The sequence below is a fragment of the Pongo pygmaeus genome, chromosome 18 (assembly GCF_028885625.2).
Source record: "Pongo pygmaeus isolate AG05252 chromosome 18, NHGRI_mPonPyg2-v2.0_pri, whole genome shotgun sequence".
Taxonomy (NCBI): Eukaryota; Metazoa; Chordata; class Mammalia; order Primates; family Hominidae; genus Pongo; species Pongo pygmaeus.
This window is the reverse complement of record NC_072391.2, coordinates 79,629,225-79,773,403: the sequence shown is the minus strand read 5'-3', so window position 1 is coordinate 79,773,403 and position 144,179 is coordinate 79,629,225. Positions and strand designations below refer to the sequence as shown.

The following is a 144,179-nucleotide window of genomic DNA, read 5'->3' as shown; positions in this document are numbered from 1 at the left end:
TCACAACAACTATGACGTGGGTACTGTATTTTCATCTTACAAATGGAGAAATGGAGGCCCAGAGGGGTGGAATAACATGCACAAAGTCACAAAGCATCAGATCTGGATTTGAATCCAGGCCTGTCTGGCACCAGAGTTCATGAATCATATTATACAGGAGACAGGTAGCGCATTATTTAACATCTCTGCATCTCAGCTTTAACTGAACGTGATATTTCCTGATTCAGAGGGACTTGTAAGAATTGAACTGGGTATGTCACATTTAAGGAAGATGCTTTGGGCACACAGAGCTCTGGCTAGGAAGTTGGGTATCTGTTGCTGAATGCACCACAACCTGCCCTCCATGGACCCACTGAGGATACTGTTACCCTGCAGCTGAGAAACTCACAGTGTCTATTACAAGTCCACTGTGCAGAGAGGAAGAAGCAATGCCCGGAAAGCCACATCCTAGACACACAGGTAGGCCTCGGTCCAGAGAAAACAGTTTTCTTACTAACCCAGTACAGTGTGGTCAGTAGAATGGGTCCCCAAAGATATCCATGTGATGTCCCTGTGATGACATATTACACGGCAAAGGGGACTTTGCAGATGTGATTCATTTAAGGACCTTGAGTTGGGGAGTGTATTAGTCAGGGTTCTCTAGGGGGACAGAACTAATAGGATAGATACATATATTTAAATGGGAGTTTCTTAAGGACTATTAACTCACATGATCACAAGGTCCCACAATAGGCTCTCTGCAAGCTGAGGAGCAAGGAAGCCAGTATGAGTCCCAAAGCTGAAGAACGTGGAGTCCAGTGTCCGAGGGCAAGAAGCATCCAGCACAAGAGGAAGATGTAGGCTAAGCCAGTCTAGTCTTTTCACATTCTTCTGCCTGCTTTTCATCTTGGCTGTGCTGGCAGCCGATTAGATTGGACCCACCCAGATTAAGAGTGGCTCTGCCTTTCCCAGCTCTCTGACTCAAATGTTAATCTCCTTTGGTAACATGCTCACAGACACACCCAGGATCAATACATTGCATCCTTCCATCCAAACAAGCTGACAGTCAGTATTAACCATCACAGGGAGATTTTCCTGGATTATCTGGGTGAACCCAATGTAAGCACAGGGTGCTTGTAAGGGGCAGGAAGATTAGAGAGGAAAGGAGATGTGATGGCAGAAGCAGAAGTCAGAGAGAAGATTTCAAGATGCTTCATGGTCAGCTTTGAAGATAGAGAAAGGGGCTGTGATGGCTAAAACTAAGTGCCAACTTGATTGGATTGAAGGATGCAAAGTATTGTTCCTGGGCATGTCTGTGACAGTGTTGCCAAAGGAGATTAACATTTGAGTCAGTGAACTGGGAGAGGCAGACCCACCCTCAATCTGAGTGGACACCATCTAATAAGCTGCCAGCATAGCTAGAATAAAGCAGGCAGAAGAAGGTGGAAAGAGAAGGCTTGCTGAGTCTTCTGGCCTTCCTCTTTTTCTTATGCTGGATGCTTCATGCCCTCGAACATCAGACTCAAAGTTCTTCAGTTTTTGGACTCTTGGACTTACACCAATGGTTTGCCAGGGGCTCTCGGGCCTTTGGCCAGAGACCAAAGGCTGCACTGTGGGTTTCCCTACTTTTGAGGTTTGGGGACTCAAATGGATCCACCATTGGCTTCCCTGCTCCTCGAACTGCAGACGGCCTATCATGGGACTTTACCTTGTGATCGCGTGAGTCAACTCTCCTTAATCAACTCCTTTCATATATACATATATCCTATTAGTTCTGTCCCTCTAGAGAACCCTAACATAGGAGTCATGAACCAAAAGATGCAAGTGGCTTTTAGAAGGTGGAAAAGACAAGAAAATGGATTTTCCCCTGGAACTTCCAGAAGGAACATAGCCCAGCAACCCATTTCTTACTTCTGACTGCCAGAACTGTAAGATAATCAAGGTATGTTATTCTAAGCCACTAGATTTGTGGTAATTTCTTACCACAGTCATAGAAAACTAATTCACACTGTGTTCCCCACAGAGCTAAATGGACTTCAAACCAACCTCCAACCTCTCTCCCAATAGGGAGAGAGAAAGACAAATTCCCTTCTACGTTATGCCATTGTGAGACATCATGGTACAGCTGGGCTTTAAAACAGATTCTGTTTTGTTCAAAGCTTGTTGTTAAATATTCAGAAGGAAAAGAGACATGGCCTCATTCAGAAAAGAATGTCAGCATTTTGCATTTTCAGAAAGCCAGACTGTAAAACAGGATGATATGAAATATCTTTGTAAAATTTGAAGTGAGAGACACATGTAGTGGATTATTATTATCAATATGAATTTTAAAATCCCAGAAATGAGTTTCCAAAGTAGCACTCTGCAGGCTGTTCCACCACCCACCCGTCTTTGGGAGCAGAAAGAGCAAGGAGAAGCTGGCAGCTGGGGCACGGTGAGGACCCAGCCTTGCCCGGGACTGGGCATAGCCAGAATTGTCTCAAAACTGGTCACATCGGATGATGAAGCGTGAATCACTGAACAAATGTGCAACAGAAAAAAACACAAAATAAGCCTAGAGACAGAATGCTAATAGCCAGGCAAATAAGGGGAGGCAGGTATTTGAATATTCATGAGCCTCTAATCAGAAGCTTTGGATGAATACAGAAATGGTCCCATTGGTGATAACATGCTCCGTGGGAAGGAGACTCCTGCCTGAGAAAGGGCAAAGAAGTGTAAACCCGGCCTGCCCCACAGCTGAGGACTCCTGGGACCCCAACCTGGGACTTCATAGGCTGGTCCCACAATCTGATTTCTCTCTTCATCTATCACTCACACTACACTGTTTGGGCTTTTCGTGCCATAGAAAGTTTCTAAATTCAGAGCTAGAAAGGGGTAGATGGAGAGAATACTCACACTCCCAGAACATCTTCATGTACCAGACCTGAGCCACATTATCTCATCTCACCCTCACAGCTACCCTTTCATGGGGATGTAACAATCCCATTTTATGGGAGAGGAAACTGGGGCTTAGAGAAACTACTGCCTGCCAATTTCAGAAAACTAGCAATTAGCAGAGCTTAGATCTGAATAGCTTCTCTGTATAACACCAAAGCCTATGTTCTTTCCTCTCCATCATACCAGGTCACCAGGATTCCCTCTAGACCAGTGTCCTCATGAAATGTCCGCAGCCACAGAGGTAAGGAAGTGACTCAGAGATGAACTAGGGTGAAGAATCCCCTCTGTAGTGGGGCTGAGAAATACCCAGCTACCTGGGTACCAGGCAATCCCATGAGAAGGTTCCTCGGACTCCACTGATGTGCTCAGAATGGTGAAGACAGGGACCTCAGGCAATGCAAGAAGCGCCAGGAGTCAGTCTCCCCTGCCCCATCTCTTCCCCTTCTCCTTAACTCCTTGGATAAATGGTGCAGGCCATAGAGACCACCTTCAGGAGGGTGGGAGACCCAGGGAAAGCCCTTCTAGGATTGCCTGAGCACACAAGCAGATTCCGAGGAATCTTCTCATGGGATTGCCTCATAACCAGGCAGCTGGGTATTTCTCATCTCCACCGCAGAGGGGAATCTTCTCTCTTGTTCCTCTCTAAGCCACTTCCCTGCCTCTGTCTTGCCATGGCTGAATCCTGATGCCCACAGCTGAGCCATGTGCCCCTCTGAGAAGAGGATAAGCAGGAGGAATCCAGCAGGGTTCCAGATAATAGGCTGGGATTTCAAGGTAGGAGTCTGTTCCTGGTGGGGAAGAACTAGGCTACTTAGCCGGGAATATGATCTGTAACTAGGAGGGAGCCTGAAACAGGTGCTGAAACCCAGGGCTACTATGACCTGGTACTTACTATGCAACTGTCTGGCATGCTCTGCACAGATTATCACATTTATTTCTCATTACCTATCTCCGAGGTGGATGATATTATCCCTGCATTCATTTTCTAATGTGATCTCAATTACTACAAACTTAGTGGCTTAAAACAACATAAATTTATTATCTCACAGTTTCCATGGGTCAAGACTGGGGTGCACTTTAGCTGGGTTTTCTATTCAGGGTTTCACAAAGCTAAAAGCAAGATGTGAGCTGGGCTGTGTTCTCATCTGGAGGCTTGACTGGGACAGACTGCTTCCAAGCTACCCAAGTTATATGCTGAATTCACTTCTTTGTGGCCATAAGACCGGGGTCCCTGTGGTCTTGATGGCTGTTGGCTGTGGACCACTCTTGGCAAGCAGATGTCACTCTCAGGTCTTTGCCACGTGGTTCCTCCCATCAGCCCTCTCATAGTTCCAGGCTCTCCAGTTTCAGGAAGGGGCCAGTCCCATTTAAGTCCTCGCTTGATTAAGTCAGAACCACCCAGTTAATCTCCTTGGTTAATTCAAAGTCCTATGCTATCACATTCATTGGTTCTGCCCTTACTCAAGGGCAGGGGATTATACAAGCTCCGCACACCAGGGGGGTGGTCATCTTGGATCCATCTTTGAGTTATGCCTGCCAGAATTCTAAGAACAGTAACTGCTAATATTAATAGTCACACCTTCTATGTGCCAGGCATTATTCAAGTGACTTAATATGCAACTGGCAAATTGCCACATTTTACTGTAAAAAGTACTCCTTCTTAAAATGATGATACAGAGGTCAAGGAGCTAATATCTTGGCAAAGGACACATGGACCTGGCAAGGAGAAGTCAGATTTGAACCCAAGTCTGTGCCATGCAAAGCCCATCCTGCCCTTTATTTCTGCTGTGGTAAAGCTTATTATCTATGTACCTGCCTGAAGGTCTTCCGCTCTCCAAATAGCTGGGTCCCAGAGGCCCCTAGAGGGAGCCCCTCTGACTTCCTGTAAGCCTTGGATGGATATCCCAGGATTGAGACAGAAGGGCCCTTTGAAGGGACTGGGAAGTGTCTACCGTATAGGGCCACATAGAAATCACAGGGATCCTGGAAACTGCATCACAGCTACGGCAGCCCACCTACCAGATCCCAGTGAGGGAGAACAAGGCAACTGGGGCCCCAAGCCATTTCCACTGGGACCAGAGTGCTCCTGTAGGTCTAAGGAGTCTCAGAAACCTCCAGGGTGTGCAGACTTGCATTGGGAAGTATCTCTCAGACCAACAGGGGCACAGCTGACATGGGCACCTACCCACAGCTCCATGGAGCCCACACTGCACTTCCCAGGCCTCCAGACCTCCCCCACCACAGAGCTGGAAGCAGATGGTCCGGAGTCACTCCAGTGGAAATTAATGGAGTCAGACTATCCACACGCTTCTTTTCAACCATAGAGAAATATTTTCCATGAGTCAAACACCAGATGTGTTTTGTTTATGGGGCAATTTAGCACTTGCGAGGGTAAGACACTGAAATTGGAGAAGAGTGGAGCTTGCGTTTCAGGCAGAGCCCAAGCACACTCCAGCCACCTGCAGTAAAACTATGGGGTATCATTTCTGAGAAGGAGCCTGGCCCTTGAACTCAACGCTTCAATACCTCCCAGAGAGAAAACACATTGCTTCCGCAAGCGACTCGATGTCTTTTCCTAGGGGTTCAGTTTGTGACTGTGCTGGTTGAATTGGCAGGGGCCCTGGAGATGGGGAGGGGTGAAGGAGGAGGGACGGTAACACTAAAACAATGGAAAGGTTCTTTGGGTTCAAGAACAGCCAGAAATGAACTAAAGTGGCCTGCATAAAATTCTCTACACCAGTGGTTCTCGACATGTGGCTCCCAGGCCTACATCAGCACCCAAACAGAATCTGTAGGAAAAGCAGATTCTCAGGCACTGCCCCAGACCCACTGAATCCAAATCTCCAGGGGTGGGACCCATTGGTCTGTGTTTAACGCATCTCCAGGGGAGTCTGATGTTCTGTGGAATTTGGGAGCCACCTCTCCAAACAAACCCCAGAGGTATACTTTACACATAGCTCTTGTATAGATAGCTTTACATAAGTTAGTTAACCGCCCCATGACTTGGTGTCCTCATCTATAAAATGGATTAATGGTAAGACTCACCCTCTTCTTAATTTATTGTGAGGATAAAATGAGAGAATTCAGCTAAAATGTTTAGAACTGCAACTTGCATGTATACAGCATCAACAAACTTTTGTTGTCATCATCTTTATTATCTGCCTTTATACTTCCCATCAGCTGTGACACTAGCTGGTAACACTAATATGCAATGTACTCTGTACACTTGTTATGTGCCAGGCACTGTTCATGTGACTTCATAGGGCAAATGGATAATGTCGTGATTGTAAAAAGTCCATTTTTTTAGTATTCATTACCTCCATTCATTTATGCATCCTTTCATTCCTCACTGTTCGAGGCATGGATAACAAAGCAGACATATCAGAGCCTTCATTCAAATCCCCACTGTGATGTTTATAACCCAAATCCACCAAAGTCTCATCACCTCTGGTTTCTCCTGTGCACCCTCAGGACCCCACCCAGCTTTGTACCCACCAGGGCCCCACCCAGCTCCCCACACCAGCTGCCACTCTCTGCTCAGAGCCTGCCTTTGCGTCCTGCCTCTTCTGAGTCCCTTCTTCACCCCCAACCCTTCCACGTCGCTCATCCTCATAGGAACATGGGTATTTGTTTCCTGGCCAGCAAGGCCCACTCCCTTCTGGAGCTAAATGCTGCTTCCCTTGGCCCTGAGTTCCTTCTTGACAGGGGTCTCAAAGCAGTACTGCTTGACCTTGGGGAGTGGCAGGATGGCTCTTTTCATTTTCTAAACAATAGTTTTAGGCATGTCCATGCCACTAGGCTGTGGAGCAGAGTAGATTCAATATGTTAGTAGGTAGTCAGGGTATAAAGACATTATATTAACAATTCAAAGGGCAAGCTATGCATGCAAGTGGGAAAATTTTAGAGCTTCCAGCCTCTCATTCACTCTCAGGGGTGACACGATTCTAAGGCCTAACATCCTAAATGTCCAAACACCTACACAGACTCTTATTTACACAGACTCTTATTTATCCATTTGATCAGCTAGTTTGCATATCTTTCTGCCTGTAACTGGAAGGTCACAGGTATGCAAGACAGGCCATTTGGAATCTGCGAAATGAAGTGTCAGCGTTGTCTCCAGACACTCACTAATGCAGATAGTGTAGAACAAGGGTTTGAGAACTGCAGCCCATGGGCCAAATGCAGCCCAGTGCCTGTCTGTACAGAGTTTTACTGGAACATAGACATGACCATTTATTTATTGATTGTCTCTGGCTACTTTTGCACTACAGGGGTAGAGTTGCATCATTTTGAGAGAGAACATCTGGCCCACAAAGCCCAGAATATTTACTATCTGGCCCTTTAAGAAATAAGTTTGCAAAGTCCTGGTCCAAAAAACAGACATTATGCAGCCTGGCTTAGATGAAATCCAGCTGGGCATTGTGGCTTATGCCTCTAATCCCAGCACTTTGGGAGGCCAGGTGAGTGGATCACCTGAGGTCAGGAGTTCAAGACCAGCCTGGTCAACATGGTGAAACCCTGTCTCTACTAAAAATACAAAAATTAGTCAGGCATGATGGCACGTGCCTGTAATCTCAGCTACTCGGGAGTGTGAGGCAGGAGAATCGCTTGAACCCAGGAGGCAGAGGTTGCAGTGAGCTGAGATCACGCCATTGCACCCCAGCCTGGGCAACAGGAGTGAAACTCTGTCTCAAAAACAAAAAGAAATCCAGCTTAGCCTTTTCACCAGTCTGGTCGATTAGTTAAGTTATGGAACAAAAATACCCTCTTTATCTGGGCTGAGACTCAGCACAGGCGTTTAACTAATTGTATATACATAATTGTACCAATAATATAACAATTTAAAAATTAGCTAATGAGTATGCTGCTTACTGAAAGCCCAACACAGCCTCATTCAATGTCAAAGAAATGCAAATTAAAATTAAAATGAGATTCTATTTTTCACTTGTTTGGTTGACAGACAGCAACAAGTTTATTAATGTATAGGAGGTGAATGCCAAGAAGTAGAGATGAAGAATTCACACTTAGCAATGGGAGTAAAATTGGTGCAGCCTCTGTGGCAAAGAATTTGCTAATATCTTCCAGAGCTGTAAATGCACCTGCTTTCTGACATAGGGATCCACTTCTAGGAATTTATCCTATAGATGTGTTTTCAAATGTGTTCGATGTCATCTAAATATATTCACTGTGGAATTGTTTACAGTAGCAAAAACTTGGGTAAGGGTGGAAGTTATCCAACAATAAAGAATATATAAATAATTTCTGCTATGTTCATACGGTGAAATACTATACAACCATAAAAAAGAATAAACTAGACCTAATCCACCTCCTGAGGTGAATAAAAAATGCACTAGCTCGAATGGAGGCTGTATAGAATATTCTCTAAGATAAGTCATTAAGCAGAACAGAAAGGCATGATGTACGTGTGTGTGTACATAGTCAGTGCCCATTGGTATAAATGACGGACATACACACACACATGCAAATATTTGAAAATGGGTAGAAAATTTGGATATTCTACAAACAGGAAACTCACAACTATGGTTGTCCCTGGAACAGGCACCTGAGGGTCTGAACTAGACAGGACACTACTTTTTGACTTTATACTCTCTTGTTCTGCTTGATTTTTTTTTAACAATGTGCAGATTTTGTCAGTTTAATTAATTAAAAAATAAGAAATTAAAAATTTCTTAATTTTAAAGGAGAACGTGTGGCTCTAGGTCTAATAACAGTATACCCCAAAACCGGAGTCCTTGTGTGTGGGGGGGTGGGGAGGTATAATGCCATTGCTGTTAGCCTGAATCACCTTTCCCAAGACCCCAAGAAAATAGCGGCTGTAGCCAGGAGCAGGCCAGCAGGCTGCAAACTCTCTGGCCACTCCCTAACTTACAAACTCTCAAGCCACTGCTTACGAGAAGCCAGTGTTATTAAAAGAAAAGAAAAATCAATAAACCATCATGGTGAGAGCTTTGGAGTTGGCCTAGGAGGCTCTGGATTCTGGTGATGCCTCCAGCAGCTGTGAGATCGCCAGAAGAGTCACATCAAAGCCCCCACATCTTGTTTCCTCACTAGTGAAAGCAGGGATCACACTGCCCCAACTCACAATGGGCTGGGGATGGGCTCACATTTATCCAGCACAGATCCTGTGGGGACTCTGTGCCAAGCACATCACAGGTCACAGGCTCTACCGCATGTAGTCTGTACGGCAGCTGAACTGTTATTCTCATCTTTCTGATGGAGAAATTGAGGTTTAGGAAGCCATAAAACAATCATCCAAGGTCACAGGGTTACTAAGTAGCCATCAGTGCACAAATCCAGGTCTGTCTGTTTCAGCCTGCAACAACTATTATATCCTGCCTTTAAATTAAATGAGATAGAATGAGCTCATCCACCTAAAATGCCCTCTTAGATAGTAGTTACTCAACACATGCCATTCATTTCAATGTTACACAGATTCCCAGGGTGCCAGGGTAAAGGTGGCCAATGGTTAGGACCCACCAGGCCCAGCTTCCACATAGCCCTGTGCACTTCCCCCACTGGTATAGCTGGCTACAGTAGCCTAAGTTGCCTGCTCTTGGCCCACCAGGCCCTTCCCAGCCAAGTAGAGCATGCCCAGCTGAGGACCCTGGGCACTGCAGCAGCGCCCTTGTGCCCCTTCTTGGCCTGACCATTATTCTAGCTCTTCTTCCAGCAAGCAGAGGCCTCAGCTTTAACACCCACGCCAATTGTTCCTCCATCCTTTCTGTGTACAGATCTGCAGTCCCTCTCCGTCTATATCTATCTCTGTGTGTGGGCGTCTCTTTCTCTGTGTCTTTCGATCTCTCTCTTTCTACCTTCTCATGCTGTTTGTCTGTGCTATCTCTATCTCCCTGTGCCTCTGTCTCCAATTCTGTCCCTCTTTCTTATTCTCACACATGCACATCTGTGTATGCATATGTGCATGCACGCGCGCGCACACACACACACACACCAGAATCCGAAGAGAGATTTCAGTCACTTTGCTGAACCATATCTGGCTTCCCTCCCTTCAATCTGGGAGCTCAGGCCTGCTCTGGCCAACAAGAGAGACCTCAGCCCAGGATCCATTCAGAAAGAACCAGATCAAAGTGAAGGATTAGACAGGGGGTGAATGTGCAGAACTAAGAGATCACATTTCCTCAGAGAGAAAGAGAAGGAAGGAGAGAGGAGACAGACAGGGAGGAAAAGGGCTTACAGCTCAACTTATCCTGTCAGTCTCATGTGATTCTCCCAATATCTTTTGCCACGAATCCCCTTTACTCAAGTTAGGTCAAAGGGTCTTTTTTTTGTCTTGAACTAAACCACCCTTGACTATGGAATTAATTTAAAAAATTAAAGACTCTCAGCCTCATTAGTTGTTCATAAGACACTGTTTTGTGGAATGACTGGGATACCCATAATGTTACTGGGTTATTGCTAAAAAGCAATTGCACTTAAAAACATAGCTTATAGTATTCTAAAATATAGTATAAAATGTATGCACAGTTTATTTTTTAAACACAGCAATGTGTATATGTGTGTGTGTGTGTGTATATACACACACACACACACATATATATAGTATTTAGTATACCTGAGGATACATAGGAACTAAGGCAGTCATTTCAGTTTCTCATTTTAAAACCAATGCACCAGGTCCTCTCTTGAGCTCTTCTCAGTGGGTGCAGCCCTGTAAGGGCACACAGAATGGCTCACTGCTGGTCTTAGAAGGAGCCTCACACACTCACAAAGTACACATATACAAAGTACACAGACACACAAATTATACCCATGCACACACACAGTTCCACAGAGAAAGTACAGACATACACACACAGAGTAAACACAAAGTAAACATACACGAAGTATGTATGGTCATTCCTCAATATCTGGGTAGGATTGGCTCTGGGACCTCCTGCAGATACCAAAATTCACAGATGCTCAAGTCCCTGATATAAAATGACATAGGATTTGCATATCACCTATGCACATCTTCCCATAAACTTTGAATCACCTCTAGATTACTTGTAATGCCTAATACAATGTAAATGCTATGGAAATAGTTGTTACACTGTATTATTTAGGGAATAATGACAAGAATAAAGGTCTGTACACAATCAGAACAGGTGTAATTTTTTTTCTGTATATTTTCAATCTGCAGTTGGTTGAATCCATGAATGCAGAACCCACAGGTGCCAAGGGCCAACTATATGTGTGGACAAATTACACACATGCACATAAACACACACAAAGTACCCACATACCACATACATGCACACATATGAAGAGAGATTATTAAAAAGTCCCCAGGTACCATTCAAGTTGTGTTCACACCTGCCATAGTAGCAACAATTTAATGAGTGCTTATCAATTTTCCTAGCACCCCTAGGAAGCATGGTCTCATCAACATTCCCTTTTTTTTGAGATGGAGTCTTGCTCTGTCGCCCAGGTTGGAGTGTAGTGGCATGCTCTCAGCTCATGCAACCTCTGCCTCCCAGTTCCAGCAATTCTCTGCCTCAGCCTCCTGAGTAGCTGAGATTACAGGCACCTGCCACCACACCCGGCTAATTTTTGTGTATTTTTAGTACAGACGGGGTTTCACCAACTTGGCCAGGCTGGTCCTGAACTCCTGACCTTGTGATCCAGCTGCCTCAGCCTTCCAAAGTGCTGGGATTATAGGCATAAGCCACCACACCCATCCAACATTCACTTTTTTAAAGGGAAGCACCTTACCTGGGTCACACCTCTAGGACCCAGTGGAGCCAGATGTGAGTCCATTTCTGTTGAACACCTCCCCTCTTTGGCCAACTCCAGGCTGTTCTCTGTAGGTGAATGTGTCTGAGCAATCATGCCCTGTCACAGACAAGCCATCTTATATATGCATGTGTCCCTGTGACAAGATCTCAGCACATTGTACATCTCAAGGTATAGAACAGTGCTCTCCACACTCCAGACTGCTGACACCATTCCAGATTTATTGCATTTATTTAAGAACAACAAACATTCTCAATTATTTCTATACTTTTTGGGGCCATAATTTACTCAGAGGTATGAGCTTTCAAGTTTCTCAGGGATTGCTTCAAATTGTCAGATCTAAAAGATGACTCCCACGTTAGTGAATATGAAACAGCCGTTTGTATTTTTCATTTTTATTTTGATTTAATTTTCAGACAATTCAACTTTCTCCCCATGCCTGAGTGCCTAAATTCATTTCACTTGTCAAAAGAGACAAATTTTCATAATTACAAAATAAAACATGGTGGCCCTTCTTTGGTGACCGCATATTTCACGTCAATTTTTTTTTTCTAAACGAAAATGCCTTTCCTAGTCTAGTTGACTTACTTCTGACATATTTTTATTCCGTCTCTGCTTAGAACAGACAAGGGTGCAGGCTAAACATTCACTCATGTTTTGTTATGTTAATGAACATCTGTAAAAAGGCAGATGAAATTTCCCAACCCAGTCTGTGATGCTCACACCTTCTTTTCTATAATTTGCACTAAAAAAGTCAGTGTTCTGAGATTATCAGCTGTAACATGAAATATGCCCTATTCCCTAATGGTTCTTTCTGCCTTGACCAAAGAGCCTTAAGTCCTCCTGCTGAGCTCTGTCAAGGTGTTTATTTCAGAGAGGTCAGAAACATTTAGGGTTTTCTTACCGTTGCTGCCAGGCACATGCACAGGATATTGTGTGTGTGTGTGTGTGTGTGTGTGTGTGTGTGTGTGTGTGTGTGTCGGGGGGTGGGAGGGAGGGGGAGGGGAGGATTCTTAATAAAATGTCACTTTTTCATTTATAAAAATAATGTACGTTCTGCATATGAAAGTTTTGAAAAAAATTATCACAGGAGCAGTAAAAACCAGAGAAAGACAACCTATAGCCCCACCATCTAAAGCAAAACACAGCCAACATGTTGAAGTGAATTCAGATTGTTGTTTCAAAATTAAAATTTGCTTTTGACTCAGTTGGGCTCTGGAATACTTAAAATGAATGCTTTATCATTGGATGAAAATGAAGGTGGAAAGAAAACATTTTCTTTTTTGAGCCTGTTCACTGGCACTGCAAATTTCTAACTCACAAGTTGTTGAGATGCCCAGTTTAGTCACCAGCCCCACTCCCCTACTCCCTTCCCCCCAAACCTGGACACAGAACACTTCCTAAGGAAGGTGATGGAATTTAAAATTCAGCAGCCAGTAAAGGCTGACAAGGGCAGAACATGAGGAGAAACTATGGAATGAGGAGAATATGCAGGGCAAGGTGGGACACTGGAGGGTGGGCACTTTCACGAGCAGACTTAAAGAGACAGAAAATATTCTTGATGCACCTGCACACACACACACATGTTTATACAGACACCCACTTTGTCTTAGATCAGGGCCTCTGAGAAACAGGATCTGAGCTGGAGATGAGCATCTGGGAAGCTTCTCAGCTAGTGCTTCTGGGATTGCCACCCGTGAGGAAAGGCATGAATGCAGGATCAGGCGTGAAGGAAACTGAGCTGAGAGGGTCTCAACAAAGCCTCAGTGGACCCCACAGGGAGCTGTGAACCCAGGATGGCTCTTCAGCATTGTCCCAAGACAGTGTGAGAGGCCAGGCCTTTCTAGCTCGTACATCAACCAGTTATTGGATGTGAACTGTCCTGGGTGACATGGTGCTCTTCAGCCCAGGCAATTCCCGAAGCCGGCTGATGTCCAGGGCTGGTGTCAGCAGTTCTTTCAGTGTGCTGAAGCACCTGCTACACTAGTAGCTCACTGAGGCATTGCCCTCTTCCCTGAATGAAAAGACACCAGATCATGCCCAGAGCTCAGAGGCAGAAATCAGCAAGAGGCCATAATGACAGAGAGACCCAAAGGCTTGTACTCACAAGCTGCCAATTCAGCCCAAAAACAAGGGGAAACAAAGGAAAGAAAAGGCACAAGCCACATTGCACACTGCCTAATACTCTAATCAACATGGTAGTTATGTACCACAGGAGACAGCCTTGTCTTGGGATACCCTAAATTTACATTAATCCAAAACTCCCACATTCACTGCCACTACAGCTACACTGACAAATCTGTGGCTGGTAAAACTCAATATTTCTCAAAAATAATGACTGAAAGAGCAGACCTCTCAATCCCCTCACTGACCAGATTCTCAGTGCCCCCAGCAGGGTTCTCAGCTGACCGTGCTGCACTGTTTATCAGAGGTTTCAGGACATTAGGCCAAGGAAGAACTATGAGTAGGCACTATGTGCTGCCAGATATCACATGGAACTCTTCTCTCCCACTCCGGCACTTGACTGCCTTCTTGCCTGATGAGATATGTACTATCATTCCCACTTTACAAATGAGAAAACAGAGGCCCAAAGTCTTGTCCAAGATCACCTAGAGTAAGCAGCACCAGAATTTGCACCCTATCCAGGACCCAGATAGCATGATCATCAGTTAGGCCATGCTTACACCCCCATTGCCAACAGTGTTCCTTCTCTGCTGTCTGAGCTGTGGCCTTATTTTGTTATAGTCATTCTTGTCTATTATAGAGGGCATGACTTTCCCTGTGAGCCACGAATTGTAAGTCTGTGGTTCCCTAGCAGGGAGGGTTGCTCAATCTCTAAAGAATGACAATGCACAGCAAGACACAACATCTCACTTCAGCTTTGGAAGAATGGTTTCCTGCATCGTTTGGCAACCTAACTATAAGGAAAGAATAGTTACCTTAAACCCCTTCTCTTTTGCCTTTTACAAGCTGAATGTGTCCCTTCAAACCTGAATAATGGGTCTTTTGACAGATTACTACAGCAAAGATAAGGGGAAAGGAATAAAACCCCACAAGAATTCCCTGTTGACCCAAATGTCATTCCTCTTACGAGGCCAGACTCAGACTATAGTTGGGTGTGACATTGTCGATGTTTTAATAATATCAGGAAAACACATTGTAAGTACTGATTCTTCATTATGTTAATTCACCAGACTGAACCTCAGTTTTCCCATCTGTAAAATACAAGGCTTGGGCTAGATCATCTTTAAGATTCTCTCCAATACTGGAATTATATGATCAAGGTCCACAGACCCCTATCTTATTCCATTGGCCTTGGAAAAAAGTGGAAAAGATGTAAAGCTCCCACCACCATCATAATAACACCACTACCCAAAACAACAACAATGCTAAGCTTCCCTGCAGTGTTTGGTGCCCCATAACAGAGCACATTTAGAAAAATGCTTATGTCATAAGTTTTTTCAAAAATGTTCTTGTTTCACTATAGATGCAGTAATAGAAACATTAGCAGACAAAGACCCAAAGCAAGCTGCAATACCCCCCAAAGCTCATTGCAATGTTTAGACTATAAATTGAAATTAGAATTACAAAAATGACACTCTGGAAATTATTTTTAAAACTAAAAACAACTACAAAGTAGAAATGACATGCAACTCAGCGGTTCTGTGGGCACCCCCCAAGTTAGAATGTCTCAATTATGGCAGCATTGTCGTTACCCTCTCAACTGAAATTGCATGTGAGAGTGATGTGATTTACATTTGTAGTTTATAAAATAAATTAGGCATAAAAAAATCTCATAATCTCAAACACATTTAGCTTACCAGATTTCATGAAGGTAAATGGACGTAGCATGTGATTCTTGAAGGAGCAAACAATGATATTAATGATTCATTAATATGTTCATTAGCAGAACTTTGATAAATGCATAGATATTCTCTGCCAGACAACTCTCAGGCAATGAATTAGCAAAACTCTCCAAGACATGCCCCTTCCCAAAATTACAGGTCCTTTGAAAGGAGTGCTAAGGAGAAGACTGACAGCTAAGATGCTAGGGTTTCTGACCTGCTGTTTTTCAGTATTATGCACACTGGCTGAGTCACGAAGTCAAGTGCATTGCATTTAGAGCCATGCACAACAGGTACGTTTGAACCAGTGCTTTGCCTTGGCCCAGCCACCACCATCTCTTGGATAATGGATTGACTTATCCATTGGATAATTATCCACTGCTTGGATTTCTGCAGTGGCTCCCTACTGCTCCCTCTGCTGCCCTCCTTACCCTTCCTCCACCCTTTCTCCATACAGCAGCCAGAAGGATGCCTTAAACACGCGCCTTCTTGCAGCTTCTCAGCTTAACTCCACTCACACAGGCAACACCCTCAAGGTCTACATGATGGGGCCCCATCTCATCTTTCTTATTTCATCTCCTATACCCTTATCCCATCACTCATTTTGCTCCAGCTACATGGGCCTCTTTGCTATTCCTGGAACTTTCCAGAAAAGCTCCTTCTTCAAGGCTTTTGTGGTTTCAGTTCTCTCTGCTCTTTCTTCATACATCTGTGCAGCAACCTCCCTCATTTCTTTGAAGTTTTGACTACTAGGTCACCTGTCCTGACCACCGTCCTTAATAACATTACCTGCCACCCTCCCCCTGGCACTCTCACACCCTATTCCCCTAGGTGACTCTTTTGTCTAATAAAATGTAAAGCTTCACATACTATTTACTTATTTTTATGTTTGTTACTTAATATCTGTAATCCCCAGAAGGGCAGAAATCTTTATTTTGTCATGCTGTATCCTCAGGCCCTAGAACAGCATCTGGAGAGAGCAGACACAGCATAAATATGGAAGAGAAAAAAGGAAGGAAGGGAACAAAAGGAAGGGAAGGGGAAGAAGGGAAAGTAAGGGAAAGAAGGAAGGAAGAAAAGGGGGAAGGAGAATAATAATAAAAAAGAACCGTTACATCAGGATGACAGAATTTTATTTTTCTCTATAATACTTCACACTATTATTAAATCATATTGCAATTTAATTTCAAAACATCTATATCGCAAATTATTGGCATTTTTAGGTGGTATGTCTTGAATTTTTTTTTTTTTTTGGCGGGAAACAAAGTCCTGCTCTGTCATGCAGGCTAGAGTGTAGTGGCAAATTCTCAGCTCACTGCAACCTCCGCCTCCTGTGTTCAAGTGATTATCCTGCCTCAGCCACCCAAGTAGCTGGGACTACAGGCACATGCCACCATGCCCCACTGATTTTTGTATTTTTAGTGGAGTTGGGGTTTTGCCACGTTGGCCAGGCTCATCTCAAACTCTGGACCTCAGATTCCGGCCTCCCAAAGTGCTGGGATTACAGGCATGAGCCACCGCACCCAGCCTTGAAAATATTTTTTGTGTTCAAATTGGGGACTCAATTTCATTGTGTCATTGAGAATTGTAAACAAACACATTAAGTACAGTATACCTTTGCAATATGCAGTTTTATAAAAATGTAAGTCAAGAAATCCTACAATGTTCAATTCCAGATTGATAATAAACACAGGGAGAGGGGTTATGAATGACTGTGTATGGGCTCTGGTATATTTCCTCCCTTCTCTTTTTACTCCTCATTCTTGCTGCCCAATCAACTTGGAACTGTGGATGAGGACACTCCTGAGCCAGTGAGCAGATATGTTAGAAAGAGCTCTGCCTGGCCAGCCTTCCCTCCATGCTCTATGACATCAAGTCCAACATGTGATCCATCTTCCCAATCCCGTTTTGCTAGCCTATTACTTATGAACTCCTCTCCTCTCCTCTCCTCTCCTCTGCTCTCATCTCCTCTCCTCTCTCTCTCTCTCTTTCTTTCTTTCTTTCTTTTCTGAGATAGAGTCTTGCTCTGTCACCAGGCTGCAGTGCTGTAGCATGATCTTGGCTCAGAGCAACCTCTGCCTCCCGGGTTCAAGCCACTCTCCTGCCTCAGCCTCCTGAGTAGCTGAGATTACAGGCATGCAGCACCATGCCCAGCTAATTTTTGTACTTTTATTAGAGTTGAGGTTTCACCATGTTGGCCAGGATGGTCTTGATCTCTTGACCTCATGATCCGCCAGCCTCAGCCTCCCCAAGTGCTGGGATTACAGGTGTGAGCCACCACGTCCGGCCTGTGAACTGTTTCTTATACTTTCCCCAGTACTTTTGGACTTTATAAGTCTAGATTCCAAGGTCTAACGTTATAGTTAATTTACACAAATTCAAATATATGTACCCGACCAAAGAGGAAGGAGAGAAGAGGGGTTGGAGGGTTGCAGGAATGGGGAAGAGGGGTTGGAGAGTTGCAGGAATGGGGGACAGGGAGTCTTGGGGCAGACAGAGACCCTGGAGGAACACTGGTTGGGGATGGCTCCTTGGGAAGTGTCATGTAGGTTCCCAATGTGCTCAAAGGAGGTGACATATTCAGAACTCTGTGAACAGTTCGAAGGATTGTCAAGGGTCATTTGGACTCCATGTGATATCTATTTTGTGCTCTGATTTTAGACCCTAAGGCTGGGATTTGATTTGGCCCCACTGTCTGTTTCATTTCCCAAGGCCATCTAGCCCTGGATGTATTTCAGTGTTTTCACCAAACCTACTGGCTCAAAACTGTGCCCCACATCCAGTCATTGTTACTGAGGGCCCAGCCCACTCTACACACATACACACTTGCTCACCACCAGTCTGAAATGGGTGAGGAATTCTAGGTCATGAGGAAGAAAGAGTAGACATTGGAAGGTACCAGCTGGGCAACAATTGGCCAGGAAATCCTTAGTATACTTATAATAAAAGTACATAAAATAGAATAACTTATTGAAGCAACACATCAAAGAACCACCTGCTCAGTACCAAAGTTCATGAATGTGTAGAACTAGTAAGTGAAGGATAAATAAATGAACAATCAATGAATAACAAACAGGGTATGCTTTTCAAAACCTGAGCTCTATAGCTTTCAAATCTGTTTTGGTTCATTCAAATGAGTTCCAGAACCTTGAGCCAATTCTAGTGACTTTGGAGATGCAATAGCATCCACCAGGTTCCTTGACAAAGCTAAGTCAGTTTCCATGTCCTGGCCGCAACAACATCCAGGAAGAATGGCCTTTTTAATTTACCTATTTATTTATGTATGTATTCTGTTCAGGATGCAATTACAATTTAAACTCCAACTCATTTTGATGAGCTGATTTATTCAACAAATATTGATAGAGCAGTAATTTTATGTCAAGAACTTGTGCCAGAACTTCTGTTCTGTGCAGAAATCCAGGCAATTTCTTCCACAGAGCACAAAAGCATGGTGATGGCACATCAGGACATGTGACAGTAAATCCAAACTCCACTGCACACTCTTGAATCTCCACATTCTGTCCTCTTTTTCCATTAAAGAAAAAAAAAGGGAAATCTCCTCTTTAAAACAGAAGCACCAAGAGGCGACTACCCACATGCATAAATCCCCTTGCTTCTCTGTTTCTCCCTTTCCTGTCATGCATTTTTGCTTATTTATAAGAATTCAAATTAAAAATTGAAGGTCAGAATGAAATCTGACAGAAATACATAAAAATTCTTGACTAGTTGTGTGGAGATGGTGCCTGTGAAATACCCAAGGGACATGTTGCATAGTTTTAACTTGATATTAGGACCTCTGAATTCAAATGTGAGCGCTTACATACAGAAGAGGAGACAAATTATGTTACATAAAATAAGAAAGGTGGGTTTTTTTGCAAAGATGAAAGATGCTTCCCTCCTCCAATGGGTTAGGAATGACTCATCTACTCTTAGGAAAATCTGAAGTGGCTAGTGATTTGATTACTTTTTCTGCTGCAAACATATCTAAGAAGTGAAGTCCAAGAGATAAACACCAAAGGACCCTGTGAAATTCAAATAATTTCATTTCTTTCCAAAATGACACTGCCTTGAAAATAATTTTTAATGTGAAACATAAACTCTCTTTTATATTGGAAATAGCAGGTGCGGCCACTGAGTCCACTAATTTTGGTCAACTACAAATTGTGTTCGCTCGTTCACGGGATTCCCCACAAATATTAGTCCAATTCAGTCATTTTGTAAATGAAAGTCACAGGATGAATTGCACATTTTCTTATATCTTACTGATAAGACACCATTCTGACTTCGTTTCTGTTTCTTTTTCTCTCCAGAACCTCTATTTTGATAACTCACAAAGCTAAAAACTGTTCCATGTTTAAGAAAAACACCAGAGAACTTTTTGAAATTCATGGTACCCCAAAGGCTGACAGCAAGAATATACTTTCTGCTACACAAGAAAGAAAAATGTATTTGGTACGACTGGCTGTTAATATGTCATCAAGATAAATCATAAGTCTTATTCTTGGGAATCTTAATAAAAGAAGTCACTTGAGACATGGAAAGTATAAAAATAATCACCAGGAGGCTCTACCTTTGACTAGAACCTGGGGAAATTTTGAAAGTGTTCATTCATAGAGACACTTAAAAAGACACTGCCCAAATTTATCATTGTCGTAAATTCTTGGTGACTAAAAAGTTTCCTTAGAGTAATTTACAATGCCCATCATAAAATACTTCATCAAAAGGAAATGCTTAAATTTAATACAAAACCGTAAACTCCCAAGGACTCTGGGACAATGGTCTCAGCCAGTCTCCTGAGAAGATGGAGTGATCTATGGCTCATGTGTGCCTCAGGACTTGGTCTCACCCTCGACTAACATTCGTGCCTTCTGGGTTGTCACACAACTAGGGAGCGTTTGTTTCCTTCTGGGACTCCAGAAAGAAGTGTGCTTTGAAACAACACTCTGATCCTTCATTGTCTATCTGACGGGAACAAGGGCAGGAAGAATGCTGTCTCCTGGACTAGCTGGGTGATGGAAAGAAGTAACCATGATTAGTAAAGCAAATACCCTGCATCCACATTCTAGCCTTGCGGGTGGAAGGAAGCTAGTCCTCTCTAAATGTTTTTGGGTGCCTCAGTCAATCAAGGTAATTGGTTTCACTTTGTCTTCAGGCCAGGAAAGTTGTTAGCTAATGGGCCCTTCATAAGATAAAAGAAGTCTATACACTAAGGAACAGAACCACCAGCTTTCCATCTTTCTGCTATTCTTCCCTACAAGCTCCAAAGGCAATTAATCCAACCTCTGGCACCAACCCTGATGAACCCTTGTGCTCCAGCTCTGTATTCCCACTGCTGTCCACTCCTCCTTCCAGGTGCTCTTGCTTTTAATTTCTTTTGCTAAAGTAAAACTCATTGTCTTCCTCCATAATTTTTCTGTTCAGTAAAGGCTTCACCGTTTACTTGGATTCAAAACCTCTCTCTACCTGACCATCCAAGTTGTACACATCCAGCTTCTTAAATACCCTCACACTCTTCCCGTGTGCAGTCCCATTTCCAATGGGCTGGGCCAGCCGGACATCTCACCTTACTCTCGAGAGTCTTTAATCTACTTTTGGTCTCTACCTGGAAAAAAAAAATTCTGCACAACATTTCCAAATAAATCTGCCAAAAGCACAGCTCTGCTGATGTCACTCAGACACTCAGAACTTCTCAATAGTTTCAGATCTTCTACCAAAAGTAGTTCACACTTTTTATCTAGCTTTGGCCTTCGCTGTGATAACTAGCCATGCAGCCTCACTTCCTACTATTTCAAGCTACACATGAATGCATGAAATGTCCCGACATTACACCTCACAATCACTCCTGTTGCCATTGTTCCTGCTCCTTCCTTGGCCTGGAGGGACCCGTCTCCACTGCTACCAGTTGAAATTTCACCCATTCTTCCAGGTCAAGCTAAAGTACCACATTCTCTACTAAGAACTCCTTCCCCACTCTCGCCATCAGAAAAGCTGTTTTGTTTTTCTGTGGATCCTAGATCATATGAGACTGACTGCATTTTACAAGGAAGCCAATCTGAGTCCCAAAGCTGAAGAACTTGGAGTCCAACGTTCAAGGTCAGCGAGCATTCAGCATGGGAGAAAGATGTAGGCTGGCAGGCCAAGCCAGTCTAGTCTCTTCACACCCTTCTGCCTGCTTTTTACTCTGGCCATGCTGGCAGCTGATTAGATGGGGCCCACCCAGAAAAATGATAGGTCTGCCTTTCCCAGTCCACTGACTCAAATGTTAATCTCTTTTGGGAACACTTTCACAGACACATCCAGGATCGATACACTGCATCCTTCCATCCAATCAAGTTGACAGTATTAACCATCACAAGAAGTAAGGCTAAAGATATGGAGAGGTCCATTAAATATTGACAACTTTCCAGAAACTACTCCCTTGAATAGTTTCACACTTCTTGCCTTAGCCTACTTTGTTCCCCTCGGAGATTAGGTATTTGGTAGAGTCAGGGAGCTCCATAACCAGGAGGGCCATAGCCAATGAGCACTGGTCACAACCAGTGAGAACAAAACTGAACCAAGGGTTCAAAAGGAGCTCCCTGGGGGCACTGCAATTGGTGTTGGCATTAGAATGGTTGTAGGATTTTACTAGGGCATTACAACTAGAGGCAGGTTGGGGAAAACAGTACCAAAAGAAAGTTGGTGAAAAAATACATTCTCGGCCGGGTGCAGTGGCTCACTCCTGTAATCCCAGCCAGTGGATCTGGGAGGCTGAGGCAGGTGGACCACGAGGTCAGGAGTTCAAGACCAGCTTGGCCAAGATGGTGAAACCCTGTCTCTAATAAAGATACAAAAAAAAAAAAAAAAAAAAATCAGCCGGGCGTGGTCGCACACGCCTGTAATCCCAGCTACTCAGGAGGCTAAGGCAGGAGGATCAATTGAACCCGGTCGGCAGAGGTTGCTGTGAGCCGAGATCACACCACTGCACTCCACCCTCAGCGACAGAGTGAGACTTTATCTCAAAAAAAAAAAAAAAAAAAAAAAGAAATACATTCTGAGAAGTTGCTAAAAGCAGTCAGAATCACTAATTACAGTCTGAGCTTCAGTTTTCTCTCAGGAAAAGTGGAAATATCCTGCACGTGTACCCCTGAACTTAAAAGCTGAAGGAAAAAAAGAGTGGAAATAGCAATAATGACAATGACACGATAGACACTGCTTGGATGCCTATTAATTGTCAGGCACAGAGCTAAGCACATGGTAAGGACATTTTTCCCCACAGCAGCTGTAACTGGGAGGTGTTATTATCCATGTTTAATAAATGAGGAAACTGAAGTGTATATGGATTAAGAAAATTTCCCCAGCCCCTATACATAGTGATGGTTGATGTGTGTTTCAAACCCAAGCAGAGGCAGGCTTCAGGGCTCCACCACCTTTATTCCCCTGTTCTCGGGGCTCATAAGGGCTTGACTCCAAAGTTTATACAAGGCTGGTCTGGGTCACTGCAAGAGTTGAAAAATCAGGCTCATTGGGAAAAGAGAAATTAAAAGGCTATTCCTACTCAGGCCCTAATTACATGCAATCAGGAGGCCAGCAAGTTATCCACAGCCCCAGAGTGCTTCCTAAGGCTAACAATCAGGAGGGACAGAGCCATAAATAAGTCCTTGCAGTGACTACAGTCATTACCCTGTCCTTTAATAAAAATAAGAAATCAATGAATTACAGCAAGGCCAGCAGCACACTTCTCTATAACCCTGCAACCCAGAGAGCCTAGGGAGAACCTTCAGGGGCTGCAGTTCCCAAGGAAAGGACCCGGCAGTGTTGAAGTAGGAGGGTAAGAGAGGCTGAGGGTCAGACAGCCAGGCCTCTTGAAAGAAAAAATACTGATGGGGTTCTTCAAGGGAGTGGCAAATGTGGCACAGTATAAGGGCCTCAAAGCATTGCACAGAAAGAATGAAGAACATGGATGAAACAACAGCAATCTCTGCACAGCAATGTTGACCACACAAACTGCAGACAGCTCAGAACCAGAGCTGCAGCCCACCCGAGCACACTCGCAGTCCCTCTGCATGGTGATGGGCAGAGACCAGCTGCCCAGGTCTCTCTGCAAGGCAGGATTTGTTGACCCAGCTTCAATGAAAGCCGTCAGCCCTCAGTCCTCAGCTGTCAGCCCTTTCAGGATTCTCCTCACTCGAGGTCACCTGCTTCCCTGGGCGACCCCCATCAACAATAGATGGAGGCAGAGGGATAAAGGCCAAGCCATTTTGTCCCAAAGAAAGACAAGACTGACGGGACATACGGGCTCCAGAGCTCCTGCATCACAGCTGGGCTTGCCCTCTGCCCATCCTTCTTCCTCCCTCTCCCTTCACGAGTGTCCATCCAAAACATCCTTGCCAATCAGCATGCTACGTGTCAACTCTGTCTCAGACTGCTTCCCAAGGAGGATGGCCTGCGACAGGCACATGTCCTGTGTTTTAGCCCTATCCCTGGGTCCCTCCCATTTTCATCTCTTAATTATAAGCCCTACACATCCCTCTGTATTTGGCCAGATTTGGGGATCTTCTGTGATTAAAAAAAAAAAAAAAGACTAAAGGGAGGATGGGAAAAACAAAGAGAGAGGTTAAACAACTCACTTATAAAGGGCTGAAAGGAAAGAGGGGATGAAAAAGAAAAAGTCCTATACAGACTGAAAGTTGGGGGGAGTTTTCGAAGCTTGATGGATGCCAGTATCTGGGCAAAACAGGATTGTACTGGTGATAAACAGCTTTTGGGAGGAGTCACTAAAATTATGAATCATATCCCCATTGGCATTTTTCAGGAGACACAAGTAAATATTGGAATCACTTTTTAATTACTCCTGAGTACTGGACTGTACATTTAATATTCCACTCCACATATTAATAGAATTTGAGACCCTGACTTTATTGAGTATATTGGTAAGGGTAATTAACACTAGCTGCTTTAACAAACAACCCCAGTTCTCAGAGGCTTAATATAATGAAGGTTTATTTCTCACTCACATCGTGGTCAATGGGAGCTTGGGCAGCCTCTTTTGGCAACTCTTCTCCAAGTAGCCCATCTAGTGATGTTGCCATTTTAAACATGTCTCTGAGATTGCCACCCAATCGCTGGGTCTCTCTGCTACTCAAATAGCTTCCCATTTACTTCCACATCCCCCTTCCCTACCCCCTAATTTCTGATCAATCTTTCCCCACCTTGTTTTCTGCTCTGCTAGGCTGATCTGTACGGATTACAGAGCAAAGGGTCACTTTGCCATACAGTCAACGTTCTGGCTTCCATTGAGTTTGGCCGCTGGGATTCAGGCAGGAGATCAGGGGAGGAGGAAGGAGAGGAAGGTGGATTTCTCCAGGCTCCCCGCTGTTGGGTCACCCTGCCAAAGCTGGGACACTGGACTGAAGGTCACAGCTCCTCTCCAGGTGGTTCTCTCTATACATTTCCCACCTCTCCACAGTCTTTAACCAAATCTTTTACTTGCCCCTTCAAGCCTCGGATTAGTAACAGCCCTGTTATTTTGTAATATCCCTTGTGATCTCCCTATACCCTTTAACTAAACTTCCTTGAATGATACTAATTTGAATATATCATTTTTTTTTTACTGACAACTCTTGAAAAGGAGCTGGGAATTATAGTATTCTGTGTGCCCTGGAAAGAAGAATATGAACTGGAATTTGATACACAGCATTTTCTCCATCCCCTCCTTCCCAGGTTTTTTTGTTTTGTTTTGTTTTGTTCTCTTCCGGGAAGCAAACACTTTGCATTTAGAGATAGTGTCCATGGTCTTTTGACTAAGTTTTACACTGTAATTATACACGACATTTGCCTGCCCTTTTATTTACTTATTTTCATTCATTTTTTATTTCCCTTGAGACTTCTCTTTGACCCTTAGTTACTTAAAACTGTTGTTAATTTTTATGTGTTTGGAGATTTTCCTATTATCTTTCTACATCGATTTCTGGTTTGATTCCATAGAGTCAGAGGATGTCATCTGTATGAGTTCAGTCCTTATAAATATGTTGAGGTCTTTTTTTATGGCCCAGGTTATGGACTCTCTTGGTAAATATTCCTTGGGTACTTTAAAAGAATGTGGACTCTGCTGTTGTTGGGTGGAGTGTTCTATAAAAGCCATTTGGACCCTGTTGATTGATGATTCTTCTATATTCTTGCTGATTTTTTAATTGTTCCATCAATGTTAAAGAGAAGGATTTTGAAGTCTCCAGGTACAATTGTGGGTTTGTCTGTTTCCCTGCTCAGCTCTATCAGTTTTTGTTTTGAATCTTTTGCAGCTCTGTTGTGAGGTACATACACATTTAGCGTTGTCTTATCTTCTCGGTGAACTGGCCCTTTTATTATTACGTAATATTTCTCTCTGTCCCTGGTAATTTTCTTTGTTTTGAAGTCTATTTTATCTGATTTTAATATAGCCACTCCTGCTCCACTTTCTTTTGATTAATGATATATCATTTTCCATCCTTTTACTTTCAATTTACTTATACTATTCCATAGGAAATAAGTTCTTACCTACAGCATGTAGTTGTATTATGTTTTTTACCTGCTGTCAACCTCTGTATTTTAACTGGTACATTTAGGCCATTTAAATTACACAAATAATAAATGTTTGATTGGATATGATAATTACTCTGATCTGATCACTTTACAGTATATGTATTAAAACATCACTATGTACCCCATGAATACACAAAATTACTGTCAATTAAAAAATAAATAAATAACATGTAACAATAAAAAAATTGCTGCCTTTGTTTTGTTTTTTGTTTGTTCTGTTTTTGAAAAAAAAGGAGTTAATATTTTTCATTTCTATTTTCTCTTTCCTTCATGTGGGTTACCTGAACATTTTTAAATTCACTTTGATTTATCTGTAGTGTTTTTCCGTGATCGTTTTGTATAGGTTTTTTAGTGGTTGCTCTAAGCATTGCGTTATACAGTAGGCCTTTCATATCCATGGATTTGAATCTGTGGATTCAACCAAACTGGATAAAAAGTATTTGGAAAAAAATATTGTGCCTGTAATGAACATGTACAGACTTTTTAAAATCATGATTCCCTAAATAATACAGTGTAACAACTATTTACATAGCATTTACATTTTATTAGGTATTATAAGTAATCTAGAGGCAATTTAAAAATATAGCAGAGGATGAGCATAGGTTATATGCCAATACCACATTATTATATAGCAGGGACTTCAGCAACAAGATTTCTGGTATCCACAGGGAGTCCTGGAACCAAGCCCCCCACAGATACTGAGGAACAACTGTACACACATAATTTATCACAGTCTCCTAGTATTGCATGCACCAGTTCAAGCGACATGTGAAAACCTTACCTCCCTTTAAGTCCCTTTACCCTCGCACACATATAACATTACATATTACTTCTATATACATTGAAAAGCACAATAGGCAGTGTTATAATTTTTGCTTCAACCATCAGATGTAATCTAGAAAACTGAACAGGAGCCAGGTGCAGTGGCTCAAGCCTGTAATCCCAGCACTTTGAGAAGCAAGGCCTGGCAGATCACTTGAGGTCAGGCATTCGAGACCAGCCTGGCCAACATGGTGAAACTCCATTTCTACTAAAAATACAAAAATTAGCCAGGTGTGGTGGCAGGTGTCAGTAATCTCAGCTACTTGGGAGGCTGAGGTACGAGAATCACTTGAACCCAGGAAGTGGAGGTTGCAGTGAGCTGCGATCATGCCACTCCACTCTTGCCTGGGTGACAAGAGTGAGAGTCAGTCTCAAAAAAAGAAAAAAGAAAAGAAAAAAAAATCAACAGGAAAAGGAAAGTCCACTGTACTTACTCACATTTCTACTCTTTAATTTTTCTTTCTTCCTAGCTGAAATTCCATGATTCTTTCTTTTATCATTTCTTCTCTGTTTGGGGAATTTCTTTCAACCATTCTTTCAGGGTAGGTGTGCTAGTGACAAAGTCTGTTAGAATGTCTTGATTTCTCCTTCAATCCTGAAGGATATTTGCACTGGACATAAATTTCTAGATTGACAGAACTCTTCTTTAACCATTTAAAAAATATTGTGCATTTCTTTTTGGCCTCCATGATTCCTGAAAAGAAATCTGCTGTCATCCAAATTGTTTTTCCCCTGCAGGTAAGATATGATTTCTCCCTGGCTCTGTTCAAGAAGGCTTCTTTGACTCCATTTTCAGAAGTTTGGCTATGATGTGTCTTGGCATGGATTTCCTTGGGATTCTATTTCTTGGGGTTTGCTCATTTCTGGAATCTGAGGTTTATGTCTTTTACAAAACTTGAGAAATTTTCAGCTTTTATTTCTTCAAATATTTTTTCAGTGCCACTCTTTTTCTCTAGTCCTGCTGTGACTTTAACATGCTCTTCGTTGTAATCCCACAAGTCTCTGATTCTGCATTCATTTTGCTTCAGTCTATTTTCACTGTTTTCCAATTAACTAATTTTTATTGTTCCGTCTTTCACTTCACTAATTCTTCCCTCCATTCCCTCCATTCTGCTGTTGAGCTCACCCACTGAGGTTTTCTTTTAATTTCAGGTTTTGTATAAACTGGAAATTTACTTCTGAATGTTCCATTTGGTTCTTCTTTATAACTTCTATTTTCTTTCCCCTGAGACATTTCATTTTTTTTGCTGTACTTTCTATTTTTTCATTTGTTTCAAAAATGTTCATAATTGTCCACTGAAGCATTTTCATAGTGGCTGCTTTAAGATTCTTGTCAGATAATCCCAACATATGTGTCACCCAGGTGTTGGCATCTGTCAATTTTCTTTTCTCATTCAAGTCAGGATGTTCCTAGTTCCTGATATGATGGGTGATTTTCAATTGTATCTTGAAAATGTTTCTGTTATATCATGAGACTCTGGTTCTTATTTAAATCTTCTGTTTTAGCAGGCACCACAACATTCTGACACCACCCCAACTCATTACTGCCAAGTGGGGGTAAAAGTCCGAGTTCCCCACTCTGCCTTCATTTGATAGGGCAGGAGAACCTCATTACAACTGGAGGGTGGAACTTCACATCCCCTATTAAGGCCTCCATTGATATCGCACTGGCTGGTGGGGGTGGGGCTCCTCACTTCCTTATTCTACCACTATGGTAATGTGCCATGCATATTAAAAACATGCAAAACATTTTAAAAGGATGAAATTATTTTAAGTAATTTAAAACAAAATTCTAAGAATCATCTGTGCACCACACTGGAAAACACTGCTTGGACTCCATTCAAAGGGCAGAGAGAGAGGGTTTCCCTCCTGCTATAAGTCCTTGAGTTCTGCTGTGTTCCCCAACACCCCTGGGGATCCTGTCTCCATGCTGTTTAGGCATGTATCCCTTCCATGTGGCTCCTGAGCAGATCATGGAAAGAAGCACTGGTGTGACCTTCAGCCCTGCAGGGGACCTAAGGAGGGATGGATGACCTGATCCCATTCAGGTTTAACGCAGTCCCAAGGAGACCAGTCAGTTCTGTTGCTAAATAAGATCCTGAAATGGACACAGATCACTTATAGAAGGCTTTTATTTGGTGACTCTTTCTATGTAGTGCCCCATGTGTAGCTATAGTATTTAAAACTCAAAAATATCATAAAATTCATTCTCAAGCTTGGATCTTACTGAATCTCTGGCTTCTAACAGCTCACCTTGTTCCTCAAGAGTGGTGCTGGTGACAGCTGCAACATTTTGCATCTTTAAGTGGCTTTAGGTGAAGGCAAGGGAGGCTGCTACCTATGGAGTTGGACTTCAAGCCAAATTGGAAGACTTTGTGGCCTCAAGCTATTCTTCCAACTCTACTTCAGAGGCCTGAAAGACTTGCCTTCTTCCCCTCACTCCCCTTACATATTCCCTGATGCATATCTACATATCTATATTCGGCAATTATTTATTGAGCTGTTACTCCATATGCGGCAACATGCTCAGCATGGCTTTGAGAGAGATCACCAAATTAGACGTGATCTTATTAGATATAGGGAGAGAGGGATTCTTCTGCTGAAGCTCGACTGCTTTAACTTTGTGGAAGGTGAATGCACAATCCATATGCTCCCTGCTCCTCACCCTCAGCAGACAGCACTAATCAATTATGGCATGTGGCATAGCACGGCACCAGTGAACGTGGATTTGGCATCAGACTCCTTCTCAACACCCTTTCCCTGTAATAAGTACCAATCAATCACAGTTGGCCCACAAGATGGGAGGTGTTTGCCATCTCCAGATTAAAGCTTTGTTCTCTGCTCCAGCTCTGTTCTCATTTAGATCCTTTGGATGGTTCATGGAGCATAAAGAGCCCCATGTTCCTGAGATTTGATGCTTATTTTCTAGACATGCTCTCATTGGTGGAAGCCATGTGCAGTTGATTAGGCTTTGTGTGAATTCTCCTCATAAACTGGTATTTTGTAAATCATGGAGCCAGAACATCTGTAAGGCAATGTTGTCCCTTCTTCCTCCAAGATATTATCATGAAGTAAACTACAAACTTGAGAACAACTCTGACATTTTAATGACTGGTTTTCTTCATAAAAACAAAACAAACAAACCAAACACTGTCTAAATGCACAGTTGCAGGCTCCCTTGGGAAAGCCTTACTTTGTCCCAGGCTCCAAGATCTCATGGATGACTCAGCAAGTCAAAGATAAGCAATCAGGCATCTCACACGTGTGCTTTACCTCCATCCTGGGGTGGCTTGTGGTGTCTGAGGGATGGGCTGTACAATGGAGTTAAACTTCCTAATGACAGTTCCAGCCACATCTGCTCCAGAGAAAGCCCATCTTTGGGATCTGCTAATATGAGATAAAACTACAGGAAAGACCAATTTGGACTCCTACAAAAAGCATGACATCCTTTTCTCTAGTTCTCCCTAGGAACACAGTTGCTTCTCGCTACCTGCTGTAGCTATGATCTATGGCATCACCACAATGCTGAATTAGGGAATACTGAGCCATTGCTCCTGGAAAAAATAGAGGGTTTCCTGCAAACCTCTGCTCATAGCACTTTCGTCAACCCACCAATTTATAGCCTTGTTTTGTGTCTGTTGTTGTTCAGAGATACCTTATTTAGTATATATTTTGGACACGTTAACATTGAACTCACAGCCTACAGTGCTCTAACTCATGCCTGAACGAAGCTTATCAACATGTATTTTCTCCATAGGGCACATCACAGCCTTCTGTGCTTAGGAACACTACATAGCTCTTTAGTGCTACATGTGGGGTTAATTTTAAATCACCAACTAAAAACACAAAAATGTGAAAAACACGAGAGGAAATAGATGGCAAAAAAGAAACCTGTTTGCAAGTTTGAAAGCTGAAACAAGAAGGGAGAACGTGGCCCTGTGCAACCTCAGCTGGTAACATGTGTGTCAGAGGACCCAAATTTGTCACGGCCTTGCGCATGTCCACCAATGGCCATGAAAAGCCACAAGTATTGCTTTTGAGATTACAAACAAATTATAACAAGGAGACAAATTTGCAAATTTGGAATCTATAAAAAAATGAAGATTTAATTTATACCTATTCTAATTATTTTTGTTTATATTTAAGTTACGTATATGCTTCAGTTTAAGCTCTGTATTGTCTCACACTAGGTCAACAGAATCTCCAGAGATTTTTATTTGAGGAAATTATTTTCAAATATTTGCTGCAATTACAGAATAAATATAATGGACTATTCCCACTTTAAGCTGTTGTAGATTTTTGTGTCTCCGTAAACCACTCACTCCTTGCTTCCAATGTATTGCTAGGTTTAAAGTGTTTTTGTAGCAAATGCCTACTTAGGAGCTCTTTGTAGATGGTTTAAACGTTCTTTTTCCTTTCTTTCTTCCTTTTTTTAAAAGCCAGCGTTTAAGCATTTATATAGCACCCATCACCATTAATTTGTTTACTTTCAACAGTTTTTGCTAATTCAAATTAGTTAAGCTGAGTCTAGGGTGAGGTGAGAGAATTTCTCCCCACCAGACCATCTAAAATAAACCTCTGATTCCCCCAAATATCCCACAGACACCCCCTCCAACGTCAGTCTCTCTTTTCTTCCATCTAAATTCCCTCTAACCCTGAGCCCCATGGGGTCCACGCCCTGCTTACTCTTCCCACCTCTGCCCCAGTGCTAGGCACAGAGTGAAGCCTCAGTGATCTAGGTTTTAGCAGCCTTTGAGAGAAGCTTTGTCCCGTCTCGCTCCTTTCCCTGGAGGGGAATTCTAGAGTTCCCTCATTAGAAGGACCCATTTGAAAAGAGAACGATGTCAGATGACAGAGCAGTACCACGGAGCAGCAGGTAGGGATCCCTTTATCCTTGAACTTCTCAGGCCCCTGTGACAGCAGAAAGGATCCTTCTATACTGTACTCTGGGGAAAGTCTCAGGATGGGGGCAAATGAGAATCTTCTAAGGATAAATGTGTCCCAAGTCCATGAGACTGTAATAGCATTCACTTAAGCTAGTAGGAAGAGGGGCTACAACTGTCTTGGTAGCTGCAATAGTCCTGGCCAGGACGGTTTCTTCTTCATCTGTGGCGTATGTTGAACCAAGAGAAGTCAGAGCCTGGAAAATGAATCAATGTCATGCCAAGGTGTTCCCTGATTTACTCTTCAGGAAAGTCTCCCAACTTGGAGGTTTCATGTCAGCTGAAAATCCTACAAGTAACATCCCAAGAATAACCTTCCCTTTGGGAGGTGATAATGGATGTCTCTCACTGGAAATCTGTCTAGTTTCGCTCTGTAGCGCCTCAAGATCCATTCCCCAGATGATCCATTCCCTGTGGGAATGGTAGGAGGAATTTCATAAAAAGAAAACACAAAAGGAATTGTTAGACTGAAATACTCTGTGCCAGAAACCACGCTAGGCACATAGTAGACATCAGATTAATGTGCGGTTAATGGAATTGAAAATATCTATTAAGGGAAAACAACAACAGCAACAACAAAAGAGAAGCAGCCCCAGCAGTTTGCTACAGATAGATTCACACAACAGGCCAAGGGCTGGTGGGATCAAAACAATAGTACCAGCACTTTAAACAATTTTGGCAGGTATGCCTGGGCAGATGTTTGGGAAAAAACCCAAACAAAGGATTATCTTCCTTTTGCTTCAGCCTCCATCCTCATCTACCTCCGCTCACACACACTAGACTTGTATAAAATATTGGGGTGGTCCGAGATGAAACACTAGAGTGGGAAGGGAGGGAGACTTTTGTATTAAGTGCCCCCTGAAAATGCACTGTGGGGTTTTCTTCCCTGTATTGGAAAACTTTTATGCCCAGCTTTTCCTCATTTTCCATATTGACCTCATCTGGTTAGCTATTTCTTCTTCCAGCTTTGTGTAATTCTCTTTGCCAGCTGCACAAAACAGACTTTTTCCAAAGTTTAATGAATGAGTTCACCTGGATCAGCTGTTGTGTGTTTTATTTAATTTCTCATTAAATCTTTTGGTAACGAAATTCCCAATCTATTATTTTGAAAATCAGAGGAAGCCTAGTAAGTCTCAAAAGTCCCTTTATGCAAAAGATTTTCCCAGCAAATGTGCTTAACAAATGCCCATTAGTTAGATGCTCCATTCCAGATTCTGCTTGCATTTGTCATTTTATTTTTATCATATCGTCTGGCATGCAAAGTGGGTAGTACTACAGTATTTGTATTACTTTAAGTACTAAATGTGCAGTTAGTGTCCATACTGCGGAGTTGTTGCTCTTACAGATCACATATGAAATGGCTAAAAGTTAGTAGTTGGGAATTACAATAGAATGACCCTGAGAGTATAAACCATGTAAATTATAACATGTGAGCTGTCAAACAGTGTGAGATGTGTGTTTACTCCTACCAGCTGTGCAGAGCAATGGATTTATTTACACTGGTATGTAGTCTACTCACATTTCATTATCTAACAATTTTCTACAAAAATAGTAATTAGTGTTTAAACACTGCCAGGCTATTTTCTAGTGGGTTTGTAATTTTTTTTTGAGATTGTATTTCTTTTTTATGTTTGGTTGCAGTTCTCTTTTTTTACTTCTATTTTAAGTATGAATGTACATAAAGTAGATCTGTACATGAAGTTGGAGTATTTAAAACCTTGCCTTTCTGGAAAAAGGAAGTAAGAACTAAGTTTGTACATGACAACTGGCATGTATAAGAGGAGAAATTTGAAGAAAGATGCTTAAAGAGTGATATGGCTAGGTTTTGTGTCTGCACCTGAATCTCATCTAGAATTGTAATTTCCATAATCCCCACATGCAAAGGAAAGACTGGGTGGGAGGTGATTGGGTCATGAGGGTGGTTACCCCCATGCTGTTCTCACGATAGTTTAATTGACTTATGATAGTGAGTGAGTTCTCATGAGATCTGATGGTTTTATAAGGGGCTCTTCCCCTTTTGCTCAGCATTTCTCCCTCCTGCCACCTTGTGAAAAAGGTGCTTGCTTCCCTGTCGCCTTCTGCCATGATTGTAAGTTTCCTGAGGCCTCTCCAGCCATGCTGAACTGTGAGTCAATTAAACCTCTTTCCTTTTTAAATTACCCAGCCTTGGGCAATTCTTTATAGCCATATAAAAACAGACTCATACAAAGAGGAAGTCAGAGGACAATTGTCACGTTATGAGATTTTTTTTCCCTATTGGGTGCATAATTTTAAATAAGAAAATTATTTCTCTCTAAACTAACAGCAGGCAAAATACTAATAAGTTTAGCTTTGTGTTGTATGCTTCTTTAATCAGGGAAGATAATGAAATATAAAAGAGAAAAAAGCTTTCATGAAGTGTTTTATAAATAGATTTCTTACAAGGTAACTTTTTCTCTAGCTATGATCTTACCACTTCAAATGGATGTGATTTGAATACATTTTGTATGGTGAAGAAACAATGAAAATGATTTTTTAAAAAGCCTGAAGTGAAGCAGTCCAGGTTTGATAGGGAACTCTACGGTCATCAGGGACCCAGCTTCCTTGTATCCTGATGCTCCATCAACCTACAGCTTCACTTCATGGTTTAATTGAAGTGGCTACATTGTATGAGGTATATACCCTGGGGTTCGTTGCCTCACACTGGGAAAATTTAGGACACAGACACACATGAGGAGTTTAGGAGTGGAGGTTTAATAGGCAGAAGAGAAGAGAAAGAGAAACAGTTCTCTCTATGGAGAGAGAGGAGTCTCCAAGCAGAAAGGACTGGTGGGTGATAGATGAGCCAGATTTTATAGTCAGGTTTTAGGAGGCAGTGTCTGATTTACATAGGGTTCACAGATGGGTTCAATCAGGTATGATGTTTACATAGCACTTGAGGAAAGCTGGCTGCCCTGCCCTAAACTTATTATGCAAATGAACTCTTCTGTTGACCAGTGCCATCTTGTCTGTTCCTTACTGTACACGTGGATGATAAAGAGAAGGGAAGGTGGTGCTGCCATTTTGAACATGACCGGCACAACTGCTGGCATCTATGTCTGCAGCTCTATTCTACAGGCTGCTCTTTGCTAGAAAGGAAAATGATTTAGGGCTGCTTTTCATTAAAAGGAAAACCTTACCGAGGATTCTCATACCCTCACTATCTGCCTAAGTAATTTCTTCTTAACTCCTATATCATACTGATGAGTGCTCAAGTTTTAGCCATCATGTCCACAGCCCAAGCAGTGAAAAAGACATAAGGGCCTTCTTCCACTGGAGTCATTTCCCATCAGGTGGACTTGCCATGTGCTCCAGACTATAATTTACATCCTGAACTTCCTTACCCGGTCCCATTTAGCTGCAAAAGAAACTAAGAATTGTGGTCTCTCAGAAATCTGAGCATGCTGCTGCTCTGAGAAAATTCATGGCTCCATTATTAGAGTAGGAGGAAGGGTAAATGTAGGCACATAGGGAGAATTTTCTGTTAGAAGGGCGGAAAAATGAGACAGAACCTCCCTGTCCTCATGCGACTCACAGGGGAGATGCAAGTTAATGGAAGAACCACATCTACACAAACAAAATCACCACTAGGGTAAGTGGGATGAGAGCCTGTTGTAAAGAGATTTGGGAACTGACCAGAGATCTAACTGCAGAGGAGGAGAAGGAGGGAGGAGGGAGAAGGAAGCACTTCCCAAGAGCAGAGAAAGGTAGGACTCAGACCAGACTACTGGTTAAGTACCTGACCCTCATGCCCTGCAGGTGAAAGGTACTGATGCTCCTTGTAATTCCATCTAGGAGTCTTGGGGAATGTTTACCAGAGTGGGGACAGGGATTCCTCATAGCTGGTTTCCACTTTGGACACATTCTGACTGTTGATGGGATGTGGAGAGGGGGCTTTCAGGTAGGGATAATTGCAGAATATCATGCAAGAGGGTGGTTGTTCAGATTAGGGTAGTGAAGGCAAAAATGAAGGAAAGTGGGTGGCTTCCAAAAAGAGCCAGCCTGCCCTAAAACACTCAGGGCACATAGCAAGCACTTTCTCTTGAGAAAATCACACTGTGGGATGCTTTCTTCAGACTAGGGAAACAATCATTTTCTGATTTCTAGTTCTACCTACCTACTCCTAGGTGATCAGATGCATTTCTGAGGAAATCAGGTGGCGTTTAGAGACATGGGCTCCCTGCAGTCCATAGCATCATTTAATAATGAATCTGAGGGTGGCGTTGGGAAGGAAACCAGCCTGGGTCTACCTGAGGCTTGTGGTTATTCTTTTTCGGGCCCCCAGCTGAGTTTTCTGATGTGAAAGGGAAGCTCAGGCTGCTGAGGATGCAGAGGCTGGCAGGGGTCTATGACTAAGGTGTCAGCAGCCGATGGGATGTAAGGGGGTAGTGGGGACCAAAACAAAGGGATGCTCACTGTTTTACCTGCAGCAGTCACCTGACCCAAAACAGGCCCTTGATATACTTAACATTTACTAAAATTATGGGTTAATGTGCTGGATGTTCTATCAGTGAACTGGAGAAGTGTTAGGGAAGAAAGAAAGGGAGATAAGAAGCCCCTTCCTGGCAGAGGGAAATGCTGGTCCCTAAGCCCTAATGCCTAGAGTTCCAGGATAGTGGCTGCATTATCAGCTACCACTAAGTGTGTTTTCTCCTAATTAATAAACAGTGATACCTGCCAGCATTCTAAGTTGCAAGCAACAGAAAACAGATTTCGCTATGTTAAGCAGAGACATCATTTAAAGGAGGAACTGGGGTTCACAAGATGGATGAGAAGATGGAGAACCCAACTTGGAAAATGGTCAAGAACCAAGAGAGTCTCAGAGGACCAAGAGGCAGCATCTTCTGACACACAGGCCCGACCAAGATATCACTACTTTGAGACCAGGTTCTGCTGCAGCTGGCATCAATGAATCCTCACTGTCGCTTTTTGCAGGTCCCATTCAATCCTGAATGACCAAGCCTAGGGCAGATGTCCACGCTCTGCTTCCAGAGAACCTCCCTGCTGTAGCTTCTACGTTAGAAGGCAGGGTACCAAGTGCCACCAATACTCAAAACCTGGAGGATGAATTGGGTACTGGATGGCCAGGAAAGTAGAAGCACACACGACGCATGACATCATCATGCCCTTGCAGGCACCGTGGCGCACAAGGGTGCGATTATGTTAGTATTCGCTCATTTAAAATAAGGGTATTGTCTTGTGTTTTTTGCCTTTACAATCTTCTTGCCCCGCACCCATCACATATGCAAACTGCACATCCCAAGTAAAGAGTAGTTGAATGAATAAAATTGCTTTCATCTGTCATCATTCAAATGTGTTTATGGAAAAATTAAAGAAAGTTTAGATTGCTTTGTGACTCCATTATCTTCACATTCCCTTCTCCCATTCACCTTCCAGATTTTGTTCCTCCAGGTTTATACCAGTCCTAAGCCCTTTCCCTGAGGATCCCGTCAGCCTCCACTCAGGGGCTGGAGTGAAGTTCACAGCACTAAAGGACTCTCTGCCTCGGGCCCTTCCCTCTGCTTTCTTCCTAATTCCAGGATGCAATTGTGCCACCCAGTAATTTATCCTCTTTGTGTATGATGCCTGAATAACATGCCTTTTGAATGGTTCTGATTAAAGGATGAAGGAATTGCATTCTATAATTTGCAAATTCATAATATTCTCAAAGAAATAAACCTTGTGAAGTTAAAGTCCCATTAAAATATATACCCTGAAACACCTACAAGTTACAAGGCCGATTTTGACAGACAGCTTCTACTGCCTTTGGCATTTCAGTAATTACCATGGAACTGCCACTGACCTGTAAAGTGACAGTCTGTTCAGTTTCTTCCCCTATTAAATTGTAGTGGTGCAGGTGGGAAGGGTAAAAGGGAGGGGAAGGAAGGAGAGTGAGGAAGAAAAAAGGAAAGTTAGGTGCCACACAGAAAATACCTCCTAAAGATGTTCACATATGAATCCTAAGAACCTGTGAATATATGATGTTATATGGCAGAGGAGAATTAAGGCTGCAGATGGAATTAAGGTTGCTAATCAGCAGACCTTAAACTAAGAGATTATCTTGGGTTGTCTGGGTGAACCTAATGTAATCACAAGGGTCCTTAAAAGTGGAAGAGAAAGAGCATCAGAGGAGATATGACTACAGAAGCAGGATCTATGAGACATAATGCTGCTGGCTTTCAAGATGGAGGAAGGGGTCACAAGCCAAGGAATCTGAGTAGCTTCTTGAAGGTGAAGAAGGAAAGGAAACAGACTCTCCCCTAGAGCCTCCAGAAGGAACAAAGCCCTGCCAACACCTTGATTTTAGTCCAGTGAGACTCATTTTCGATTTCTGACCTAGATACCTGTAAGGTAATACATTTAGGTTGTTTTAAGCCACCAACAGCCTGTGGTAATGTTACCGCAGCTACAGGAAACTAATACACAAGCCATAGCGAAGAAGGAAGGCAGCATTTCTTGGTAACATCTGTGGGCCAGGCACTGAGCTAGAAGAACTCATGTGAGAGCTTTACTGGGCTTTTGTGGAGCATTAGGGACATTTGAAGCATATTCTCTCCTAAATAACTGAGCTCACTTGGACTTCAAGGAAGGAATGGTCATCTTTATGAAGAAATGTGAAGCCAAAGTTTGGGTGGGTATTCAGATGGTAAAAAGAGATCAGGGATAGAAAGCAAAAAATCCTACTTCTGAGGCAGGAGCCAAGATAGAGTGTCACTGGGAACAGCAAATATGGAAAACCATCTCCTTCATGTAATCCACACAGGACTTGAGCATTTACTACTATGAGCTGGGCACTGGGCAAGATGTAGAGAGATGGGGTGCCAGACAAAGGAGGCCTGGGCGCTGTCCACATGAAAATTCAAATTTCAAGGGATGCTCAAATTCCAATCATGTCCCAATGAGATACCACTCCACAGCCACTAAGATGGCTCTGATTAAGACAGACAATGAGAAGTATTAGCAAGGATGTGAAAAAAATGGACCCCTCACATTGCTGATGGGATTGTCAAATGGTTCAGCCACTTTAGAAAATACTGTGGCAGCTTCCTCAAAAAGTGAAACATAGAGTTAGCCTATGAACCAGCAACTGCACTATTAGGTCTATACCCAAGAGAAATGAAAACATAGCCACACAAAAATATATACACAAATGTTCATAGCAGCACCATTTATAATAGTTAAAAAGTAACAACAACCTAATTGTCCATCAACAAATGAATAGATAAATAAAATCTGGTATATCCTGCATGTTCTCACTTATACATGGCAACTATGATGAGAACGCATAGGTACAAAGAAGGGACCAACAGGCACTGAGACCTACTTGAGGGTGGGAAAAGGGAGAGGATCAGAAAAAATAACTATTGGGTACTGGGCTTAGTAACTGAATGACAAAATAATCTTTACAACAAACCCCAGTGACACGAGTTTACCTATATAACAAACTTGTACGTGTACCCCTGAACCTAAAATAATGGATTTAAAAAAAAAAAAATCTGGTGTATTTAGAAAATGGAATATTATTCAGCTGCAAAAAAGAATAAAGTACTGGTACATGCTACAACATGGATGAACCAGAAAAGCATTACACTAAGTGAAAGAAGCCAGTCGCAAAAGGCCACATATTATATGATCCTATTTATATGACATATCCAGAAAAGGCAAATCTATAGAGACAGAAAGCAGATTAGTTTTTCCCCAGGGCTGGGGGAAAAGGATGAGGGCATTATAGGGTGGTAGTTAATGGTAAGAGATTTCTCTTGAGGGTTAGGAAAAGATTTTAAATTGATCATAGGGATTGTTACACAATTCTGTGTACACACTAAACAAACTATTGAGTTATGCTCTTTAAAGGCTTAAATTATATGGTATGTGATTATATTTCATACCTCCAAAGAAACATAGAACATAGGATAAATATAGGCCAAACAAGTCACAAAATGGAAACCTAAGCAGGGCCAGCATAAAACATCAGAGCTGGAATCAAGGTCAAGCAGAGGCAAGTGGAGACTGATGTTGGATGCCAGGAAGGTTTGCCTGGGTGACTCTTGCTACCAGGAATTGCTGACTTGAAGATTCTCATTAAGGCTGATAGCCGAACCCCAGAGAGCAGACTTTCTTCACCTTAACTCGAGTCATGTGACAAAGCTGAGGTCAATGGCTCAGAGACCCTCAGCTGCATGGTCCCCTTTGCAACTCCAGGCTTCTGTTAGTGCTGAGACCACAGCAGGCCAGTTCCTGCATGGCAAGAAATGGCTCTTAAGTGGAACTGTCCAGATGTACTTTGTTGCACGGTTGCCTTAAGCCTCATCTAGAATAAGCTTCTCAATCTTTCAGTTATTCAGAAATCAGAGCTATGGAGGCTTTGTTGAAACAGGGTTAGGCTCACAGAGCTAGCAGAAAAAGGCAGTCTAGTGGCCCCTTTTCTGGCTACTTTGGAATTTCTAATGCTTGAGAAGCACACAAAGGGAAATCAAGGAGGCGGGGGAGAGGAGAAGGAGAAACAGAAGGAGAGAAGCAGGAGAAGGGGAAGCGGGGGAGAAGAGGGAAAGGAGAAGGAGAAACAGAAGGGGAAGAGGAGGAGGAGGGGCGCTTGTCCCCTTGTCTTTGTGTTTGCACCACATCTGAGGGGTTGTTTTATCACCAAGGCTGCACAGAACTGCAAGGCCCTGGAAGACAGGCCATGCTCACATGCTCACTGCTCAGAGGTTAAGAGGCTGTCCAAGGTCACCTTAGGATGCTGAGCATAACGGGTGAGCAGCTCTTTCCCAAGTGCTCTGTCCAGCCGCTTCGACAGCTGCATGGGAATGATCTTAAAACAATCACAGCTCCTGTTTGTCTCCTGACAGTCAGTGCCCTTTTGGACTTCACACCCATGAGTGGCAGTGTCATGCTACATTACTTCCAAATGTCATCAGCCACTCCGCCTGCCTCTAATTGTGTGTGCAAGTGTGTGTGTGTGCGTGCACGCACATGCATACAAGCACATGTAGTGTCATTGTGTCACTGACATCACAGAGGGGGCCTTCAACGCAGCAGACCACACACAGTGCTCTTTGGAAGTTTAACCAGCTTATACGGAAGCAAATATTTGAAGTTTACCAAACATAAACCAAGTAAAACCTAAGTCAATCAAAAGTGACTAAACACCGCTTCAGTCCAAATACATGTTTCTAAAAGGTCACAGCTGGTGTAATTATCCATGCTAGACTTAGCACGCATTCAGCTGTGTGCTTAAGACTGCCAAGAACTGGAATACATTTAGAATCCTTAAATAAGAGTCACCTTGTTTCAGAAAATGCTTGGTTAAATCAGGCTTGGGTCGGGGGCAGGGGTATTGGGGGAAGCCTATTAGAGTTTAATGACACTTTGAGAAAATGTATAGGGAAATTTCTTTGGAAAAGAAATAGAAATACATGTCAGAGCCAACTTCTCATAATATGTGGGTTGAAGCCCTTTTCCTTCAAAGAAAATAAGTCCTGACAAATATAACAACAAAAGAACACAGTGACAAAATGAGCAGCCCAGAAGTCAGGCAAAAGGAGGAAAAAACAAATAACTAAATGCAGGCTCTACCTCAGCCCTCAGAAGCCTGAGACCTGAGACCTGGGACTGAGGAGCAATTAGCAAGCAGTTTTTCCCAGTCCCCAGTGCTTCAGCATTTCAATAGGCAGAGCTCCAACCCAAAGTGCCCATCTCAGTAGCATGTGCCGTGCACAGTGGCGGTTGCAAAACCATGTGATACCTGGGGATGCTGTGCAGGAGTCTTGGGAAGCACCACAGACCATCATGAGCCAAAAGAGCAAGAGGCTCCTCACTCTCCTGCCCCACCTTTGCCTGGGCAGCTCCTGTCCTATCTTTCAGACTTCCACCTCTGATTCTGCTTCCACCCAGTGTGAACCCAGAAAATCTGAGACAGGCCTCAGTTAATTTAGAAAGTTTATTTTGCAAAGGTTAAGGACACGCCTGTGACACAGCCTCAAGAAGTCTTGAGGACATGCCGAAGGTGGTCGGGCACAGCTTGGTTTTATACATTTTAGGGAGACATGAGACATCAATGAATATATGTTAAGAAGTACATTCGTTCAGTCCAGAAAGGCAGAGACAACGCAAAGCAAGGCCCCCTGCTGAGGCCTTCCAGGTCACAGGTGGGTGAGAGACAAATGGTTGCACTGAGTTTCTGATAAGTCTTTCCAAAGGAAGCAATCAGAATATGCATCTATCTCTGTGAGCAGAGGGATGACTTTGAATGGGATGGGAGTCTGATTTGCCCTGAGCAGTTCCCAACTTGAAGGGACCCAGGATATTTTCCTTTCACACCAGTGTTGTGAAAACCCTCAGCTTTTTATAAAGTCTGAGGCTCACGCCTGCCTTCACGCTTAGATAAGTGTTTATATTCTGGCTCTTTCTGGAGAAGTGGAGGCCAGGATAAAAGAACCAGGGCTGGGCTTAAGAGGACAGCAGCCTACTCATTAGACTGCAGAACATGGAGCTTAGAAAAGTCTGAGAAACAGCAAGGGAGAGAGAACTAGAAGGAAGCTGGAGTGCAAGTACCCTCAGGGTAGTGATTTTTGTTTCTAATTCACTCACTGCTACATTGTCAGGGCCTAAGAGAGCACCTGGCATATAGTAGATGCTCAATAAATGTTTGTTAGGAAATGAACGAATAAATGAATAAGTGAGGTATCCAGAGATCAAGGGAGATGCCAGTGATGAGGCCAAGGTCAGTAGCCTGAGAGTTAAGTGGAGCCAGCCAGTGAGGGGGAATAGGTCAGAGCTTGGAGAGACCACCTGAAGCCCTGGAACAGAGACTTGCAGAGGGGGGCTGCCACATTCTGTAGGACACTCAGCTTTGTCTGTGGGTGTGAATGAAACCACCTTTGCAAAAATTATAACTGAGGAAATTATGACAGTGAAAGAGATTAGACCTAATCTACTCCATCTTGCTTCTAACTTTTAAGCTGTTCTTGTTCATTCCTGGGCATAGGCCAAACTAACTTTGGGAGGAAATTCAGTTCATGGTTTGACTCTGAAACAAAATTGATAACAGCCCTTTCCTGAAAAGAACCCCTTCTTGCCTGGGGACCAGTCTGTCTTTGCAGGACTAACAAATTAGCTACAATATTAGAAATTTCAGTTTAGGGGTCACTCAGCCTCTGGCTCCAAGAGTCTGAACCTCCCCAAATTGCTCCTGGGGATAACATCACTACTGTAAAACCTAAGATCAGTGCTTGAGATATTTTGCAGACCCTGCACTGGATGGATCAGCTGACACCAGCCAGACCCGTAGTAATATGGCTCAACCATTCTGCCATCCCAGGCAGGAACAGAAGACAGCAAGAAAAACTCACTACGATCCCCTATGATGCCATCTCCAACCTGACCAATCAGCACTCCCCACTTCCCAAGATCCTACCCACCAAATGATCTTTAAAAATTCTGATCCCGAAATGCTCAGGGAGACTAATTTGAGTAATAATGAAACTCTGATCTCCTGCACAGCCAGCTCTACATGAGTTACCCTTTCGCCACTGCAATCCTCTTGTCTTGATAAATTGCCTCTGTCTAGGAAGTGGGTAAAGAGAACCCATTGGGCGGTTACAAGGAGGGAGCTGTTGAAGGCATCGATCTTCCCACTGAAGTCCTTCTTGCCTTTCTCCATAGCCACAATGGCCAAGCTCATACAGAAAATGGTAACTTCTACTATTAAAGAACCCAAAGATGATCCCCAAAACCTTCCCCTCAAAATTCAACTGACTTCAGGAGAATTGGCAACTGTATAAGTGGAAGTGGGGTCATGGGTAGGATACAGATAAAACTTTGTCTCAATCTGAATGTTTTTACCTTTTATAAAGAAGAAAAGAATGAACTAAAATCTGGAGGCAGTGTGCTTTGGTAGTGAGGAGCATAGATTCCCCAAAGCCAGACTTCCTGGGCTCACATCTGGGCTCCTGCTTGCTAGCTGCCAGGCCCTGGGCAAGTGACTTTAAGTATCTCTGAGCCTGTAAAATGGGGATAATAAGAGTACCTCTCTGGTGCAGTTATGTGAGAGGTAAATAAATTATACCATGTAAATCACTTACATAAGCAATAGCTATTATTATGGAAATATGACAAACTGCTAACATTTGTTAAATATGAGGGTTGGGGCCCAGCACAGTGACTCACTATGGTATTCCCAGCATTTTGGGAGGCTGAGGCAGGCGAATTGCTTGAGTTCAAGAGTTGGAGACCAGCCTGGGCAACATAGTGGCCCCCCATCACTGGCCATCAGAGAAATGCAAATCAAAACCACAATGAGATACCATCTCACACCAGTTAGAATGGCGATCATTAAAACATCAGGAAACAACAGGTGCTAGAGAGGATGTGGAGAAATAGGAACACTTTTACACTGTTGGTGGGACTGTAAACTAGTTCAACCCTTGTGGAAGTCAGTGTGGCGATTCCTCAGGGATCTAGAACTAGAAATTCCATTTGACCCAGCCATCCCATTACTGGGTATATTCCCAAAGGACTATAAATCATGCTGCTATAAAGACACATGCACACGTATGTTTATTGCAGCATTATTCACAATAGCAAAGACTTGGAACCAACCCAAATGTCCAACAATGATAGACTGGATTAAGAAAATGTGGCACATATACACCATGGAATACTATGCAGCCATAAAAAATGATGAGTTCATGTCCTTTGTAGGGACATGGATGAAATTGGAAATCATCATTCTCAGTAAACTATCGCAAGAACAAAAAACCAAACACCGCATATTCTCACTCATAGGTGGGAATTGAACAATGAGAACACATGGACACAGGAAGGGGAACATCACACTTCGGGGACTGTTGTGGGGTGGGGGGAGGGGGGAGGGATAGCATTGGGAGATATACCTAATGCTAGATGACGAGTTGGTGAGTGCAGCGCACCAGCTTGGCACATGTATACATATGTAACTTACCTGCATGTTGTGCACATGTACCATAGAGCCTAAAGTATAATAATGATAACAATAATAATAATAATAATAATAAAAAGAAAAAATAAAAAAAATTAGCCAGGCATGGTGGCACACACCTGTAGTCCCAGCTACTTGGGAGGCTGAGGTGGGAGGATCACTTGAGCCCAGTAAGTCGAGGCTGCAGTGAGCTGAGATCACACCACTGCACTCCAGCCTGGGTGACAGAGCTAGACACCTGTTTTTGTTTTGTTTTGTTTTGTTTTTAAAAAAGAGGGATGGCCAGCAGTGTTTAGTTTATAATAATTTTTTATGTTTGAAATAACTGAAGTTAAAGAGAAAGCATTTTCCCCCACCAAAGGCATATTCTTCTGGTTATGTCCCCAACTCACAAGGAAATTTATAAGATCTCCAAAGAAACAGGGGACAGGGTAAGTACAGGCCAGTGATTCTCAAAGTATGGTCCTGGGTTCAGCAGCATCAACATCACCTGGGAACTTGTTAGGAATTTGAATTCTCAGGCCCCACCCCAAGGAGCTCCTGGGCTGAGGCTAGGCAGTCTTGTGTTTTAACAAGCACTCCAGGGAACTCTGATACACTAATAGAGGCCAGCATCCAAATGAAGAACCATGTGACTTGAGGTCCCAAAGTAATTCTATATCCCTGAGTGCCTCTGATATTGGTACTGCCATGGCTGGGGCATCTTTATTGGCATTGCTGGAGAATCCACTCTCCCTAATAATCCTATAATGCCACACATGACCTACTACCTTCATAGGAGTAGCTGGGATAATCAGTTCAGCAGAATGTCCAGAAACTACAATCTCACTCTTCCCGACTGATATGGTTTGGCTCTATGTCCCCACCCAAATCTCATCTTGATTGTAGCTCCCATAATTCCCATGTGTCATGATAGGGGCCAAGTGAGAGGTACTTGAATCATGGGGTGAATCTTTCCTGTGCTGTAATCTTGATAGTGAATAAGTCTCATGAAATCTGATGGTTTCATAAAGGGGAGATCCCCTGCACACACTATCTTGCCTGCTGCCATGTAAGCTGTGACTTTGTTCCTCCTTTGCCTTCCCCCATGATTGTGAGGCCTCCCCAGCCATGCGGAACTGTGAGTCAATTAAACCTCTTCTTTTTATATATTACTTAGTCTTGGAGATGTCTTTTTTTCTTTTCTTTTCTTTTCTTTTCTTTTTTTTTTTTTTTTTTTTGACAGTCTCGCTCTGTTGCCAGGCTGGAGTGCAGTGGTGCAGTCTCCGCTCACTGCAACCTCCGCCTCCCGGATTCAAGCGATTCTGCTGCCTCAGTCTCCCGAGCAGCTGGGATTACAGGCACGTGCCACCACACTCAGCTAATTTTTGTATTTTTAGTAGAGATGGGGTCTCTACTACCACGTTGGCCAGGATGGTCTCAATCTCTTGACCTCGTGATCCACCTGCCTCAGCCTCCCAAAGTGCTGGGATTACAGGTGTCAGCCACCACACCTGGCCTGGGTATGTCTTTATTAGCAGTGTGAGAACAGACTAATACACTGACTCTAGCTGACGGGATAGACTGGGCTTGACTAGGGTGGCAGGGATGGCTCTTGTGAATTTCTCTTAGTAGGACAGTATTTGACCATAACTCCAGAATGCTTCATTGCTCATGCACAGTGATCTTAATCTCTCAGATTCTCTCAGTGCCTCCACTCTCCAACAAAGGCATGCTACACAGATGCCTGTAATAACCCTTTAGGCTGAAAAGTAGTCCAGGGCGGAAACATCTGTCTTATCCTTGCCCAGACCCCAGCACTCTTAGGCAGGGAAATTCCAGTGGTGATTGTTAAAAAATATGAGAGAACGATCAAAATGCTATAAAAGCATCTTTGTAGATAGTAACATAGATAAAATAAAAAGTATGCAATGTGTTCTACAATGGTATATACCTTGTAAATTTATCATCAGTCTAGATGTTAAAAACAAAGACAAATTGTGAGCATATTCTCCAGGGAAAAGCTGCATAGGGTTAGATGTAGAATAAAATGATGGTTTGAGATGATTTAGTCATTTTATCAGTGAATACAGGAGTGATACTCAATAAATATTTGCTGAATGAATCAATAAAATGGGTCTCTTACAGTACACACCCATGTCTCATCACGCACACATGTTAACAACGCTCGGTCAATCTGTCTACGCCTGGGCATTAGGTCATGTCCTTTCCTATGAAGGTGGGCATTTTTAGATATCCACAAGCTGCTACTAAAATTTTCCAAAGAAGAGTACAAAAAAGTATGCAAAGATAGAAGAGCCAACCTCCAGAAAAGTAGAGAGGGAGGAGTATAAAAATAAAGTGGTGCTCATTGAATAATGATGAAACTTGACTTCCTTCTAATAAAATTAATGATAATGAACTCCTGATCCAGAGAGCTGACTGCTTATGTGCAATGAAAGGACTCAAGGGGTGGGAGTCTCAAATGTCAGCGAAGTTAACTACAAAGAAGTACCTTAAGTGGATCAATCAGGGTTGAACTACTAGATAGAGGGATTAAGTGGCTAATAAAAGGGATGTTCTACTGACCTCTAATACAGGAGGGAGGAGATAATGAGATAAGTAAAGCTGGTGAGGATAATAAGACTGTAATTATGGCCAAGTTCAAACTACTGAGCGAGTGTACATTAGAAAACCATCCAGATAACAAGGAGAGAGAGGAAATCTTGGCCCCCAGAAGTTAATGCTGCCTCCAGTGCTTGAGATGCTCCTGGCTGCATCTCCATCTGACCAAGATGAAAATAAAACCATCACAATGGATGTTTCAAATCCATTAAATTGGTGGTGTGGCTCAATGTGCAGAAAAGAGAAGGCCAAAAGAAGTAAAGCCTCATTATCAGGAGAAACCCGTCATGCTCAGAAATCATGCCATAGTCATTATTTTAAACCATCACTGCCATGGCCACCGCCTGCGGGCTTTTATTGAGTTTCTGCTATGTTTAGAGTGGTGATGTAGGCATTGTACATTCTGGGATGTTTGAGAAACACACACACATACCCTCTCACTCACTCACTCATTCACACAGGGTGAGTTCCCCAGGCTGGAATAAAAAAATTGGCAAATGTACAGGTTTATTTTTTCTGAATGTGAGAATTTAGAGTCTGTTGATAAAGCAGCAGAAACAAACCCACTAAAGGAAGAGCATTTGGTTGGGGACGAGCGCGCAGTCTCCCTCTGCATCTGGAGCGCTGGGTTTTCTGCGGAATGTTTTATATAATTGTTTGCTTAATCTCGCGGGTGAAATAAACGTATGGCAGCTTTACTATGCTATTGATTCAAATGATTGCTGTAATGACAGAGCTATCCAGGGAGTTGTCACTGGGCTTTGCGAGATGTTGTGATGGCTGTTATGTGCATTATTAAGGAGGACTCTGAAAAGAAAACTGTTCCCTGAGTGCCCTGAGCCGGAATCACTGACAGCCCTGCTGGGCCTGGTGCTCGGGGCCCTGGACTTGGGCCTGGGCTGTCATAAACTGAAAGGGAAGTATTCGGTGGGTCTGCAACCAGGAGGTCAGTGCGTTTAGTGGACCGACCCTAGTAAACTCAGCTTCCTTGTTTCATGATCTGCGGTCCTAAAGACATGACTGGACATTCGCAGATGGGCAGGAACAGTTTATAGGACAGGGTCCTTGCAGGAGACAGACACACTCCATTAGATCCTGAAAACAATTGAAGGAAGGGCCTGTTTACAGGTGAGGGCAGAGTTACGGGAACTAACAAGGGACAATGAGGCACCCAGGGAGCAGCCTTGCAGGAACCAGAGGAAGATTTTTGTCTCTAGGACAGAAAGGGCATGGGGAGCAAACCATGCTATAAGAGCCTGCTGGCAGCGGCACACAAGGGCACATGCAAAGAAGTACACCACTCTCCCCTCCTGCCTGGCCCCTGCCAGTGCCTCTCCAAGGGCCGAATCCCAATGGAGGCCAGAGGAGTCCAAGGGCTCAGCTTCCTGGGACATGGAGGTCACAGTAGACGAGGGCAAAAAATAGATCTGGGCATGCAGAGAACCAGCCCCCACACAACTCGAGGGCTCAGCATGCAAAAGAAGAGGTGAGGAAAGGCCTGAGTGGCTGGTAGACAATACAAAACTACAAGGTGCAGTCACAGCATCATATGGACGTCCTACTGATGTCCTGATACCAGCATGAGAGACAATGAAGAAGACTCTTCCCATTGCGGAAGGGAGAAATGGCCACAAGCCTGGGATTTACAGTCATGCAGATCTGAGCTCAAGTCCTGGCTCAGCCTCATACTGGCTGTCTCCCCTTGGGTGAGCTACTAACCTCCCCAAGGCTCAGTTTGTGCTCCTGGAAAAGTGGCATCATATAGGATTATTTGAAATTGGATAATGCTTGTAAAGAACTCAGCCCATTTCTTGCATTATAGGAAATGCTCCAAGATGGCAGTTGTTTATATAAATTAAGAAATCAGAATTCCACTGAAGCTGTTTAAGCAGGAAGGGAAGTGTATCACAAGGGTGAGGGATATCTGGTAGAACTCAGAGGCAGGGCATGCACCATCTGCAGAAAGAAGTCATGGGCAGGACCTGGGTATCCATTCTCTGTCGCATGGTTCTGCTACTTTTTTTTTTTTTTTTTTTTTTTTTTTTGAGACAGAGTCTCGCTCTATCGCCCAGGCTGGAGTGCAGTGGTGTGATCTTGGCTCACTGCAACCTCTGCCACCTGGGTTCAAGCAATTCTCCTGCCTCAGCTTCCCAAGTAGCTGTTATTACAGGTGCCTGGCTAATTTTGTATTTTTAGTAGAGATGGAGTTTCACCATGCTGGCCAGGCTGGTCTCAAATTCCTGACCTCATGATCTGCCTACCTCGGCCTCCCAAAATACTGGGATTACAGGCGTGAGCCACCGCATCCAGCAACGGTTCTGTTTCTTTCTGTACATTTTCATACTTCTCTGAGAACTGGCTTTCTCTGACTATCCACACAGTGGACTGTGACCACCTCATATGGCTTCTGAATACTGTACAATCATAATAATTCCCAGTCACCCAGAATCACTCCCTGGCTGATTCTCAGGCCTAGCTCTGAATTTCTGAGAGAGAGACTTCATAGACCTATTTCAGGGCAGGAGTTCCCCGCTGGCCCTGTCTCCCTTAGTGTGCCGACTCTGCCACTGGCCCCTGCAGATCCACTCTCCATCCCTTGCCACCTAATCCCTGCCCTGTTCCTCACCTTTGGCTTCTGTTTTGGGTCTGCAGTGGAGAGCCCAGGCAGGGTACTAAAGGAGAGGAAGAGGATGAGGTCAGGACTCTCTCCCCAGCAGAGTCTGCTCATGATGCTCTTCCCCAAGGCCAAGCTTCATTCAAGGAGACCCTGTCTGCAAGACTCTCAGGTTTCAATAAACTGCTTATCCCTGAGGACCAAGGGATGTGAAATAGCCCTGCTATTGCTGACCCTCAGTCACCTAACTATCCCTTGTGGTTTCCCTACACCCTGCCCACACACTTGTAAATTGCCCCTTTGTTAAACATCCTCCATTGATTTAAATGTGCCCATTCATTTCCTGCTGGGACGAGGAACAACCCATTTGGCCAGGGAATGGAGTTAAAGACTCTAAAAACAGGAGGCTCCTGGGCTCTCTACCTGGTGGGTACTCCTGTGGAGGTAGGGAGGTGATTCGAGGGTGGGAGCCTCAACGTGTTTTTCCATGTTGTTATTGTTGTGGTAGTTTTATTATTAATAGTATCATAGACATCATTCATTGTTCAGAACTTCTACCCCTCTCAACAACTGGATGTTAGACTGGAATCAGCCTCCATGCCCCACACAAATCAAATGCAAACAGGCCTCCAAGAATATAGCCATGAATATCACTGTGGCTTTACCCTGTGCTTCCCCCCTTCAGCTCCTTATAGGAGCCTCAACAGTCCTTAATCTGGATTCTTTGCCTTTGAGAAAAATACTCTGAAAAACTTCAGTGATCCCCAGTTTCTTGGGCCAAGTAGTAACACTAGTAGAACTCTGGGGGACTCAGAACTAACTTAGCAGCTCAGAGAATATGGGAGGTTTAGGTACAAGGAGATGTCTCTGATTACTGGCAAGGAAGAGCATGCGGCTCTCTCCCCAGATAAACAGGACTTTCAGGATCACTGTCGACCCATGTGAAAGCATCACAAATTGTGTAATTGGAGCTACCCAAAGCTTAAATCCCCGTCTCTGCCGTTCCAGCTGGTCACGAACCCTCTCTACTCTCCTTTCCACCTAGAAAATATACTCTTTTGTCAGTGATTAAATAAACCCACTAACCTGCTTCCAAGATTAAGCAGAGGTTATTCCTATTTAACTGTTCACAATGCACCAGAAATTGCTGAGGGCACTGGGTGCAAAATGCAATCCTGGCTCCCTGTTTTCTCCTTCTGCTCTAAGATAACACGCCTCCTATAAAGAAATAGCGTGACCCCCCAGTGCTGGGGTTAAACATGCACGTTCTTGATGACAAAATATGTCTTTTCACATAGCCAAGGTCATTTTTGTAAAACTAAAAGCAAACGTCAAGTGGAATTATTTTTCCTGACCAGGAGTAGGCTTATTGGATGAAAACGAAAAGTGGTGGAGAAAGTAAGGATTAATTTACCAAGCCAGTCATTTTCCTTTGTTCTTTTTCTACCTTGGTTAAATATTTGTGATTGTGGCATGAGGGCCTCCTCTCCAAGCTCAGTGTTTTCCTACACTTGATCCTGCATCAGAGTTACTGACATGACCTGTAGCAATGGAAACAATGGTGAGATCTCTTGTGGTGCCCAACACAGGAGACTTTCTGTTGACTTTAGGGGAATTAGATCTGGCTGAAAAATCTAATTCTGTCACTTACTAGCTGTGTGACCTTGGGAACATTAGTGTACCTCTCTGAGTCTTAGTTTCCTCATCTGAAAATTGGAATTAGTAATAACAGCTCTAAGAGTTTTTATAAGAATAAATGGGATCATCTGGGTAAAGTAATTGGTGTGTTTTCTGGCACTGTATGTGTTCAGTAAATGTTAGGTGCTTCTGTTGTTTTTAGATATTAGGAAGTTAGAACATGTATTCTATTCAGTCATTCGTTCATTTACAATCTCATTTATTCATTTCATACATAATAATTAATCCTCACTATGTTGCAGACACTGTTCAAGATGCTAAAGATAAAAAAGTGAGAAAAATGGACAAAGTTCTGCCTTTTTGGAGCTCACATTCTAGTGAGGAAAACAAATAATTAACAATAAACTATATGTATATTAAATGTATAATCTTATTGTGATAAATGCTGTAAAAAACTTAGAACAGGACAAGGGTAAGAGGGGAAAGGGGCCAGTCTGCAGAGGCAGTGGAAGCTACTGCAGATAGCATCCTCTCCAAGGAGAAGACATTTGAGGAGAGACCAGAAAGGCATTGGGGGACAAGCCTTGTCATGCGTGGGGAAGAACATTCCAGCAGGAGGGAACAGCAAAGGCAAGGGCAGGTGGCGAGTGGAATGGCAAGGTGACTGGTGGGTCTGGAGCAAAGAGAGGGAGGGGGAGCATTGTGGACCCTTAATGCAAGGTCGCAAGAATGCTTACCAGGGCCTGATCTGCGAACGTAATCTAAATGAGGTTGTCAGAGCTGCAACAGGAAACAATAGAGCAGGGTGATGGAGAGAGAAAGCCCGGGACCCCTACCGCCTGTAAAAGAATCTCAGCTCTGCCACTTACCAGCTGTAGGACCGGGGCCTTGTTACTGGTGTGGCACCTCAACCAGCAGCAGTAGCATCCCCTGGGAGTTTATTAGAAATGCAGAATCTCAGTTCAGCCCTGCCAGGTCAGTATCTGCATTTCCACCAGGTCCCCAGGGGATTTATAAACTCCTTAATATTTGAGAAGCACTGGCCTAGCACTTGTTACTTAACCTCTCTAGGTCTCCGAGGCCCCATCTGCAAAATGGGTGGAGCAGTCTCCCTTTATTTGTGGTTTCACTTTCTGCAGTTTCAGTTACATGCAGTCAACCACAGTGCAAAATGATTAAATAAAAATTCCAGAAACAAATAATTCATAAGTTTTAAGTTACGCACCATTCTGAATAACATGGTGAAATCTCCTGCCATCCCACTCTATCCTGCCCAGGATGTGAATCTCCCGTGTCCAGCGTAGCCGCACTGTCCATGTTGTTGGCCATTAGTCACTTAGTAGTCACATTGATTATGAAACGGACAGATTACAAGTAGAAGCATGAATACAGTAAAATAGATGTTGAGAGAGAGAGACCACATTCACAAAACTTTCATTACAGTATATTGTTATAATTATTCCATTTTAGTATGGATTGTTGTTAATCTCTTACTGTGCCTAATTTGTAAATTAAACTTTATTATATGTATGTATGTATAGAAAGAAATATGTATGTATAGGGTTCGGTTTTATCCTTGCTTTCAGGCATCCACTAAGGGTCTTGTAATGAATCCTCCCTGGATAACGGCTGGCTACTGTATAACAACAGTAGCTCTCTCATAAGGTTACTGTGATTTTTAAATAAGCTTGTGGCCATGTAACACTCAGCCTAGTGCTTGGCACACTGTAATTGCCCAGTGGATCTTAGTTTTTGCATTGAATCCCTGGTGGGATTAATCCTGGGGGCTGTCACTGTTTTGACTTCCTCAAGACCCACTTGAAACTTGCAACAGAGGAACAGTACTTGTTACTGCTTCACCTGCTCTTGAGGCTGCTGGCTCCAGCAGGACCTGTCCCCCTTGGTTATAAACCACAGGAGCCCTATCGTCAGTAGCACCTGCAGTGGTGAAGATGGTTTATAGGGATCCACCCTCACTCTGTCCAGTTTCTCCTGTGGTTCATAGTCCTCACTAATTGTTTTCCTCCGTGGAAGCTAACTGGCTAGGAAGAGGCTCAAACCTGGAATACTGGCCTTGATACCACCATGTTTCCAAATGCAGAGAGTATTTCTCTAGCCAAGATGGCAGCTGTCAAATCCGCCTCATTCCCAGCGGCATAACTATAAATCTCCAAACCACAATTATGTAGAAAAATGAAATCTGTTAATTAAATATGAGCTTGTAACTTTCAATCAAGTACCACTGGCAAATATCATAGAGTGGTTAAGCATTTGGCTCTGAAGACAGACTCTGGTTTTGAACTCCAGCTCAACCATGTAGCTTACTTGCTGTGGTTTCTTAACCTCTATAGTTCAATGTCCTTATCTGAAACCGGGGGAGGGGGATGATAACAGTACCTACTTTGTAAATGACAATTTAATCGGTGCAGCACACCAACATGGTGCATGTATACATATGTAACAAACCTGCACATTGTGCACATGTACCCTAGAACTTAAAGTATAAAAAAAAAAGAAATCCAGGGCCCACATTAGCTTCCTGGTGGGTGCAACCCTAGAATACAGGGAGCTGGGTGCCTACAGCTGCCATCTGCAGGTAGTGAGGCAGTGGCTGATGGCATGGGGGTATTAAAAAAAAAAAGAGTACCTACGTCAAAGATAATGCATATAATAAACTTGTAAAAGTCCTGAAAGACACTAAACATTCTAAAGATGTTAGTAGTCACAATTCTTATTTCTCTTTCTAGTTGTGTTGCATGTGGATTCAAAGAAGAAAACATTCTCAGAAAAATGGAACCCATTCTTCAAGTAAGGGAATGTGGAGAGTGACATTCTCCTGCTAGTAGGGACAAGAGATGACAAATTGAACTAGGGTGATCACAATGAGAATGAAGAGAAGCAAACACATTCAGGAGATATTTCTGGGTCCATAGGACTTTGTGACCTCTTGAGTACAGTGGCGAAGGAAAGACAGATTTAAGGTTTCTAGTCTACATTCATATATGGATAGTGATGACTACAACCCACGGGGATCATAGAGAAAGGTTCATTAAAAAAAGGACAGGTCCAAAGGCAGTCTACAAATTTCAGGGGGGTACATGTTCTAGTCAATAAATGTGTAGTTGTTCAAAATGCAAGGTTCGATAAACATAAGAAAATATGCCAAATTCATTAGTCATCAGGGAAATGCAAAGTAAAAGCACAGTGACATACTAGAATTGCTAAATTTTAAAGGACCAATGATACCAAGTATTGATGAAGATGTGGAGGAACTCATTCAATGCAGGTGGGAGTGTAAACAGATATACTAATTTGGAAAAATGTTTGGTAGTATTTATCAAGGCTAAAATACGTTAGCAATTCCCCTCCTGGTTATATGAATAATCTACAAAAATACATGTATGAAAATGTTCAGTTATTCACAAAAACTGGTAACAAGCTAAATAATGTCTTAAATGTAGAATGAATAAATTGCAATGTGCTCATACTATTGTCTGAAATTGTCACCTAATAAGTGCACAGCAATGGAAAAGAATAAACCACTGAATATCATAGACAAAATATTGACTTGAAATGTTTAGATAGACACACAAGAAAAGTTCTGAATGATGATATTTACATGAAGTACAAGAACAGGCAAAACTAATAGCAAAAAAAGATTGTCATTAAGCTGTATACTGAACATGTATGCATTTTACTTTGTGAAGGTTATAGCTCAGTAAAAAGGTAAACTTTATAAAAGAACACAGGGCTAAAATCTTGGAGCAGTTCTTGGAAGCAACACACATGAGAAGGGCTGGAAATTCTGCTATGCACTGGAACTGAAAGGCTGGAGTTGTAATTTAGTATTCAAAATGAGTTGCTGGCTCTAACAGAACTATCAAACACTGCTTAAGGTCATTCTTGGAATTCATAGTGGTTTTGGTGTTTGTCAATTTTGGTCCCAGTGGAATCTGTAATAAGCCTCTAGAAGGAGCTGAATGGTGCAAAGAGAAGGGTGTGTCTTATAAACTATCAGGAAACTCTGGGGAGCCTGGAAGGACTGTGTGTATATCACAGGGCTGCCACAAGAGGGCACCACCTCTGTCAGGAGGCGGTGGCTCCAGGTGGCTCTCAAGGGATGCTCTTATCACCACCCACCTCCACTGTGACCCAGGAGCTCGGAGCTCTCCCCAGCAAGAGCAGCAGATGGTGTGTCCACCTGAGGTGGCACTGTGGTGTGGATTCTTCTGCTGGGGTGGCTTCAATTAAGCTGTTTCCTTTTCTGGGCCTCACCTTCCTCAGGTGCAAAAAAAAAAAAAAAGAAACAGCCAAAAATGACTTCTTCTAGTTCTACAAATTCCAACAGTTTAGATACTGTAGCTCAAGTATCCCCTCTATTTGCTGTCTGTTTATTCATGAAGTATTTTTTGAACACCTACTATGTGTATTGAGGACACAACAGTGAAGAATACAGAAATAGCTGCTGTCCATATAGAACTTAGCTTTAAATAAAAGAGAAAGACAGGAAGCAAGATGTGTTCAGATTATACTTAGTGATATGAGGAAAATGACAAGGATGATGTGGAGGGCAATAATTTTAGATAAGGTGGTCTGGGACTGCCTCTCTAAGGAGCTTATGTTAAAATTGAGGCTTGAATAACTGGAAGAAAGTGGCCATCCAAATAGCTGCGGGACGAGCCTGGCACAGACGAGAGTAAGTGTCAGGTCCAGAGTGGGGAGCACACTCGCTCTCTGCCACCCAGCATGAGCCACCTGTGGGGATGGGGCTTAGAAGCACCTAGTCTGCCTCTGCACCTTTTACTCAATATCACCTTTTACTTAATATTAATGCTCTCTGGTTTTCCACCTCCTCTCAGCAAGGAGAGGAAACAGCAATTTTCCACCAGCAAACATAAGTATTCAGGGATTAAACTACCCATGAGTTAGAACTCAACATGGGAGCAGGGAAACCTATTGGATTTAGAATGCATTTACTCAGAAAGGGAGCATATACACCTAGAGATGGTTCCAACGGGACATAAACAATAAAATTGTGATTACGTGTTAGGTTCCCAGGTGGAATTATGTATACAGGAGCAGGAAGGAATCTCAGCCCTGGTGCACTCCTCTCTTCCCCATGTCCCCTGAGTACCCTGGGCTTATCTAACCTTTTAGTAATTATCACATGGGATTGCCGTTCTCTCCTCCAGAGCAGGAGCTGTTCAAGAGCAGAGACCACGTGGAGCTTGTCTTGCTGACTGCAGCTTCTAGTTCATTAGCTGGTGCTTTGCACACACTTGGTAAGTGATAGTGAAATGCATGCATGCACACATGCCTGAGTTAATTCATCACCTCAACTCAGTCTATGCTTACTGAGCACCTAACACGTGCAGGTATTCCTCTTGATGCTTAGAACATGGCAATAAGAAAGACAGACAAAAATTCCTGGCCTCACAAAGGTTGTCTGATAGTAGGAAGCAGGAACAGACAGACAATAAAGTAAATAAATAAGGAGACCAGGGTGGCTGTTGTGTATCACCTGAAGGTAAGACTAACAGGTGAGGGTGTCAGTCAACAGAGGGCACCCTGATGTGAGATGAAGTAAACCTTATTAGGACTTGGCCTTGACTCAGAGAACTAAAGAACTATCAGATAGCTGTGAACACAGGATGGCATGATCTGACTCATACTTCTAAAGGATCAGGAAAACTCGAATTGGTTTTAGAACCAGGGACCAAAGTGTCCATCCTGTTCAGTTATAAGCACCCAAAGAGAGATGCCCTTACTTGGGGGCAAGAATAAAAGAAGTAGAAACTTGAGGCTCCCTCTGTGAGCCACATGGAACAATACTCTAGATGGACTGGCTCTGGAGTGTACCTCACAGTGCCACCATATCATCTGCCTCTTTGCTCACTTTTGAAGGTGAATGTCAAGGGTGAAGGGTGGTGGCCTAGAAGGTAAGCACTGCTCAATCTCAGCTTCACTGAGGGAATTCCAAAGGCTGGGACTCTCCGTCGGGGTTTCCACTAGTATGCAGAGACTCACAGAGCAGACTGAGCTCGGCTGGGGTGCAAAGACTGCTCTGCAGAGTCCGTTCTCGGCAAACAGCCAGGCCCACCCCGGGAAGGAGCTCAGGGTCTGGAGGTGTCATCAGGTCACATTTATCCAAAGGGATCGTTCTCATGGTCCTCTTGTTTCTCCCATCCAGCAAGCAAGGGATCCTTCCTTTTTATTTTCCTGTCCCTTTCACACCTGTCTTTCTCCATCAGATCGCAACAAGACCTTGAATTCACCCCATAACCGCTGCCTGTAATTGATTTCCAAGTTTTTGTTTTTCCTTTTCTTTTCATCAGATGGGGAAGAGTAATGTGCCTGACACATCATAACAAGGCTTGAGGAAGGCACATTTCACACATGAGTATGAAAACCCAATCTTCACACTTAGGAACCACAAGAGGATGGAGGCGGAGGGTTTTTTGGTTTTGTTAATTGTCTCTGCTGGTGAGACAGAAACTTCTATTCTGTTTCTCTGGCTTGCCTGAGAACCAGCAAGAATCCAAGTCCCAGTGCTCCTGTCTCACACCCTCTGGTAGGCATCTGCTGCTTTTGCCCGCCCAGCTGGATTTTCCTTTGCAAAGCACCATTCCACCTTAAGAGTCACCGAGGTTCAGGTAGGGCTGACACCCCTCCTACCCTGAGACACAATGACGAGAGCTGGCCAATCAGAAGCACGGTGATCATTCAGGGTACAAGCCAGGCCCATGTGGGTCAGCTCTGGGACATTTGCAGACATTACTAGGAAACGGGTGCAGTTTGCCCTACTGGGATTGCTCCAGTGGTGAGGCAAAAGCCTGCGGCTACTGTTTTCAGCTTGGCCACAACCCGACGAAAGCCCATCAGTGAATACGGCCATTGCAAAAGAAAGCACAGTTAAGGCATGAGGACGGACAGCAACAAGCCCATCCCATTAGAGCCCCTAGACCCAGCCAAGCCTGAAGCCATTGCTGCCCTAGGCTTTTCAGGTACAGGAGTTGTATTAGTTCCCTTTTGCTGCCGTAAAAAATTACCACGATAACGGTAAGGATAGCCTAAAACAACACAAATGCATTCTCTTACAGTTCTGGAGGTCAGAAGTCCAAAATCAAGATGCTGGCAGGGCTGTGTTCCTTCTGAAAGCTCTAGGGCAAAAGCTGTTGCTTTGCCTTTTCCAGCTTCTAGAGGCCACCTACATTCTTTGGCTCGGGGCCCTTCCTAACACTGCTCCAACCTCTTACTTCCATCCTCCTGTCTCCTACTTCTGTAACCAAACCTCCCTCTTTCCTTTAAAAGGATCCTTTTGATTATGTTGAGACCACCCAGATATTCCAGGATCATCTCTGCCATTTCAGGATCTTTGACTTAATCAGATCTACAAAGCCCCTTCTGCCATATAAGACAACATATTCATGGGTTTCAGGTATTAGGATGTGGATGTTCATGGGTTCTGGGGATGAGGATGTGGATATTCATGGGTTCTGGGGATTAGGATGTAGACATTTTGGGGTGCCTTTATTCAGCTGACCACAGGAGTCCATGTCCTCCTTTTTTTTTTTTTTTTTAGAACCACGTTAGTGTGGGAATCTGTCACTTACAATAGAGTCCATAATACATATTCCTAAATCCATACCATCATCTTACCTCTGAAGAACAGACAAACCCTAGTATTCAGTTCATCCAAACAAAGTTATAATTTCCTTGTATCACACTTCAGTATTTTAAATTTTGGCCAGCAGTACAGAATAGAGGTTAGGAACACAGATTTTGGATTCAGAAAGCTTCGGTCTACATCCCGACCTTTCCACTTAGGAGGTAAGCCTTTTAAGCTACAATCCTCCTGATCTGTCAAATGGAGAAAATGAAAGCACCTGCCTCAGCTGGTGATCATAAGAATTAAATGAGATAATGAATGCACTGTGCTCACACTAGAAGGTCAATGCTTGATAAATAATGCTCTTTCCACTAAGACTGCAGACATGACTCCTTCCATCTGGTATTACACTGATTTCTTTTACACAATGTGTCTCAATTAATTGCCTCATTTTTATTTAGCTCCTTTAGAAGTGGCTCCAGACTCAGAGAATGTACCTTGTTGGATCTTCACACCAACACCTACATTTTAAAGATGTTGTTGCCAAGTGCTTTTACAGAACAGACAACAGAGACAACTTTTTGCAAGCTGGCCATGACTTCCTTCCTTTATTCTCTCTTTTTATTGCTGACATCGCTCTACCTCCAGCGCAACCCTACCCCATCTGTGAGGTCGGTATTTTTCAGCCACGCTAAGCAAAGACTTTTCTTCATCCCTGTGTAATTTTGTTCTTTCCCCAGCTTATTTAAGAACCGTGATTTTTTTTCATGTTCATACAGAAAGTGCAGTTGCTCCTCCCCTCTGTCAAATTCCACCTGCCACTTAATGCTCCAGTTTAACTCTGCAGAAATTATTTCGGCCTGGCACTCCCTGGGCATTGCTTTTGTGTGCAGGTGCCACTCTGGATGGAGTCAGGGGATGTGTTTAGAACTTGGCCGTCCTACCTCAATAACATAGCAGGAAACAACAGGCAGCAGCTGCACGGAATGGTTCAAGCTTGGTGGCCGGCAAGGGGCAGTCATCTGTGACATGTAACAAGTCATGCTGTGTGGCTCACGGAGGCTGATGTTTCAGCGGATTTTTATATCCCAGATGCAGGCTAACTGGAGGAAACAGGATAGGAACTTCCTAGAGACAGGTAAATTGATGCCAAGCTTCTACCTGGATACCTGCACACCTGCCCATCCCAGCATCACACCCACCCACTCCTCCCTCTCCTCCCAGTGAGGAATTTATTTAACGGTTATCTCTACACATTTAAGGCTAATTTAAAAAAATTGTTCATACAATTGATTAAAATATACATGTGGAAGACATTTTTATTTTCACTCACCCAGCTAGTATATACCCCATATTGCTGAAGTAGAGAGCAGGTATCATGTCATCCCAGGGAAGGCATCAGACCTCTTCACAGCTTCAAGATGTCCTAAACCACTGCAGTAACTCCTTCCTGCTTTTCCATCAATTGGCCTAGAAGTGGGCACGCAACCAAACTCTGTCCACTGAGACATGGGGAGAAGCCTGCTAGGAAGCTTCCTCATGATAAGGAAACAATAGTGCCTCAGAAAGAAAGTTTTTTTGTTTCCCTGCCTTTCTGCTTGGGATGCAGGACTCGATGCTTGAAGCTGTGACAACCATTTATCCCCATGAAGTAAAGGCTAAAAAATAATCTTAGAGATGGTGAATTCCCCTCCTACCTCCGTGAACTGTGAAACCAACTTCTTGTTATGTTACATATTTAAATACCTTTATTATTTAACCCACTATTACTTGGGTATTTTGTTACTGGTAGCTGCATGCATTCTAAATGATACACTACCTCTTTGCTTTCCAAAGAGACTATTAAACAAAATGTAACCCTCTCTATGCCTGCCTTAAAAACTGTGTGTATAAACACGGTGGCAACATCAGGCTTCTTATTGAACAACTTTAATGAAGTCAAGTGTTAAGAAGTCCCCAAATGGTACTTATAATATTTGGATGTTCAGTTCTCCCATTAAGTTGATTGATTAAGGTCTTTACCTCCCCTCAGCAGTCTATTAAGTGCATTGCTGGGTTCTCATCACCCAAAAATTGCAGAATGTGATGGTTCTCACTACCCAAATATTGCACTACTTGTCTATCTCAGTCCATTTTCCCCATCTTGGCCACACAGCAAGATGTCTTGACCACAGCTTGCTATGTAGAAATATACAGAAGGCAAGAAAAAAAATCCTAGAATTTCCAGCTGTGTAGTATGAGAAACCCCCAGCATGGAGCTGATTTCAAGAGGGTGTAAGACGAATGGAATCAGGAACCACAATGCCTATGGACATTGGTAATTAAACACGGCAGCTTGATGACATAGATTCCAGTTTAGACTTTACCTAACAGGTGATGTTTTTACTGTGGCCTTGCATCTGATGAGGAAATTAGAAATCTGAACATAAAGTTGTCAAGGGACAAATTAAAAATATTACACTGGGTCATTGGTTAGTCTTCAGTAGACCTAAGGCCTAAACATTTTACAGCTTCCCTAGCTACAAAAGGCAAATGTACAGAAAGTGTGACATGCCTGATGATACCTAAGACTGAAAGAGCTAAAATTCTTAAATTAACTTCAGCTCACCAGCAAGGAAGTCTTATGAGAGTATAGGTAAAAATCAGATGTTCCATACAAAGGAAATTTCTGGAAACATGGCCATAGGCTCCCCAGTGCAAGTGCAGGTCAACCACCAAGAAACTGGTAGTCTATGTGTCAAAAGTTCTCATGAAGTGGAATTCATTCCTCTGATGGTTTTACAAGCCCCAGGGGCTGAGCCCTCAATCTTAGAGGTTCTGAAAGCTGACTGTTCCAGCACACCAAGATCTACTCCTTTTCTTAGATGTGGAATCACATTACTCGACCTCATGAGACTTGTTATAAAACTTCAGTATCAATTTTATTAACATAAAATGATAAATGACTGGCATAGAAACTTTCAGAAGTTCTCCCAATTAGTTGACTCTCTTCCCAGACCCTGACTTATAAGGAGGCCCAAACCTATTTTACCTGAAAGCTTAGTGGAATTATAAGGCATTGGACTTGTAGGAGCATCGCACAAGATAACCTAATGCAGCAAACACACTCTGAAGATGGCTTCACCAAGGGACCAAAGACAACTGACCTTACTGCCTTCAACCAGCTCCAGGAGGGATGCCCTTCCCAATGGGTCCAGAATCCTCCAAGATGGCTGGCAATGCCCCTTTCCCTGGGGTGGATATTGCCAAAAATTGCCTCCAAGATTCTCCTTTCACTTTGCTTTCATGAACAGATTAAAATTCCTTTGACCGATATGTTTTTCATTAGATATGTTTATTCATTCAACCTCAGATTGCTGAGGTGATTTGCAGCCTGGGAGCTATCTCTTCTCTTACAGTTGTTAAGATCCATTATACGTTAATTTTAAAACTTAAATCTCAGAGTATAATCCTATCATCACCAGACTCTTGGTGAATATCACACAAAAGCCACCAAGTAGTTTCTGTAAACTCCATATTGGACCATGAGTCCCACATTAGATCAGCAACATATGGGCAGCACGGTTCTATTCCTACCTATTCATTTCAATCATTCATTCCTTCCTTCATTCATTTGTTTATTCAATAGATATTCATTGGTCAGCTCCTATATGCAGGCATTGTTCTAAGTACTAGACATACAGCAGGAAACCAACCAACCAACCAAAAAAAACCTGTCCTAATGGAGCTCACATTCTCTCTGGAGGAGATAGATAGTACACAAATACTTGTCATATGTCAGATGGCAAGGAGTGATATGAGGAAAGGCAGGGAAGGTAGACAGATTTCTAGGAATAAGTAAGGCATGGAGCATGCAATTATTAAAATGTGGCACTGGAAGTCCTCTTTAAGAAGAGGTAGGGAGGTGTGCAAGTCATGAGATTATCTAAGGAAAGAACATTCCAGGCAAAGGCAGCAGTAAGCGCAGCTGGAGCAGGGTGGACCTGGGGAGAGAAGCAGAAGTTGAGGTCAGGGAGGTCATGGTAAGCTGAATCAAACATGGCCTATACCTGTGTCTATACAATACCTGATACACGGATGAAAGAAAGTAAAAACATACTATTGGTGGAATGTTCTCATCCCTCTGGTTCATGTAAACAGATAGAAAGACAAGGCATGGTTTAGCAGAAGATATTACCAATACTACATACCTAACAACTTGTATTCAGAATATATTAAAAGCTCTAGAAATTCAATAAGAAAAGGGCAGGCAGCCTAATAAAGAAATGGCAATAGACTTGAACAAACACTTTGTAAAAAAGCATATCCAAACAGCCCCCAAAATCCTAAAAGGTGCTCAATCTCAACGTCATCAAGGAAATGCAAATTACAACTACAATAATATGTCAATTCACACTGACCAGGATGACTGAAATTAACAAGCTTGACAGTACCAAGAGTGGAGGCTACTGAGAAAGAGAAAAGCCACCCCAAAAACGGGAAGCTAGGCTATAGTATTCTCCCAGAGAACATATTTCCTGTTACACCAGATAATAAGACCCCTCCATAATCACATCTGAACACAGACAAAATTAAGAACGCTGTTCAAGCCACAAAAGCAATCAAACACCCTGTATTTCAGCTATTATGGGTTGAATCCTATCCCTTCAAGAAATAAGTCAATGTCTTAATCACCAGTGCCTGTTCATGTGCCCTAATTTGAAAATAGGGTGTTTTTGCAGATGCTATCAAGTTAAGAGGAGGTCATTAGTGTGGGCCCTAATCCAGTATGGCTATTGTCCTTATAAGAAATTGACTAGAGATACAGACAAGGAAAGCACAGCATAGGACAATAGGAGAAGAGATTGGAGCAATGCAGCTACAAGCCAGGGAGAGCCAAGGATTGCCAGCCATCACTAGAAGCCAGGAGAAGGGCATGGAATAAATTCTCCTTCAGTGCTTCCAAAATGGAATTAGCCCTGCCAACACCTTAATTTCAGACTTTTAGTCTGCAGAACTGCGAGAAAATAAACTAAATTTCTGTTGTTTTAAGCCACCCAGTTTGCAGTACTTTGCTACGCAGCCACAGGAAATTAATATGCTGGCTTATGTGAGTCAATGCTACTTCTCTTCAAATTCCAGTTTAGCCTCATTCCATTCTTCCTGCTTTCTCGTTAAAAATGATTAAGCCATCCAGTCACAGAACTAACCTGGCTTTCTGACAGTATCCAAGTAAGAGCAAAGCCTAGTTTCCTTGAACCCTCCCAAAACCACCTAACAGAAGCCCAAATCTCCTAATTCTTCCCAACACCCTTTTCTTGAGACGTCTCACCATCCCCTTCGTGTGTGCGCTCCCTTGTTGAAATGAATTAATGAACCTAAATTTGTTCATTTTCCACCACAAGTGTATTCCTAGTGGTCTTCCAATGTGGAGCATTGACAATATGAATTGGCATAACTACTTCAAAAACTATTTGGCAATATCTACCTACATTGAAAATGTGCATGGCCAGTGAACTGAAAATTCTACTCCTAGACATAAGCCCAAAAAACGTATGCCTATGTGTCCCAATAAACATGTATAAAAATGTTCTTTTTCTTTAATTTTTTTATTTCCATAGGTTTTTGGGGAATAGGTGGTATTTGGTTACATGAGTAAGTTCTTTAGTGGTGATTTGTGAGATTTTGGTGCACCCATCACCTGAGTAGTATACACTGAACCCACTTTTTAGTCTTTTATCCCTCACACACTACCCACCCTTTCCCTCTGGGTCCCCAAAGTCCATTGTATCATCCTTATGCCTCTGCATCCTCATAGATTAGCCCCCACTTATAAGTAAGAACATATGATGTTTGGTTTTCCATTTCTGAGTTAACTCCACTTGGACTTGGAATAATAGTCTCCAATCCCATCCAGGTGCTGCAAATGCCATTAATTCATCCCTTTTTACGGGCAAGTAATATTCCATTTTATATATATATATAATGTGGTGTATGTATATATATGTGTATATATATATGACGTGGTGTATATATATGTGTATATATATATAATGTGGTGTATATATATGTATATATATAATGTGGTGTATATATATATATATATATCTCACAGTTTCTTTATACATTCATTGATATTTGGGCTAGATCCACATTTTTGCAATCATGAATTGTGCTGCTATAAACATGTGTGTGCAAGTATCTTTTTCTTATAATGACTTCTTTTCCTCTGGGTAGATACCCAGTAGTGGAATTGCTGGATCAAATGGTAGTCCTACTTTTAGTTTTTTAAGGATTCTCTGTACTGGTTTCCATAGTGGGTGTACTAGTTTACACTCCTACCAGCAGTATAGAAGTGTTCCCTTTTCACTGCATCCACACCATCTATTATTTTTTGATTTTTTGATAATGGTCATCCTTGTGGGAATAAGGTGGTATCACATTGTGGTTTTTAACCTGCACGTCCCTGATCATTACTGATGTTGAGCATTTTTTCATATGTTTGTTGTTCATTTGTATATCTTCTTTTAAGAGTTGTCTATTCAGGTCATTAGCTCACTTTTTGATGGGATTGTTTAGCAAGAAACAAAAATGTTCATAGTGGCATATTCAAGTAGAAAAAAAGTCCTTTAAACAACCCAAATGTCCATCAATAATAGAATGAATGAGCAAATTGTGGTGTATCATTAAATAGACTTCTATACAGCAATAGAAAGGAATAAATTACTGCTATAATAAATTATATAATTCAGTTTCAAAAAATGATGTTACCTTTTTAAAAAGTTTGACATGAAAGAATATATACTGTATGGGTCCATTTATATTAAGTCCAAAAACAAGCAAAATTGATGCATGAAGTAGAAGTCAAAATAGTAGTGAACTGGGGGAAACAAAAGTCAGGGCTACCAGAAAGCTAGTAAAAGTTTATTTCTTGATCTGAGTGGTCATTACATGGGTGCATTTAATATGCGATAATTTATTCAGCGTACACTTAGAAAGTACGCAATTGTCAAGATATATATTAACTTCATTTCATAAGGTTAGTTTTAAAATTACTTATCCTTGGTTATTATTTATAATGAGATAAACTGAATTATTTTATAATGCATTCACTTAACAGAATTTATTGAGCACCTATGTACAAGCCACCATAAAATAAAAAATAAAACAGCTAATGTGCAGTATATCATATTTTACATTTAATTCCATAACCGTATGAGAAAGGTACTATTTTTATTATGCCCATTTTTCAGAGAAGGAAACTGGAGAAAAAACAGATTAAGGACTTGCCTGAGGTCGCACAATAGGAGGCAGGGCTGAGGTTTATAACCAGACTCCCTTCATAGAGCTTTCCTGTACAGTGAAAAGGAAGGGAGCACATAAACGCACAGCAGATGAAGCAGAGAAGGAAAAAAGGACAAGAAGGAAATGACAGAAATTCTCAGAGGCAGCCTCAGCATCCTGTGAGTTAATGTATATTGCATGTGAAAGAAAATATTAAAATGATATATTTGATTTCCCAAAAAGATATGCTGAAACACACTGCATTGTTAACTAATAAATTGCAATACGTTTCATAAAAAGTTGATGTGGTTATATGCTATACATTCTCATTTTGAAATTTATGGCTAAATCATTGACAGTTTAAAACTGCATGGATAGATCACAATTCTGTTAAAGTTGCAAAAAAGTATCTATTTAAAAAATTAATTTTCTTTGGATAATCTTTTCCTTTCTGGCTTGGGTAGGGTGGGGTGTGGAGGGTAATCACCTTCCAGGATTTTGTTTTAGCCACAGGACTTGTCCACTTAGAGATCTTCCCCTTCTGTACTTCTCCTCCATCTCCCTTACACACGTATTGGAGTCCAGGAGGCCTTGATTCACATTACAGCCCCACTACAGCTAGGTGGCAAGGTAGGCAGGAAATTAGGGGGAAAAATCACCATGGAACTATACTTCAGTGGTCAAGAGCTGAAGCTCAGGAGACCATGAGTCTGGTTATAAACCTCTGCTCTGCCTCCAATTGTGTGACCTCAGGCAAGTCCTTAATCTGTTCTGTCTCCAGTTTCCTTCTCTGAAAAATGGGCATAATGAAAATAACACATTTCTCATAGGGTTATGGAGTTAAATGTAGAAAAAAAAGAAACGTGCAACACAGTGCTCAGCACATTGTAGGGTCTTTCCCTTTCCCATTCCCATGCTACCCTCTGCTGTCTGAGATTATACTCCCTTCTCTCATTTCTAAGGCTCTATTCATGGCATCTAGGGGCAAGCAAATTCTTCTCCCAACATTGCAATGGAAACATCACCCCTGTTAGGCAGGCATCATTCAGTTGCAGATAACAGAATCCTAAGTCAAAATGGTTTGAGCAGAAAGGATATTTAGTGACTCTTGTTACTGTCAAGCCCAAAAGGAAAGGCCAGGATCAAGGGACTCAACAATGTCATCAGTATACTATCTCTCTGTTTCTGTGTACTTCTGTCTCTCTGTAACTATGTGTGTGTCTATCAGCCTCATTTCTTGGACATACTCTCCATGTTACATCAAGGATGGCCATTACCATCTATGCGTACCAGTGTACCAACACTGAAGAAAAGACAATGACTCTTTTCTAATAGTTTCCAACAAGACTTTCAGGGGTGAATCCCACTGAACCACTTGGGTCACATGCCTATGCGTGAACTTATCACCATGACAAAGAGGATGGATTTGTCCTTGGAGCTGAGGTGGTGGATTCAACCCTACCCACAACATGCATAAAGATTACAGCAGAAGTGGTCCCCACAAAGGAAACTAAAATTACTACACTGCCTCCACCAGGTAACTTTCCTAAGAAACAACACCATTCTCCAGTTCATTCCCCAAAGCCATTCCTGTCATGGCAAGGTTTCAAGGAAGAATTCACACTGATCAAGTGGAATCACAGAGTTTAGGGTGATAGAACTGGGAAGTCATTATGCGCAACCCCTCATTTCACAGACGAGAAAACTGAGCCTCAGAGAGGGGACAGGGCTCACCTGAGACCATCTAGTTGATTAGTGACAGAGGAGGGAGAAAAACAAAATGTGGGGTACCTGGTCCAGGGTGTTGTTGTCTCAGTTTTAATTTTTCCCATGTTCAAGTGTATATGGCTAATATTTGCCCGTGTCATCCCTTTTAGAAGAGCATTCCTTTTTTTCTTCTCTTTTTGAGGCAGCATCTCATTTGGTTGCCCAGGCTGGAGTCAAGGGGCATGATCGTGGTTCACTGCAGCCTTGACCTCCCAGGCACAAGCAATCCTCCCAGCTCAGCTTCCTGAGTAGCTGGTACTACAGGCATGTGCCGCCATATCTGGCTAATTATTTTATTTTTTATTTTGTAAAGATGAAGTCTCCCTTATGTTGCTCAAGCTGGTCTTGAACTACTGGGCTCAAGTGATCCTCCTACCTCAGTCTCCCAAAGCTTTGGGATTACAGGCGTGAGCCACTGCTCTTGATCTAGAAGACTATATCTTAATACAAACAAAAACTACAGGTGATGCTCAACAGCCACATACGGTTGAATATTCCTTGCATAACTGCCACCAGGGATGAAGAACATCTCCTGGAATCCCAATACATACACCCTACTGCGTCAGGTAAAGGACTCATTGTATCCACCAAGGATTATTAGGACAAGGGAGAAAGGAGACTTCAGTGAAGTCAGTCAGTTACAATTATTTCCTAAAAGAAGAGCAAAATTATCTGCCTTTGGGAACATCATGAGGATACCAATGGTGGCAGTCCAGCGGAATCTCTGAACTTCTCATTCTCTGCCCTATCTGACCAATGGCATTGTGAAGGTCCCTGAAATAGAAAGGGATGTCAATTTCATATTCAGCTAGGCTTAGGATGGGATGGACTTTAGGAAACCTGCAAGTTAGAGTTCATTCACATTTAACTTATGTGATTTCCACTATGTATACTCAACAGAGACAGAGAGAGAGAAAGAAAAAAAAAAGCAGGGTGGATGATTCTGCACTTTTTCACTAAATGAAGGCGTGCTCCAGATTGGCTGTGAGAGGAGAGGTATAAATCTGCAAGCAACACCTTCACTGGGAGACCAACCCAAGACAACACAAGTGAATTTAAAGCTGCGAGGAAAACTGCCTGGGTTAGACACAGCAAGAAATATGATAGCTAGTCTCCAAAGGAATTTGCAGGTAATTCTGCATACATAAGCTATTAGGCTGGTGCGAAAGTAATTGCTGTTTTGCCTGTACTTTTAATGGCAAAAACTGCAACTGCTTTTGCACCAACCTAATATTCACTCTAAGTGCTAACTTTGGAAGCTCCAAGTAAGATGTTTGAAATAAGGAACACAGACAAAATGTCACAAGCAGCACTATTAGCTGACACTAACCATAGCTAACACTTGCATAGCATTGTTCTAAGCAGTTTTCACACTATTAACTTATTTAATCTTCAAAACAACCCTAAGAAGTCAGATGGCAGATGTTTTCATGAGCCTCAGTTTTTAGATGTCCAATGTCACACAGTTAACAAGTGGTAGAAACTGCAGTATTCAGATATAAATGTGTGCTTTTTTCCCCTTATTTCAAGTTACATTTCCCTTGCCAAGCTCAGAAAAGATGCCATGTCTTTGTGTGTTGTTGCCTCAGGTGTGTTTCTGTGACCCAGAGCTGAAAGCAAACTTGCCAGGCAGAGGAAATAAAGTCCTTCCTAGCTATTTGTTTCTCAAAAGCCTTGCCTCTCTGAAGGATGTTATGGTGGATTATATTGGACAGGGAGAAGAAGTGAATGCTTTTTGGATTTTTACAAGCAATTTAAACTAACGCGATGCTATGGACTGAATGGTTTTGTACCCCCCAAATTCACGTGTTGAAATCCTAACCTACAACATGATGGTATTAGAAAGTGGGGCCTCGGAGGCCATTGGGTCAGGAAATGGAAACCTTATGAATGGAATTAGTGCCCTTATTAAAAGACTTGAGAGAGCTTGCTTTTCCCCTCCCTGCTCTCCACCATGTGAGAATATGAAAAGACGAGAAGACCGCAATCTGCAAACCAGACAGAAGGTCCTTGCCAGATACCTAATCCACCAAGATCTTGATCTTATACTTCCCAGCGTAAACCAAAAATAAAACTCCCAGGCTCCCATTCCACCCTCAACAACCATCTGAATGAACCCTCTCCTCAGCCAGGGCTTCCTAAAATTTAACCTGAAAGACATTCAGGCCATGACGGGAAGTGGGGGTTGGACATGCCTCATTATACTCCACCAGCATTAACATCAATACAAACCTAAAGCCTGATAAGAAATATTTGCACTCTATCCTCTCTGAAGCCTGCTACTTGGAGGCTTCCTCTGCATGATAAAACCTAGGTCTCCACAACCCCTTCTCGAAATCCAGACATTCCTCCCACCTTGAGTTGTCCTGCCCTTCCAGATTGAACCAGTGTAAATCTTACATGTATTGATTGATGTATTATGTCTCTCTAAAAGATATAAAAGCAAGCTGTACACTAGCTGCCTTGGGCACATGTTGCCAGGACCTCCTGAGGCTGTGTCACGGGCATGTCCTTAACCTTGGCAAAATAAACTTTCTAAATTGACTGAGTCTTGTCTCAGAAATTTGGGGTGCACACCAGACTGCAGAACTATTACAGATAACTGTCTGTTGTTTAAGCCACCCTCTCTATGGTGTTCTGTTATAGCAGCCTGAATTACTAAGACAGGGAAGGGAGATATTTATCCAACAAGACAACAAGGATGAAGTCCTCTGGGTTTCCCACAAACAAAGGCTGGTCTATGCCTGGTTGGCAGTGGCTGGGGTGGGAGTTAAACAGTTAGTGATTTACCCCTGAGAGCCACAGTACCACACTCAAACTTGGCACAGAATCCTCCAGGTTTGGCCTTCATGGGAACAGCAAGGTTGGGACAATAAGCCTATAATTGGTAACCTGTCCAGGCCAGAGCCAAGTCAAGCCTTCCCTGAAAATGCCGTGCTGCAAAGACATCATGAGCTTTTGCCTGACACTGTGGGGTTGGATTGGTAGTGGAAGAAGCCCAGGTAAAGACAGATATTGAATTTTCTGCTATTTCATGTTAAACTTGATTTAAAGAAGGAAAAGAATGTGGCATTTCTTGCCCTGTGGTCTCGCAGAATAAAATGCAACCCTGTTACATAGATAAGAGCAAATTCCTGAGAGGGATGAGGAGAGCTGACCTTGGTAAGGAAGCAAGGGAGTGAAGGTCCTGGGGAGGTGAAAGAGGTGATGAAACAAATTAGGCCTCAACGCAGATAACGTTCCTGAACAAGGCAAGATAAGGGAACAAAGGGATATCCTTAGCTGACTACAGATAGGAGAACAAAGAAGAGACCACTGTGGGTGGCCTCCAGAGAGGGTGATGGGCAGTGGGGGATGAAGGGGACTGCATGACGGTCTGGAGGAAGGAGGAAACTTGGAGGAAAAGAGCCTAAGTCTGTATAATCAGCTGAATAATGAGTGTGCTGTTTTAAACCAGCCTGCTTGGCGTGGCTTTTCCCCTTAACACTGGTACACTGATAGAAAAGACAAGACTGAATTAAAATGAGAAGTATGGGTTCCTGAACCCATTCAACACCATGGTGGCCTCATCACTCCGCGAATGACTCTAGGGGGCAAGATCATGTGTGACATATACTTGGCATCGTAATGTGCATGACACATGCCAAGGTGGAGGGTAAGTGAGGCAGAGCTGCCTAGCAGGGAAGCCACTGGGCTCAGTCAAAATGCTAGAAGCACAGACCCTAGACCCAGTGGACACAGCACATCCCACTGTGGTTTCATCAGGGTTCCTCAGAGGGGGCCAGTTTGGAGATCAGAAAAGAATGTGGAGACTCCACACTGAGTCTAGTCCTAAAGTTAACTGGCAGGAGAAACAGGAAAACCACAGGGGATGGAAGAGAGAAGGTAACAGAGACCAGAACGTTCATGAAATTGGTGGAGAAGCAGACAGGAAGGGAGCTGGCCCTCAGAGACCCCCCTAGTGCCCAGAGCTGGTACAGGATCCACTACAAACTGGATGTTGTGGATAATATCACTGAATGCTAACGTTTCCCAGCTGTGTATTGTTGGAGACAGAGGGTGGTGCTGGTGGTGGTAGGGGTAGTGAGCGGCACCAATAAGCGTGGGCTCAGAATCCGTGTTCTTGAATTCAAATCCCCGCTCTACCACCCACAACCTGCCTGCGAAATACTAGATAAGTGAGTTAACTCCTACCTACCTCGTTTATCTCATCTGCGAATGAAACAAATACTGCCTACTTCATAAAGTTACTATAAACACTGATTAATTAATTCAGGTAATGCTCTTCATATACAGGATAACGATATGTCCCATTTTATCTAGGACAGTTTGGTTTATGCCTGTTACATGGTATAATTATTAGTGGAGCTTTCTCCTTTTACTCTCAAAAGTGTCTTGATTTGGCCTCTGCTGCTGGCCAAGATGGAGTTAGCATGAAATAGAATTAGCATTTCCTTCCTGAAACAAATTTTTTTAAAGAAACAATATATATATAATGATTCTCAAGCTATTGGATATCAGAAAAGATAAGACAGTGGTCCCTGAAAGATGTGAAACAAAAAGAGGTGATTCTACTAACTGCCCTATCTTACCACGTAGAGAAAGTAGATGTCTAAGTCATGGTGTAAAGAAGAGAAAGAAGAGAGAAGGAGGCCGGGCATGGCGGCTCACACCTGTAATCCTAGTACTTTGGGAGGCTGAGGCAGGTGGATCACCTGAGGTGAGGAGTTCAAGACCAGCCTGGCCAACATGGTGAAACCTTGTCTCTACTAAAATTACAAAAATCAGTTGGGTGTGGTGGTGGGTGCCTGTAATCCCAGCTACTTGGGAGGCTGAGGCAGGAGAATCACTTGAACCTGGGAGGCGGAGTTTGCAGTGAGCCGAGATTGCGCCTTGCACTTCAGCCTAAGCAACAAGAGTGAAACTCTGTCTCAAAAAATAAATTAATTAATTAATTAAATAAAATAAAAAAGATGAGAGAAGGATCTGGAAGTCTAGGAATGCCAAGGGCCAAGGTAGCTAAAACTTTCAAGGCTGAGTTCCAGAGAAAAGGATGCACAGAAAGAGAACTCAGGAGACCTTTAGAGGGTCCAACTTAAGTACTGATCAATGTGTGACTGTAAAGAAACTTACCCAAGCACGAGGAAAGAGCCACCCCAAAGGATCAGATGAATACCAGCCTCTAACAGCAGATTTTCCCAACAGCTAGAATGAAAGCTTCTCAATTGATGAGGCATTGATGATAGTATTAAAGAGAGTCTTGCTTCAGTATTAAGGAATAATTAACCCTAGATTAAATGCTGCTTTGGTCCCATCTAACAAAATATAAAAGCAAGACCCACATGGATTAAACTGTTTCCTAGTAGTTTAACTCTGTTCCAGAAAAGCTGTCAAGAATACTTATAGAAATATCAAAAACAACCAACCTAGAATTGTTTAATGATTTTTAAATGTCTTTTTAAAACAAAGACAAAATTAAGATGCTTACAAAACACAAAATCTGAAAGAATTATCACCAACAAAACTGTAATACAAAAAATATTAAGATTCTTAGAGCAGAAGAAAAATTATTCCAGATATAGACTTAGATTGAGAAAAAGGAATGAAGCATCAGAAACTGTAACTGCCTGGGTAAATACAATAATTTTTTTCTGATTATTTTCTTATTAAATCTTTATAAAAGATATCAACTGCTATATATATGTGTGTGTGTGTGTGTGTGTGCGTAAAATTATGAACTTAATTATAAACCCTAAAGTAACCATTAAAATAACTCAACAAAGAGTTATAGCTAATAAACCAACTAAAGAGAAAAAAATGGAATTATAAAAAATACTCCAAAAAAGGCAGAAAAAGAGGAAAGGGAATAAAAAAGAACAGATGAGACAATAAAAAATAAGTACTATGATGTAGATTTAAGCCCAAAGATGTCAATAATTACATTAAATGTAAATAGCCCAAATTCCTCAATTAAAAATCCCAAATTATCAGATTAGATAAAAAAGTAATACCTAGTTGTATACTGCCTATAAGAAATTCATTTTCAATACAAAGATACAGATTAAAAGTAAAAGGGCAAAAAGATGTATATCATGATAATACTAACCAAAATAAAGCTGAAGATGCTATATTAGTATCAGATGAAGTTATATTTCAGGAATTAAAATTACCCAAGTTAAAGATAATCATTTCATAATGATAGAGAGGTCAAGGGCATCAAGAGTACAAAACAATTCTAAATATTTATGCACCTAAACACAAAGCTTCAAAATACATAAATTGAAAACTTATAGAATTGTAGAGAAATAGAAAAATTGGCATTTTTGTCAAATTTTAACATTCAAGAATTGATAGACTGTCTAGATAGAAAATTATAAGAACATAGAAGACTTATACAATGCTATCAACCAACTTAACCTATTTGACCTTTCTGGAACACTCGTCGACAACAGAAAATACATTCTTTTCAAGTGCACATGGAACATTTACCAAGAAAAAGCATGTTATAAGCCATAAAACAAGCATCAATAAATGTATAACGATTCAAGTCTTACAAAGTATGTTCTCTGACCACAGTAGGATTAAATTACAAATCGATAACAGAAAGCCATCTAGAAAATTCTTCAAATACTTGAAATGTACGTAACACACTTCCAAAGAATTCATGAATCAAATAAGAAATTAAAAAGTCTTTTAAATTGAATAAAAATGAAAACAATATATCATCGAAATTTGTTTAATGCGGCTGGGCAAGCTGGTTCACGCCTGTAATCCCAGCACTTTGGGAGACTGAGTTGGGGGGATCACTTTAGGTCAGGAGATGGAAACCAGCCTGGCTAACATAGTGAAATCCTGTCTCTACTAAAAACGCAAAAATTATCCATGCATGGTGACATGCGCCTATAATCCCAGCTACTCAGGAGGCTGAGGCAGGAGAATCACCTGAACCCAGGAGGTGGAGGTTGCAGTGAGCCAAGACTGTGCCACTGCATTCTAGCCTGGGCAACAGAGGGAGACCCCATCTCAAAAAAAAAAAAAAAAATTGTTGAATGTGGCTAAAGCAGTGCTTGTAGAAAAATTAAAAATGTATAGCCATAAAATGCTTATATAAAAAAAAGAAAGTTTTCAAATCAATTACCTCAGCTTCCACCATAAGAAATTAGAAAAAGAAGAGCAAATGAAACCTAAAGTAAGCAGAAGAGAAGAAATAATAAACATCAGCATTTTAATTATTAATAAATCCATTTATAACTACTAATTGAATAAATTATAAACAGAAAACAACAGAAAAACAATAAAACCAAAACCAGTTTCTTGTGAAGATTAATAACATTGATAAGTTTGTAGCCACTAATCAGGACAAAAAAAAGGAAAAAGAAAACACAAATTTCCAATATTAGGAATAAGATAAGTGACATCACGGAAGATCTAAATATAATCAAAGGATAGTAAAGAAATATTATGAACAATTATATGCCAATAAATTTGATAACAGATGAAATAAGCAAATGACTTAAGTGACACAAAATATCAAAGTTTATACAAGAAGAGCTAGATTACCCAAATAACCCTAAATAAATTAAATAAATTTGTTGTGAAAACTACCACAAAGAAAACTCCGAGTTCAGATGACTTCACTGAAAGACCCCACCAAATATTGAAGGCAATAATAGTATAAATTCTAGACAAACTCTTCCAGAGAACTGAAGAAAGGAAAATATTTTTCAACTCATTCTATGAGGCCCATTACTCTGATGAGATTGAAATAGAGAGAAAAGAGAGATTACCAAAAAGAAAACCCCAAAACAAAAACCTATAGGCAATATCCCAAAACATAACAACATGTGAGCAAATCGAATCCAACAATGTGTAAGTACCTCATGACTAGACAAGGCTTATCCCAGGAAAAAAAGTTTAGTTTAATATTCAAAAATCAGTTAAAGGTATTCATGATATTAATAGATCTTGAAAGAAAAATTACAAAAGCATTCAATGAAATCCAACATTCATTTCTAATTTAAAACAAAACAAAAAAACCTCTCAGTAAACTAAGAATAAAAGAGAACTCTTCAGCCAGATAAAGGACACCTATAAATTCACATAGCTTACATCATTCTTTTTTTTTTTGTAAATTATTTTATTTCTTCCTTGATGATTTAGAGGGACTATCTTCAAACCAGTACAAATATTTCATACATAATACCTGGCCGTTTTCTAACCAGTTGAGTAATTTGTTGCACAATAAGCTACCTCACGTCTTTCAGCAAGAAATACATTACATTTGAATAGTAAAGACATTACATAATGAATTAGGACACAATTAAAATTTGCTTTAAATATTGCTTTGGGGGAGAGGACACCACACTTCTATTCAAAGAAGAGAAACAATTTTACAGTCCACAGGTCTTTTATTTTTTTAACACCTAATATGCCATGAATTCACAGGGAATAGGTTCCAGCAGCTCAGGCTCCTTCCCATTGGTTCTCACAAAGCGTGCTTCTCTGAGTGGACAGGCTGAAGCTTCAGTTGAACCTAGGTACCCTTCTCTTTGGCTTCTTTCTCTTTCTGATCATTTTCCTTCACGTGTTTCAGGAAGCTATCTCAGCTCTTAGAGTGCTTAATGTGCTCAATATGCACATTAATTATCTTGGCAAGAATCTTGCCCTTAACTTGTTTGTTTACAACAATGCCAACAGCATGCTGGGGAACACTGTAGACTCTCCCAGTCTAGCTACGGTAACACTTGTGGGGCATTCCTTTTTGAAGAGTACCCATTCCCTTGATGTCTACAATATCACCTTTCTTATAGATTCGCATATACGTGGCCAAAGGAGCAACTCCATGTTTTCTAAAAGGCCAGAGAACATGTATCGGGTGCCTCTCCTCTTTCCCTTTGTGTTTGTCACTTTGGCGAATTACTGGAAGATGGCAGTTCCAGCCGAAAGCTCTTACATCATTCTTAATGGTGAAAGACTAAATATTATTTTACTCCTACATCAGGAATGAGACAAGAATGCTCATTCGCACCAATTCTATTAAACACTGTCTAAGAGGTTCCAGCCAGTGAAATACGGCAAAAATAAAATCTCTCCAGATTGAAGTAGAGCTATCATTATTCACCATTACCATCATCATCTATGTGGAAAAAGAAGTCCAGTGTAATTGACAAGTCAATATCTACCTCCACACACAAAAATTAACACAAAATGGAACATTTGTGAAAAACCTAAAATCTTAAAACTTTTAGAGAAAAAACAAAGAAGAAAACCTGTGATTATGGGCTAGGCAAGTATTTCTCAGATAAAACATAAAAACCATGCACTATAAAAATTAAAAATTAATCAACTGAATTTTATAAACTTTAAATTTTTAGTCTTCAAAGACACTGAACAGCATGAAAAGACAAGCCACAGAGAAAACATCTGCCATCACATATCTGATAAAGGACTTGTATCAAAAATATCTAAAGAACTCTGAAAACTCAGTAAGAAACAACCCACTTAAAAAAAGATGAGCAAAAACTTTGAACAGAAACTTCACTAAAGAAGATATATGGATGGCAAATAAAGACTTGAAAATATATTCAACATCATTAAACATTAGGGAAATGCAAAATTAAAGCCATGATATCATACTACATGTAATTATTAATAATATTTAAAATTATAAAGGCTCACCATACAAAGTGTCAATGAAGATGGGGAGGAATTAATATGCTTTTATATGCCATTTATGAGAATATTAAATAGTACAACCACTTTGGAAAAAATTGGCAGTTTCTTAAAAATTAAAGCTACACCAACAATATGATCTAGTTATTCTACTCCTAGGTATTTACCAAGAGAAATGAAAGCACACGTTCATACAAAGACTTGTACATTAATGATCATAGCAGCTTTGTTGGTAATATTTAAAAAGTGAAAACAATGCAAATGCCCATGAACAGGTGAATGGATGAATTAACTGTGGCATATCCATACTATGGAATACTACTCAGCAATATAAAGGAATGAACTACTGATACACACAACATGGAGTGAATAAAGCCTGACCCCCCAAAAAAGAAAGAAAGAAAGACAATTCTAGAAAATGCAAACTAATCCATAGTGACAGAAAGCAGGTGAAGCGTGGTGGCTCACACTGGTAATCCCAGCACTTTGGGAGGCCCAGCTGGGCGGATCACCTGAGGTCAGGAGTTCGACACCAGCCTGGCCAACACGGCAAAACCCCTTCTCTACTAAAAATACAAAAATTAGCTGGCATGGTGGCATGCGCTTGTTATCCCGGCTACTTGGGAGGCTGATGCAGGAGAATTGCTTGAACCCAGGAGGCAGAGATTGCATTGAGCCAAGATCACAGGAGCAAGATTTGGCAGAAGAGGAGAGGAGAGGAGAGGGGAGGGGAGGGGAGGGGAGGAAAGAAAAGAAGAAAAGAAGCAGATCAGTGGTTACCCAGGAACAGGAGTGCGTGATAGGGAAGGATGATAAACAGGCATAAGGAAACTTTCAGGGGTGATAGAAACATCCACTATCTTGATCATGGTGAGGGTTTCATGTGAATATACATATCAAAATTTATTAAATTATATGCTTTAAACATTTATAGTTTATTATCTGTCAACTGCCCCAATAAAGTCATTTTTAAAAAGGTATCCCTGTTTGGATGATAGATTATATGACCTTCCTGTTAAAAAAGGGCCTGGTATTTATGAATACTCAATTAGTGTTGGGTATTAACATTAGCGTTAGCATTAAAATATTAGTATTAATATTATCCTACCAGCCACAGTCATACAGGCCCAGGAATGAAGACAGGTCTGATCTGCAGATAGGCCTGGTAGATCTAGGAGTAAGGGACTGGGGAGGCAATACAGGGCAGGGCTAAGCTTGAGTTTGAGGGGTGGGTGGAACTGGGTTAAAATCCATTTTAACCCAGCAGTTTACAAGCAGTGTGATCTCAGGCAAGTGCCTTAACTCCTTTGAGTTCTCAGATTCCTCCTCTATAAACAGTGGCAATATACTAAACTAGCCTCATAAGCTGCTGGAAGGATCAAATGAGATGATCCAGGGAAAAGCAGAGACTCAAATTCTGTATACAGAAACCACACAGCAGCTTTTTCAAAAGCAAAAGAAAAAAATCAGCAAAGTGCCGGCAAGCGGCGGCTGCTGAGCACAGATGCTTAGTGACTGGTGGAGACAGTGAATCACTGAGGCGGCGTATGCTGCAGCGTAACCCTCAAGCACCAGGCTCTCTGCTAAACTCGGAGATGATTAACGGGCTTGGTTCCCTTTTCAGAATGAAATCATAACAGAAAAAAAAAAGTGTGAGGACTTAAAAAAAAAAGTGTGAAGACCTAAAAAAAAAATCTAGCTAAATGTGTTACACTTTGTAAGTGAGTTGTTAGTGGAACTATGCCACTGGCCACAGCATGTACTTAGCAGATCCGTCACAAATATTTAGAAACAAGACTATCATTCCAATTGATGAGAATGTCCTGCCCTTGTAGAAGGGAGCTTCCTGAGGACAAAGATGCTATGGGGACAGTAAGTTATCTGGTCACAAGCAAAAGAGAGGCAAATGAAAAACCAGACAACCATCTCTGCAGAAAACAGCGGAGGCAAGGAAGGCTGAGCTGACCTTCTGAGTCCGTGTTCCTTACCAAGTATTTTTCTTAAGGTCGTCATTCCTGTGGAGTCCAGGCAAAGTATACTTTTTTGAAAAGCTTAAAACATAATTCTCATATAAATAGTGAGGACATGCTGAAATTTTACTAACTTATTAACGAGAGAGCCAGCAGGATGCCAAAGCTGGACAATGGTTGCTAAGTTAGATTTTAAAACGGCAAATAGTCTATAAAGCAATAATGGAATAATCATCAGGGTTATTTTTATTTTTATTTTATTTTATCTTACTTTATTTTAGAATCAGGGAGTACACGTGAATGTTTGTTCCATGCCTATATTGCATACAGGTGGGGAATGGGCTTGTAGTGGCACCTGCTACTCAAATAGTGAACATTGTACCTGATAGGTAATTTTTCAACCTGCATCCCAGTTCCACCCTCCCACTTTTGGAGTCCCCAGTGTATACTATTTCCATCTTTATGTCCATGTGTACTCATTGTTAGCTGCCACTCACAAGTGAGACCATTCAGTATTTGCCTTTCTGTTTCTAAGTTAGTTCACTTAGGATAATGGCCTCCAGCTCCATCCATGTTGTTGCAAAGGACATGATTTCCTTCTTTTTTTATGGCTGCTTACTAAGTCCATAGGGCTTCTTTATGGCTGCTTACTAAGTCCATAGTGTATATATACCATTTTCTTTATACAGTCAATTGTTGATGGACACTTAGGTTGGTTCCATGACTTTGCTATTGTTTTATTCTAATTCTGTGAAAAACGACATTGATAGTTTGATACGAACTGCATTAAATCTATAAGTTGTTTTGGAAAGTATGGTCACCTTAACAATATTGATTCTTCCAATCCATGAACATGGGGCATTTTTCCACTTGTTTGTGTCACCTATAATTTCTTTTATCAGTGTTTTGTAGTTCTCCTTGTAGAGATCTTTCGCCTCCTTGGTTAAATATCTTCCTGGGTATTTTATTTTTTGTGGCTATTGTAAATGGGGTTGAGTTCTTGATTCGATCCTCAGCTTGAATGTTATTGGTGTACAGAAACACTACTGATTTTTATACATTAGTTTTGTATCCTAAGACTTTACTGAAGTCATTTATCAAGTCTAGGAATCTTTTGAAGGAGTCAGGGTACTCCAGGTATACAATCGTATCATCATTAAACTGTGATAATTTGACTTCTTTTCCAGTTTGAATGCCTTTTAGTTCTTTCTTTTGTCTGATTGCTCTGGCTAGAACTTCTATTACTATGCTGAGTTGGAGTGGTGAGAATGGACATCTTTTTCTTGTTCCAGTTCTTAGGGGGAATGTTTTCAACTTTTCCCCATTAAGTATAATGTTGGCTGTGGGTTTGTCATATATGACTCTTATTATTTTGAGGCATTTTTTGATGCCTGTTTTGTTGAAGGTTTCCATCATCAGAGGATGTTGGATTTTATCAAATGCCTTTTCTGCATCTGCTGACATGATCATATGGTTTTAGTTTTTAGTTCTGTTTATATGGTGAATTGCATTTGTTGATTTGTGAATGTTGAACCATCCTTGAATCCCTTGGATAAAACCCACTTGAGCATGATGAATTATCTTTTAGATGTGCTGTAGAATTCAGTTTGCTAGCATTTTCTTGAGGATTTTTGCATCTATGTTCTTCAGGGATATCGATCTATGGTTTTATTTTTGTTGTTGTTGTTTCCTTGCCTGATTTTGGTGTCAGGGTGATACTTGTTTCATAGAATGTGTTAGGGAGGAATCCATCCTTCTGAATTTTTTTGAATAATTTCGGTAAGATTGGTACCAACACTTCTTTGTATATCAGGTAAAATTTGGCTGTGAATACATCTAGTCCTGGTCTTTTTTGTTAGGAGACTTCTTTAATATTAATTCAATTTTATTACTCATTATTGGTCTGCTTAGGATTTCTATTTATTCCATCTTGGGGGATTGCAGGTTTACAGGAATTTACCCATTTCCTCTATGTTTTCCAGTTAGTATGCACAGAGGTACTCATAGTAGTCTCCGATGCTCTTTTATATTTCTGTGGTATCAGTTGTAATGTCACCTTTATCATCTTGGATTGTACTTACTTGAATCTTCTCTCTTTTTTTTCTTGGTTAGTCTAGCTAGCAGTCTGACAATTTTATTTATCCTTTCAGAAAACCAACTTTTCGTTTTGTTGATCCACTGGATCTTTGTTTTTTGTTCTTCATCTCATTTGGTTCTGCTCTGATCTTTGTTATTTCTTTTCTTCTGCTAGCTTTGAGTTGGATTGTTCTTCTTTTTCTAGTTCCTTGAGGTTTGATATTAGGTTATTAATTTGAGATCTTTCTTTTTTATATAGGCACTTAATGCTATAAACTTTCCTCTTAGCACTGCTTTTGCTGTATCCCAGAGGTTTTGGTATGTTGCATCTCTATTTTCATTCATTTCAGTTTCTTTTAATTTCTGTCTTAATCTCATTGTTTACCCAAATGTCATTCTACAACAAGTTGTTTAGTTTCCATGTACTTGTGTAGTTTTGAGAATACCTCCTGGTATTGATTTCTTATTTTATTCCACTGTGTTCAGAAAAGATACTTGATATAATTTTGATTTTTTAAAAATTTACTGAGACTTGCTTTATGGCCAAGTATATGGTTCATTTTGGAGAATGTTCCACGCAGAAATGAGAAGAATGTATATTCTGCAGTTGTTGGATAGAATGTTCTGTAAATGTTTATTAGGTCCATTTGGTCTCTAATCCAGTTTAAGTCCAGAGTTTCTTTTTTGATTTTCTGCCTCAATGATCTGTCTAGTGATATCAGTAGGGTGCTGAAGTCCCCCACTATTATAGTATTGCTCTCAATGTTTTCTTAGGCCCAGTATTTGCTTTATAAATCCATGTGCTCTGGTGTTGGGTGCATATATATTTAGGACAGTGTTAAATCTTCTTGTTGTATTGAACGCTTTATCATCATATAATGCCCTCCTTTCCCCTTTTTTACTGTTGTTAGTTTAAATCTGCTTTATTTGATACAATGATTTCTAGTCCTGCTTGCTTTTGTTTTCCATTCACATTGTATATCTTTTTCCACCCATTCAATTTGAGCCTATACCTGTCTTTATCCAGTAAGTGGGTCTCTTTTAGGCAGCAGAACCATTGTGGTTATTTTCCTATTGCATCTAAAACCCTTGCATCTCTTCGAAACAAAACTAATTTATACCTTGCCAGTTAATAATAATAAATAGTAAGTAAAACAAAATTACATTTCCCGAATACAAGAGTCAGAAAACTATGGCCTCTGGGCCAAATCTGGTCTGCCTCACATTTTCATGGAGTTTTACTGAAATATAGCCACATTCACTCATTTATGTATTGTCTGTGGCTGCTTTTGCCCTACAATAGCAGAGTGAGTAGTTGTGACGGGGACTATATGGCCATCTAAGTCTAAAATATTTATTACCTTGCCTTTTACATATAAAGTTTGCCAGCCCTGCCCCAAAAGAGTCAAACCTCAGGCAGGCTTGTTACTGAGTACTTTAGCATGACATTGAAAGGATATGCAGGGATCCTTTGCCATTACTTCCAAATTTCAGATATAAGCACACATGCATACACACATGCACACACATACACACACCTTTAGGGTTTTAGGGTAAGTACAACTTCCACCTCTGTAACTGTGGCTGAAGAGATCCATGACTTTCCTTGGGAAAGGGTTATATAGACTGCTACCAATATTAATGCAGAAGTAACAGGAGGGAAAGATGCTAAGGAAAAATGTAAAATGACCCAAAGGCTCTACTTTGCTCACAGCTTCATCCTTTTGGTTCACTTTTTAATTTAGTCAGATCCTGCCTACCGAGCACTAAGGACTGGATTTGATCCTATCTCTGGTATGGCAGCTGTTCCCTGTTAAGACCCCAAGGACACTTGGAGGCTCTGAAAGGATCCTAAATGAATGCAAGGGGAGAATTACAAGGATGTCCATCATAAAATTCTTTAATAGCAACAAAGTAGAAATTATCTGAATTTTCAATGGTAGGACATGCTTAAATAAAAAGGGCTTAAATGAAGCCACCCAATGAATACTCTGAAGTCATTAGAAATGGTAATATGGCTGCATATTCATTGATAATGAAAGACATCCATTCATTATATATTGTTGAAAGAACAAAGCTCATCCCAAACAGCATGTACAGTATGGTTAATTGTTTTAAGATATAAATGTAGGAAACACCATCTTGATAATACTTACTATCACCAGATAGTGATTTTTAAATGTTCTTTGTGATCATCCAGTTTTATTTATCCTAATTTTTTGTGTATGAGTGACTTGTGTAATAAACGAACATTAAGGAATATTAAAGCCTTTCCTCACAGGGAGCTGCATTTGGTGTTCAGAGGGTAACATGATTTTGTCTCTCTCTCTCTCGCTACATATACATACATACATACATACATATATATATATATGTCGATGTAAAATTTTTAATAAGCAAGATAGAGTATCAGTACTTCCCCCCAAAGGATCTAGTCCATTCATGTCATTATAAACCATTTTATATGAAGGGGAACTATTTTCCCAAAGAGGACAGGCCATGATAGAGGAGCTAAAGAGAAAATAAGAAAAAGAACAAGGATATGTGTATATATTATGATATATACTGATGAGTGAAATTAGCTCTTTCTCAGAACAATGTTGATTTAAGATTCCAATCATTTGACACAAACATAAAATAGAACTTCACATGATAGTATGTAGGCTAACCCATAGAAACTTCTACCTAAAGAATATGCCATATATAATAGTGACTTTGTAAGGTCAACAAATATTTAGAATGCAATAACATTCTTCCTTCTTTTCTTCTTTCCATCCTTATTTTTTATTTGACATCCTTGGCCTATTTCGGGAATTACATGTGCTGCAATATGCCAGGCATTGTAAGGGCAGAAAGACCATGGACATCAATCCAACACCCCTATTCCCGTCTGCTTCAACCTATTGGTCGCTTACAATCTGTTCCTGAGGTCAAGTTATTCTATCTAAATCTGAACACCTATTTTGTTAAGAATTTTGCTTTTACAAAACAACCAATGTAAGATGACATGACTACCACAGGTTATATGTATAATACATCTATTCAATTAAATCATAAATTTTAAATATAGTAAGTTAGTGACTAGTTTGTAGTGAATGGTGCTTAAAAATAGGGAAAAATGCTTTTTTTCCTTTTTTTCCTCTGGAAAAAAGAAAAAGTATAGAAGTAACAAGTGTTCATCTTTGTTTTTATTTCTTCTCAGGTTAAAGAGTACATGCAATAAAGAAGAAAGGGTTACAGAAAGAGGGGAAGTGTGGAAGAAGCCTTATAAATTTTATTAAGATATGAACACTGAAACCTTTCTCATTTTTCATAGAAAAACACATACTAGATGGGATAGCTAGAACAAAATTGGCTTGAGTTAAACAAAAGTTCACGGGGAAGAATTTTACTAAATTCTGATATCTTAGGTAAATTTGTAGGAATGCATACCTAAATTAGGAGGCTGGAGTATTTAAGCAGACAAAAGGTGAAAGAGCTAAGCACATGTACAATTGAAGTTTAGACAATTTATATTTTTAAATGCTAGTTGATTTATGTTTCTATGTTAATTCATTTAATAGGAACCTTGACAGGCAATTGGGAACGTATCTTAAGGAATCATTGCACAGTGCGAATTTGTGACCAAAGAGCCCCTTTTTTAACCTGACATTAGTTTTTCAATGAATTAATTGCAAATTTTAAGAATTATGAGATATCTGAAGTTATTTGTATTAGGAAATGAACAGAAAAATGTAATTATTTTTCCCCTCAAATAATATTTGAAGCCTGAAAAGAAGCTATGAACTATGTCATATTTCTTGTATCTTTCTGACAGTTTGTAATTACTTTTAATGCTGCTGTTCTCTACATTATTAATGCTAATCTGTCATGACAGGGGCTGAAGAGAACCAGTGATTATATGCCTTTTCACCAGCAAGGCTGGTTTTAAGTAAATGTCTTAATCACAGGAAACTAGAAGAGAAGTTACTTCAACGGAAATAGACCTTAACCTTCTTCCTAGTTTCTGCCATCTCTTAAAATAAATGTACATCGACAACAATTGAGGCAGGATGACAATCTATGCAATAATTTCTGCAAGTGACATCGTGTGATGACACTCAGTGATTCACAGACTCACAGAGTTGTAAGGTGTCTTAAAATCTCATCGACTGCAACTTGCCTGCCAATGTTTGAATCATCTCTATTAATCATGGCCAATGGCTACTTCTTCTCTGTTAGAGATGCTCAAAATGACAAGGAACTCATTCCCTCTAACAACACTGCTTTCTTCCTTATTTTGAGTCAAGACCTTACTTTATGCAAATTTACTTACTGGTCTCAGCTGTGTCTTTTAGTAGCACATCAGACAGACAACTCCTCTCACCAAACACATGTTCGGCAGCCATTGCTATAATTGATATTCTCTCTTGGTCTTCCCAATTATAGGCTAAGCACATTGACTTATTTTAATAAGCCCCATGATACCGGAAGTCCTGTGTTTTATTCACCTCTTTGTCTCTAGTGTCTAGCACAACATAGATACTCAATAAATAATAGTTGGAAGAACAAATGTAAATTCTCATTATCTCTAGTTTTCCACATTTTTGTTTTCATTTCCAGGGACAAATAAACTTGACCACTCTTTTCCAATCTTTGGCTATTCCTACTCAAACCCTTCTGTTAGGAGATGATCTCACCCAAATTAACCAAAGAATGGGAGACACATTCCTCAATTCCCCTCTCCTCCACATTGACACCTATTCCTTCTTACTTTCTTACTTTTCAGTTATATCTCTTCTAGTCTATCTTGGATCTCTCCACAGGCACTCCTTCAGTTTATCAATATGCTTGAGCTGCCTTTCTTAACCAAACTTTCCCTCCATCTTGCCTTACCCTCGAAAGCTACTACCTTTTCATCACTGCCAACATCTGCAATCATGTTCTACAGACGTATTTTATGTCTCCTTTATAAAATTATCAATATTTCATTGCTAACATGAAAGCACAGGCAAGAAATGGAAAGTACCACCCAAAGATTTTAGATTCTGTGTGTGCTGAAAATGATTAGTGAGACTGAACTACTAATAATGAGGTGTCAATCAACTGAATTTAGACACACACGGAAGGGCAGAATCAAATTCTATTGTCTAATAAGCAAATGTTAACGCTCTGCAAAAACCTTTTGTTGTTCAACATAAACTCATATTTATACAGACATTGGAAAAAAAACTTTATTTTTCCATGAATGTATTTTTTGTAAAAACACAGGCAGAATTTCTGATGGTCTAAATTGTTTTTGTAAACCAATTTAGAGGTATTATTTTCCTATTTTAAAATTTGCTGTCAAAATTAAATAATACCAGATTTATATCTCACTTTAATTTTCAGCTTGGATCAATAAGCTCAGAAATCAAACTTCTAAGCTGGGTGCTGTGGCTCACGTTTTCAATCCCAGCCCTTCGGGATGTCAAGGCAGGTGGATCACTTGAGTCCAGGAATTCAAGACAAGCCTGGGCAAAATAATGAAACCACATCTCTACTAAAAATACAAAAATTAGCTGGGCATGGTGGTACACGCCAGCTACTTGAGAGGCCAAGCTGTGAGGATCGCTTGAGCATGGGAAGTGGAGTTTGCAGTGAGCCAAGATTGTGCCACTGCACTCCAGCCTGGGTGACAGAGCGAGACCCTGTCTGAAAAAAAAAAGGAAATCAAACTTCTAAAATACATTGTTCTTTTTGCTTGTAATTAGCTCCTCCTAACATCTCTTTATGTTTTATATTGTTTTGAGGTTCATCCTTTCTTCATAGTCAATACAACAAGATCATGATGGGTGCTTCTTTAGAGTGAGAAGTTGTATCAGGGAATTGGAACCATGCAGAACATTTGACAATGATGAAACTATAAGGCTTCTACTAAACACTAGGCTAATCACGTGATGCACATTATTTCCTCAAGTGTTGTAAGGTGTGATATTGCCTCCATTTCACAAATCAGGAAATAAGATTCACAGAGTTTAAGTAACGTGCCTACAGTTACACAATGAATAAGGAGCAAAGTTGTCATTCAAACACCAACTCTGAGACTAATGCTTTTAGCAACAGCACCATTCCTCTCCCTCGTGTATTATTTAAACTCATTCCCCTGGATTAAGAATCTGGATATAAAGGTGCAGAAAGGTGAGTGGTTTATGTAAGTTCACATACTCTGTAAATAGTAAGAAACGAATCATCCATCAGGCCACACAGCATCTAAAGGGAAAAGACGCTTATCAACCATCCTACCTCTTTTGTCAGGGTCCATTCTCACCTGGAAACCATGGGAGCTCTGACTGGGGAGCTGTGGTAAAGTAGAAAATGATTAGAAACTACACTTGAAGGATAAGAAACAGAAGGCATCAGGAGCTTGAGTCCCAGAACTTTATTTGCCCAGCTCCTTCAGCTCTGCACCTTACAATATGATCCCACCTTTAGGAAGCAGAGAAGAACTAAACAAAAAAAAATTTTTTTAATGCTTCATATTTTTTTCTATGGGTATAGCTTTAATAGCAGCCTCTGTTCTTGGGGGACGCAGCAGTAGCAGACAGAGCACAAGAGGAGAGGAGTTATCCAATTGACTCCTAACCTGACAAATACTAAATCCATTTCCTTCCTAAAGCAAAAATTTATATTAAATTAAAATAAAAATCTACAAAGCCTATACCACTGCCAAAGCCATACAGAACTTATGCTGAGTTATACAATCAGAAGACATTTTTGCAGAACACATTTGCATTTGAAAGTACCAACACATCCTAAATGTGCAGCATATGTACAGATCTGTGCAGTAGCAATTAGGAACAGAAATAACCAGTGCAACTGAATTAGAGTTGATGAGGTTTCAGTGTTCAAGGCAACCACTTCCTATACATGACTAATCCCTGCTCATCCTTGGGGTCTCAGATTAGATATTGCTTTTTCCACAAAGTTTCTGTAGGCTTCTGAAGATAGGCTATATGCCCATCTAATGCATTTCATCTTGCATTTCTCCTTCCTCACAGCATTTATCACCTGCTATCAGTATGACCAATTTGCTTCTCAATCTCTCTAACAATACTGTAGGAGTTGGGACCATGTACGTCTTGTGCATTATTGTATCATTAATATGTCTCACAATGCCTGGCACTAAATAGTTGCACAAATGGTTTTGAGTGCATTAAGAATAAACAGTAATGGAATGCAAGACGATCGCTTACAACAACTAAAAAAGCTACCTATTATATCAGCTCCAACTGCAGAAAGTCGAAAGACCAGGATGTAATATGGTAAATGGTGGACATATAACTGAGTCAGAAATATGGAACCATGAAAAAGGAAAAACAACAGGCCAGACCACGATGATACCATCACACTAATTTCTGGATAAGAACTCTACTCAAACACTATTATTGGAGGCATTGGTAACTGCAAAACAACTTTGACCTGGTATTAACTTATCATTGCTATCTATCCATTATCCATCTGTCTACATATCTACTTATCTGCCTATCTACCTGTTATCTAACTAGCTATCCATCCGTTCATCAATTTATTATCGATTGTCTGCCTGTATTTCCATGCATGAATCCACATGTGGTGGGCAAAATTCTAAAGATGACCTCTAATTTGCAGATGTAATTAAGGTTACTAATCAGCTGCCCTTAAAATAGGGAGATTATTCTGGATTACCTGGGAGGACCCAATGTGATTGCATGAGTCCTGATAAGAAGAAAAGAGGATGCAGGAGAGATGCAGCAGAAGGCAAAGGTGGCAAGACGGGAGTGCAGGGCAGCATCTCATCAAAAGCAAGAGCAAGGACGCAGCCCCAAGAATCGAGGAGTGGTCTCAGCTGACAGCCAGCAAGGAAATGGGAACCTCAGTCTTAACAGCCACAAGGAACTGAATTTGGCCAACAGCCTGAACGAGCTTAGAAGGGGATTTATCCCCAGAGCCTCAAGGAAAGGACACAGCCTGGCTGACTCCTTGATTTTGGCTTATGAAACCCAGAGCAGAGAAACAAATCTAGCTGACTGGATTTCTCACCTGTAAAATTATGAGATAAAAACTTGCACTGTTTTAAGTCACTAAGTTTGTGGTAACTTGTTATGGCAACAATAGAAAACTAACACACCATCCATCAATCCATTACCTATCTGTCTACCTAACTACCTACCTATCCATTACCTATTTATCTAGTATCTATACATATTTAACCTATCTATTTTCTATCTAAATAGTATCTATCTATCATCTATATTTGTTGCCTGAACTGGCTCAGTTCACTTAACAACAGCCTCTTCTCCCTGACCTTCCACCTTGCCCCTAAACACACATGTTTTCCTCCTGGGACAGGCCAACAGTCACCAGAAAGCCTGGATGGCTACTCCTTCAGCTGTGGGACCCTTTGTAACCTGCAGCTTCCCTGGTGTCACAGTTCTCCCATAGCCTCACATCTCACTTCTACCCTACGCCACTGCCGTCTGCTTGACCTTCACTCTAATAGCCTGCTGGGCACTGGGTCCTGACTCTACTCCTGGATGCTCAATTGCAGCCAGTAGGTAAGTGCCCACTACCCCATCCTTAATCAGCTCAGGCTCATTCACTTGAATCAGTTACGATGCTCCAAGACCGTGGCTGTCTGAAAAGAATCCTAGCAAATCATCAGGACATAGTTCATTCACTTCTAGGAATGGGATCTCTTTTGTTCTAATGGATTTTTCTTTTCTCGTTATAAGATCTGATTTCAAACAACTCTTTCAACTATTATTAAGAGATACCCAGAACAGGAAACTGTCACTTATATTCACCTTTCTGTAACTAAAAATCTTTATTCCGTAGAGAACAGTGCCAGCAAAGGGTCAAGGGGTCTATTGGGATATGTTATCTCTCACAGCAACACTTAGGACATATTTCTTTATAAAAGATACTGTGCTGCCCTTCTAAAATGATATATCAGACCTGAAATGGGCACATAAATCCAACTTCATAAAAGAAGAGCTCTTTTATACTATTCATGTTCTTGGAAATATAGGTCTTGCAGCATATCACTTGCCATGATACAGGTATGAGGATTTTATATAAATATATAAACATACATACATGTGTTTATTAAAATATATATGTGTTGAGTTCTTACTTTATGCCAGGCATCAGATATATGCACTTTTACCTACATTTTCTCCTATAATCCTAACGACTCACTAAAATACGTCCTGCTATTATCTGCATGCTATAGATGAGAGGTTAAGAAATTTGTCCAAGGTTGCAAAGGTAGGACATAACAAAATTGGGATATAAATCGAGGAGTCCAAACCTGAGGTTCGTTCTCTCAATTACAGTCGTGTCACTTAATAACGGGATACATTCTGAGAAATGCATCATTAGGCAATTCCCTGTTGTGTAAACATCATCGAGTGAACTTACACAAATCTAGATGGTGAAGCCCACTACACACCTGGGCTATATGGTAGAGCCTATTACTCCTAGGCTACAAACCTGTATAGCACGTTACTGTACTGAATGCTATAGGCAATTGCAACACAATGGTAAATATTTGTGTATCTAAACACAGAAAAGGTAAAGTAAAAATATGATATAAGAGATGAAAATGGTACACCTGTAGAGGGCCCTTACCATGCCTGGAGCTTGCAGGACTGGAAGTGGCTCTGCATGAGTCAGTGAGTGAGTGGTGAGTGAATGTGAGGGCCTAGGACATTACTGTACACTACTGTAGACTTTATAAACATGGTAACCTTCAGCTAAACGTTTTTTTTAAAATTATCTTTCTGCAATAATAAATCAACTTTAGCTTATCGTAACCTTTTTACTTTATAAGCTTTTTAATTTTAATTTTTTGACTCCTTCATAACACTTAGCTTGAAACAACACATTGTACAACTATACCAACATATCCTTTCTTCATATATTTATTCTATAAGCTTTTTCTATTTTTATTTATTTATTTTTTTTACTTTTTAAACTTTTTTTGTTAAACCACACATTAGCCTGGTCCTGCACAGAGCCTGGATCATCCGTATCACTGTCTTCCATCTCCACCTCTTGGGAGGTGTTCAGGAGCAATAACAGGCATGGAGCTGGCTTCCCCTGTGACAGCAATGCCCTCTTCCAGAAAACCTCCTGAAGATCCTGCCTGAGGCTGCTTTGCAGCTTAACTTTTTTTTTTATAAGTAGAAAGAACATACTCTAAAATAAGGCTAGAGTATAGAAAATACATAAGCCAAATAACATATTTATTATCATATCAAATAATACACACTGCACATAATTGTACGTGCTATACTTTTATATGACTGGCAGCAGAGTAAGTTTGCTTACACCAGCACAAACACACAAACACATGAGTTATATTTTGTGCTACAACATTGCAATGACTGTGACATCACTAGGTGACAGGAATTTTTCAGCCTCATTATAATTTTACGGGACCACGACATATATGTGGTCCATTGTTGACTGAAATGTCGCTATGCAGCGCATGACTGTACTACGCTATGTTTTGCTCATATCACAGTGAGAAGCCAGGTGTGACGACAGAAGCACCCTTGCTCTTGGGATGAATCACATCAAATCCCCGGCCCCTGTTTGTGAACTGAGGGATACGGACCATATGCTCTCTCATGCTCTGTCTGGCTCTTAACAAGCTACAGTTTCCTGGGTCCCTCTCTGACCACAGTAGAGGAGGTGCCTGGTTAGCACATATTATCATTGCCCTTTCTCTTTTCCGCACTAACCTCCTGATGTCATGCACATCGTTGTCCTTCTCTTGTTCTAAAGATCATTTAACACTCCATTTAGTCACCGTTGATAATGTTCTTCTTTCCAGAGTTGTAGTGAGAGAAGCAGCTTTCAATGTGATTTCTCTGCACGGAGGGTATGTCCAGTATGTCCAGATCCGGAAAGCACCCAGCCAGGATTCCGTTTCTGGATCAGGTAGTGCAATGTCAAGAGCAGAAAGAATCCAGTCCAGTGAGAGACAATCATGTTGATCAGTTCTTTACCAAAGAAGAACCTAACTGAAGATAGCAAACTGTGGCTGACAATTCTTGCTTCCAGCAACACCTCAGGAGCTATCCACCTCGACTCCCAAACCACTGGGGGAGTAGTATGATGTCAGGACAGGAAATGCATTTCATCTAAATCAACAACTCTAGTCAGTTATGAGTAGATTCCTGGAGTTCTAGGATAAAATGCATTGGAAGATGGGCCTCGACTCAGCAGGAAAGACCACTGATCAATTAATGATGTCTGCAAGGGACAGAGGGTTAGAAAAGAGGCACCAGGCTCAATGTCTATTCACAGATCCTTGCAAAATCAGTGCTAGCACAGGCTTTGCAATTAAATCAGCCTAGGTTCAAACCTCAACTCCCTCACCTACTAGCTGTATAACCCTGAGCAAATTTCTTAAACTTTCTGTCAGCTAAAATGGAATAGTCTTGAGAATAAAGACCCACTGAGTCATTAGCAATTATCATAAGGTTCCCCAGATAAAAAGCAGTGCAAAGAACACTGATACTTATAGCAGGATGGAAATGATTTTCTTCTCCCCCCCGCCCTTGGGATTGGGGCAGAAGTCACAAACTGCCAGTCATAGGCCCAATCTCACCTTGAGACCTATTTTATTTGGTCCATGTTGTGAGTTTGCAGTGTCTAAATAAATTTTGGAATTAGGCCAGGCGCAGTGGCTCATGCCTGTAATCCCAGCACTTTGGGAGGCCGAGGCAGGTGGATCACGAGGTCAGGAGATCAAGACCATCCTGGCTAACCCAGTGAGACCCCATCTCTACTAAAAATACAAAAAATCAGCCGGGTGTGGTGGTGGGTGCCTGTAGTCCCAGCTACTCATGAGCCTGAGGCAGGAGAATGGCATGAACCCGGGAGGCAGAGGTTGCAGTGAGCTGAGATCACACCACTGCACTCTAGCCTGGGTGACAGAGTGAGACTCCATCTCAAAAAAATAAATAAATAAATAAATAAATAAAATAATAATTTTGGAATTAGCTACCAGCTTATTTCAGATTTTAACTAATATATCTTATTTCTTTTAAAAGCTTGGTCTGACAATGTTGGCCCCATCCCAACATGCCAACAATCCATTGAAGCTGACTTGTGACTGCTTTCTTTAAATAGTTTCTGAGCCCTTTTTTCCCCTTTTTCATTGTGATATATGTCATATATTCAAACAAGTACACGAAATAGATGCATAATTTTAGGAGTAATTAAAAGCCAACATCTATGTAACCCAATTCCAGGTAAAGGGATGGAATACGGCTCACACCCCTAGAAGAACCATATGCCCCTCAAATCACAGTCTCCATCAGCCTCCGAGGATCACCACTGTCCTGACCTACAAGAGAATCATTTTCTTGCTTCTCATTATATTTTTATGATGTAAGTATGTATCCCTAAACTACATAGTTTTGCCTATTTAGAGAGCAGTATGTAAATGAGATCTCATTGAACATCTTATTTTGGGTCTAGCTACTTTTGCTCTACATCATGATTTACAGATTCACCGAGCTTGATGGATTTTATTTATTTTCATTGGGTGCATGACATGGGTCATGCACTCTCTAGGTTCATTCTGTGTCATCCTTCCACCTGGCCCTATTATAGACACTTGGATTTGTGCTTTTATATCAGGACATCTAGCTTTCCTGATGCAGGGAAATAATTACAATTATAGGGATGTTCTGTCTTCTGACCACTCTTGCCAAGGTTCCTATCTTGTTCCACAGCCCCACTGTGAGTCCAGTTTGCTGATATTCCCCCCAAGGCTTAAACCTAAGGATGCTCAGTGTGTACAATTTCTCCTCCATGTCTTTTCTCCATTCTCAGGGACCTTCTGAGCTCTTCCATTAAGTGACCCAGTAGCCAAGGCTAACTACCCTGCATTTATTGGTCCCTTTTTCTCAACAGGGAATTAAGGGATTCAGTGAAGCCAGAGACAGATCATCCCTCTAGTAGCACATCAGGCAGCTCACAGCAGCTCCAGCCATGGCTGTTTGTCATTATCGTGGCTTTATGAGCCTTTCTCCAGCTCTCAATCTGTGCCGACAGCTCCTCTGCCAACCCAATTTGAATTAATTTGTCAAGCAAAATTTTGTGAGATAATATATCAGCTGCATTACTGAAATAAGATCTATGACTTCTACTGTGATCCTTTCATCTTCTAATTTAGCCATTCTATCAATAAAAGCAATCAAGTTTTCTTGGCAAATTTTTCTTTATAAATCAGCTTTATGGGTCATGGATCCACATTCTTCTTGATGTTTATGGATTTTCATTCCTAATATCTGTTCCATTGCTTTACTACAATAGAAGTGAGTCATCTAAGACAATGACAATTGAGGTGCTTTCCAATATGCTTCTGGCTGTAAAAGTCAGTCTCAGAGTTTCAAGTATGCTGAATGGGCTATTATACCAACCCTTTGTGGTGGGCAGAGAACCAAGTCCCAACCTCTCAGGCTGGCATACAAGGACCCTGACCACATCAATGCAACCATCTACCTCCTGCACTGTCTCATCCTTCTCATGCATAAATGACATGAAAAGGCTCAGGTGTCATGTTAATCCTCTTTTCTTTGTCTGTGATGTCCCCTGTGTTAGTTAGGACTCTTTAGGTTGTGAGTGACAGAAAGCCACTAATGACTTCAGGTACCATTTGATCAAGGCTCCAGCAAAAAGGGCTTGCTTGCTTTCTCCTTCTCTCTCTCTTTTCATTCTGCCTTTTCCAGTTCTAAAAGAATCTCAATGGATGTCCTCATTGGATGGCTTTTCTAAATTTTCCCCTCTTTGTATGTTATAGAAATATATATCTATAGCAGAAGTTCTCAAGCAGGGGTGATTTTGTACCCCATAAGACATCTGGCAATGTCTGAAACATTTTTGGTTGTCACAACTCAGGGGGCATGCTACTGGCATCTAGTAGGTGGAGGCCAGGCATGCTGTCAACATCCTATCATGCACAGGATAGCCCCCACTGCAAAGAATTATGTGGCCTCCACTGTTGATGGTGCTGAGGTGAGAAACCCTGGTCTGCCCCTTACTCTATGAATATGCATTGAACATATTTCTTTCCTCCATTAGATGCAACAAAATGCTGGGTCTGCTATCCAGGCCCTAAGTGGCTTAGTCCCACTTGGCTTGGATACACACCTAGTCTATACAGGGATGCTGCACATGACTGTGCATAAAGGTGCCTGCCTGACTGACAGGCAAGTGGGACTGACCCCAGGTCTGGTGGCCCACTGACCAGGGGGTGACTGCGGAACTGTATGTGACAGAAAGGAAAAAACATAGTTCCCCAATTTTCATTATCCCCAGGGGTGTCAGAATAGGAAGCCAGGTTCTTTCTTGCATCTCTGGCTAGGATTATATTTTCACTATTAAAATGTCTAGATCATTCGTGTTATTCTGTGAGATTTTTAAGAAGGATATAATGAACCACCTGTTGTATTAGGAAGCTGACCTGGGTTTATTTCACCACCTGGGAGATGGGACATGTGGCTTGCAGATAACTAGCCTCTAACTATCACTCCTTTGTCCCCCTCCTTCTGAAAACCCTCACAAGAAGCTCATGGTCATCTAAGAAGGACCTCACACTCATTGTTACAGGGTCAGGATATTTACCAACACCGTGGCAGTAGGCAGAATTCTAAGATGTCCTTTGAGTCCCCTGCCCCATGGTGAATATGCTCTGTAGAATCCCTGGGACTGTGAACATGATTGTCACTCCCATGACTATATTGGGTTATATGGACAAAGAGATTTTTGCAGATTTAATTATGTCCCAAATCAGTTAACCTTAAGATAGGAATATTTTCTGGGTGGGCCTGACCTAATCACATGAGCCCTTTAAATCTGGGTCTAGAGGTCAGCAAGAGAGGATGTCAGCATTTCAAAGCACAAGGCTCTGACCCACGATTGCTGGCTTGAAGATGGAGGGGCCTGTGTGGCAAAGAATATGAGTAGCCTATAGGAGCTAAGAGCAGGTTCCTGGAGGACAGCCAGCAAGGACATGGGAGCCTCAGGCACAGGGAACTGAATTCTGCCAAGAATAAGGGTAAGACTGGAAGCAGATTCGTCCCTAGAGCCTCCAGGTAGAAACTCAGTTCAGCCAACACCTTGATTTCACTTTGTGATCCATAAGCAGAGAACCTAGGCATGCTATACTGGACCTCTGAGCCACAAAACTATGAGCTACTAAACGAGTGTTGGTTTAAGATGCTAGATTTCTGGTCACTTGTTACACAGCCATAGAAGACTAATACATCTATCAAACAGGCCTCTAGTCGCAGCTAATAACTCAGGCCCTTTGCTAACCCCAAAACATTCAGTCTCCTCTTATTCCTGCTTTCTTCTCACACCACTATAGGTGTGGATGATTTACCTGAGACCTTGCAAGCTCATCACACCTAAATAAATTTTTTCAGCATAAGACCAAAGGAATTTAAATTTCACAGAGTTAAACTATAGTTTCCTTTAACACTCCATTAATACTCAGGGTTGCCCCTGACCTCAGTCACCCAGTAATGCTCATTTTAAAAGCTTAAAGCAAACAATTTCTGAAAAAAGATGCAAATATGATATCAAGAAAAAAGCGGTCACCCTAATGCTGAGCTTTACTCGGGTGCAGCAGGATTTCATGGCCATCCCTTTTGATTATTTAATATTCTCTTCATCTCCACCGGAGGCTGTGAGGCTGAATAGAGATGATGTCTCGGGATTGTTAAACACAACTCCGGAATGTGTGCCTGAAACACATTCTGTTTGCTAGAAGATGTAAGATAGAAGAGGCAGAGTGCTCTATGCTGATGTAACTGTTCTTACTGAATCTCTGAGCTTAGCCACAGTAAGAATTGCAAAGTATTTAGGGCCAAATGTTCATCTACTTGCAATTTAAGGAGTATTCAAAAAGCTATCCACCAAGTCCCACTATAATTTGAAAGATATATTGAAAAGTAGTATTGGGACTTGGAAGATGTTTTGATCATGAATTAAAATTTCATAACATTATGACAGCATTTTTGATGGTACTTTTGTCTGCCTGTGAAGCATTTCCCTTGAGTTCAGCTATGCCATTTGCATTTTCAATATTCAGTTGTTTCTAACTCACGCCCAGACTTTTTGACCATGTTCATATTAGAATTGAAAGAAAAGTACTGGCAGTTCCCAATTATTTGCTACAAATGCTCTCTCTATAAGTTGTTCTTAAGCTGATTATTACCAAAAAAAGTCCTTTTCCTTTTGGAAACAATTTTGTAAAGGGGTAAAGGGTTCCTGACCAATCATAAGCATTAGAAAAGTTATAATGAATATGTTGTAAAAGAAAAGATTGATCATAAATTCTTCTGGATAATTAAAAACTTAGAGAAAATATACTTGTTTATAAAATGAATATAAGCATACTATATATACAGATTATTACGGCATTAAATGTAAACCAATACATTGACCAGTATTTAACAATTGGGCTTGTTACTTAAGATATAGAAAAGATTTTAAGGAAGGCTAGGAAAGGAGTTCAGGAATTATTGACTAAATGCCGATTTCCTCCCCCCATTTACAAGTTTCTTAGAACAAGAGATAATGTTCAGAATCACATCGATTGTCACAAAACTATCCTTAACTTCAGAATGATTTTGTCAATAGTGCACTGAATCAGCGAATGCATGTATGTGTCCATTTATGCATGTGAGCATGTGTGCATATGTATGTGCATGTGTGCCATGTGTGTGCACATGGCTGTGTGGGCATTGGTGCACATGTGTACATTGTGCATGTATGTGTGTGAATGCCTATGGTCACGTGTGTGCATGTGGATATGTGTGCCTCCATGCACATGTGTGCACTATGCATGCATGTACGTGTGTACATGTGTATGTGTATGTACATAGGAGAATCAGAAGTCTGTTTCCTCCTCTTCTGATTTCCCTGCCTTCTCTTCAACACCCACCATACCCCATCCACCTGCCTCCTCACTCCTCTCTGTTTTGAGGTCCCTCTAAGGCAAGTCTTCACAGAGAAATGCGAAGAGGTGAAGAGGAGAGGAAGGCAAGATGATACCTTGAGTTGGAAATAGCATGTGGAGCGAAGGATGAAAGAAAAAGGGGTTGATACTGGCTGACTATGTAGATATAACTATGTTTTGCATTTTGAAAACACTACAGTATTTTCTTTACCTCCTGCTTCCTCTCTGCTAAAGATGGACTCAATAAATAGATCAATATGGTAGGAAATGAGGTAGCCACACTGGATAAAATTGAATAGGCAGAATAATAGAATTCTGAATATGGAAAGTGGGACTTATCCCTGTCCATACTACATTTTCAGCAGTCTTTGAGGCTTTAACTTGGAGTTGTACCCATGTCACTGGGCAGTGGGGTGGGATGGAATGTGATAGCTACTGTGGTTAGTTTGTTTTTCCTGCCCTTAGTATTCCACTCTTTTACCCTTCTTCAGTCACAGGTGGACATCTGACCTGAGCTTACCTATTAGAGTACCCTGTTTTTCTGAACACAGTGACTTAGCTGAAGTGGGTATGTGATTCAAGAAGGACCAATCTAGTTTCCTCACTAGAAATGATATACAGATGATGGGAGAGAGACATTTCCTTTATGTTGGTATGAATAACCTGGAGCTGGCAAGAGCCACTGTTCTTGGCCACATGGAAATAAGTCACCTGATAATTGTGAAGAACTAGAAACAAGCAGATAGAACAGAAAGGGAATGGATACATGGACAAATGGGTGGACTGATGGATGGATTGATGGACGGATGGATGCATGGATAGATGGACTCTCTCTTGTCCTCCCCACATTTAAAGGAGACAGAGTTGCCAATAACTTCATCCCAAAGCATAAAAGTGTCTCCCCCCAACCTAATATTCCACTAGGATCATGGGCCTTAATCAAATTCATCAGCTACTTTGGCCTGGTTTTCCAGTACTAGCAACTTTAACTCTCAAAGTCCCAGGGAGATTTTAGTGATCTCCCTACCTTGAGCAAGAAAAGGTTTTGAGTCATAGGCACCATGTTCCAACAGCCTTCAAACCCAGGGCCATCATGTTGCACACTTCCAGGATGTGAATGGGGCCACACTACAGATGTCCAAGAGGTAAATGGATTCACTAGTGTTGGGCAAAGTGGTGGCCAGCCCCACCCTCTGACCCATTCTCTGGAGCAATTCTTTCATCCCTTGATCTAAGTTTCTTCCCAAGTAGATCCTCAGCCTGTCATCAAATAGACTTTAGAGTGGTCTTTCCCTACCAGTACTTAGAAAAAACAAATTTTAGAATAGGGTCCCATCAGTCCTTTCCAAGTGGTCACTTTGGACTAAACATTTTAGACTAAAGTGACCATTTGAGACCCCCAAGCTGGGGTCCTAGCAATCTGTTCACATCTTGTTTTCCACCACCTGCCCCTCTGGTCTCTGCTGCCAGAATTTTGCAGATGATGTACTTGCTGGGCCAATCACTGGGCCATGAAGGGATTCCATGGGGACCTCAAGCCCTCGGTATTTATGCAGGGACTTCTGAGCTCAAACAAGACAATGCTCACACTAAGTATAAGGAACAATTTAAAATAACCTTCTCAGAACATCTCCACCAGTCATAATGTGTAGAACTCCTTTGGATCCTGGTTCAAACAAACCATTCATTTTTAAAAAATATGTTTCAGTCAAGGAACTAAACAGTGACTGGATATTTGAGGATGGCAAGTGGATACTGTCATTTTTTTACATATGATAATGGTATTGTGACTATTTTTAAGAGTTTTTCTCTTTTAGAGATACACACTGAAATATATGTAGATGATATGATAGCTGGGATATGCCTCAAAATAAACCAGTATGGGTGAAAGAGGTGGAGAGAAGTGGGTGGAGTAGAGACAAAACACATCCGCTGACAGTTGTTGAAGGTGGGTGACAGTTACATAGGGCTTCAGTGCACTGCTCTGTCCATTTACAGAAATGTATATGCTTGAAATTTTTCATAATAAAAAGTTAAAAAGTAATTTCAGGCATCTCAGGCATCTCATTTGAAATTCTGGAGTCTCCTTATTGCAAGCAAGTAGATATATCTACATTAGCATTTCCCAGTTGCAGAAAACTTAATTGCGTGATGGAAAGTGTTTTAAAATGTCTAGTTCCACCAAAAATACACAAGAAAATCAAGCTCTGTACACAATGCCAAGCAAGCTAAAGAAAGTAATGTTCCATCAAACCACAGAGATCCAGAAAGTGTCCATTTATGCTGAAACTAAACAAAGTTTCAGTAACATCACTGCCCAAGCCAAAACACCATTTCTCTACCTCCTGGAATCAAAGAAGAGGTACGGTTTCTAATCAGAGGCATATACTCAGCCTCCTTGAATGCACTCAGTAACAGCAAGGACCTTAGTAATGAGGCAGTTTCTTCTCAAGTAGTCACTTTAGACTAGATCTCCATAATGTGGGCTTTCAATGCCATCCACCACTTCACATCAATCATACTAGAAAAAAGAATTCAAGGATTCTTCCAGATAGTGTTCAGAGACAGGAGGAAGTGCTTGTTTCAGACCTATTCAGTTATGGGTCTTTATAAGAAGCAAATCCATGTGAATGGAGGACTCAGGGTATCTGACATATATTTGCCTCTCCGTCATTTATTTCTAACAAATTACTGGGAATGCATCATTGCTGCCCTCTCAGAAAAGGGAGTCTCTGATTGGTTTTACATGTGGGCATTAAAAGAGATATTTGAAACGTGTGTGTTGAATAACTCCCCTGTTCACTGGGCACTGTATTTATTGACCATGAGGAAGATGTCATCGGTGTGGCAGTACTATCATCTGAACATGGCTGGACACAGAACCTCTCAGAAACATTTAGCTTTAGTCTCCACTTCTGTCCAGCAGGACTCAGTAAGGGAGGCAGACTTGTATAGTAAGCTGAGCTCAGCCTGGGAGTTTGGACCTGGCTCTGAAAAAAAGACACACCACCCAAATATCTCCAGGTATGTCCGTGGATGTTGGCATCTCTTCCCCTGCCCCTTTGTAGTCTCTGACACTCACTACCCTAGTCAGCTGTGGGTCCTGAAGACCCTCAGCCATAAGCTACAGCTATGTCCCATCCCAACTTCAACGCCACCCCAGTATCTTGAGCAATAGAGGCCTGCATCCAACAGTGGGATGTAGGTTTCCTCATGTTTCTAAGCCTACGATCAGGCATGGTGGGCTCTTGGCACCGTATGTTCTCCAAGCTCTTCCCCAGCCTCACCGGCTTTGCCTGGTTAGGTTTCTGCCTTTACTACCTTATTCAAACTCTCTATCAGTGGGTCTTTGCCTGAAGCATGCGTCAGAATCAGTTGAGGGCTCTTACAACTCAGATTGCCAGCTCTACTCCTCAGAGCCTCTGATTCAGTAGAATCTGCATATCTAATGAACTCCCAGGTGATCTTGATGCTGCTGGTCCAAGGGCTACCCTTTGAGATCCTGTTCTTGAGCTCTTTTTGAGGCTGGAGCCTTTTCCTGAATGTCAGCCTCTTTGGTTGTACTCTCTTCCTCCTTAGCTTGGACATTGACCTTAACCCTAGAAAGATCATGACCCTGATCCTGATTTGGAGTCATTATCAACATCATTAGCCTGACTCAGCTTCAAGACCCCTGCTGGCTCACGTTGAGACCTCTACTTAGACACCATATTAGCATGGTCATGAACCTTGAAAAAGATAAAAATTTTCCATACTTTCTAGGACATTGTGATTTGAGTTGTTTCTACAGCCTCAGCGCCTATCCTAGGGTCGCACTAAATTTTCTTAGTTCCTGTCCCACCCACCACCAGTGTGCTTACTACCCTGCAACTCCAATGCTGAGGTCCCAACCCTACACAACCAAGCTGATGGGATAGTGTTCCAACTCTCCGCATCCCTCTCCAATTCTCAAACCCAGATGTCAGCCTGCCAACCTGGCTCTAGTGCCTGCACTGCTGATTCATCTTGTGTTTTATTATTATTATTAACAACAATAATTATTATTTACTCTTCTAGGACAGAAAAGGCCTCAGTTCAAGCCTAGCTGTATACATGACTATCTGGAAGGAATTTGGCCAAATGTCTTTACTCCTCTGAGCCTCAACACTCAAATAACCTGTAGATGCCCAGGTTTTCCCTGCAGATATTCTGATTCCAAAGGACTGAGAGGGGACCAAAGTTTTGACGTTTCCTCAAAGCTTCCTTGGTGATTACAATGCACAGCCAGGGCTGAGAGCCCCTGGTCCAGGCCTCATTTCACAAATACAGAGACCACGACTGCGATAACAGTGACACGCAGGAACTTCACTGAAATCTGGTGCTGGGATTCTGGCCTCTCAGTCCCTAGTTGAGAGATCTACATGGAGATGGACATAGATGCCACCATCCCACTCCTAGTCAGAGCTGAACTAGAGCAGTCATTATCCAGCAGGGCTGGGCCACAGAATCACCTGTGGAGCTTGTTAAATGGAGATTTGGAGCCTTACCCCAGACTCCTGCTACATGGAGGTCTCCAAGGGGGTTAAGAAGAGGAGGGTGACTGGAGCTCTTCCACTGGCAAGAGTGTGCTTTCAGCGTCCTCCAGTGAGCATCCTCCAGGCTGCAGCACATTCCTGCTGTGAGCTGGGTTAGTATCCTGGCTCCAACTTTACCCTCCGTTCTCTGGCTGTGATGCTCTGATTAAATCTCACATCTGATTCTGACGTGGGCTCCAGTTTTCACAGTCTTCTTGGCATCTTGGCTTAGGATCTTCATCTTCTCACTCTTTCTTCCCAGCTTCCCCAAATGTGGGGTTGGTACCTCCCTTACAGAGGACCAGATTCTGTCATTGCTGGGCAAATCTTCAGAGGGTTCCCCTCCCCACATGAAAACAACCCAACTTCTCTGCTCAGAGGCTTGCAAATGAATTCATTATACACACTATTAGCCATAAAGGCTTCAGAGGCTATTAGAGAGAAACAAAAGTTCCCCCAGTGGCTTCCATAGATGGTCTGAAATGTTTATCATTGTCCTCAAACAACAGTAAGTCACAGGGACACATAATTTGGCCCCTGGCTGCTCACTGGTTTATTTATGTCATTTATTGAGAGCTTTTTAAAGAATTGTTCTTCCCAGACAGCCTAATGCACTGATGGAAACACATTGTCCACTTTCAAAAATCAGAATCACACATCATTGCCCAGTCAATATGTTCCTATTCTTTTACGGAGGCTAAAAGTTGTGCTGATTGAGAAAGAAAAATGATGGGTGTGTGTGTGTGTGTGTGTGTGTGTATGTGTATCAAAATCCTCCCATGCTTGGGGAGGGTCAGCTAGGGTTCTGCTATCTTTCAGTAAAATGTGACAATTTATTTGTGGAAATCCCATTATAGCTAATAGGAGTTAAAAACCATTTAAAAAGATAAGGATGTCTAGCCATTTCAAGATTATTTTGTGAAACAGGCCCTGCTAAAAAAGGCACGAATTTTGCAAAGAACATCACAAATCTACTCATACCAATTCAACTCACATAAAACAATTAAAACTAAATAAATCTGATACCAATGCTAAATGCTTTTTAAAATCTCTCTTTAAATACATCAAGCTTAGAAAATCTCACTACTAGGAAAACATACACTGCACACTTAGACATCAATGGTTATTCTCAGGCATCCCTCTTTAAGAAAAATAATTGGACAAAATTTTAAATTTATATCAACTAAGATAGTACTATAATTTATAGAAATGGAAACTTCAAACATAAAGAACTTTCAGACTGGAGTAAATCATATCCTTGGACCCATCCTGCTCAACATGTTAGCAGCATCTTAGTAAAGACGTGGAAATAATGCTTTTCCAATTTATGAGGGAAACAAAACTGAGTGAAATAAGCGATCCAATAGACAATAAAATAAAGATGATTCACATTGATTTTGACAGCCCTGAAGAAATGGTACCCTTTACTAAAGTAATTCTATTCTACCTCTGGAAATTGATTCTAGGAAAATAATCTTAACAATGTTGGGGGAGGAAATAAAAAAGAAAAAAGAAAACTACAGTATAAAGATGTTCAATACAGTCTTATTTATAATAGTGGGAGCAATCATGGCGTGCAAATATTGGAAGAATGCTGCAATAAATTCTAATACATTAATGTCATGAAATATAAGGCTGTGATATTTATGAAAAGTTACATAACAAAAAATGCTTGTTTTATTACTAAGATTAAAAAAATCAGGATCTAAAATGATAGGATCAAAAGTTTTGCTTTTTTGGGTTTTTTTGTTTTGTTTTGTTTTAAGACAGGGTCTCACTCTGTCACCCAGGCTGGAGTGTAGTGGCACGATGTTGGCTGCCTGCAACCTGTATGTGCTCAAGTATTCCTCCCACCTCAGCCTCCCCAGTAGCCAGGACCACAGGCATGAACCACCACACCCAGCTATTTTTGTGCATATTTAATAGAGATGGGGTCTCGCCATGTTGCCCAGGCTAAAAGTTTTTAAATATCTAAGACACATAGGGAAAAAGTAGCTAGAAAAAATATACCAACATGGTAGCACTTTATTCATTCTTCATTCAACACAATCATTTTCTCTTTCCACCATCTAACATGTATTATTGTTGCTTGGGCCAGCACCTAGGGGGTGATTTACATTTTCTTTTACTTTCTACTTGTCTGTGATTTATAGTTTCTTTGAAGACATATGCACGAGGCTGCAATTTCCTCGAGAGGACCCATTTATAATAGGATCCTCCTACTAAGCTTACAAACTAACACAGGCTCTCCACTTTCTTTGAAAATGCATGCCTCACCCCTGTTGTCAGCTGCCCAGTTACCTCAGGCTTCCTGCTCTCTCTGCTTTCCCGTGATGAGAGATGCTTATATTTACCAACTGACTGCAGGCCTTATGAGCCCCACAGTGGAGGCCCACCGACAGCTGCAGACCTTCTTAGCTAGTTCTACTCTCCCTTTGATTCCCAACCCTGCCCCCTCCACCAACAAACAAGAAAATAGAAATCTCCCCAAAACCAACCATCCAATCACAGGTACACAATCTATCAGTGCCACCCTTGAAAACATCTGTAAACCATATAGGTTAACATACAGAACAAAGAAGGATGCTAATCACACAGCTTCAGAAATGCTCAGCACCCCCCAGGTCACCTAAGCTGGGGCTCTATGGGTTACAAGAAACTGAAACATTTTCAACTCAGGCTCCAGGGCATTGGCACACACGGTTTCCACTTTGCAGAATATTCTCCTCCCATATGTCCACCTGGCTCACCCCACTACTTCCTGTCTTTGCTCAAAGATCCCCTCTCCAACCATACTATTTAAAACATTGACCATGCCCCATTCACATCCCAGCACCCCATCCCCCTCCCTGTAATTATTTTCTTCATTGCACTTATCCTTTTCTTACACGCCATATATTAACATTTTACTGATCTTGTTTACTATTATTTTTCTCATTGCCTCCCCCAACACTCAGTACCTTCTGGAATACAAAGCGTCAGGGGGACAGAAGTATTTTTATCTTTATTTTCTGAGGCCATAATCCTATCCCCTAGAATACCATCTTGCACATTCTAGGCACTTGTAATATTTGTAGAATGAATGATGAAAGAATGATGCAATCTCAAGGAAAACAGTAAGTCACAGCAATCATTTGTTCAGCACTTGCCATTTGCAGAGAACATTTCACATGGAGTATTTCATTCACTCCTCTCCAGAACCCTATGAGATGAGTAATATTATATTCACTTTACAGATGGATAAATTGAGGAGCAGAGAGATGAAATGGCTTTCTCAAGATCACTCAGGTAGTGTATTAATTTGCTCGAGCTGCCATCACAAAGACTAAGTGGCTTAAACAACGAAACTTTATTTTCTTGCAATTCTTAGGTCAAGGTGTCACAGGGTTGGTTTCTTCTGAGGCCTCTCTTTGTGGCTTGCAGATGGCTGTCTTCTCTTTGGTCTTCACGTGGCCTTCCCTCGGTATGTGTCTGTGTTCTAATCTCTTCTTATAAGGATACCAGTTTTAATGGGTTAGGGCCCACTCTATGACCTTATTTTACCTTAATCACCTTTTTAAAGGCCTATTTCCAAATGCAGTCACATCTTGAGGTACTAAGGGTTGTGATTTGAACATATGAATTGTGGGGAGATACAGTCCAGCCCATAACAGGTAGCAAGCAGGTGGTAGTGCTAAAATTTGAATGTGAGTTTCCTGACTGCAACCCATACCTTTCTTGCTCCACTGTGCTCCAGCTATCCTAAGATAGGCCCTGACCTGCAGACCTGACAACCACCCCCTTACATGGACAATCCACACTGCCCTGTTTCTTTCCAAAGAAGCGGCCCTCTTCCCCTCCTCCATAAATGCATCATGCCCAAGCCAGACAGCAGAATTTCCCACATCCTGAGAATGTGTGTGACCCAATTTCTCCTCCATACTTGAATCTTATTAATCCAGTTCCTACAGTGCTGAGGATTCCATTGTGAGTCGCATGGGGACCATCTTCTGAGCTGTGTCTTCTGCACAGAGTATCCCTCTTTCAAACAGCTCCCGAGGCAGCAAATAGGCACTGCAGAAATCCACAGCCCAAATGATCCCCAGGGGAGCCCGTGATGCTGCTCTGGAAGAGCGGGTGAGAATTTACCCAGAGTTAGGGCCTGAGATGACCAAGGATCCACTTGCTGCCAGGCTATTCTGTCACCCCAACTCCCCGAGGTTATTATGCCTCCTCTCCCAAATCTAAAATAAGTAAATGCACTTTTGTACTTCCTCTTTAGGCGCATTTATTCATCACTCCCACAGTGGTGCTTCTGTCCTGAGCATCAGACTGTTTTCTCCCTGAATCAGACACTATCATCCCAGGCTCAGGCCAGGCCTAAGCAATGACACTTTGCTGTTCATTGCTGCTCAGCTCAGCTCAGCTCCCACGTTGCTATTAAAAGAATACAATAACTGGATCATAAAGCAGTCTCTTCCCACCATCTAAATTTACAATCAAATCAGACTGACCAGGCAAATTGACCTGATCAACTGATTAGGAATCTATCATTAAGAAAGCTTTAAAGAAAAACCGATTTGGTTGGCACAGCCAAGCTTTGGGGCATGCTTCTGATGGGAACATACATAAAGGGAAGAAAAACTCCACTCATTTTGTAAACATTGAGCCCCTCCCCAGTCTCAGGCACTGACTGAGACCTGGAATTACCACAACAAACAAGATGTGGTCAAAGCCCTCAAAAAGTCTGCCATGCTGTAGAGAACCCCATCAAGGTTCAGGATGGTGAGAAACAGAAGGCTCACCTATGGTACACAGTGCCAAAGGAGACCTGGAGAGATTAACCCCTCACCCTGGAGGAGTCAGCTAACTGAGCTTGAAGAAGATGGTGTCAGGTGGAGAGGATACTGGGACAGAGATCAGCAATCACAGCACAATGAGCTCTAAGCCACTAGGCTGAGCTGTCTCCAGTGGCTTTGTCTTACTAACCCTCCACTGGCCCCCACATGATTGGAATACTGCCTCCAATAAAGGGTCTGTGCCTTGGGATCTGCTCCAGATAGTCCTGGGCAGCAAGCCTACACTTCCATCTTCCCTGAAACACCCATCACACACACACACACTCACACACTCTCACACTCTCATACACTCACACACACATACAAACATTCACACACTCACACACATGCAGTAACACATACATTCACACACTCACATTCAAACACATTCACTAACACACACACATTCACACACACTCACATACTCACATTCACACACATGCACTAACACACTCATACATTCACACACTTACTTTCACACACAGGCAAAAACACAATCACATGCCCTCACACTCATGCACACATTGTTACGTTCATACATTTCACATGCATGCTTACACTCACACACATACACATTCATGAGTGTGCACACACGTGTTTTCATTTCTCCTTTTAACCTCACACTTAATTTCAAATTGAAGTGGACCCCGAAGATAATAAGGATACTGAAACAAAAGAGGTTCAATATAAGGGCTCATTTCTCCCAAGATATCTTTCTCATAGCAAATCTGATTTTTGCCAGGACTCTTTCTATGCCAACTTTAGCCTGTTGTCAACACAGATATCAGAGGGATTCTGTGAAGACGTGAGTCACACTGCTATAGTTTGGATGTTTGTCTCCCTAAATCTCACATTTAAATTTGATTCCAATGTTGGAGGTGGGGTCCTAGTGGGAGGTGTTTTGGTCATAGGGAAGAATCCCTCATGGATAGATTAATGCCATCCTTAGGTGAGGCAGAAGGTATATCAGTCCTCTCTAGACCTGGTTGTTTAAAAAATCCTGGCATCTGCCCCACTCTCTCTTGCTTCCTCTCTCACCGTAAGATCCCTGCACAGATTGGCTCTTCTGTGCCTCTACCATAAGTGGAAGTGCCTCAAGGCCCTCTTCAGAAGCAGATGCTGGCACCATGCCTCCTGTCCAGCCTGCAGAACGATGAACCAAATAAACCTCTTTTTAAAATAAATTACCCAGCCTCAGGTATTCCTTTATAGCAGCACAAATGGACTACGACACAGATCATGGCTCTTTCTGGTTCCAAACCCTCCAGTGGTTTCCCATCTCCCTCAGGGCAAAATGGCCCACAAGGTCCTTCAGACCTGCCCTGTTACCTTGCCGGCCTCTTCTCCCACTCTGCTCCCCAGAGCTTCAGCCCCTTGGCCTTCTTTCTCAAATCCTCCAGGCCTGCTGTCACCTGAGGGTGGCTGTCATTCTGGCCACTCCACTTGCTCTCCCCAAGGCCAGAAAGTATCCTCCCCCAGATATCTACAGGGCTGGCCCCCTTCACTCAAATGTCTTTCTAGTGAGGCCTTCTCTGGTCACCCTGTTGAATATTGTGCCACTGTCTCTTCCACAGGCTTCTATCTCCTAGTTCTGTTCTGCTTTTGTTCATAGTTCTTATGCCATATAACATGAAGTAGACTTTTCTTTCTTACTATTTTTTTCTTCCATTAACTCAGGGAAAAGGCAAGTTCCCAGAGGACAGGGACTGCTGTCAATTTGGACCACAGGCATTTTCCCAGCATTTTTAGGAGAGAAGTGGACAGAAGACAGCTCCACACGCAAATCACCAGTGAGCGGTGGATTCGTTTGCCCTGAGGCCCTTGGGATGAGATGCAGATCAGAGAAGTCCTCTTTACACCTTGAGGTTCCAGACAACCAGCTTGGGGGCTACGAGAGGAAGGGATGAAAGGCGGCTGTGTGCAGAGCTTCTTCATCCAGGGCAGTAACTTTTGCATTCATTTTTATCTCTTTGAACATGCACATAATATTGCATCTAATGTAATGAAAGATTTTCACTGTTTTAGACAAAAGTTTAGAGACTGCCTTGGAAAGATTATGAAGACAAAAAGAAATGGACTGAAATCTAACTCTACTGCTTATAATGGTGAGATATGGGCAAAGTCACATATGTTCTCTAAGCTTCAGTTTCTCTATTTAAAAAATGAAGATGATGCCTACTTTCAGGGGTGGTATTAACACTATTAAGGCTGGGCATGGTGGCTCACTCCTCTAATTCCAGCACTTTGGGAGGCTGAGGCAGCCTCATCGCTTAAGCCCAGGAGCTTGAGACAACCAGCCTGGGCAACATGGCAAGACCTGTCTCTACAAATAATTTAAAAATTAGCCTGCCATGGTGGCATGCACCTGTAGTCTCAGCTACTTAGGGGGCTGAGGTAGGAGGATTGCTTAAGCCCAGGAGGCAGAGGTTGAAGTGAGCTGGGAGCGAGCTAGAATTGTACCACTGTACTCCAGCTTGGGCAACAGAGCAAGACTCTGTCTCAAAAGCAAAAAAAAAAAATACTGTTTAACAACTTGGTAAGTTACAGGCACCAATCAGAACACATGATGTCAACACTAAAGGAGACAGAGGATTACTGTCCTGGCATAAGCAGAGGGTCAATAAACAATGGGTCCCCATGTCAATCTCATAGCCTCCCAACAATTCGAAGGCCTTTGAATCCTCTAGCAGACATGGAAGTGTGGGAGGAGAACAAGGCTAATTAAGGGTGAGTAATAAGAACCCAAGCCTTTTTGTAGCCACCTTTGAAGGGCAGATGCAGAATGCCCCAGGAATGAAAATCCAAAACAAGAGATCCAGCCCACCTTCTTCCCTTAAGCCCTTGCCAAAGATTAAACAGCATACCCCAAAGCCACAGACAAGTCATAATACGCCCATATTTTATCTGGGTCGTATTGTGTGCAGCATAATTAATGTTTAAAAAGCATTTTCTGCAATAAAATGTCTCCATGATAACCGGCATGTGTCATGAGGATGCTGTGGCTCTGTTTAATTTGATTGCAGAAGAGATTTCTAGTTAGTGGAGCATTGCCGCCAATGGCCCCTTACTGGACACAGCTAAACACAGCCAAGTGATTGCATTTCCAATCAGAGGCAGAGCCTGGGACCGACAAGTCCCCCGTGAGTGCGTTTCCTGGCCGCTAAAGCCCTTTGTTCACAGTCTGGTTCTGCAAGTGTGCTTTCTTCCGATGTCTCACAATCACTGGGCTGCTTACCAGCATCTCCAAGGAGGGCCTTTGCATGAACGTTATAAAGGAATTCTCGCCTGAGATTGCCTGATGCAGACCTCTGTCGAGTCATTCTCTTAATTTGGTGAGCTGATGAAAAGCATCAATTATCTCAAAGCACTAAAGTTTGACAATTTTTTCACGAAATGAATATTTTAGTCCTCACATAACAATAGAGGCAAAATGAGTTGGGATGAGTGAAAAATGGACAGAATTAATTTCTTCTTGGCACAACAGATTTTCCTTTGCCCATTCCTTTCACCTCTTCACTGCTACTTCCCTTGGAGTCTTAAGTCGAGAGAGGGGGGATACTTGTCTCACCTATAATTGGCAGGTGCATAACTGGGACTGATAGAAATGGGAATGATTTCTAGACCTAGAAGACACGATCCACTAAGTCTAAAGAAAATATTTCCCTTGTCCCTGGCTTGGCTATGAAAAAAGACCTAATGTCTGGTCCTATATTATAGATTTAACTGAAGTGCCTCTGTGCATGGTTTTCAACCCAATTCATAACTAATAAAAACATTTAACATTCTACTACTAAAACTGAATCAGAAGTTGCATATTATTTACTCTTCTATACATATATAAGTTAGATCAAGTTCTTGATGGTCCCTGTAATACTATCATTTATATTTGCATTCTAACTTGCTTTCTAAACATGCAGTGTTGCTCTGTGGTTAAGAACTTGGGCTCAGGAGTTAAAATGCCTGTGTTTGACTCAACTCTGCCATTTATTCTATGTCCATACCCCTGACTCTGCAATTACTTGTACATCAACCTAATAGTAATAGAAATTGTACTTCTGGTGTGAGTATTGAATAGTAACCCCTTCAAGGATGTATAATACTTAACAGTCTACAAAACACCCTAAGTATGTATTATCTCAAGGAAACTGTCCATCTCTTTTGTGGAGAAAGATGAGATATTCTACCATTTCTCAGGCCTTTACAATGGCAATTTCTCCACTCTGAATATTCTACTTCCTTTCGTTGTCCTTCAGACTTCAGCTAAGATAACACATCGTCCAGAAGAAATTGTCCTTAACCCAGAGGTTAACTTGGAACCATGAACCACCATGAAGCACTGTCTTCTCTGCTGTAGCACTCATTCAAACTTCACTATCATTGTTTGCACATCTAACTTCCCTGCAAGACAAAAGTGCAGTGAAGGCAAACAGTACGTGTATCTCACTCACCATTATATGCCCAGAGCTTAATACAATGACTAAACCTAAAATGCATGTACTATTTCTTTAATGCATGCACTATTCAATTAGTAAGTTAGTTTAAACATGTAGAAATTGAGACCTAGTTCCTACAGACACAATTATTGTTCCTTTAATATATCTGTGCTCCCCAACCTTTCCCAGCCTCCTTGCATTAGGCAATGCTATGTAATGAATTCTGGCCAATGGGCTGTGAGCAAAAGAAATGAGTCCCTTTAAGGTCAAAGCTTAGCAGAGTGGATGAGGTTGCTCTCCGCTCTCTCTTCCCCTGGTACAGTGATTGGAGAAGGCACTTATTGAGAAGAGGAAGCTTCAAGGTGGAACAACTGTATCCCTGACTCATAACTTGGAATCAAACTGACCTAAAGAGGCCTTGGACTGCAGAGGACTTTGTGAAACTTATTGTAAACCCATGGAGATTTGAGGGGCGTGTTTGTTACTACAGCATAGCTTAGCCTGGCCTGACTAATTCACAAGTTTTCCGGGATTACAGAGCACACTAGATTCAAACTCAGACTTCTTGAATTTTAAAAGCTTAAAATTGAATGAATAATAAGGACTTACCTTTAATTTCTTATAGCCTAATATCTTTTTAGCATCATTATATCCAGAATGTCAAAAAATAAAAATCTCATGAACCACCTACACCAAAATTTCCTAGGAAAATGACCAGCCATTTGCCATCAATTTCTGAACATTTTCTGTATGTGTAATGTGGATGCCTCTCAAACCATACTTTCACTCTATTTATCGACAGAAAAGGCTGTGTGGTAGAAGGAGTATCCCTGTTTGTGAATGAGGCCACCTGTTCCTCTATTCTGATTTGACAGGTTTGAGTCTCTTCCCTGTGAGTAGGCGGACAGTTGGAGTTGATTTGCTAGATAGTTCCCTCAGATGTGATTACAGCACAATTACATTGATAATCAGCTCAGTGTGTGGTCAAAATGTTTTCTAACAAAAAAAAAGTATTTTAGTACATGGAAATAAGAGTATCTAGGGAGTAGGTAATTTATAGCTAATGTCTCCTTACATCAAATCTGATTGCAAAGAAGGGTTCTTTCTGTGAAGTTAGGCTACTGAAACAGAGATAGACCAACTGGGCAAGGATGAAGAGGCTTAAGTTTTGAACCAGGGCAAGGGTGTAGTAATTGCCTCCCTATCCTGTTTCATCAAAGGGTGATGCAAACCATGCATGCTTCTCTGTAAACTATCTTCCCTTTCTCTCCTACTCTGTGGTGCTAGCCCTAATTATTTAGAAAAAGCATGCCAGCATTTAATGAGAACTTACTCCTTGTGGTTACCTTTTAAAATTCTCCTTTAAACCATCAGCCCTTTGAAATAGCTATCTTCCCTGCTCAGCACTCAGAATCTGGGTGGTCTTGGGCAAGTCACTGAAAAGCTCTGAACCTCTATCTTATCACCTGTCAGATAGAGGCCCTACCTACAGGCCCTGCAAGGCTGGGAATCAGTCAAGTATAGGGGGATATATTTGGTTTCTTGGGAAACAGAGTCCAAGATGGAGAATTGCATGCAGGAAACTTATTAGGGAGCCCTCTCGGGAACAGCCCCTGTAAGGAAGTGGGAAAAGCTAGGTTGGATAGAAGGAACTTAAACTGTGATGCAGTTGCCAAATGACCTCAGCCAATCCATGGGGGCTGTACAGTTGGGGGCCCTTCAGTGTCCCAAATTGAGACGAGAGGGATGGCCTTGGTATACCACCCACACATTACAACCCATAACCCATTAAATGCTGGCTGGTCACAGAGAGGGGGAATAATCTCAGGTAAGGTAATCCCTACACCCAGAGCAATGCCCAGGGAAGAACTCAGCTATGAGCCAGCAGCAGGCAGCACACAGGACAGTGAGGGAATAAATGCTTCAGTGCTTTCTAGAGGAGGAAATGGATGGTGCACCACAGCATTCATCCATTCTGTGAGGGCAAGAGCCGTGACCTACGGTCCAGTGATGGGAAAAGGAAGAAAGAGTAAACAAAGAATCCATTATTTGCAGTGCAGTGGTGCCATTACGAAGCACACTTACATCCAGTTAGCATGAGGGAACACATTTCTGGAATGGGAATGGTAAGTACATCATCACCATATTGGATCCTTATATCATAGTTCATTTGGATTTGTGCAAGCTGTCTTCAAATTCGCTATGCCACTCATCCATAATTTGCGCTAGTGATTGATCTCAAGCTATTGTTAGACAATCCTCCCAAGCTGTTACAGTGATGTCATAATGTCAGAGGCCTTCCCACTTTCCCACAGCACCTACTGTTCTTTGCCCTCTGTTTTCTCCACCAGAAACCCCAGCCACTGTCAAAAGTGCATGCGAGCCTCCAGTGTGACTCTCTTCCTTGCATTCTTAGGTGATGATGCTGGATGGAGGTCCAGCATCACCACCTGCGCAGCTGTCCTCAGTTACTGAACTCAAAGCTGCTATACAGGACACAAAGTACACATGACAGGAAGGAAAGCTCTTGCAGAGGAAATAATGTATATTGCCAAACACACTCCCTTCAGGATTGTGATGTAGCTGCTCACGGTGGAGAACATTCCCAAGGTGCACACTAATGTTCACTGGTCAAGGGTGTGCAGGACAGTCTGTCCAGCCTGAAGCTCTCACTGAACTCTGGCCAAGAGATATTAGTATGCAGGATATAAAGGAGATGAAAGAGGACGAGGTGGAGGAGGAGGGGAAAATACACACGCACACACACACACAGAGAATAGTGTAATGAATTCTTCATATTTAAATATTTTGTAACTTATATATGGTTTTAGAATACATTTCAGAGAAAAATAGCATTTAACAGTACTGCACGAGGGTGGCACTGAACAGAACGTGTTTGCACAGGATGTATAGAAACTTAAGACATGAGGGAACAAGGAAGATTTCTTAATGGAGTTGAAATCTGAAATGTGAGTGGGATTTAGCAAGGTTTGAGGGTTTGGGGGGGACACATTTCAGGCAAAAGCAGCAGCATATGCCAAGCCTGAGAGATGACAGAGCATTTGGCATATTTGAAGAAAGCAGCCCATGTGTCTTCAGAGGCTGAGAAGGGAAGTGAGGAGAGGAGAGATGAGGATAGACAAAAGAGGCAGAAGCGTCCCCTTGAGTACGAAGGGAAGCCACAGAGGGAAGACCTAGGGGGCTGGGAAACAAGAGTGTGATTTTAGAAAGGGGATTCAAAATGCCACCAGGTTCTCACTTGGACGAAGGCCCTCAGAGCACAGCCTTTCTCTAAGCTGAGGAAATCTCCTTGCCAATCCTAGAGCCTGTGATCATCAGAATAGCAATTTCCTCTATTTTACAGCCCTTTATGGTTTCTCTCTCTCTCTCAATCTCTCTCTCTCAACACACAGGTACACATATACACATAATGTTATATACATCATATACATTCCCATACATTTCTGCTACACCATCACAAAAAATCTTGCTAAGTGTACAGGGCAAAATACAGATGAGCAATATTTACATTTCACAGATGGGCAAACAGAAGCTTAGGGAGATGACCTAAACTGACTGCCCTTACACAGCCAGCAGGTGATTGGAGCCAAAACACAAGCCCAGGTTGTTGCCTTCTCACTCTAGGCTCTTTCCACAGCAATTTCCAACGAGGAAAGTAACCTTTCCTTGGGTACAAATGTGCTCATAGTTCCACCCTTCTTACCATCACTAAAATGCAATTTTCTGGAGCCTGTTGAGCTGATTATAAACATAGATAAGAAGAAGTAAATATTATACAAGGAATCTCTTGACTAGCAACAGAACAATAAGCTAACATGTGAAACACTAATAAGCCCCAATCATTTGTTCAATAAAAATCTATTAAATGCATATCATAGGCTAGTCACACTGAATATAGAGAGGTGAGGCAGACACTACCTTGGCCCTTGAAGTACTTACTTATAGCAGGGCCAAGAACACCCATGTCTACCCTGACCAGTTGGAATGTTTCTTCATTTAAGAGATGTGATGATTGAATTATTCATCCCAATTCTTTGCTACCCTGAGGAATATCATTCACCACATTCTTACCACAGCCTCGTGGTAGGACAAGAATACTTCCCCTTCACTAGACTTTGTGGGGGCCATGTGACTTAGTTTGGTCAATGAGATTTTAACAGACATAATACAATCAGATGTTTGAAACATGCTTGAACAGCTATACTTGCATCTTGCACTCCTGCCCTTCAACAAGAGAAGAACTTGCCCTGCATAGTCACTGTCCAAGGAGGATGAGAAACATTTATAAGATACTTAACCTAATCCACAGCCTGGAACCTAACTAACCCAGACTAGAGCAACTGAGCCCAACCTTACCCACAAATATATAAGCCAAAAATAAATGTCTATTGCTGCATATACCACTGAGATATGCAGTCATTTGTCCTGCTGCATTGTGATGACAGCTATCTGATTCAGGAGGTATATGTACACAGTACTATTCCTTTGAAACAAGCAGGAACTGGCTGCTGCTATACAAGATTAAAATTAGACAAATATCAACTCCTTGTTTAAAATACTTCTGTTTCCCCTTAAATCAGGAACAAGGCAAAGATGTCCACTCTTACCATTCCTGTTAAACATCGTACTGGAAGTCCTAGCCAGTATGATAAGGCAAAAATTAAAAATAAAAGGCATGCAGATGAAAAAAAAAGACTGTCATTTGCAGATGTTATGACTGTATAGAAAATCCTAAAGATTCTACAAAAAATGCTATTAGAATGAATAGATGAATTCAGCACAGTCACAGGATACAAGGCCAATATGCAAAAGTCAATTGTACTAGCATTGCAACATTAGAAATTGAATTATTTTTGTTAATGCACCATTTACAATAGCATCCCAAGACATAAAATACTTAGGGATAAATCTAATTCATTAAGTATAAGATTTGTATCCTGAACACTATAAAACATTAATGAGATTTTAAAAAGACCAAGAAAAATGGAAAGATAAACCACATTTAAGTATCAGATGATTCAACATTTTAATTCTCCCCAAATTGATCAATAAATTCAATGTCATCCCAATCAAAATTCTACAAGATTTTTTGTTAAAAGTGACAAGCTGTTTCTGAAAGTTATATGAAAAAGAAAAGAACCTAGAATGGATAGAACAATTTTGAAAAAAAAAAAAAGTTGAACAACTTGCAGTACCTGATTTTCAGATTTACAATAAAATTAGAGTAATTAAGAAATTATGACAGAGATCAACCAACTTTATCTATAAGAGACTAGACAGAGATATTGTAGGCTTTGTTGGCCATATGATCTCTGTCACAATAACTGCAGTACAAAAGTAGCCATAGATGATAGGTAAATAAATGGCATGACCATATTTCAATAAAAGTTTTTTTTAATAACAGGTGGAAGAATGGATGTAGCCAATAGTTTGCCAACCTGTACAGTATGGTATTAGTAAAAATATAGATATATAGATTAGTGAAATATACTAGGATTCCCAAAAATAGACCCAAACATATGTGGTCAAATGACTTTTTTAAAAAATAAAGGTGAAGTGGTGAGAACTTGACCCATACCACATTTCAAAGTTATATCATAGATGTAAATGTAAATGGATCATAGACCTAAATACTAAATCAAAAACTGTAAAAACTTCTAAGAGGGAATCTTCACAACCTGGGGTTAGGCAAAGATTTCTTAGATAAAATGCAAAAATCATGAACTATAAAAGAAAACAAATTGATAAGTTGGACTTTATAAAATTTAAAACTTATGCTCTTTGAAAGACACTATTAAGAAAATGAGAAGACAAGCCATAGACTGAGAAAATATTTGCAAAACATACAATTGATTAAGAACCTGTAGCCAGAATATATAAAGAATACTCAAAACTCAATAAGAATAAAACAACCCAATTTTTAAAAAACTGATTAAAAAATATGAACAGACCCTTTACCAAAGAGGAGCTAGGAAAGCAAAGCAAATAAACACATGGAAAGATGATCAACATCATTAGTAATTGGAAATTTCAAATTCAAACCACAATAAATGACTACTTTAAAAAAACTGACAATACAAAATGCTGGTAAGGACGTAAAACAATAGGATCTCTCACACATTACTGGTGGGAATGCAAAGGAGTACAGCCGACTTAGAAGACAGTTGGCATTTTCTTAAAAATTAAGCATGCCCTTACTATATGACATAACAACTCCACTTTTGATATTTACACAAGAGAAATAAAAACGTATGTCTGTACAGATACCTGTATGTGAATGTTTATGTTCGATTATTTATAACCTCCAAAAACCAGAAATAACTCAAATGTCCATCAACTGTTGACTGATAAACAAACTGTGGTACACCCCTTTAAGATTACTCATAAATTAAAAGGAATAATTCTGACACATGCAACAACATGGACTGACTGCAAAAGCATTATCCCAAGCAAAAGATACCAGACACAAAGGGCTACATCTGTATGATTTCATGTACGTGACACTCAGAAAAAAGCAAATTCCATGGAGGAAAACAGATCAGCAGTTTCCAGGGGCTTGGAGTAGAAGAAGGGCTGGTCTGCAAAAAGGGCACAAAAGAACATTTTGGGGTAGCAAAAACATTCGATGTCTTGGTTATGATAGACTGGTGCTTATGTACGTGTATATGTTGCTAAAACCGATAGAATCTAAAAATGTGAATTTGACTGTATGTACATTGTAACATAATTGTACCAAAAAAAAAAAACAAAAAACCTTGAGTGGTTCCCCAATTCTCTCAAGATTAAGATAAAAACACACATCTTTAACATAGACTAGGTGTGCTGTCAACACTGTCTTCCACTACATCAATGGCCTCAGGATTTTAGATAAAGACTTCTACCCCAGATCATCCGAATCAGAACCTCTGGAGGCAGTTCCAAGAATCTTCACTTTTAAGCAGCATCGCCAGGCTACTCTAATGCTCTTTATAGTTGGAGGATCCCTAAGGAGGAATTTCTGTCTCATTCCGTGGCCCTACTCATCTCTGAGCCTTCCACACCCCTTACTGTCTGCACTCGAGCTACCTTGGCTTACAACCACCACCACCATCCCAGGGCCATTGTCCAGAACCCCTGAATCCCAGGCACAAATGTCACCTCCTAGGGACACCTTCTAGGATATGCCCCAAGTGGGCCAGACTCACCTGAATCACTCTGCCTGCAGCCTGCATATCTCTGTCCCTGAACTTCTCACTGCGTAATTACATATTGGACTGGTGAAAAGTTGTTTACTGCTCATCTCTCCAGGGAATGTGTACTCTGTCAGGGCAGGGCTCTTGCCTGTCGCCTGTGTTCATTGCCTAGCAATGTGCCTGACCTATATAGTATTAATACAACAGCAAATACATAAACTGTACTTACAAGTGACAGAATGATTTTCAGTTACTACATGATAATATTAATCAAATAATCCTCACACCAACCATATGAGATGGATGCTTTTATTATCTCCCTTTTATGAACAATGAAACTCAGGCACGGAAAGGTTAAATAACTTATTGGAGGCCTCATAGCTGCTAAGTGGCAAGCCAGGATGCAAACCCAGGAGGTAGGGCCCATCATACTGAGAACCACTATGCTTTGAGTTTTATATCTGCTGAATAAAACAAGCAAATAAAGAGGAAGACTGAAGTTGATAAAGCAAAAACCCTGTTAGTAATGTACTGACACCAGAGCATAGCTCCACTGGTTCCCAATGCCAGTCATTAGCAACCTCATCTCAGACACTCCAACTTCTACATACACAGGTCACCTCTTCACAGGGAGCAGAGAAGAGAAACCTGCACTAGCATTTCTCAAACATAAACTCAGAGTTTTCGTCTCCAAAAATCTTCTGTCATTGGGATGGAGAACAGCAAAGAAAAGGACTTGCTGGCGACCAGCAGATTTGCTGACAACCAACAACTCCTGCCGCTGGACCACATGTTTGCTTGAAGAAGATAATCAAGTCCATTTATCAGACATTTGAAATAGCAGGGATGCTTTCCCTAGACAGACAGGCAAGGCAAAAACAAACCAATTTGTGCTTCCTTTCTCAATACTTGAATTTCTATAGCTGAATCAGTTGGCACACTCTTAGGGAGGCTTTGGGGCATCAGAAGAGGTAACAACAATTGCCGCTATAGTGATTGGTACCCTGTGAGACCACAGACCTGCAAGGAGGGGAAAATGAGGTCCAGCTGAAGATATCTGGCACCAGACAAACAGGTGGAGGGTCCATAGAAGTGGAGGACTATCCAACATCTCAGTGGGTGGTCCTCTATAGAGATGTGCCATCTCTCCTCTGCATGTCGCCCTGGAACCCAGAGGTGTCTGCGGCCTTAAAAGGCTGATGCCAAGCCCAGGCCCCGCTGGGTTCAGCCAGAACCACAGTCCTATAAAACAGCACTTCTCCATCTTTCCAGCGCACAGCAACCATGGGGAAAGGGGAATGCAGACTCTGCTTCCTGGAGTGGTGCCTAAGATTCTGCATTTCCAACAAGTTCCCAGCTACTGCTGATCCTGCCGATTTGGGGGCCACCCTTTGATTAGTGAGGCTGCAGAGGTTTGTTGACTATAAAGGAGAGTCAGCCCCATTGAGAAAATCTGAAGGGGTGAAAAAAAAATCAATTTTTTTTTCTTAGACAACAGAAGATACAAAACCAAAACCCAAAACATAGCAGACCCTTTTCCTCTTGCTTTCCAGACACATGAATTTCTCTAACTGGGCAATCTGTCAACCACCGCTTACTAGAGCAATGGGAGACCACGTTTTAAAATCAATCAGCTACTATGATCATAATGACGCAGTGTGATGCGTACGGAAAAAAATACAGCTGACAGGAACTGGGATACAGTCAAATAACAGGAGAACGTATCTGCAGTGCAGATTACATGTCAGCTCTGAATCTTTGCAGAGAATTGCTCATCCCAATGGGCCTCTTCTGTGGTCCTCAGGATAAAGACTGATAAGACAGCCAGTGATACAGGCAGAAATTTTTTAAATTTTGATATGTCTTGTAAAAAAGCGTTTGGAAAAAGTTTGGATAGAGGGATTAAAAGCTCTCCTGAGATTTAATTAAACTATACATGAGATGGGGAAGAAGAGGGAGCAGAGAAGGGAATACGTGAACTTCTGCGTTTTTTGCAATTGATTTTCACATGTAGCACCTTCTAGGGCACTGAAAATCTCTCTGAAGGTGAGCCGTGTTGTTATTTTATTCCCCAAATTAAGAAACTGCCTTGGAGAAGTTTGGTGACTGCTCGTTGTTACTGTAATCAACAGCCACACAACTCCTTCTCTACCACGCTAACGACAAAAGAATACAACAAGAAAACCGGAGTCGTTGAGTGACAGCAAGCGCATCTACAAAGCACTGTGTGGCTTTTCAAGGACCTTCTCACACTCTCTCTTGCTTAAGGTACAAGAATATAAATCAGAAGTTCATTTTTCGAAACATCATCCTTCATGGACACACAGCCAGTGAAGGCAGATGCATGGCACAGGCCCCAGTGGCAACATCTAAAGGTAAAAAGTAGAAAGAGATGTGGCATCATCACATCCCGTGAGGGCGTGGATCTCAATAACAATCAATGTTAGCATTGTTGGAGCCAACAGTGACTGAATGCTTAAGAATATCAAGCATTCTTTTTTTTCTTTTATTTTAGGTTCAGGGGTACATGGGTTTGTTATATAGGTAAACTCATGTCACGGGGGTTTGTTGTACAGATTATTTCATCACCCAGGTACTAAACATAGTATTTGATAGGTATTTTTCCTGATTGTCTCCCTTCTCCTGCCTTCCATCCTCAAGTAGGCCCCAGGGTTTCTTGTTCCCCTCTGTGTGGCCATGTGTTCTCATCATTTAGCTCCCACGTTTAAGTGAGAACATGCAGTATTTCGGTTTCCATTCCTGTGTGAGTTTGCTAAGGAAAATGGCCTCCAGCTTCACCCATGTTGCTGCAAAGTGCATGATCCCGGACTTTTTATGGCTGCATAGTATTTCATGGTGTATATGAATCACATTTTCTTTATGCATTCTACCGTTGGGGATTTACGCTTATTCTGTATCTTTGCTATTGTGAATAGTGCTGTGATGAACATACGTGTGCATGTATCTTTATGCCAGCATTCTTAACAGTGACTTTGTGTCATGAACTATTCCAAGGGCTTAACAAGCAACATCTTACTTAAATCCTCAAAACAATCCCGTGGAGGCAGATATGACCATGAATCTCATTATCTGGATGAGGAACTGAGGCTCAGTTAAGTGTCTAGGGTTACATGGATAGAACAAGACAAACACAGAATTTGAACCCAGGTCTCTGGACATCAAAGCTGGTGTTCTTATCCACTGCACTCAATCACCGTGGAAGAAACAGAGTAATTGGCCCAAGTCTGAGACACTTTGTTCTTTGGCACCTGAGCCGGCACCGCATGGATGCTCTAAGGTGGTTCCTTGGTGAGGAGGGTCACGTGTAAGATCAGCGAGTGTTGAGGAGCAACTGGGGGAAAGGAACCAAACTCTGTCACAGAGAGTCAAGAGAACAGGTCAGATGGAACAGACAATTCTGAGAGGAGAGAGGAGATCCATGAGCAATGAGGCCCATCTGAGACCTTTACAACTTAAGCACCAGATGAATTAGCTGAGCCAACTCCCCAGTTTTTGTTACACCTTCTAGTTGCTTAAGGTAGCAACTCAAGCTTTCATTCAACAGTGATTTTTTCCCCTACATGTTGGGCACTGTATTAAGCCCTGGGAATAGAGCAGGAAATAAGACCAAATCCCTGTTTCATTAAATTTCCATGTGGCATGGGAGATGACAGACATTGAAAATTAGGATGTAAGACAATGTCCCGTAGTGTAAGGGCCACGAAGATAAAATAACACAAAGTGAGAAATAGAGTGAGATGGGAGTCAAAGTATTTGTTTTCAACTTTTTGTTAAGTATAACAAACACATAGAGAAGTACACCAGGTAAAATTTAAGCTTACTGTATGTTAACACATTGAACACAAAAAATGTTACAAACACCTGGATCAAGAAATAGAAGATAACATTTCAGAAGCCACACGTGCCGTGCCCCCTTCAAGCCACAACCTCAAAGGCATGGGAAGTTCTCATGGAGAAAGTAACATTAGAACAGAGACCCAAAAAGTGGAAGAGAACAGTGAGCCATGTGGGCAGTGAGAGAAAGAGGGTATTCCAGGCAGAGGGAACAACAAGTGCAGAGAAGAAATGAATGGAAGGCAGTTAAGCAATAGCAAGAAAGCAACTGCGGCTGCATCAGAGCAGATAGATGCATAGACAAATGGATGGAAGGATAGAAGGAAAGGAAGATGGAGGGATGAGTAGAGGGATAAATAGACTTTTGGAAGGAAGAAGGGGAGGGAGGGAATACAGATGGAGGGACCAATGAACAGAGAGGTAAGAGATAATATCGGAAGAAAGGTAAGCAACAGATGAAATCAAGCTTCGAAATAAAGAGCTAGGATTTTATTCTAATAGCATTAGGATACCATTGAGTGGTTCTTAGCTAGAAATGGTGTGATCTCATTTGCATCTTCAGAACTTAAGTGGAGGACAGACTTAAGGGGTAGGGCAAGAATAGCTCTTTACCCCTGCGATGAAAAAATTATATACACTCCCCAAAAACTTTTTATGAAGCATGTCAGATAGAAGAGTCCAGAGCTGCTCTGGTTTGAAACTTGCCAAAAAGGCACTGCAGCCTTGGAAAGCCTCATAGGCAGCCCAAGGGCCTGGTCAGTGCTATGGTTCCCGAGTGGTCAAGCTGGAGAAGGTGAACTGCAGCATACCAGCGTGCTCTCAAGCAAAATTCTGCAGACTCAAAAGTTCTGCTTTCATCACCTCTAGGCCTCTCCTTCTGGGTCATTTCTCCACTCAGCACTCTTCTCAACCCCTCAGACACTCAGCAGTCCTCTGCTTTCTAGCCCCCAACTTGACCCAGAAACACAAGAATCTGATGTGGCAATTTGCCTGGAGCCTGAAACTCTTCACATCAGTGTTTGGACAATCTCAGTGTTTGCAGTTTAAACCTCATCTCTTTTAGTGTGCAATGAAATGTCTGTCTCCAGTTGGAAATTCCAGGCCATCAGAAACAGGAAATGGAGAAATTTGCAGATAGAGGAAGGCCTGACCATTCTTTTTGCCTCTAAACTGATAATTTATCCCCAACTGGTCTGGATGTTAACTGACCTGGTGAAGAGATGTTTTCTGTAAGAGCTTCCCTCTGATGAGTTCCCACTCTTCCTCCCCTAATCTAGCCTTCTCTCCACTAGCCTTGGTCCCAGGACACCTCTCTGCCTGACCAAAACCGGCATCACCAGCTGCCTCCCCCAGGCAGCCTCTCCTGCTTCACCAGGCACCCAAGGCAGGTGAGGGGCAAAGAGAAGATATTCAAGGACTCTAGAAGTATGAAACCAAGGAGGGGTTCTGGCAAAATGGGCACCAAAAGCAGCACTCTGATCCTCAACCCAGAGACACCAGTGGGGAGAGGGACAGGGTAAGGGAGCCAAAGCACGAAATTAGAATGCAGGCCTGTGTTTCAGAGCATGGGAGGAGGCAAAATTAATGCTCATTAGAGAGACAGAAGCAGCAAAAAGGTGCGAGTGGAAAACCTCGGGTTGTCTGCATAATCAATGCTAATCACAATCTTTTATGGGAATTGTTTCCCATTTTATTCCTAATTACCACTCACTACAACAATGATAAAGCATACCACTAAATATAATCTCGAATTAACTTTGGGGTAAGTTCCATTTGATTATAACAGCCCAAGGAGTGATTGCAAGGTACAGAGTGGTCCCAGAATTAACTCCTCAAATGCATGCCCTTTACTGATGGCCCAGCTCAGATGAACCAGCTCTGAGCATTCACTTCTGCATGCCGTGATTGTGTGCCCTGGATTTCCTCCATCCCACACATAATGGGAAGGTTCCCACTTCAGAATACCCTATCCCTTTTGCCCTTGTGGTCATTAAAATACTGGGCAAACCGCAATTCCTACTTTTGATTCAGAAGTATGATCATCGAACTTGGGCAACGTGGGCTGACAGTCAAACTTTAAGAAGTCTGAGAAACGGCAAGTCAGGGTGGCCCAGTTTTCATTGGAATCCTTGTCTTCCCTCAGCTAGGCTCAGAATGGGTTCCTGTCATTGCATAAGAAGCAGCTGCACTTATGCTTTCCTAGGTCAGTGATGAGGTGTTGACTCTTCGCTGCAATTGACACTTAGAGACCTGCACAGTCCATGTCAGCAAAATCCAAGAACATGAGGTCCCTTCTCCCCAGTAAGGCATGCACATATTAACTGGAGGCCAAAGCATGGGATTACCAGTCCTAGTAAAGGGAAGTCTGTTTTGACAGCACCATCACCTGGAGTCTTGCTGGATGTCCAGAGGGAGATGCCTTGCTGCCTGGGCACTAGCTAAAAGAATCACAGTCTGACCCCATCCAGCCTGGGGCGTTTTGTGGCCAGCAGAGATTGTCTCACCAGAAATCATCCATTGTGCAAGTTGAATCTGGTCTGTGGGTATTATTCAATACAAAAAGCCACACAGCCATGTATGTGGGCCCCACGTGGGCCTCAGTAACTCTCTGCAGCTGCCAACAGCTGAAGCCAGCTCCTTCTGTGCTTCCCCCACCACGGTTCACTGGCCCATCACGAAGTATTTTAATGCTGGGAAGACTCAGTTGATTTATAGCGGATAAAGCTAGAGAGGAAACATTGTTTATAACCAACAGGGACAGATATAATATGATTATATCATGCTATGATGACTATCATTTATTAAGGGCCTATTTAGAGCCTGTAATGGGCATGGGGGATGGTGCATTTGGCCTAGACACCATGTCTTCAAGAGCTGTGGAGCCAGAATTTGAGGTCACCCCTGAATGAGGCTATTTATATATTCAAGTATGTTTGTTAAAAGCATTCATCTGTCCAAAATAAACACTTAAAATATAACAATTTTTGCAACAATTTGGGGATGTTTTTATTTTTTAAACATATCTAGAGGCTCGAAAATGTGAATTAGCTCGGGCCTCTGGAAAGTTAAGAGTTCCTGAGCCTGAGCCTATCACGTATTAAATGCACTACTCATTTAATGTGCTGCTCGGCATTTTAGGCGTATTATTTCTAATTCTCAAACAAAATTGCAAGGTGAGCATTATCATTTCCATTCTACAGCTAATATTTAGAGGTAAGTATAATTATTTCTATTATACAGATGATGTTGAGGGGTGAATATTATCACTTATATTAAACAAATGAGATTATAAGGTAGGTAATATTATTTCTATTATGTAGATAAGGTTGGGAGGTGGATATTATTATATTTATACAGATGAGGAAACAGAAACGTAAAAAGTCACAGAAGCTTGCCTAAGAGCATACAGTTTGGACAAGTGAAGCCACCAGAACTACAGACAGCCCAGAGTGGGGTGTGCTAGCTCAGTTGCCAGAAAGCTGTTTGTACAGGTGGGGGTCACGTAGCCCTGTAGAAAAAGGATGTCCTCCTCTAAGAAGGAAAACACCTCCAAACCACTACAGAGGCTTCATAGCAGCCGGCCTGTGTCTGTTCACATGTGCTCCCATGAGTCAGCACTGCACGGGGACTTCTCTGCTGCCTCCATCACCCCCAGCACCTGTCACAGAGGAGTTCCACTAATGGATGGGATGGGCCCTGGGCTTTCAAGGAAATTTTGAAAAATGAGTCTGAAATGGTGCATGTCAAGGTTGCAGACAGTGATGCTTCAATGACAAGCATCTGTAATAACATGACAGCACAGCTGCTAAGCTAAGCCAGAGAAGCTCAGAAACCTCTCTCTCATTTCCGGGAATCCTCCGAGTCTGAGCATTTCCTGCAGATTGTGGTCAAGGCCCCCATCCCAGAGTTCCATGAACCAGCACCTCCCCATGTTAGACAGAGGCAGCCCCCACTTCAAAGCTACAGCAGGACAGTCACTGCTTTTCCATGCTGCATGCCACAGGAAGTGACACACTCCTGAAAAGGATACAGGTCCAAGCCTCCAGTCACAGTGATGAAGCAGGCCTTGCATGTTTGCAGGGCCTCGACTCTGATGTTTGCCATCTGCTGCTCAGGTTATCTCACTCCGTCCGTGCCGGGCCCCCAGGGAGTGAAGGAGCCACAGGTAGAGATCCAGATTTGCCTTTTGCATGTTGTTCAATTTCAGGTTGGCCCAGAGTTACAAAGGTGAGGAACCAAGAGTAACTTTGTTTTTGTTTGTTGTTTGTTTGTTTGTTTGTTTTTAACCCTTTTACGTACACCCTGTTCCTCCAGCTTGCAGCAGCCTCTCTCACAACGCTCTTGGCAGGGGTTTTCTGAGGAACCCAAGTTTACCCAGAGATGTCCCAGAGCCACCTCGGAAAGAGCAGAAGAGAAAGTCAAGCAGCCAATTTTCCAAAGTGAGCAAAACACATTCAATCTGAGCACAGTCACTTTGATGTGTATTTTACACTGGATTTTTGCATAAGATATTCTCTGCAGAAAGTGTTTCTTTGCTGTTAAAAAATAATAAAGAAGAAATCGGAAGAATAAAGGAAACCCACTTACTGGCCATCCAGGTCTGTCCCATTTAAAGAGCTCTTTCCTGGGAGACAGACCTATTCTCCCTCCAGGGAATTGTAAACCAGCTTCCTGATTAGGCATCAAGACTTCAATTTGAAACAATCTCCTCCTAGAACCAAGAGGTTTTGTTCTCTCCCATCTGACCATCCTCAGTAGGACAGAGATCAAGGGGCAGAGACTCAGGTGCCTACAGGAGCCAGGCAGGAAATGCTCAGACAGAAGAGGCCTATGAGGTCTCTATTGAACTAAGAATTGCATTATACATTCATCTCCAACCCCCTCGGGGGTTGCCTTGAGGAAAGGAGGGCCAGTGATGCCAGAGCTTCTGATTTTGCAAGAGAAGTTGGAACTCCAACATTGTATGTGACTTTTCCAAGGTTTAAGTCGTGACAACTCTTCCAAAGAAAAAAAATCAAAACACTCTGTGGGCCAAACTACACATGTTTGTGGCCCTGTGCTGCCAAGCTGAGAAGTTGGAACAGACAGACTGGGAAGTTTTGGGGGCAGCTGGAGAGAAGACAATATCCCTTCACCCTCCCCATTGTTACTTAGAAACAGCAGGGTTGTATTCAAAGATGCTGACACCTACGAAAACACACTTGATAAGAGATCAACAAACTTTTCCTGTAAAGGTCCAGGCAGTAAGCATTTCCGGTCTTGTGGGTCAAACGGTCTCTGCCACAACTACCCAACTCTGCCTGACCACCAAGCAAGCCTCCCTTGCCTCCCGCCTTTCCACCTGCCTTACCCTCTGTTTCATGCCCAGCCCTCCCTCCATACCACCCCACCCTGCACCTGCTCAATCTCTTCTCCTCTTTTTTCTCTCAATGTAAATGTCTCTTCTTCAGGGAGAACTTCCTCAGCCTCTCCCTCTCCTGGACTAGATCAGAACCCTGGTTATCACTGATCTCTCATAGCTACTCCCTGTGCTGTTCTTCCCCAGTGACGAACACACTTTGTTTTTATACCTTTCAGTAATTTTTTTTTAAATAACCTCTGTTCCAGTCTACTCTGTAGGCTCCAAGAGAGCAAAGGCTGTAGTTTTTGCTTTCCCCTGTGAATACCCAGTTCTTAGCAAGGCACCTGGCCCATGGGAACCACACAGGTATGTATGGACCTGGATAAATTAATCCACAGCACCATGTACCACTGATCACTATCTGAAGCATTTGTCAGAAACACAGGAGTTCCCCTGCCACCTTCACCTTGGACTCCCTTGTGGATTCCCGCCCCATGCCCTCACCTGGCTGAATTTGGTGTTGCTCCTTGGTTGCTCTCATACCTGATCCCAGACCTTCTCTAACTTTCCACCCCTAAGCTTTGAGTGAAGTCACTTCCCTTCTCTTTTCCGTCCAGACCTGACCCAATGCTGGTTAATGGCTCCACCACACTCCCCCCGCCACCATGCAGGTCCTCCTTCCCTAGCGATGCTGAATCCCACACACCCCCTCTAAAACCCAGCACCGTGTCCTAGGGCTTCAACTTCAACATCCACAGCAACCCCATGACTAAAGGAAGAATTATCCATTTTACAGATAAGAAAATATGAGTTTCCAGAGGTAAGGTAGATTCAGTGTTTAAACTTAAGGCTCTGTGAGTTCAATGCCAATTCCTTGTTTTCTGAGCTCGATGTCAGGGAAGAAGAGCAAGAAATAATTCCTGACATCAAAGGAGCTTAAAAACCCAATATCAGTGACCTACAAGTTTTATAGTTGTGGTGTGCTATGCTTGTATATTTAATATCGTCACCCCTTCATCTTAGCCCGTCTTATTAACCTTTGTGCCTACTATGACATATAGTTAACAAATAATTGTGTTTCAGGTGAGCCTGAGGAAATATGACCTGGTACCTCCACCGTGATAACAACAGAAGTAGTAGTGATAGCAAACATAGTAGCTAACATTTATCTAGAGCTTTCTATGTGCCAAGGGGCATTCTAATCTCTTTACTTATGGTGGTGGGTTGAATAGTGTCCCCTAAATATTCATGTTCACCCGGAAACTCAGAATATGACCTTATTTGGAAACAGTCTTTGTGGATTTGGTTAAGTTAAGGATATGGAGATGATATCGTAGAGGACTTTAGGATGGCCCCTAAATTCAAAGACTGGCATTGCTATAAGAAGAAGAGAAGACACAGACATCCAGGTAAGAAGACCATGTGAAGATGGACGCAGAGATGGGAGTGATGCTGCCACAAGCCAAGGAATGCCAAGGCTTGCTGGGAGCCACCAGAAGCTGGAAGAAGCAAGAAGGGATCCTCCCCTAGAACCTCTGGAGGGAGCACTGCCCTGCCCACACCTTACATTCAGACTTTTGGTCTCCAGAACTGTGGGAAAATAAATTTCTGATTTGTTTTTGTTTGTTTGTTTGTTTGTTTGAGATGGAGTCTTGTTCTGTCACCCAGGCTGCAGTGCAATGGCATGATCTCAGCTCACTCCAACCTCCGCCTCCCAGGCTCAAACGATTCTCCTGCCTCAGCCTCCTCAGTAGCTGGGATTACAGGTACCCACCACCACGCCTGGCTAATTTTTGTATTTTCACTAGAGATGGGGTTTCACCATGTTGGTCAGGCTGATCTCAAACTCCTGACCTTGTGATCTGCCTGCCTCAGCCTCCCAAAGTTTTGGGATTACAGGCACGAGCCACTACACCTGGCCAAATTTCTATTGTTTTAAGCCACACAGTTTGTGGTGATTTGCACCCCTAGAAAATGAACACACTTGCTCTGTGTCATTTACTTGTCGCAATAACTGTATGAGGGAGGTATCATTTTCCCTATTTTACAAGTGAGGACATTGAGATTCAGTGTGGTTATGTGATTTGCATGAGCCCCTCACTAATGAATTGTTGAGCTGGCTTTGAATCCAGGTGGTCACTCTCCAAACCCCTGTGGCTACAGGTGGCCACCAACAAGCTTTCCCAGGCATCCCCAGACTACGGCAGAGTCCCACACCCATTCAGCCTCATTGCCAGTCTCCATACTGTTTTTTCCTGGTGACTAACACAAGCTACAAGGGAGAAATTTCTCTTTGGCAAAATCCTACCTTTGGGCTCTTCTGCCCTGCTGGGTTCTCCAGCACATGCCGTGGAGATTTGCCATGTGGTGCTGTGATCTGGCTTGACTTTACTCCTTTGCTCTCCAAATAGAAGAGTTCAATAACTCAGTGGCAGCCTGTCTACCCTCAACTGGAATTTAAAGCACAGATGTCGATCATCATCAAGCCTCTCCTCTTCCTGCTACCTTTCCTCCTCCTCACACCACAAAAAGCTTCTTGTCGGATGGAGGGAAGGACCACAGAACAGTAGGATCATGGAGAAATGGAAAACTCCTTGGCACATGCCACTTGTGGTTTCAGCTCAGAGCATCAGCCGCCCAAAACAGGCCTTCCTCCAGCTTCCAACCGAGGGGTCAGGAGGGGCAAAGTGAACATGGTAATTTTTCTAAGTGTCTTATTAAATCTTTGTCAAGTGGCTGAACATCTGCTCTCTTTTCTGCTTGTGTTTGGAGGAGCAGATCTAGCCCAGAATCACAGGGTTTCAAGGGACCTCGATTCATGTATAATCATACCAGAGCCTTCTCTCAGGCCCTTGCCAAAGCAATTAGCAATCCTGCTTTTAACCAATTAGGCCCATATTTTCAGATCCCTGTGGCAGAGGCTGCCTTCTCCCTCCCGGCTGCCTGGCCTCCGAGGAGGCTATTTCAAAAGGCACAATTTGAACCAATTACACTTGTGTTGTTATTATAATCATTAATCATCATCACTCTAATGACAACTAATAGACTACTACAAATCCCTTTCTAGAACATGATGGGGACCTACATAAATAAAGAACAAATATTTTGTAGAGTGCTTCCAGGTTTTTCCGAGCCCTTTAACATTCATGATCATGTAGGGTCTTCAATACTGTAAGGTGGGTTATCAACGTACACATAAAAAGCAGCCTTACGCCAGTTCTCAAGTCAGTTAATCAGGCCATAGCCAATAAATAAGTCATAAACAGCATTGGTTAGAAACAAAAGAGAGGCCTACAGTGTGGGGTGGTAGACAGAGAAAAAAGCAATCTTGGTAGGCCTTATATTTGCATGATGATTTTCTATACTCTAAGCCCAGGTTTCTCATCCTGTCCCACAGAATAGTTGTAAAGATGGAACAACATGGCACTTAGAAAGCACATAACACAATGCTTGTCAAATTTTTGCCACAATAATGTTAAGGAATAATTATTTTTTCAAGGTAAATAATATTTTAATGCAATGATTTTAAAACATCAGAATGGAAAAAATCCTTGATGAACAAGATATTAAAATGTTAAATAAAGACAAGTCCCCATCCGGCACATGCAGTGCTCACCTCATTCCCCTCACCCTCATCCTAGCCCTGGTTAGATCACCCTAGTGGTCAGTGGATGGCTTGTGGTGTGATGGGGAGAGTGTCATGCTAGGGAAAGGCCTGAGTTTGAGTTCTGCTGATGCTATTTACTTGCTGCAGGTTCTCAAGCCATTTACCCTTGCTGAGCCTACCCAAGTAGACAAGAAGCCCTATTTCTCTTCTGGGATTCTTGTAGGTAATGATATGAGCAAAAATATACAACTCTTGTTTTTGGAAACTTGAGGTCTCATTCACCTGTTGTATGTGTTTAATGGACATAGGGCTCCCAATCACCCTCCAGAGGTAACCCTTCAAGCCAGATAATGTTCTCAACCTTTCAGTCTATCTGCCCGCACTCTTCCCCTTCCACAACAGAACGGACCTGCCCTTTGCCAGAGCTCAGCTCCCATGCACCTGCCAAGGTTTGCCATAGGCCAGATCTTCACTGTGCTCCCTATTTTTAGCCAGTAGGGAGGGGATGGAGGAAGGGTTGAATGTCTTCTCTGAGGACATTGCTTTTGAGTAAGAACAATTGTTGAGCTTGTGCAATGTGTCAAGCCTTTTGCTCTACCCACTACATGTTTTGTCCCATTTAATCTTCACAGGTACCCTACAGATAGATGCCATTGTTCTATTGCTTTACAGTTGAAGTAAATAATGTAAGATAAGTGAAGCACCCTGCCCAAAACCATGTAGCTAATGAGCATGAGGTAAGCCCAAGCCATCTGGTTCCCAAACGATATCCAAAGCATTCAATACATGATGTCTTTAGAGACAAAAATAAAATATATTATCTAGGAAAGGCAGAGGTGGTAGAGATAAGAGCTCAAGCAGAATGTGTTTATTGGACACTGGGGAGGAAGGGAAGAAAAATATTAATGTTCATGGCGTGTTTTGGTCGCCATGTGATGTGGCTTCCTATATTGCCTCTTTTAATTCTCACAACAGCCCTTCAAGGTGGTATTATCATCTCCATCCTTGAGATCAGGAAGCTGAGAACAGAGCAATGCTAACCCAACGGGGTAGAGCTAGGTCTCAAGCCCCATTCGCTTTTGCCTGTAGCCCATGATCTTCCGCTAATGTTTCCCAGGTGGTATAGCATTGTCTGACCTCCTTCTCAGCACTGTGCCTGAGTCCTGTGGCTGACTGACTGGTCTCTACTACAAAGTCTTGTTTTCCACCAAACTTCCGGCTACATAATAATTAGCATGTTGACATAAAAACCCTAGAAGAAAACCTAACCAATACCTTTCAGGACATAGGCATGGGCAAAGACTTTATGGCTAAAACACTGAAATCAATTGCAACAAAAGCCAAAATTGATAAATGGGATCTAATTAAACTAAAGAGCTTCTCCACAGCAAAAGAAACTATCATCAGAGTGAATAGACAACCTACAAAAAGGGGGAAAATTTGTGCAATCTATCCATCTGACAAAGGGCGAATATCCAGAATCTACAAGGAACTTAAAAAAATTTACAAGAAAAAAACAAACAACCTCATCAAAAAGTGCACAAAGGATATGAACAGACACTTTTCAAAAGAAGACATTTATGTGGCCAATAAATATATGTTAAAAATCTCATCATCACTGGTCATTAGAGAAATGCAAATCGAAACCACAATGAGATATCATCTCACGCCACTTAGAATGGCGATCACTTAAAAGTCTGGAAACAACAGATGCAGGCGAAGATGTGGAAAAATAGGAAGGCTTTTACACTGTTGGTGGGGGTGTAAATTAGTTCAAACATTGTGGAAGACAGCGTGGTGATTCCTCAAGATCTAGAACCAGAAATACCATTTGGCCCAGCAATCCCATTACTGGGTATATACAAAAAGGATTATAAATCATTCTACTATAAAGACACATGCACACGTATGTTTATTGCAGCACTATTTATAATAGCAAAGACTTGGAACCAACCCAAATGCCCATCAATGATAGACTGGATAAAGAAAATGTGGCACATATACACCATGGAATGCTATGCAGCCATAAAAAAGAATGAGTTCATGTCTTTTGCAGGGACATGGATGAAGTTGGAAACCATTATCCTCAGCAAACTAACACAGGAACATAAAACAAAATACCACATGTTCTCACTCATCAGTGGGAGCTGAACAATAAGAACACATGGACACAGGGAGGGGAACATCACACACAAGCGCTTGTCAGGGAGTTGGGGGAAGGGGAGGGAGAGCATTAGGACAAATACCTAATGCATGCAGGGCTTAAAACCTAGATGATGGGTTGATAGGTGCAGCAAGCCACCATGGCACATGTATACCTATGTAACAAACCTGCACACTCAGCACATGTATCCCAGAACTTAAAGTGAAATTTAAAATAATAATAATAATAATTAGTGTCTCGATTTCTTCTGGTTTTCACAGAATGGTCTTCCATCTTGAAGACCAAGTAACAGGACTGGCCTCAGGTTATTATCTGCCTATCCAGCAGAAAGCACTCAACACCCCACATACACCAGAAGCAACAGCAAACTTGATCGCTCCCTTCCCTCCTGATCCATATTCAGTCCCTTCCATAGTATCCCCAGTTCTGCCTTTATGCCTTTCCCTACTCTCTTTTATTATGTATTTCACATGTTTTCCAGCTGCCATCCAGCCAATTCACTTAAAGAGGAAAATGCGACAGAGGAGTTAAGAACTGGAAGCTTTGAAGAAATCAACACTAAATTCAAAGCCTGGCTCAGCCCTGTACCTCTCTGGGCCCCAGTTTTCTCACCTATAAAATGGATGTAATATTACCAACATGACAGAACAATTGAGGAGATCAAACGAGATAATGCATGAAAAGGGCTTAGCAGGCCAGGTGTGGTGGCTCATGCCTGTAATCTGATCATTTTGTGAGGCCGAGGTGGGCGGATCACTTGAGATCAGGAGTTCAAGACCAGCCTGGCCAATATGGTGAAACCCCGTCTCTACTAAAAATACAAAAATTAGCTGGGTGTGGTGATATACACCTGTAATCCCAGCTACTCAGGAGGATGAGGCAGGAGAATTGCTTGAACCCGGGAGGCGGAGGTTGCAGTGAGCCGAGATCACGCCACTGCACTCCAGCCTGGGTGACACAGCGAGGCTTTGTCTCAAAAAAAAAAAAAAAAAGAAAGAAAAGAGTTTAACACAATATACAACAGAGAATAAGCACTTGGTAATAAAAACTAGCCTTAGATAATGTGTCCATCTTGGCAAGTCCAGTCCCTGGAATTTTTCTTATTCCATCTAGGAGTTCAGTGAGGAAATTTTCTCTTCCCATCTCACAAGAGTATCTGGCCTCCATGCCCTCTCTCTTCCATGAGGTTGGCCTGACTGTGATTAACCTCTCCCCAGTCTGATCCTGTACATGTAAGTCTAATTTTTTATCTGCTACATAGATGTGAACTGCACACCCTCAGAGAATGAGGCCCATGCAGGAGTGATGGCTTTATCTGATTGGAGTCAGCCTGGTTAGGAACCAGATATTCAGAGCCTGATGCTTTGGGGAAGAGTACTGCTATGCACAGAATGCTCTCATAAACAAAGCTGTAAAAGCAGCAGCCATAGGGCAATTCAAGCACCAGCCATAGGGCAATTCTCAAAGCCCAGAGCTTAAGTCTGGGAGAGTCTTCTGGATTCATTCTGATATCATTCTCATATGCCAGTAAGTATGTAGCTGGGCCCGGTGACTTATGCCTGTAATCCCAGCACTTTAGGAAGCCGAGATGGGAAGATTGCTTGTATCTGGGAGTCCAAGACCAGCCTGGGAAACATAGTGAGACCCTGTCTCTACAAAAAATACAAAATGAGCCAGTGTGTGATGGTAATCCCAGCTATTCAGGAGGCTGAAGCGAAAGGATTGCTTGAGCTCAGGAGGCTGAGTATGCAGTGAGCCATGGTAGCACCACTGCACTCAGCCTGGGCAACAGAGTGAGCTCCTGTCGCAAAAACAAAAGTATGTCAGTGGTGGAGTTTTTAGAGAAACTTCCCATGATGAAAAAGGACACAGAATTGAGTTATTCTAAGAAATGTGACCAATATAACTCTCCCTGCTCAAGAGCCTCCCATGGTTCCCAGCTGTCCGTTGCAGTGCTCCACAAACATTTTGGCCTCCACACTCTTTTGCAATCTTAAAAAATATTGGGCCAGGCGCAGTGGCTCACTCCTGTAATCCCAGCACGTTGGGAGGCTGAGGCGGGCAGATCACGAGGTCAGATCGAGACCAGCCTGGCTAACACGGTGAAACCCCATCTCTACTAAAAATACAAAAAAAAAAAAAAATTAGCCGGGTATGGTGGTGGGCACCTGTAGTCCCAGCTACTTGGGAGGCTGAGGCAGGAGAATGGCGTGAACCTGGGAGGTGGAGCTTGCAGTGAGCTGAGATCAGGCCACTGCACTCCAGCCTGGGTGACAGAGCAAGACTCTGTCTCAAAAAAAAAAAAAAAAAAAATATATATATATATATATATATAGAGAGAGAGAGAGAGAGAGAGAAAGCCCCCCACTCCTACATAGGTTTTGTTTATACAGGTTATATTTACCAATATCTGCCATTAGAACTGAGAAATTTAAAAATATGTATGTATTTAAAAAGAACAATCATAAACTTTAAGTGGCTCTTTACCCACGCATGATTTTGTTACACCATGCATTGGTCATTCAAAAGCTATTGGCTCAATGAGTTATGCAGCTGTTCCAAATGTTGAGACATTGCATTATATAACACTAAATATTTTAACATCAGGCAGTTTTTTGTGAGTACATTGTAGGAAAAGAGTCAATGATTTGCAATGCAGTTGGGTACCATTGCTTTGATTTATGCAAAACTGACAGCCATTTAAGCAGTACTGCTTTTACACCACCAATACAAGTATCCACACAGATGAAGAGACAAATAATGAATTTATATTATCATGAAAAAAGTTTTGACTTAATAGGCCCACTCTGAAAGGGTCTCAGGAACCCCCCACCCCCACCCCGCCATGGGTTCTGCAGACCACCGTTCTAGTACTTCTGGAATCAAATCAGTAGTTAAGAATTTTGGCTTTGGTTTCAGGCACAGGGTAGCATGAATCAAAATTCTTCCACATGCTAACTGAATAACCCTGGATAAGTTGCCTGACCATTTTGAGCCTCAGTTTCCTCTCCCTCTGTAAAATAAGAATAAAGATAGTACCTACCTCATAGGACTGTGAGGAGGATCACATAAAATTGTCTATATAAAGAGCTGTATAGTACCTGACACAGAGTAGAGTACCCAATAAATGATATATACATTTTAATTTAGCAAATTCTTATAATATAGGTGCTAATGTGGGATAAAATGTGTAAAATAAGGGGAGAAAGGCAGATCATTTAACTTTGTATATTGAATATGTAAGAACATGGTATCTCCCTCATTCTGTTTCAGGATCCTGAAGGAGAGAAATGGGCTAAGCACATTGCTGAATTTACACGCATTATCAGATGGAAATGCATCTTATTTATCCCAAAGAGACTATCAGTGTTCATATGTAGCTAATGCTCATTATCAAATAAAAAGTAAGTAGCAACAAAAAGCAGTAGTTTAGCTCAAACATGCATTTTCATTTGGATATGAATCTTTTTCAGGTTTTCCATCTTTTGTTATGTTAACCATTCATCTGTTACACCTAACTGACACTAATATTGCCTTCACATGCTGAGGGGAGACTTTAAATTTAAATACAGTACTCAAACTTCCTAGAAGTCTCCTTTGCTGTAAAAAAGAATATGCTTTATTCTTTAGAAGTCAGATCAAAGTAAAGAGCAAACCTTTCCTTAAAAAACCAGCAGCAACTTCTTCCAGCAAAGGCAATCATGTACATCTCTGCACAGCTGCAAAGCAAGCTAACAGTATATCAGGTTCAATATAAAAAAGGGAGAATTATGAGCCTGCCTGGATGATGGAATACAGAAATACTGCTTTTCAATGCCTCTACAGGGGTACCTGTTAGCTGCTTCCTCCTAATCCAGACTCCTAACCCTTGCACACTTAACCTGCTGCTTACCCTACTCAAGGCGCTGTGGCTCTTTGTGGTCCCGTCTGTGGCTCTGGACCTCCTTCTTGCTGAGTTGACTGCAAGCTGCTTTATTTGCCTCTTCAATCATCCAGCATCCCCCCTAACAAAGGAAAACCTGTACCCCTCAGATGAGTTGTGAGAGAGTCAGCACCAAGGACAAAAGAAGAAAACTGGAGTTACTTTTGGAAAATGATTCAGCCTTAACCTGACCTAGACAGAGATGCCCCACATGGGACCATCACTAGGAAAAGAACACAACTCCATCACTCTCATAAACAAACTTGTAAAAGTGAAATGTTTGGGCAGGGACAAATCCACAACTTTATCTCATTCCACCACTCACAGACAGGCTTCTCCAACTGGCAAAATATTCCTGGCTTCCCCAGCTCCAGGGTGCTCAGAATCCCCTGGAAAGCTTGCTAAAATGCAGATTCCCTGGACCTGCGCCTCGGGTGATGCCAATGCAGACCTGCCAGGACCCCTTTAAGATGTCTTTTCTACCAGCCTGGATTTCCCAGCTAAACCAGTTAGAGGATTTCTAACCACCTTGATTTCTTTCCATTGCCACTATTTATGTCTTCTTTCATTTAAAAAACACTTATCAATCATATATGGCAAACATATATATAATACAATATATGACATATAATAAACTACTTTCATCAAGCTTAAATTCTAATTAAATGAATCACACAAATAACTCATGTGATATATTCAAATGCTCAGAGCAGCTTTGTTCATAATACCTAAATAATGGAAACAATCCAAATGTCTGTCAACAGAAGACAGAGAGATAAACTGTGGTCTATCCACACAATGGAATAGTATTCCACCATAAAAAGAAATCAAGTGTTGATACATGGCACAACATGAATAAACCTTGAAAAAATTATGCTGAGTGAAAAAAGCCAGTCACAAAAAGACCACATATGGTATGATTCCATTTATAAATAATGTACAGAAGAGGAAAATCTATAGATACAGACAGTTAACCAGCAATTGCCAGGGCTGGGGAGTTGGGACAGATGAGAAGTGATTGCAAGTAGGCATGAGAAATCTCTTCGGGTGCTAGAAGTAGATTGTGGTGACATCTTTAGACTTGTGTGTTACCAATAAATACAGGTTATGCTCCATATCTCTTTGTGTTGGGCCTCAGGAGTAGACGAGGCCATGGCACAGGGCTCAAAACAGCCATAGGAAAAAGCTGGAGTTAAGGATGGTGTGAGAAGGAGGTGGGTGGGCGCAGAAGGCCAAATGCTGACACCTCCATCAACCCACATTTCACAGAGGAAAGAACAGGGAACTATCAGAAACAAGACAGAACAACCAAATAGCCATAACATCAAGTCCCTAAATCATCCAAAGTGTGTCCTCGTCTGGGGCAGTATAATGACACAAGAATTAAGAGTCAGAGGTAGCTAACATTTAACAAACCCATCCTATGTGCTAAGCCCTCTCTTAAGTTTTCTGTGTGCATGAACTCATTAATCATCACAGCCACTCTATGACATAGGTATAAATGCAAGAGGTTTCTGTAATATACAAGTCAGGGTCCTGGCAGAACACAGATGGCCCATTCAAATGAGGCCAGTGATGAAAGCTTAATAAAGGGCAGTTTACAAAGGTATAGGCAGTGCCCCAGGAACTAACAGGTGCTGGTGCAGTACTCCACGGCTAGTGACAGCAGGAAGCCATCACTCCTTTGGGTTTGAAAGAGCTTGCAAGTAGACGGATGGGGACCAGCACCTGAAAGGAGAACCATACCAAAGAAAAGGGATGCAACCAACTCACAGTGACCCAGAAGAAAGAAAATGGGAAACAAATACCTCGACCTAACTCTCTTCCCTTTCTCCAGTTTTCTTCTGACAACTCCCATTGACAAACCCATTTCGACACCACAGGATAAGGAAGCCCATTGTTACAGCCTATAAGTCAGCCTCCTACACAGAAAGATGGACGGAGAAGGATGGAGAATGAATCTGGAGGAATAAATGGAAAACATCCCATGTCATATCAGTATCATTCACTCTTGACAAATAGGGAAACCAAGGTCTGAAAGAGTTCAGGGATGTGCCCACGGGTATACTTCTAGAAGGTCAGAGCTGGGCTAGGAATCCAGACATTCTAGTGGGTCTTAACCAACCCCTAGGCTTCAAGTGTTTCCCTGAACCCCAATCAGGGTGGAAAATGATCAGGACTCTCCAGGTTCCCAAGATTAGAGGAAACAACTGGGTCCTGGCACAAAGTGATCATCCAGAACCAAGATCAGGTCACATGACCATGTACTCCCCACACCTTCCAACTCCTGGATTTTTCAGTTATGTTGTACTCAGGCCTCATTTCCCATAGGACAAAAGCAACCCAGGTCTGGGTATCAACTCTGTCCAGGTCACTGAATATGGCTCAAACACAAATCATCAGGCATCAGGTTTTTGGTGGAAAATATTTTAGACTCTTCTATGTGAGTGCTGTTTCCCTGCCACCTGCAGGCCTGCCGTGTCTGGGAATAGTTGGGGAAGCAAAACTCATGCCATTCCTGCTTGTCCTTCAGCCTTAGAGAAAGCACTGCTTGGGGAGATGCTTCAATTTATATGCTAAAAATCTCTCCAACCCTTAAAGGAAAAGCAAAGTGCCTCTCCCTGCTCCGATTTGCCACTATTTGCAGGACTGGTACTTGATAAAATGGGCTATGGGGTCTGTGAGTCCCCAGATGGACTTCGCTGTGAGGGGTCTCCTTCATGTGGCTTCTCACATCATACCCACTGAGTCTGTGGGGTCCCAGAGCTGTCCTAAGACGACTTGGTCCTGGAGACAGATGCCACCCAGGAGTCCCAGCTGGTGAGCTCCTCCCCTTGCAGCCCAGGTGGCCCCTCAGGAGAAGCAGGTGGGGTGGGCATTGGGCATTTTTGGCATTGACTGAGTTGACAGCTGAGTGATGGGGTTGATATGGAAGGACAAGCCTGTCTGCCACCCTGTTTGTTATCAAACAGTTCCTGCAGAGCACTGCAGTCACAGTGAGCACATCAATCCCAGCACAGGCAGCCTTTCAAAGGTAGATGCCAGGCCTGCAATTGGCCAGTGCACTATTGGTCAGCCCACCCATTTCATCCTTGACTTCTAGCTTTATTGTTCTGTGATGGGGAGGAAGGGGTTGCACTCCCTGTGTCCATTTCATCTGCCTTTGCTATCATGCACTGTGACAGTCTCTGCTCGCAGCAGGTTGCAGAACTGAGCCAGTTTTATGATTGCTCTCTCCCTTTTTCCCCAGTCTGTGGATCTTTCCATCCCAAATAAATCAATGTTACTATTTCTCCTTTCTCCCCCCATTCTCGGCAGGCCACCGCTCAGGCCATTTCTTTCAGATAATGAGCCAGGCAAACTTTCCTGCAAGGCCAGTGTGGGGCCCAGGATGGGATGGAAACAAGGCTGCATGGTTCAAACCAGAGAGTTTCTGAGATGCTGCACAAACTTCCCTTTGTCTGGGCCAATCATGGCCATTTCCCTTCCACGTGATGGATGAGGAGGAGCATGGGACAGGGCAGGTGAGGGTGGAGAAAGCAGGTGCAAAACCATGCTTCATCCTAAGTCACCCTAAGTGGACTCAAGTCAGCTCATGGAGTGCACTGTCTTTATGTCGGGAGAGTTTCCAATACCATTTCCACTTCATACCTCAAAAGAAGGACTCTGGAAGCCATTTAGCTGAACAGTTTTCAAAGGAGAGACTTGTTTTTTAAAATAAACACTTATGCGGAATCCCAATATATGAAAGAGATAAAGCATCATACTGGCTGATGTTGGAGAGAAGGGCTCAGGACCCTCCCCACTCTCTCTCCCCACCAACCCAAGAGGCTACCCAAGTGTCTTTGTGAAAACCCAGAGTTCTGCCAGGTGTGGTTTGGAAACCATGAGCCAACCCTTTCACAGGGCTGAAATCTCCTTCTCAGCATTTCTGGCATGTTCCCAGCTCCAGCCATTTGTGGCTTTCCCTCCAACACACATCCATGAATCTGTCCCTGCCTGGCACCGCTGCCCTCCTTGTAGTGCCTGATGCCAAGCCAGCTGGAGGCCTCTGCTCCACCCTCAGACCCTCCACCAGGTGCCTCATCAGAAGGACTGACCTGCTCTGTGGCTACGCCCTCAGCCCTGTGTTCCCAGGCTCCCTGCCTGGTCTCTTGATGCCCAAGAAAGCCACCTTGACCTGCACATGGACAGGTTTTTTCCCCAGGGTGGGTAATTTCCCTATCTGCCTTCTTGGCATTGTAGTATGATGGTTAAGAGCCACAAGCTTCTAAATCACACTACCCAGGTTCAAATTCTGACTCTGCCCTTTTATAGCTACTAACTTTGGTGACCTTTGGCAAGTTACTTAACAGCTCCATGAATCAGTGTCCTCATCTGCAGAATAAGGATAGCAATCCTTCCAACTTTAGAGTTGGGAGATCCTGTATGTGGTCAATGTCCAGCGATGCTACTCTGTCACACTCATGCTGCCTCTTGAGTCTATGACCCCAGACTGGCACTCACAGCCCAGCTGGAGCTGGGACACCAGCCAGTTCCTCCACCCTGCTCCAGCATGCACATTTCAAACCACTCTGCCACCTGCTGGTAGCCTACACATGCTCCGGGGCACCAAGTCAAGACAAAACTTTAACTCATGTTTATTTTCTAAAAATCCATTCAACAAATGTTTATTGAGCACCCATGTAATGCCACGAACTGTGCTATATATTAGGGATTCAATAGAGACTAAAGAAGACAAGACTGTTATCCTACAAAGCTAACATTTCAATGACTCTTTTTTCGTAATATTTCCCTAAAGGAACTGGAGGCAATGGTTGATCCCAAGATCCGACAAAACACTCAAGAAAATGCTCAGACACCCACCCCTGTGTTGCACAGGTGCTTAGTGAGAGCCCCAAGGGTAAGAATCAAATAGAATCATCACCATAATTGTGGCCAGTGTTTCCTTTTACTCTTGGGCAGAGAGCCTTCCATTAGGCACAGAGCAGTCAGGGTTGGGCACAGGACTGAGTTCTGGCTCATGGAGTATGGCCAGAAGTGACATGAGCTGCTTCCAGACCTGGCCCATAGAAACTTCCTGCATGGCTGCTCCATGCTTTTCCCCCTTTCTGGCGGTCTTGAACAAAGGGTGCCCCCACGGCAACTTGGGAATCACCAAGGTAGGAAAGATAGCAGAACCACAAGACAGAAGGAGCCTGAGCCCTTGAATCATTACTTGGAAGAAAGTTGCTCAACCAGGAAAACTTGCGTGGGAGCTTGACATGAGTGAGAAATAAAC

General features: G+C 42.0%; 1 pseudogene; it reads right to left on the bottom strand.

Annotated features, from left to right (window-relative positions):
- Positions 1 to 57,998: 57,998 nt before the first annotated feature.
- On the bottom strand, positions 57,999 to 58,111 carry LOC129016420 (small nucleolar RNA U13; annotated as a pseudogene).
- Positions 58,112 to 144,179: the final 86,068 nt, after the last annotated feature.